General features: G+C 42.5%; 3 protein-coding genes across 5 annotated transcripts; 2 read left to right on the top strand and 1 right to left on the bottom strand.

The window, feature by feature from the left end:
- Positions 1–15,855: 15,855 nt before the first annotated feature.
- nptnb (neuroplastin b) lies at positions 15,856–43,987 on the top strand. Of its 3 annotated transcripts, none has more exons than XM_030097644.1 (9): positions 15,856–16,529; positions 28,052–28,399; positions 33,428–33,602; positions 34,729–34,823; positions 38,105–38,238; positions 38,377–38,650; positions 42,581–42,590; positions 42,706–42,779; positions 42,873–43,987. In XM_030097644.1, exons 1-8 carry the CDS (start codon positions 16,454–16,456, stop codon positions 42,764–42,766), a joined length of 1,173 nt encoding a protein of 390 aa, XP_029953504.1. In that variant the 5' UTR covers positions 15,856–16,453; the 3' UTR covers positions 42,767–42,779; positions 42,873–43,987. The 3 variants fall into 3 exon arrangements, with proteins under 3 accessions (XP_029953504.1, XP_029953497.1, XP_029953513.1); XM_030097637.1 differs by having other exon boundaries at positions 15,858–16,529; positions 42,569–42,590; XM_030097653.1 differs by lacking the exon at positions 28,052–28,399 and having other exon boundaries at positions 15,865–16,529; positions 42,569–42,590.
- Positions 43,988–44,203: 216 nt separating this feature from the next.
- Positions 44,204–52,502, bottom strand: rec114 (REC114 meiotic recombination protein). Its single transcript, XM_030094167.1, has 7 exons — positions 52,360–52,502; positions 51,830–52,022; positions 49,180–49,269; positions 46,178–46,261; positions 45,670–45,843; positions 44,559–44,633; positions 44,204–44,373 (listed from the first exon to the last, which is right to left on the bottom strand). Exons 1-7 carry the CDS (start codon positions 52,500–52,502, stop codon positions 44,209–44,211), a joined length of 924 nt encoding a protein of 307 aa, XP_029950027.1. The 3' UTR covers positions 44,204–44,208.
- Positions 52,503–59,283: 6,781 nt separating this feature from the next.
- hcn4 (hyperpolarization activated cyclic nucleotide-gated potassium channel 4) lies at positions 59,284–124,248 on the top strand. The gene is made up of 8 exons (XM_030097450.1): positions 59,284–59,975; positions 78,455–78,878; positions 90,692–90,853; positions 94,167–94,385; positions 106,037–106,183; positions 106,484–106,724; positions 118,957–119,121; positions 120,853–124,248. The coding sequence occupies exons 1-8, from the start codon at positions 59,284–59,286 to the stop codon at positions 123,126–123,128; spliced, it is 4,326 nt and encodes a 1,441-aa protein (XP_029953310.1). The 3' UTR covers positions 123,129–124,248.
- Positions 124,249–130,585: the final 6,337 nt, after the last annotated feature.

The raw sequence follows: 130,585 nt of genomic DNA, 5'->3' as shown, positions 1-130,585 counted from the left end.
GTGGCTACAATTCATGAATTTTTCATCCTTTGACCTTTTGAACATGCTTCCTTTCCTTTATTTCTTTCTATTATTTAGCTAGGCTGATTTGCACGAATCAACAAATTTACTAACACCAGTGTATTGAGATATTTATGTCTCCCAAATGTATGTGGTGAAAGTGGGAGTGTGTGTATTTGTATATGTGTGTATTTGTGTGTGTGCGTGTGTGTGCGTGTGTGTGCGTGTGTGTGTGTGTGTGTGTGTGTGTGTGTGTGTGTGTGTGTGTGTGTGTGTGTGTGATTTCGGCAAAGGTGTGGCTGTTTTCATTTCACTTCATACTGATTTTTGTTTAAAGACACACACTGTGTTGGTTTTCTGAAATGAAAAGCACATTATAAAGAAAGATTGATTTGAGTGATATATTTTAAACCACATATTGATGAGTGTGTGGAGGTCGCACAAGGAGGAGACGGACGAGGGAGTAGAGTTGGGTGGAGTTTATTGTACACACACGAATGACGGCTGTCATTCCGGGAAGCACCACATTGACAGATTGTTTCCGCCTTTTTAACCGCCATCGTCAGTGCACCATACCCCCTCACATGACTAAACCCCACCCCTTCTACCACGAGGAAAGCTCTCTCCCAGCAGACACCACAAGTACTATCTTTCCTCCATGTTGGCCACAATGAACATTCATATTCTCATCTCATCCAAGCAAAGTGAGCACTGGTGTGGATTTAAACATATTCAGTTTCACACATACAGATTGGACTGAAATCCCAGGGCTGCTGTTGACAGGTGGACAGTTATTTTCCTGCACACCCAGTTGGTTGCATGGAAGAATAGTGCATTGAAATGTATTGTGGGACGCCCCAACCCCCGGTTGACGAAGGCGCTCGTCTTGGGCTCATCTATGATGTACCAGAAGGGCCAGTTCCATTGTCTTGGGGTTGTGCGTGTCCTCCCCCTGCTTCATTTGTCACTGGTTGGCAGTTTTTTATGATTACATACACAACGAGACCCAACCAGGTGAAAAAGAGGAGGGCAATGCCGATGACCTGGGGTGCAGACGAGTAAAAAAAACACTTTAGGAAAACAGCATGGATAAAAAAACAACTTAATGTATTAAGAATTATGTAAAAACAACTCTATTTACAATTTCCAAAAGACAATGGCAATTCTGTATGGTACACACTCTCATAGGCAAGTGTTCAGTTCTCCTACATAAACTTCAGTCAACAAAAAAAAAAATAAAACTCACCTGAGACGTGACAACGTGCCATTGCGAGCGGAGCATGAGTTCTTCCTTGGTAACATTTACTTTACTAAATGGTTCACACCACTTCTGAGGAGCTGCTTTATCCAGCTGAACAAATCTGCCCTCCCAGTCTGTCATCGCACAGGCAAAGTATCGGCCATCCAGGAAGAGCAAAATGAGCCACACGATCGCAGGAACAAAGCTGGAGAGGATAAAAGTTTCACATCTGCATCCTTGAATGATCAGCATCAAGGTGAAGGCCATGCCGGCAGGAATGAAGAAGAATGCTGAGGAAAACACTCCGTTCCATGTAGGGTGGCAAGGACACTCAAACTCCAGCTCCACCAGCTTCTCCAGTGCAATGAGGATGAAGCCAAAAGCCACATTTGATGCTATAGAACTCTTTTTAAATGCATTATTCAGCGACTGAAACCACCTTTGTCTCTCTGCCATACTGTTTTAATGCAAAAAAACAGCAAATCGTCTTCTAAATTCACTAAATAGGAAGGATTAATTCAGTCTTGGTTTGCAGTCATTGGTCTTGCAATGCACTCTGCAAGGCTTAAAGCTTTCCCCTCCCTTTTATAACCGAGGTGTTTATCTACAAGGGTATTTGCGCAGGATCCTGCTGGAACAGGATTCGGTGTTGTGCCTGCCTGCCGACATCTGCTTGCCAGAAACTGAAACTATGAGACGCCAGACTGTCTTCTACGGCACAGTACTTCTTGATAATGAAAAGATGCTATATGAAAGCTTGGATTTCTTCGCATTACAGTCTGTTAGATGTGATGAAGGATTTGATTCAGGTTCAGGTTCGAAATTTAAAATGTTATGCCTAAATGTCAAAACATATGTCCGAAGCTCATTTATTTACATTAAACAGGGGATACTTTATTCCATACAGATTCATGTCAAAAATCCTGAACTCTCCCTTGAACAGGAGGGTGCAGACCATAGATTTACATAGAAAGGCCTTTCTATCAAATCCAATCAAACCCCGCCTCTGACAGAAAATTGTTGCATCTGAGACTATTCATGAAGAGAGTAAGCAAAGGGCTAATGAAGCATGTCTAAAAGACAGTTGAATTTACAGTCATTTTTTAAAAAGAAGGAAGGGGTACGCGATGATGACTCAAAACGAGTCCGAATAACACCAGCATGTGACGCCGAGACGGACAAGGGCAGTTGCAGTGGTCATGTTGACCGACTGCCGCAGGAGTTACTGCGCCTTGTTGTGAAATGGTAATACACACAATTGAAGTTGGTCCGTCTCCTGTCTCATTCTTATAAAGTTATATTACGCGGATATAACACGGACCATATCTCTGGTGAAGTGGGTATTCTTTCTCCGGCGTATGTTCTGTGCAGCAGATAGCCCTATGATAATAATGATAATAATAATAATAATAATAATAATGATAGTAAATAATTGTCAGAACATTTATACCATGGTTTCTATTTGAAATTTCTGCTTGTAATTCCCACAGTATGGTACGTGGGCATTTGCATGGTGTATTCAGCACTGTTTTCTGTATGTGTTCTGGGACCAGTATCTGGATTGACATTCCCACGCTGTCATGTGCACTATGTGTTCCTGTACCTTATGATTTACAAATTAAGCACTTTATACAACCCAGTCTCATTGCAGTCTGTGATATGAGTCACATAATCGTGTCCAGAAGGGCGTATTACACACTGTTTTAGTGCCTCAAACGACAAGTTAAATCACTGCGACTAAAAACATGCACAGGCAAAAAAAAAAAAAAACAACAGCAAAGTTATTTTATTCTGCTCAAAACACCTGAGGGAAAAATTATCTAAACAAATAGTGACCCTAGATGGTGTTGCTTTAACCCCCAGTAACACTGTGAGGAACCTGGGAGTGATCTTTGACCAAGGCTTATCCTTTAACTCCCACATTAAACAGGTCTGCAGGACCTCCTTCTTTCACCTGAGTAATATTTCTAAAACCAGGAACATGCTGACTCAAAGCGATGCTGAGAAATTAATCCATGCATTTGTTACCTCCAGAGTAGACTACTGTAATTCCTTGTTATCAGGGGGACCCGATAACTGCCTAAAAAGTTTCCAGCTCGTTCAAAATGCTGCAGCAAGAGTTCTCACAAGAACCAGTAGGAGAGATCATATCACCCCTATATTAGCTTCACTGGCTTCCTGTTAAATCTAGAATAGAATTCAAAATCCTCCTCTTAACCTATAAAGCCCTGAACAACCAGGCCCCATCATATCTTAAAGGAATACTCCACCCAAAAAACGATTTGACCTCATTTTCTACTCACCCTCATGCTGAGAAACACTCTGGAGAACTTTTTTGACGTTTCAAATGCAGTTGGAGATGTTTGGGGATTTTCGTTGTCAACAAACAGGGACCGACAGAGCCCGACAGAAAAAATGGTCCATAAAATCCACAAAACGTTCCCATTTTCCTTCATACTGCTCGTCCGCTGTAATCCAAGTGTCCTGAGCGCGTAACGTCCATAATTAATTCTTAACGAGGTCATTTAGTACATTTTAAGAGCCCAAACAGGGCACTCTCATACAGCTCCATTGCATGTCTGCGCGCGCACCCTGAACTACGGAAGCCGCGGCAGACCAAGCCAGACGCTTGCGCGCTTTCAGCGACTACTTTTCTAAATTGCAAGCGTAGAAGAAGAAGTTCCGCTGTTTATATTCTGCTGTGAGTGACCGAGCTGTGGACAATCACAAAAGTGATTGGCTACTGTTTTAAAGCTTTGAATTCAGTGTCCTGCTGAAAGGGCACAAGCGTGTTGCTTGGTCTGCCGCGGCTTCCGTAGTTCAGGGTGCGCATATTTTCTTTTCTTTTTTTGACTCATGAGATAATGCTGATAAAGTCCTTTTTTTCTTCGTGGTGGCACTTTTCTGTGGGCTTTGAGTGGATTCAGGTCGTTTGATGGCTGCTGAAGAATCCATTTGTATCCCAGCCAGGGTTGGGTGGGGTTGAAATTCAGCCCGGGAGCTGTGTTTGGAGACTCGTTTTATCCGATTGTATGAAGAGCCGGGGAGGGGGGATGCTTGTGCTTTGATTCACAGACCGGGAGCAAATATATAACATACCGGGAGAGCGGACAAATAGAACTACAAATGAACTTTCTTCTGTTGATTCTTGGTTTGTCAGCAAGTGAGCAGCGGCGTATTTGCGCACTCGCGATTCATTTGAAGTGTGGACGGAGTGGTGTGGGTCTCCTCTCTGCTCTGACTGCAGCAGGGAGCGCTGCGTGACACTGGCCGCCTGTGAGTGCTTTGGGACGGGGGAGGGGCTTACTGTTCTGTAAGGTGGTGTTGAGAAAATGAGTTGTGGATTGATTGTACAAATCTGTGAACCCATGTCCACCTCAATGAAAATAAAAAGATCTCTCCCCCTCTCTCTCTCTGGGATTGATGGTCGATTCCACTGTGGGAGACTGAAGTTAGAACACCAAAACCCTGGACGAAGAGGGCTGTCTCTTAGGTGGACTAGAGCTGTGATTGACGGATCACATACAGAACATCAATCGCGGCTGATCTTTAAAATAATGAGACAGCCTGGGCTCAATGGGTGATATCAGTTCTAATTGGGCATCAAACAATACAGCTGCTCCATTGATTGATTGAGGTAACCTGGACCCAGTGGGTGCAAGCAGTCTACTTAACCCCGGGCTCCTACTATGTGGAACCGGCTTCGGATCCTGCTCCTTTCTCTCGTTTCAGTGTAATTTCATTCTATTACTATGTGTCACTGATGATTGTTCTCTTGTAGCCTATGTACTCTAACACGCCAGATGGACAGTTTCATTTGTCCGCCACGGAAATATTTCACAAGTCCATCTGGGTAGCCGCTCTTCCAATTTGATTTCAGAGGCGGGACCTTCAAAACAATCAGTAGTTGGCCATTGGATGACCGTTCGAACCAAAGAAGAAGACGATTGGACGACCGTTCTGATTGACACGCGACACACTCACCACAGACCAATCCACATCAAGCCACAGTGTGACATAGCTTATGCGCGCTGCTGCTGAGAAGCAGCAGACATCGTTTCCTGACAAAAAGGCTTGAAGTGATGTTCTGTGCTCCTCTTTCAAAGAAGAAACTGAGTCGCTTTCTTATAAAACTGCAGATATTGCCGTGTCCACGGAGATCGCTCCGCATGCTCCCATTGTTTTCGAACTTTTTCGAGCTTCCCGCTGTCGTCACATCTTTCGTCATGTCCGCTTCTCCCGCAGCTCCCGCCTCTTTTCCCTGATTGGGCCGGTGAAATTTTAACTGAGTGAAACCATTGGGCTATGGAGCGCTACAAGATGGGATCTGCAGGATTTAGGAACTGAATCAGGCAGGCCCATCTGCTATGCAAGGTTATATGTACTCTGTGTTTATATATGAATTGTATGTACATACAAGAAACTGTCTGTCCCATATCCTTCTCTTTCTGTACCCTAACTCCAACCGCAACAGTAGAAAGCCGCCACCTCTGAGCCTGGTTCTGCAAAGGTTTCTTCCTGTTAAAGGAAGTTTTTCCTTTCCAGTCGCTTATGCTTGCTCATGTGGATCTGTTGGGTTTACGCTGTAAAAGTGTCTAGAAATGACTATGTTATAAGCTGAATTGAATTGAAATTAAACTGAACAAATCATCACCTGAATTCACTAAACAGGAAGGATTAATTCAGTCTTGGTTTGCCGTCAATGGTCATTCATTGATTTTCTGCAATATTTACAGCTCACTCCACCCTTTTCTCTTTATCTGTTACGGGTGGGGTCGGAGGCTCAGGCGCAGACGACACGGGAGAACAGATGGCGGGTACAAAAAGGATTTATTTGAACAAAGGTGAGCCCAAAAGCTGAGCCGGGCCAAGCTGAGTATGGGATGACTCTCGGCAATTTTCTTTCCAAGGTTGGTTCCGAGTCCGGAGGAACTAGGAGCAGGCAGGCGGCAGGAGCGGCAGGCGGAGCGGATCCCCAGATGTAGCAGAGGTTAAGATCCAGCGCCGATTCCAGCCAAGGACGCCACTTAAATAGGGACGAGAGCAGCTGACCCTCATCTGGCTGATGAGCTGGAACCACGCCTCCGAAAACCCGCTCCAGTGCCGCCCACCTGAAAAACAAACAAACGGCCTCCCTACGAGGAGGCCGGGGGGCTGGCCATGACAGTACCCCCCCTCCTACGTGTGCCTCCAGGCACACGCACCAATCGCCCAGGATGGCGGCGATGAAACTCCCGGACGAGACTGGGGTCCATAATGCAGCCCCGGGGGACCCAGGAACGCTCCTCAGGGCCGTAACCCTCCCAGTCCACCAGGTACTGAACCCCTCGACCCCGGCGGCGCACATCCAGAAGCCGCCGCACTGTATAAACCAGGCCGCCATCCAACATCCTGGGCGGAGGCGGGGCACGGACAGGGGGGACCAGGTCACTCTCGGCCACCGGCTTGATCTGAGAGACGTGGAAAGTGGGGTGGATGCGCATGGACGAGGGAAGCTTGAGACGCACCGCGCAGGGATTGATGATCCTCTCCACTTCGAACGGTCCCACAAAGCGAGGGGCCAGCTTCCGGGATTCAACCCGAAGGGGCAGGTCCTTGGCCCTCAACCAGACCCTCTGTCCAGGGGAATAGGTGGGAGCGGCAGTCCACTTGCGGTTGGCCTGCTGCTCCATTCTGTGGGAAGACCTGAGCTGGGCGGTCCGCGCCCTCTTCCAGACCCGTTCACATCTCCTCATCGCAGCTTGAACGGAAGGAACCGCCAACTCCTGTTCCTGGGATGGAAACAGAGGGGGCTGGTACCCCAGGGAGCACTGAAATGGGGACAAGCCCGAGGAGGAGCTAACCAGCGAGTTATGCGCGTATTCCACCCACGGCAGGTGAGTGCTCCAGGCCGCAGGATCCTCCGCAGTAACACACCGGAGCAGGGCCTCCATCTCTTGATTTAGGCGCTCTGTCTGACCATTAGACTGGGGATGGAAACCAGAAGACAGGCTCACCTTGGCTCCCAACGCCGAACAAAATGCCCTCCAAACCTCCGATGTGAACTGTGGTCCCCGGTCGGACACGATATCCACAGGGATGCCATGAATGCGGAACACTTCAGTGACGAGCAGGTCTGCTGTCTCCTTGGCCGATGGCAGCTTACAGAGGGCGACAAAGTGGGCAGCCTTGGAAAACCTGTCCACAATAGAGAGGATTGCGGTTTTACCGTTGGAGGGAGGCAGGCCAGTGACGAAGTCCAGTGCAATATGGGACCACGGCCGACTGGGCACTGGCAAGGGTTGAAGGAGGCCAGAACAGGGCCGAGTGGATGTCTTATTCCGGGCGCAGACAACGCAGGCCGCCACAAACTCCCGCGTGTCCTTGTCCATCGATGGCCACCAAAACCTCTGTCGTAGAACTCCCAACGTGCGGGTGACTCCAGGGTGGCAGAAAAGCTGGGAAGAGTGTCCCCACTGCAGGACCTGAGAGCGGACAGAGCTGGGCACAAACAGGCATTTAGCGGGGCCGTTACCTGGACCTGGCTCGTGCAGTTGAGCTTGTTGCACTAGGGATTCCACCTCCCATGTGAGAGATCCGACAGTGCAGGACTGGGGAAGGATGGAACCCGGTTCTGATGGGGAGTCCTCAGTGGCAAATTGGCGTGACAGAGCATCTGGCTTGATGTTACGCGACCCCGGGCGGTAGGTCAAGGTGAAGTTGAAACGCCCAAAAAACAGAGTCCAACGGGCCTGACGGGAGTTCAGACGTTTAGCAGAGCGCACATACTCAAGGTTCTTGTGATCAGTCCACACTATGAATGGCTGCTCAGCTCCCTCCAGCCAGTGCCTCCACTCCTCCAACGCCAGCTTGACCGCCAGAAGCTCTCGGTTGCCGATGTCATAATTGCGTTCTGCTGGTGAGAGGCGGCGAGAAAAAAAGGCACAGGGGTGCAGCTTGTTGTCCGAGGTGGGGCGTTGGGACAGAATGGCTCCCACACCGGTCTCCGAGGCGTCTACCTCCACCACAAACTGGAGACTGGGATCAGGCTGAATTAGTATGGGAGCTGTAGTGAATCGCACCTTGAGTTCCTGGAAGGCCTTCGCGGCCTCTGGGGACCAAACAAACGGACGAATGGTCGACGTGAGAGCAGTGAGGGGTGCGGCCACCTTACTGTAGTTCCTGATGAACTGGCGGTAGAAGTTGGCAAAACCCAGGAACCGTTGAAGCTGCTTCCGATTCTCCGGCTCAGGCCACTCCTGTACCGCCGCCAGCTTAGCTGGATCCATGCGAGTCTCTCCCTGTGAGATGATGAAACCCAAGAAGGACACAGTGGACTGATGGAACTCACACTTCTCGGCCTTCACATACAGGTGGTTCTTCAGGAGTCTCTCCAGGACCAGACGGACATGCTGGATGTGTTCCTCAGTACTGCGGGAGTAGATCAGGACATCGTCAAGGTACACAAAAACGAAGCGGTCAATGAAGTCTCGGAGCACATCATTCATGAGGTTCTGAAAAACTGCAGGAGCGTTAGTGAGTCCAAATGGCATAACCAAGTACTCAAAATGGCCCAGTGGAGTGTTGAACGCGGTCTTCCACTCATCGCCCTCACGAATGCGGACCAGGTGATAGGCGTTGCGGAGATCCAGTTTCGTGAACACCGTGGCGCCGTGCAGGGGAAGGAAGGCCGAGCTAAGCAAGGGCAGCGGGTAGCGGTTCTTTACGGTGATGTCATTTAGACCTCTGAAATCAATGCAGGGTCTCAGAGAGCCGTCCTTCTTGCCGACGAAGAAAAACCCCGCTGCCACCGGAGAAGAAGAGGGACGAATGGTTCCAGCCGCCAGGGACTCCTGAATGTAGGTCTCCATGGCGGCGCGCTCAGGCCGGGTCAAATTGTACAGCCGGCTGCGGGGCAATGTGGCTCCTGGAAGAAGATCAATGGGACAGTCGTAAGGTCGGTGTGGTGGCAGAGAGAGGGCCTTGCTCTTACTGAACACTTGGACCAGGTCGTGGTACGCCTCAGGGACTGCTGACAGATCTACCGGTTCTGGCGGGGAGGAATGCAGAGAGACATGTGGAGTGAGTGCAGAACGTAAACAGTTACTTAAACAAAATGGGCTCCAGGAATCAATCTCCTCCTTAATCCAGTCAATGCGGGGGTTGTGTTTACGCAGCCACGGGAAACCCAGCACCAGCGGGGGCTGCGAGTGGTCAATGAGATGGAAGGTCAGAGTCTCATGATGATTTCCAGAGAGCACCAAATCCACCGGACAGGTCTTGTGACTGACCTGAGCCAGATGGAGCCCATTTAGTGACCTCACAGCTAGCTCAGACTCCAGCGGAACACAGGGAATGTCCAGCTGGCGAGCTAGCTGGATGTCCATGAAACTCTCCTCTGCACCTGAATCCACCAGAGCAGCAACAGGAACAGACTGGGTGAGATAACAGAGAGTGCCGGTTACCTGAAATCGTTGAGGGGTCATGAGGGAAGTTCGGCTCACCCGCAGCCCCGCATCTACAGGGGAGCCTGATCTTTTAGCGGCCGCTTGGGGCACTCGGCGACATAATGTCCAGAGCCGCCGCAGTAGAGACAGGCGTTCGTGGCCCGGCGCTGCCTCCTCCTCTCCTGCGAGGAGAGCTGGATCCGGCCGATCTGCATGGGCTCTGGCTCCGAAGCCGAGACCGTCGCCCCCGTTCCCGCTGGCTGATTCGGCGCCGAAACTACGGAAGCCGGGACGCGGCTCGCTCGCACCCGACGGCGTTCTCTGATGCGGTTGTCCAAGCTGGTGCACAAAAAAATCAAGCTGTCCAAATCGGGAGGTCGCTCTCGGGTGGCCAGTTCGTCCTGCAAGTCATCCTGCAGGCCTCGTAAGAACGCGCACTGGAGAGCGCTGCTGTTCCATCCACTCCCCGCGGCTAGAGTCCGGAACTCGATGGCGTACTTGGCCACACTGCGGCTTCCTTGGCGGATAATCATGAGCCTGTCCCCCGCGTCTCTGCCCTTCACCGGGTGGTCAAAATTCCTCTTCATCTCCTCCGTGAAGGCTTGATAAGTCCGACAAGCCGGCGACTGATTCTCCCACAATGCCGTTCCCCACGCCCTTGCCGGGCCGGAGAGGAGCCCGATTAGGTAAGCGATGCGGGACCGGTCGGAGGGATAAGATAGCGGCTGCAGCTCAAACACGAGAGAAACCTGCGTGAGGAAGGCCTGGCAGGAACCAAGGTCTCCAGCGTACCGCTCCGGTGTGGGCGCATTCGGCTCCCGGAATGGAGCCATCATCTGCAGAGCCGGAGCCGGGACCGGGGCGGGGGGAGGAGCCACCGCGGAGACCGCTGATGAGGCAGCCAGGTGTTCGGCGATCCCAGCAACCTGCTCGGACAAACGGGAGACCTGGCCAAACATTGTTCCCAGTACTTTGTCGTGTTCGGCCAGCTTCTTCGCCACAGACTGCGGAGCCGAAGGTACCTGGTCTCTCCCGGGGTTGCCGTCTGCTGAGCTCATCTTGGCTGGATCTTACTGTTACGGGTGGGGTCGGAGGCTCAGGCGCAGACGACACGGGAGAACAGATGGCGGGTACAAAAAGGATTTATTTGAACAAAGGTGAGCCCAAAAGCTGAGCCGGGCCAAGCTGAGTACGGGATGACTCTCGGCAATTTTCTTTCCAAGGTTGGTTCCGAGTCCGGAGGAACTAGGAGCAGGCAGGCGGCAGGAGCGGCAGGCGGAGCGGATCCCCAGATGTAGCAGAGGTTAAGATCCAGCGCCGATTCCAGCCAAGGACGCCACTTAAATAGGGACGAGAGCAGCTGACCCTCATCTGGCTGATGAGCTGGAACCACGCCTCCGAAAACCCGCTCCAGTGCCGCCCACCTGAAAAACAAACAAACGGCCTCCCTACGAGGAGGCCGGGGGGCTGGCCATGACATTATCACTGAGAGATTTATATATCCCTGCATAAAGTTGCAGCGAACAAAGCCGAGGGCAAAGATTGAAACTGTATAGAGTGGCATGTGTTCTGCTCTCTGGGAAAGAACAAACACCGAAAAACAAATTACACTCACTGCCAAAACAAAGGTAATGGCATTTTTGAAACAATGGAAAACCCAAAAGCTTTGTTTCCAAGTTACTTTTTATCCAGCCTGTTTTTTAGTTTCAGTAAATTAAATCATTGGTAGAATGGCTGTTTGCTTAAAGGAGGATGTATAGACCAGTGTACAAAAACAGCTGAGATGATTAATCTTACAGTTGATGACTTGTGATTCAAGAGAAAAAAGTGAAATAACCTGTGGCCATCATTATGACATCTGTCTTACTGCCTTAAGTATTACTGGTTCCTACAGGGACAACATGCAGAGACTCTCCAGGCTGCACAGGGATCAGCCAACCAAGCCACTAGATAACGCCATCTTCTGGATAGAGTTTGTCATGAGACACAAAGGTGCAGCTCACCTGAGTACAAATATTGAGATATTTAAAACAACATACTGATGAGTACAATCTTTCCTCCATGTTGTGTAGAAGGAACATTCATTTTCCCATCTCACCCAAGCAAAGTGTGCACTGGCGTGGATTTAAACATTTTCAGTTTCACACATACAGATTAGACTGAAATACCATGGCTGCTGAGTCCTCATTTGTTTGAATATTTGTGTTTATGGTCTTCATATTCTTTATATGCCGTAATTACAATTAAAATCATCCTGTATTTCGAAGTAATAGATTAACTGGTTTTTTTTTTTGATAAATATAAAGGTCTCCCTGACCAGTCCTCACAAACTCCAATATTTTGCTATGCATATGCCTAAAATGACAAAGTAACATTAAAAAAAAGAAAATGCAATTTATTTGAACCAATCTGGCAATGAAAGACACAGAAGTGACACACTAACAACTCTATTTACACTGAATCAAGTTTGTCATTTCGTGGTGATGTGACGGCTGATTGTCAATAACTGTGTCGACATGCTGTAAAAAGATAGAGATAACTCTTCAAAGGTGACATGTGAAGTTCTGAACAAACCCACCCACAAAACAATACAAGGCCTTCCACAAATGTCAATGCTTAATGGGTTTAATTTACATATGGGGAAAGTTACAAATCACAGCAAAGTCGGAAAGAAACTGCTGCTGTTAAAAATACAACATTATGATGGTTAAGTCCACAACAACCTCAGTTTTGCCAAATGTAAATTAAAAATAATTTCACTTGTAATTCTAATTACCATGAATTTCAACAAGATATTAACATTTCAAAAAGTTGCTTGCTAAAAAAAAAAAAAAAACAAACAAAAAAAACTGCTTAACATATTTTACAATTCATCTAGCCATAATAAAAAGAACTCAGTTTCCAAGATGAAGGGGTTGTAAGAACTGTTCAAAACTAACATGCGTCTCAGATGTGACTATATGCAGAATCCCTGAGGGTTTTACTCAAATAAATAATTCCTTTAATTACAAGAAAATAATGCTGCAAGTTATTGCTGAAGAATCTGTGTCTACATCCTACCAACTGTAGCAGACTGTCTCCATGATACATATTATCAACAGAGTCTCAGATCACTCTGATTGTTTTATTAAGATTAGACATGATGATAAGGTCCATGTGTGAAAAGAAGAAGTGAAGATTCACCAGAGGAATATATTCATTTTTGACATGCACACTTCAAACAAAACAATACATGTCAACTAATACTAGTCAGATCAACATAAGCTCCTGGGTGGACTTCACTTATCATAACATAGCAAAAACAAAAAGGCACAAAACCCCTCCTGGGTTCAAAACAAAATATATAAAAATACTTTTAAGGCATGAACATATTACAAGAGTAATGCTGATCCTCAGGCCTGACAGACAGAATAAATGACTTGTGACTAAATAAAATAGCATTTCAAAGAAACATGCTGCCTTGTTTGAATTTCTCTCTTGTGAAAAGTTTGATAAGAACACAGGAATCTCATGTCTGTACAATAAGATAAAGATCAAATCAGCTCCTAGTTGTGTTGAATCGCAGAACAAAAACGCCATTTCCCTTTTGTGTTTTTCTGAAAAACGAACAGCTTCTACAGGTGAGAGAAGAGCTTTGTCAATTTGGTCTTATTATCAAACTTTTGACAAGAAGCTCCACAGACAGAAAATGTCAAACCATACATTTAAAAACTGTTTAAAAAAAACAAACAAGTAAAAATAACTGCACTGGAATATCTGATGATCTGGTTACATATACATATAATCATATTATGGGAACCTCATTAGACCAGTATCGGTATGTCTCCACTGGTCCTTCATGCTCAATATATTGGATTTCTGTCTGAGGAAATACTTTTTAAACACAGAAAAAGTTACAGGAACAGAGAGTCATGAATGTTTGTGGTTTTTACAAAAGGGTCCAGGGTGGTGGGCTGAGAGTCCTCTCACGATGTCCTGTTTCGTAAAGAGCTCATCCTGAGCACAGTGAGCTCGGCTACATCTGCATCCTGCATCTCCATCTCTTGCTGGCAGCTTTCTCTGATTACATACACAACGAGACCCACACAGATGAAAATGAGGAGGACAATTCCTATGACCTGGGGTGCAGAGGAGTAAAAACAACACTTTAGGAAAACAGCATGGATAAAAACAACAACAGTGTATTCAGAATGATGTAAAAACTGCTCTATTTACAGTTTCCAAAAGGCTATGGCAATTCTTCACGGTACACTCTCTCAGATGAAGTGTTCAGCTGTCCTACATAAACTTCAGCCAACTAGAAAAGTCTTGAACTCACCTGAGAAAAAACAAAGAGCTGCTGCGAGCGGAGCATGAGTTCTTGCGGGGTGACATCTCCCTCACTTATTGGTTCACACCACTTCTGCGGAGCTGCCTTGTCCACTAGTACGAATCTGCCCTCCCAGTCTGTCATCGCGCAGGCAAAGTACTGGCCATCCAGGAAGAGCAAAATGAGCCACACGATCGCAGGAACAAAGCTGGAGAGAGAAACGGTTTTCCTGCACCAAGTATCACATCTGCATCCTTGAATGATCAGCATCAAGGTGAAGGCCATGACGGCAGGAATGATGAAGAATGCTGAGGAAAACACTCCGTTCCATGTAGGGCTGCAAGGACACTCAAACTCCAGCTCCACCAGCTTCTCCAGTCCCATGAGGATGAAGCCAAAAGCCACATTTGATACCAGAGGACTGTTGCTAAGTTCATTTTTCAGCCTGGTAAGCCATTGTTGTCTACTTTCCATACTAGATAGTCCAAAGAATGAAGACAATCGCTGTAAAAAGCCCAAAAGAGTGTCCACCGTTGTGAACACATTGGCAACAGCTAAGTGATGCGTAATTAACGCATCCAGGGGTAAGTTTTCCCCTCGGGCAAAATGCCACACTTCCACTCTGATTGGTTTTGAACAAAGGAGGGTGTGCCGACCGCTCTGACATTTCTCCAACCGATTGGCCAGTTGGAGGTTTCAGGTGGGGTTACATTTGAAATGTGGTCATCCACGGACAAACTCGAGGGAGGGCCGTAAAGTGGAGGGAAGTTTGTTCTGCAGCTGAGCACAGAGCCTTTGCAATAGTGCTGCACAAAAACAAGTACGGACACGCAGACATCATGCTGAAAAGCAAAGTCTGTGCCCCGAAGAATCAAATTACGAGTGTGCAAACACCACCAAACAAAAGAGGAGAATGCTGAAAAGAAAATCTAACTCAGCATGAGAAGGTTAGAGATTCAACATCCTGCAGCAAAAATAAACAAAGGAAAACAGTTTCACGCGGACGAGTAGCTCAAGTCATTATTTTTGAAGTCCATTTTTGGACTTATAAGATGTAAAAAAAAAAAAAAAAAATATATATATATATATATATATATATATATATATATATATATATATATATATATATATATATATACACAATAACATAAGAACATAAAAAATACATAGCAACAATTGATCGTGTATCCCCAAATGACCACATGAGGTCGCCCCTGGTGCAGCATAGATTAAGGATAGAAGGGGATTACAGGAGGAGGCCATGTTGAACTTTCAAGGGGATGTGGTGCATAGAGCCTGAGAGCGCCCAGGCCACTGATGTGATGACATAATTTATAAATGACCTCAGTGAGCTCAAGAGCATCACCATAATCTCCTCACATTAAAACCTGACGACGGAGAGTGTTTAGGCACTGGGACAGGCCTGAAAAATATTTGATTTCTAGAAAAAATGAATGCATTACTTTAAATTGATCTGTACAAGGTGTTCAAGTTCTGTTTTAATATTGAAGGCGTGCTTTTTTTAATACTCGCGTGTTGCACGGTTTTGCGTGCTTTATGGAAAACGTAACGCTTTAAAGACTTGGGGAAATGCATGGGTGGACACATTATTGCGGCACCTGCTGCATATAATCAGGAAGTGGCAGAGATTACTCCTGCGCGTCAGAGCAGGTGATCCTGATCATGACCGACATCCACACCGTGCAGTGCAGTGCGCCGCGCGAGCGAATGCGCTCGTGCCCGGTCTGTGAGACATAAAGAAGTGGAGCACGCAAACGCACCAGAACTGCCCGAGTTCACAAACAACATCAATTATATACGTTTGCGTGTGTGTGTGTGTGAGCGCGCGCACAAGCGCGTCCATCCACGCTCATGCGCGCATTGGGGACGCGCAGCTTGTCGTGGCTGCCGTCGGTGTGTCCTACCAGCCTCCGCTCCTGTTTTGGCATTAAAAATAGACCGGTGCTGATCACAGACTTATGTTTCGGCTGCCTCACTGCCCGTCGGGAATTATTTGTGCGCTGCTTTCGTTTTAATCACCGAACCGTGACCGCGAGGGAGCAAATGCGCATCGGCGTGCGCATCTTTGAACCTCCAGAAGCACGCTGTGGACAATCTCCCTGACATCCGAAGACCTCTCCTCCGCAATCCGACGAGGGCTTCTACACCGCCTATGGCCGCACATCGGCATCCCTGAGCCGCTGGCCTCGTCGCGGACCTTTCACCCGCTGCTGTCCTGGAAAAGTCTCCGAATCAGGGAGACATCTCCACAAAACATTTTCTTTTTTTTTTTTATTTTTTTTTATTTTTCTTTCTTTTTTTTGTAATATTCAGAAATCGCTTGACATTTTTTAAAGAGCCCGGTGCTATGCTGGGCCCATCTCTCTAGATCTTGTGATCAATAGCCTGCACGATCTCTCCTCCCACATTCGTCCGAAGAGACCCCGGTCCCTCTCTGCCTCTCTCCGAGCCCCGACGATGCGTCCTCACGCAGTGATGCTGGCGGTGGTCCTTCTGGGGAACTTGATGCTGTCTTTCACCTCCGCGCAGAACGGTAAGGAGAGAACACATGCATGGTAGTAAGAATCTGAGGAGGGCAAAGTGACTTGACTTGTGCGAGGACGCCCGAGCGAAATGTTGTTTTTTTTTTCTTTCAACCTGACTGCGTGAAAACCACTACTGGTGTTTCATAGTTGACGATAAAGGCCGGAGTTGAACACTTTTTTTTAGGAGTTGTTTTCCATCATCGACAGCACAACACGACAGGGAGATAAAACTGACAGTGCTGCGGGGATTCCTACAGGGTGATTTACACCATGCACTGAGTAATGTAGGTGTGCCTTGAACTGGGAATTATCAGAGGCAACTCCACGAAACTGTCAGGCGTATTTAAATATATCTATAAATGTTTGTTTTTCACAGTTTACCTTCACTGATCACATGAGTTTGCAGAGTGTAGTTTGTTTAGACAGAGTGTGCCAAACAGGAATAACCTGCTCTGATCAAGGGACACATTATCCACACCAAACACAGACGAAAGCCTCACCCTGCATGTTCTGTAAATACTGCAAATACCAGACCCTGCTGTGTCACAGCTGCTGAATCTATGTGCTTCTGCTTGACTGACAAAACTCTTCCCCTATTCTAACACTGCCAGGCCAGGTTAATGGATGTCTCCTGTCCTCCTGGTTCATTCAGCAGCTCTTTGAATACCAGATGTGCCTTTTCTCCTCAGAGAAATGAGATAAAACACTGAGCTGTCAGAGACCTGAAAGATGTAAATGATGTTTACGTGTGAGTTGTAAAAGTTCACTGTCCGTGAATCATACTAAAACGTGCATGTTGAAGTAAATGTCAGCAACATGCTGTTGGGTGTTCCTGGCTGTCCTCCTCTGATACTGCATGTACTGACTTGAAATTCTGTTGAATCACATCACCCGGCGGGCCACACAAATCAGCAGCCATTCATGAAATCAAAGTGGAATCTTCATATTCTTTGACTTTTAAAGGAACCTAATTAGATTCCTTGAGCGATGCTGACATGGTTTTGAAGGCGGTGGTGTTCTGGATATGCATCAGGAATCAAAAGTATTTCAGATATTTCACAATATTTTATAAGAACATGCACTGTCCACATATCAAGGCTCACATATTGACAAACCAGTGTCAATGACACTGTCTAATCCCAGAAATGTAAGGAGAAATGTAAGGTGGAGATATACTCTGCCTACACAATTTCAATGTTTGATGTCCACCTCATCATAGCTGTAGGGGGGATTATGGGACACCCACCAGGCAAGGCTTAATCAGACTATAACTTTCATGATAGGCTAAGGAGATTGTAAAGAATCTGACTCCGACAGTGTTGCATCTTTTGCATTTTTCACACTGTTTATTTGAGCCTAAGTGTCAGGATTTGTACTATTTTTTTATGTGATACTGATAACCTAAAATTTACAGACGGATACATATTAAGTGAACTTATAAAGACTTAATGAGTAAACACAGCAGCAACCTGGATCCCCCATCTTGTGAAGAGACAAAAACAAACAAAAATACCACAGCAGCAGTTACATAACTCAACATATGAATTAAATTTATCCCATTCTTTTCTTAAATGGTAAATTCTTTAAAGTGTGTGTTTTGTGTGTGTGTGTGTGTGTAGTTATATAGCATCTTAACAGAAATACGGAAAATCAAACCCCCAACAAGCCTTCTATTGTTTTGCATTCTATAGACGCTGAAGTAAAGGCATTTGATGCACTTCCTGTGGTCCTTCTCCAGTGTTAGCACCCACTCATGGAGGCTGTGTTCACTAACACACACACACACAAATACAGCGATTGGTCAGTCTGATGCAGACCGGTGCTTTCCCTCATCATTAAATGTCACTTTCAACTGTCTGATCAAGAAATATGCTTCAGTCTGTGTATACAGCGCTTTAATATACTGCAGGTTTGGCACGAGCATTACTACTCGGTATTTGGCACCACAGGTAGCAATGAAATATTTGCTCACGTTGCATGCAGAAGCACATTTTATTCCTCCCCTCACAGTTCAGATTGAGGGTAATCGGCGCATGGCTTCTTATGCAATCCTAGATTTCCCTGTAATATTAGAGTTCAAGCTGCAACGTCGGGGACAATAATAATTATAAGTGCAGGAGATGTAATCACCGTATCTGGGAAGCTGAGGGAATACATGCCTGTTATTCACATTCAGGGAGAAGTAGGCCCACTATAGGTGGCGGATTTCTGCGACAGATATTTGGAGGACTGTAAATAGCATCGGTCCATTCTGCCTCGTTTCTATTTTTACCATCGAGACACAGCACTGAGAACTGTGGCTTTAAGGTCCTTTTGTGAAAGTGAATCCATTAACTCTTAATGGACGGCCTCCTTGTGCACAGCTGCATGGCCCCCTCAAGACTCACTAGGTGGCTGTGAACTATTTAAACTGAGAGATGATGTGGTCTTTATGCAGAGGAAATAAAGGCAGTGGAGAAGGTGGCTGGAGCTGACCTGGGGAAGTGCTTTTGTGTCTTACATAATTTCCTCCACAAAACTGTGTTTCCTGCTTCTTGCATGTGTGGGTTCAGAGACTGTGTGAATCAAAATGCGCAGGCCGGAAGCTGTTAACATTCCGTTAACCATTTCTCTGTATTTCTCATTCAAAGTACTGTGACCTCAGTCACAAGTTGCTTAAGTACAGGCAGTAAAATAGTGTGTTTTTTAACGTCTAACAGTGTGAAGGCATCAAGTTACGTCTACACATGCTGCATTATGCAATGCAGTTAAAACACATGTTTTTGGAAAGACGCGCTCTCCTTGTTCTTCTTTAGGTCTCGTATTGTGCATTAGCACCAAGAGGCGTAAACACTGCATTCAAGATCTGCATTTTACAGCTGCGCGCTAGTCAATCAATAGACCTACAGTATATGGTGCAGCTGCTTGTCCATTATCATGTTTCATGCAGGCTCTGGACAAAGGTTCGTTTGTTAGTCCGGAAAATATGCTGTAGGACACAAGCCAAACTCTTACACTGAGTCATGCTTGCCCACTGTGAAATGTGATATGGCTTTGATTGGGAGCAGCGCCACGCTGTATAGAATTCACTACAAGCACACTGTATACTGATGCACAACTCTGATGTGAGCAAACATCCCTTTTTACAAAGTGAGTTGTCTTTAAAACGGACTTGCTGAACCTGCGACGCAACTTTTTCTCCACAGCCACATCAGCCTGCTTCACATTCATTCGCTTACTCACATTCACAGCTGGTAGTTCCCCAATTTAGCCACAGTCCTGTACTACTGGCTCCTCCACCGCTCAGGTTAAGTGTGCTGCACAAGGACTAGACTCAGACACACTCACAGGAATTGCTTTTCATTCATTCCAGCCTGGGCATTTTACCTTGTGACACTGCAAAGACAAGTATGTCTTTTTCTGCCTACAGGCTCAGACCAGCGGATGTTTAGCTGGAGAACACAATTTCTTACCACAACAATGTATGCTCATGCAATAGTTCATAAAATATTTATGAGCATTACGTTATATGATGAGGATCCATAACATTTATCTATTAGCATTGTCAAGTTTTTTCCTCAAATGATGTAAATTCCCTTGTTTTAAACTCTGGAACGGAACGAGGAAGCATTCACTGGTTGTGATTAGTGGATGGGATTAGAGCATTTCTACCCTGCGCAGGGTTATTGGGATTTAAATCTCATTAAACTGTTGCCTCTCATCTGTGAACTGAATGACAGCCTCAAGTAATAACAGTAAAATAACCAAAGTGAGTGGGAGGCATCTTAAAAAGTGTTGGGTTTTTTTTTTGCAAACGACTGCACTTTGCAGTGTACTGTTTTTGTCTTTCAAGTATATTGGTGTTTGTATTGTAGAAACTTGATGAATATGTCAGCACTATTCATCAGTTTACATTGTTTTAAAATGTCCATATATTTGAAATGTGAATAGTATGTATAATATGACCCTGTCACTGAATATACGTAGTTATGGCACTGAAGTCATTTGAATTTCTTGAATTGAAATTACACAGTTCCAGCATTTGTAGGAGAAGAGCCTTTGCTAAAACCATGGACCATAAATTATAACACTTTGCTATTTTCCAGTAATGACTATTGGCTATTAGGATGTCATTCTGGAAAGCGTTTGCCAATAGCATGTCAAATTGAGGGTTACATTTCATATACTGGGTCAGATTGCAATGCTGTAACCAATATTGTAGGACTTGGGTTTACACTGCTATCTAATAAAGCAGGATTGAAATATGGGAGGATATATATTGCTGCAATAGAGGTTTAAACAAAGCAATAAATTAAATCTGATCAAAATGTTTACCTTTAAATTCCTATTTGTACCTTTGAATTTAAAATCTCCCATAGCCCGAGTTAAACCTTGACCTTTAGTTTGGTCGACCAGACTTCAAATTCTGGTTGATCTTGGTCATCAGATGTCAAAACAAGTCTATGGTGCAAATTGCAATAGCTTGTTTTGGTACCACTGACACTGTTTCAGAGCATAGTCTGATGGAGCCTCCTGAATAAAGAGGAAAATCATCCTTCAAGTCCGCTTGACTTGACTGAAATTTTTTGAAATTAGTTTTAATTTCACATTGCATTCCTGTGAGTTCCCTACTATTAACACCGCAGGGTATTTATATTTTTTGTACCAATCTGTGCTCTGGCCAATGCATTGTTTTTTGTTTTATTTTTTTACGAAAACATACTATATATCGAAACTTGGTGAAACATATGCTTGAGTGATACAAAAAACTATTAATTTGTTATAGAATTTTAATCAGATTTCTGTTATTTAATTATTTGAATTCTTTCTGTGTGAGTGGTGCGTGTTATTGCACTTCAAAAGTAATCATTTTAACATAAAAATGTGAATGAAAATGTGCAATTTGCATCCTGGCTTTAATTTTCTTGTCAACAATTGTAATGATATTTTTTTGTATTGAAACATCTAAACCTGTTTTGCATGAACCAGAAAAAAAAAGTGAAATAATTGATTTCAACAAACATGGCAGTTTTAGGACTGACCTACGCTGCTTATTTTAACAATGTCATGACAGTCTCCATTTTTCACTGAAATGAGCAGACACAGTTGGATGTTGGGGAGGTCGTACATGACTCTAATGTGTCTGTAAGTTACATAACACATTATATCCAGCTGTGGAGAACAGTCTCTCTGCTGCTCTGCGCGTCCCTGCGAAAGCTATCATTACCCAGACTGATGGGAGCAGGACTTATAAAAATGCAAAAAGCGCACAGGCCAAAGCTGTTTCTTTGACTCATTCAAGATTGTTGAAAACACTGCACAGCACTGCAGTGTGGATTGATGTGCTAGTCACAGGAACTAATGGAAAATGAAGATGATCTTTCATTTTGTCTCCAGTTTTGCTTTTCTTCATAACTCCTGCATGCTGTACGCGATACCGATTGGCTGCTGCAGCTTTAGTGTCTTCATTTAACTCAATAAAATGTGATGTTTTGTCGATGAATTGAACATAAAAGGATAAAATTGTTTCTTGTTCCAGCACCACTAGACATGAACAGTACATCCACATGGGAGGTGACACTTTAAAGGAATTTGATCTTTTTGAGTGCTGGGTGTATGTTTAACTGTCGACACCCTGACTCACGTCTTTGTTTACGGTAGAGCATGTTAGGCCTGTATGACGGTTGTAGGTGAGCGAGGACTGGTTACTTGACACACACTCTTATTTACATGAAGCTCAAAATCAGCATGAAACCACCTGAAAAAATATAAAAATATGCACGAGGTGTGACTTTAAGTGAACCCTAATAATAAAAAGTGTTTGTAGGAATAAATTAAAAGCAGTTCCTGGTTCATGTTTGGCTGTGTTTGGTCAGTATGCGTGCCTGGGTTCTGCGTCAGTCTTCCACAGTCAGAGACAGGCTTGGTGAGAAAACTCTGAATTACCTGTAGGTGTGGGTTATTGTGTGTGCCTGGTTAAACCTTTCACCTAGTGTTCGCCTCACTTTCAATAAAGCAGAAACAGAATGTGGAGTGAAAAGATCCCGAATGTGGGGAAAAACCCAGTAAATCTTTACTCGTCTCCGCAGACACCAGTTAAAAATTCAACCAGCTATCATGGCGGTTGATAACAGTGGCTGAAAGTTAACAGACCGGTGATGCCAAGAAGTCATTGCAAACGACCTGCAAGAAGACGTGTGGTAACCCACAGGTAGAGCAGAGCTGCGCCCACCTCCGCAAACTCAAGAACACACACGCATTGGCATGCACTCTACCGAGCACACAACCAGTTCATTGGCCCTCGGGGGTTTCCTACCCTCTGCTTTCTCTGTGTTGTGGGACTGCGGACGGGGATCCAGGTTGTAGGCAGGCAGCTGACTCACTCCCAGGCTGCACGGTGGCGGCGGCGGTGTGTGGTTTCTTGTCAGTTCCCAGGGGAGCTCTCTTCCCTATCTACATGAGGACAGAGTGTAGGCTGTAATGACTGTGACTTCCATACAGACCTTGTCACTGAACGCTACAGACTATTGTCTGACACTGCTGTGTCCGTCTGAGGTTGCGGTGCGCGAGTCAGACACACCACTGTGAGAGTTCTCATCATTTTTTGATGATCTGTTTTGTTCGGCCATTTACTAATATATGTTTGACCACACTATGAGCTTTGATGTGAGCTATATTATCAAAAGAAATACATAGCACACCTGACTGTGATGCTTTCAAATGTTTCAACAACCATGTTGCGTTATTCTTTTGAGGATGTTGCACTGACTGATGCAACACCCCCCAGTTTACATTTACCCTCACCAGCAAGAAGCTCCATTAACAGCATGTCTGTTCTGGTCATTATTTTAGTTGGGAGACATTTGTATCACATCAAGTACGTATTATGTCAGTGTTACAAATGTGCAAGAATGAGATAACTGATTGGGATGGGGAGTTGACTGAAACAGGCTGCACATTAGCTCTGCTACCATCAGCAATTAGCCACCTTGTGCAACTAAGCAGATCTGTTGCTGACCACATAATGTTGCAAAATAAAACAACTCTTACAGCAATTACGTGATACACAGGAGAGATTTTAAGAGTAAACAGTGGATAAAGGACTCAAAGGATAAATATGTGGTAGAGGCCTGATTGCCCTGAAAATCCCCACTGAACTTTGACCTTTGGAAAAAAAAGAAAAAACTCTATATTAAGCACAAGTGAAAAGCAGTTAAAAACAAAACTCTGCGAAATGAAGACAGCTCAGAGTGTTATCTGACAGCCAGTCTATTTCCATTTCAAGCCTTTGCACCCCTGGCTGACAGCAGCCGTTGTCACAGCAACAGAGGCCCAAGCTCATACCAAAAAACACCATGTGAGTCTGCACTGGGCCTTCCTCTTGTCCTTCAAACGTTTGGGGCTAATCACATGTGTCTTGTGACCAGAATCTAAGGCCTTGTGACTGTTCTGTTTTTATGCACGTTCAGGAATTTGATAAAAATACACATTGTAAGTTTGAATGAGACTGAACATGATCCAGTAAATTGTTGCTCTTTGGTTTTAACGATTTCTTCCATCCTTCGGTGATTTTCTTGGTCCGAATGAACACACATAAGCAGAGCCTTGATTCGGCGTGCCACTAGTGTACCGGGCTCAATCTCTTGTTTTATTTGCAAGAGATTGAGCTCATTTCGTCATATTTTCAGTAATTGCACTCTGACAACAGAAAAGAATTTTTTTGTCCTGTGGTTTTTTTTTAGGCCAGTTGTGCTGTCATGACTTGCAGAGAAGATACAAAAACTATTCTCTCGATCACTGTGCTTGATTTTGCCACAAGTTTCTTTTCTGATGCAACCTGAGCAGTTGGGGGTTAATCTCCTTGCTCAGGGACCCACAGCAGCTACATCTAAGCAATGCGGTGCAGATTAGCCAACTTGTGATTACGAGCTTGCTTCCCTACCTCTAGGCCCCCTCAGATTCAATTCTGCTGTTTAGTGTTTAAAGAGGTCGCCGCCACTAGTCAGTGCAACCTGCACTGTTGGTTTGTATTTCTTTCATGCAATCAGGTTTTAAACCCAGGTCCCTCATACTACCTAACCGTAAAGACTGGAACTTAAAGATCCCAGATTTCACCCCCTTGTGGTGTTTAATCAGCACTCTGGATATCCACAAGGGTTTATTTTATCGGTTTGGAGAACCACAAACAATCTCAATGTAGGCTGCTCTTAAGCTTCTTTCTGGAGCGCTGCCACAAACGGGCTGTTTTCTGTCTTATGTCTTTAAGGCGCATTGATATTACTGACCCACTCTTCTGATTGGCTTACACGTTTCTGAGTGATTCACAACCAGGCCAACCTCAGCTTTTCTCTGGTCATGCTGGCTGGCTCTACGGTGTGGCCTTTTTCTTCCAGTTGAAAGGTTAGGGACTTGAAGATGCTGAGATTGGATACTTCACAGTATTTAAATCGCCCCTGAGCAGCATTGTAAATCAAACAAAAACAAAAAAAGTCACTAAAACAACTATGGAACCTCTAATATAACACATTACAGTTTGAGTTGATTTTGTCTTCCAAATATTTCTCCTCTTTCTCCAAGTTGCCGGTGTGTCCACCATAGCAACTATTCCGTGTCACTTCTTATCTTCCTACACGCGATTGAAATGAATGAGTACCGGCTGGCTGCTTTGTGTTTTGTTTTCACTGCCAGTGTAAGCTGCTTGTTTAAACAACACAGAAATTGGTCTCCTCATTGGCCCGCGTTGTCTGTAGTTTGTTCTGAGCACGCTTCTCCACAGAGTCTCCCTGAGCCTGAATTTAAATTAAGTCATCTGTTCCTTCCTTCTGAATTAATTTGCTACCACCTTGAAGGACATTCGGGATCTTTTTAGGAAACCACTATCCTCTGATTGTGAGTCCTTGTGCGAGGATGACAGCAGTGTTAGTAGCGTACAGTATGTCACAAGCCACGCCAATTCACAGTTGTAATCATCAGTAAAGGGTGCTATCGTATGTGTTCTGTCATACTGAAATATTGCTTTAACTGTGTGGGCAGACAGGCTTGGATTCCCCCTCTGGGATTATGTGGTGAGCTTGATAGGCCCAGATGTTTCCAGAGAAAAGAAAGAAATGCTAATTACTCTGCATATGTGGAAGCGCCTCACAAAGAAACGCAAGTTGTAAGCACCTCATATATTCAGACACATCACATCTCCGAGCAGGAGGCCTGCATTTAATTCCAGCTACATCCTCTTCACAGCTCATTTTAATTTCATCTAATTTATTTCCACATGTCAGTGAGTCACATGTGTTGGTCAGCATCTTATCGTGGAGTGAACTAGCATCTATGCATTGTTAAACAGGATAATCATTTCACACCCTATTTCAGTCCATTGTCATGATTTTGTCTAAAGGAGGATTTAATTTGTTTGAATTGACGCATTTAGCAAACCGTTGAGGGCTTCACTGTGAAGATGAACTAAATATAAAAGTGTCACTCGTTCCCTGGGCTTCTGCACACTGATCTGTTCATGTGCTTATGATACATTACTCTGAGTAGGGAAGACAGACCGAGGAGGGCTCGTAAGCTGTTGTATTTAGAGACAAAACACAGTCAAACACTCAAGAGACCACAGGCTCTGTGTTCCCGTTTCCCCCACGAAAAATTTGGGGCACATAGTGTATTTTCCTGCTTTGTTTAAGCACATGTGCTTCACAGCAGAGGGGCTGCAGCGACGGCGGAGAACAGACTCTGCGGTCCAGGTAATTTGTCATTAGATGAGGTTTATTAAGGTTGGCAATGTATTGTTGGGCTAACTACTGATGTGGAACAAGGTCATGAATCAGGCACAGGCGCAGCGTAGTGCAGTCACAGTTGGGGTAATAATGCCCCTGGATCCCATGGATGGATTATCGATTTTTATTATGAAAGTCACAGTATTTTACAATCTAAGCGTTCTCCTCTTTAACGAGGGAGCTAAGCATTAAGGCGGTCTGCCGGAGTGAGACAAAAAAGGGATGAGGCACCGGTGGTGTGTTGTGTGAGGGAGATCTTGTTGTCACATTACTTTAGTGAGGCAAGTTTTGCTCTGAAGTACCAAATTCAGGGTGTTTACTCAGACTTTCTGGAGAAGTAGCTGCTGTGACCATATGGGAATTTTCAAAACCTGCTCTTTAAGTCCCGCTTATCCAAAATGTAAGCTGTCTGACCTAATTTCTGGTGTTACCAGCTGGAGCTGATATGGATAAAAGAAGATTATTGGTTATACATACAGTTCCATATTTGCTGTATTTTTTGATGAATCACTTAAAAAAAAAAAAGTGGGGGGGGGTTGAAAAATGTTGGGTATAAAACAGTATGAGATATTCTGGTTAAGTACGTGAAGGTTCCTCCCCACACAATCCGGTGGCGTGCATGTTTTATTAACTGGTCTAAACTGTCCCTATAGGTGTGAAAGTGGGTGTGAATGTGTTTGTCCATCTGTATGCGAACGCCCTGTGACAGACTGTCCAGGCTGTACCTCACCTCCAGCCCTACGTGGGCTTGGCTCCACTCCAGCCACCTATGCAACGACAGTATCGGTACAACCAAACACACAAGCACACATCAACACGCCATGCTTGACTAATACTGAATTTCTTTTGTCTGTCCCTGTTACTAACAAATTTACTAACCTAATTCTTGTTGAAGTCAATAATGCGGCACAACTGGTGATGTTTGCTATAATTAAGAAGCTATATTTTGTCTTTCAGAGTTTAATCATCAAGTGACATTTATTATTCATCCCTCTGATGTTAATAACATTTACCTTCAGGGGACGTATTTCTCAAAAAAAAAAAAAAAAAAAAAAAAAGACCGTGACGAGTCAAATGATTTTATGCAGCATTGTAATAGAGCAGTGACACAGACCTGGAACGAGATTTTTTTATTTCAGTGTTGCCAAGTAGGAGCCTCGCAGTGGAGGACTCTGTGATTGTGAAACATTTAAGTGTAGACAAGATTGGATGATTGCCCCCCCCCCCCCCCCCCCCCCCCCCCCCCCCCCCGACTGAACAAACTGTTGTAAACTGCTGCGCCTAGATAAACTCAGGGAGAGAGCATTCTCCCTTCACTAAATAATGTTTTCACTGCTGGTCATCTAATGTGCTCTCATTGATGTTTTCTCTCCTCCCTGGCACACAGACCAAAAGCTCCAGTGGAAAAATGTTGAGAGAAAGACAAAATGTAAAGGGAAAAAAAAACCCAGACAGGACATCAGCACTACTTGCTGGCATGGATTTGTGTCTTGTTGACTCTGACGTGGTCTGACAGTTGGCCCTAAGTGGGCCAGGGAAACCTGATGTTGAACAGACTGGATTTGGAGAATCATTAACCTTTCCCTTTTCACACCTCTCAATGATTTGAAGCTTGCTTTTATTTGATTTGCCTTTGATCATCCTCTCTTTTGTTTGTATGTACTCTGATCTTATTTAATTTCCTCCTACTTTCCCTTGGCCTTTCCATGCCTTCCTACTGCTCTAACCCTCTTGTACCCTTTCCTTCCCTGCCATCCCGGTACACTTTTCTTCTCCAGCTGGGTTTGTGAAGTCGCCACTCTCTGAGACTAAGCTCACGGGGGACACCTTTGAGCTGTACTGCGAGGTGGTGGGTAACCCCACTCCCGAGATCCAGTGGTGGTACGCTGAGGTCAACCGAGCGGACTCCTTCAAGCAGCTGTGGGACGGAGCCCGCAAGCGGCGGGTGTCCATCAACACGGCGTACGGCACCAATGGAGTCAGTGTGCTCGGCATCACGCGCCTCACACTGGAGGACTCTGGGACCTATGAGTGCCGGGCGAGCAACGACCCGAGGCGCAATGATCTCCGACAAAACCCCGCCATCACCTGGATCCGCGCCCAGGCCACCATTTCGGTGCTACAGAGTGAGTGGTCTATGTCCTGTAGAACCCTAACCGGTGAACGACCCCCAGATCCCCTCTCCAACCACTCCAACTAGCCCCCCTCTCCACACTGGCTACTGGCCAGGCTACAGTAAAACAATTACTAACCACTAACAGAAAAAAAATATATAAATTGTGTAGTCAATAATGCTATCTTTTGTTTCTATGGATGCAAATCAAGTATTCTAAATATTTCTGTTTTTTTTCCTGAAGTGCATAAATTCCCCGTCACTCCCAAAATCCCTCGAGCATGCAGATGTAAATGACCACAAACCCAGGAACTTTACCCAGTCTCTATCTGCATCTCTCTTCCTTCTTGCCACACAAAGCCTTCGTTCTTACTGCCTTTTGTGTCTTTTCGCAATATTCTAATCATTATCTTTTTTATCTGTATCCTAACTTCACCCCATTTCCCACCCCTAGATTTATTTGTGGCACTTCCCTTCTTTGACGTTATGTTGTGTGTTCTGCGTTGCGTGGATTGTTTTATTTACTTCAAAGCCCTACCTGCTCGATGCTGTGGAAACCTCGTGGTGCTTTGAAGTAATGCTTTTGATTTGGCTTTCTCACTCTGGGCACAGTGTAAATGGGACTGTAAGAAGACACAAGGAGGGATCCGTTCAGATGTAAAACAATGATTTCTGCTGTCAACTCCTTCCTGATAAAAGCAAACGTTTGCTGCTTTCAAATTTGCGTGTGGTAATCCAATAAAGGATGAGACCACGTGGGGGCCTTGACTGTCTCATTCCTGGTTCAGATGAGGCAGATTTTCTCTTCCACTAAGCGGTCTCCCCAGACCTGCCGGTATAATGTGTTACCTTGTGCCTTCTCAGCCATTGAGTGTGACTGTGAATCAGTAATGACATTATATCCTTTAATCTTCTGCTCTATGCACGCAAACATTCAAACAAACTGAATTTCAAGTGGACTCTTCTAATCTGTGCACGCCTCAGTGCTCTGCCCACTGAAACACTGCGATGCTGAATGTTGTTAGTCATAGTGAAGCTCTGAGGAGTTTGGAGGAGTCTGGTCTTTGCTGGCTCTTCTGATTGGAGTTTTGGTTTATGTTTGATATTTTTTTTTCCTTTTAAACCAGCTATATGGCTTTAACTGCTTCAACTCTCGAAAGAAATCTGAAAGACAGCAGCTGCTCACTTTGTCTCTTTTTTTATGTGTTATGAAGTCAAGTCCTTATAAAACTATCTGAATATATTCTGTCATTACTGAGATATACATGTTTTTGCATATACATGTAATGGCCAGGTTGTTACATGTATATTACAGGCTATACATAATAGCCCTTTGATATGAATGTATAGTTTGTAGCTTTAAAAAAAACAAATGATTGTGTTGTTTTGGCCTTACAGTTTTGCTTAATTTAGCTTCTGAATGTGAATCACTCTGCATCACTTTACCTGAAATTAGTTTGTTATTACGGTTTTATATTTTTATTCAAAAGTTGTCTTTTTATAACTCCTCTATCCTATTTGGCATTTGGATTAAATTTTATTAAATTAAATGCAATTTAGATGTTGGCTTTGGGAAGGAGATTCATGAACTGACCTATGTGCTTTCTACGTGTGCTCCAAGTGATACTACACTCCAAATGTTAAAACTGTTGAGAAATTGGAGGGCTGTACTTTTTGGGAAAACACCATTACCAGTGTCATCAATGTGAAGACCTGTGCTAGCAGCCAGCCAGCCTAACGTCACATGACGAGAAACCGAATTGAAAGCAGTCGGTGTTCATAGGTGAAAATCAGCGCTTTTGGACACCACTAATTGTCTTGTTTACTGAACTTTGGCAAAACAGACACAGTGACACTAGTATTAGTTTGTCTGTAGGGCTATTTTTCTTCCAGGAGCATTAATTAGCAAAAGCCGAGACAGGTATTTCTGTCTTCACAGACTTCTGCATACTTTGAGGCAGCTGGCTGCAGCCTCTCACAGAGGTGAAAGTAGTTTTAGTTCTTTCTTTTGATTCTCAATAAGGAAGCAAAGTGTTGTTCCCCAAAAGGCTGCTTTATCACTTTAACTGCGGCTATGATCAGCTTTAATTCTTGATTCCAGTGGTAATATGTTTTCATGCTGGGAAATTGTATTAAAATGTCGAATGAGATTTCTTAACCCACTTCTATTTCACTGCTGATTGCTAAATCACAATACTCAGTGCAGAAGTGGTTTAGCGGATGTTTATGAACCTTTCTTTTTTTTTTCTTTTTTTTTTTGCATGAAAAACATTTCACTTTTGAAATTTAATGCAACTCGCATGAATTCAGGCAGTATGCAGGATGTTACTCTGTAGTAAAAACATTGGAAAACAATAAACAATTTTCTTTTATTCAGCCATATTTTGAGGGTTGAGTCAATCAATTTTAACCCACATATGTTTAGAGTGGAGTATCACTTAAACAAATTGCACACAATGTACTTTGTAAATGCAAAGTATCAATTTCAACATAGTATTTGCTTTCCAAACACTTAAAATGGTATATAAATTGGTTTAGTTGTATTGGGGATATTTGTTAACATGAATTGGACAAGCATGTCCAGAAAATTGCTTATGTCTATCAAGAATGAGTGGTTCAAACCATTTAGCTTAACCACGTGCACAGAAGGCCCACTACCCCCTCTGTGCGAGGACAATTACTGGCATCTCTTACTGATGGTGCACTTATCGTGTTGTAACAGTGTTATGATTGGAGGCCAGCTTTGCCTTTTTACAATGGCATAATGTTCCTCTAAACAAAAAAGCTTGCCAGGTGGCTTAGTGTGACTCAGCTATTTAGTTTAATTGATTTCATAAATCTTGGCAAACTGGAAGAGAATGCAGATCTATTTGCTATTCCAACAAAACTGACAAGAATCTGTCAGCTTACTGGATATGCCATCATTCTCAATGAGATGCTGCATTTCAGCACCTGCAGGAAGAATGAGGATCAGCTTTCATTCACTGATTCCAAGCTATATTTTGGATTATGGCTATATTCTGATGCGACGATGCATCGTCCAGCAGTTACATTTGAAGTCGTAACAATGTGTCCTACAAACAACCTTCTGGTTGAATTGCCTGTGGACCACTGTGCCGTGTTTGCTAAATGTTAATTTATGTACCTCATGTTGTGTGTGCGTACGCATGTCTCAAAGATACTATTTATAGCACATGTGTCTCCGCTCGGTGGTGGGGAGAGAGAGAGAGAGACAAATATAAGGGGGAAGGGGAGAGTTTACCCTCTAACTACTGAGTTTACAGAAAGATAAGAATAGGATGCCATGAATGCTAATCAAATTCAACTGCCAGTCTCCGTAGCCCCTCTTCCCCCGTCTCTCCCCTTTTGCCTTGCTAGTGGCCTTGCAGCAGCAGCAGCAGCAGCAGCAGCAGCAGCCAGTAGTAGGATTATGATGCTGCTCCTCTCTGCTCCTCCCCTCGGGGGCTCCGTCGTTGCCATGGTTGGCCCGCCTTAGAGGAGGGGGAGGGGCAGCGTGGAGGAGGCTTCCTGCTCACTACTCCAGGCAGAGCAAAGGGCGCCTCACTCTCGGATGACACCTCCTGCTCCCCTCGTCGTCCTTGAGAAATGGAACCTGGTATTTGTTTTGGCGAACAGTGCGCCTCACGGTTTAAAAGGCCGAGCTATTCATTCAGCAGTGATTTGAAATTCCAGAGGTCTTCTTTATCTCTGTATCAGTCGTCAGCTCAGGGGCCTCATTTATAAAACTATGCATCTATCACAATAAAGCCTTCCGCCCACTTCACTCCCACAATTAACTATAAACAGTCAGTGCAGATCGCACGTGAAAAGATCATATACATGGTTTTCCTTGTGGATGGAGACAACAAATATAACTCAGCTGTGCAAACTGATAGTTACAGTCTGTCAGTACAGCAAAAAAAAAAATGTTTTCCAATGTAAAGTTGATCAGAGGTGGAGTGTTCTTTGTCACACCAGCTGGTGAGGCTCGAAGCAACTACCTGCTGAGTATTTGTTTCATGTTTGCATAACTTAAAATGCTGATAAAATCACACTCACTCCAAGGCTGCTTAAAGATACAGTATGTACAGCTATAAATTCAGCCTATATGTGTTTCTTTTATTTACACATTAGAGTGCAGATGGTATAGCGATGTAGGATGAGTTACCCCTGGCAGCACTCTCCTGTTAACAAGAAGGATTTTAGACCCAAGAGTCTGCAAACTAGTGCTAAATACCAAGACTGAAATATTTACTGTCCTGAAATATTTAGTCATAAATCTTCTGATTGTCTATTCACCATTCTGTCTGAGAAAATTACAAGAATATGAATGTTTTCTTTGACAGTCCGGTTGAATTGGAAGGAATCTGGTGACTTTGTATTGAAACTGTGGAGAGCTATAAATCCATAACAGGAAAATACCATAACAGAAAATGATCATACATCAACTGACCGGAGAGTTCATCACTGGATAATGTGTTTTCCATTTCATTTCACGGAAGGCTAACAGCACAAAGGTTATAAATGAGGCCCCTAATCTTGAAGTGTATGGCTTATTTGACCTTTATATTATGCGGATGATGTTTATATGCGAGATCAGTACACGTTAGTGAGTTTTCTTTAAACATCAAAATTACTGCTGATAAAACCAAAACCTGTCTTCTAACCTCAAATGCTGAGCCTATGACTGGAGGCTTTGTTACAGTCAAAAATCATACTATTTTGGTGCAAATATATGCGTCACTGTAGTTCATTAATCAATTTTGATTTTGCATTTGTATGTATTATCTTATTATCTAAAAATAGCACAATTACTCCAGTCTCAGGATGAACACTTGGTAGGTAGAAGGAATTCCAGTGGTTTCATGTACTTATTATGCTTTTTGTTTATTTGTTGGGTGAGCTTCACTTCATAGACGCCTCCTACACAGATCATATAAAAACAGCATACAGCCTGCAGCTATAGCAGCATAGGGAGGGAGCACTGAAGCAGTTTGGATCCCGAGATCTGGGATAAGGTTTGACTGTCTCTGTCTTCCAGAACCAAAGATCAATGCCTCTGATCAGATCATCCTGTCAGCGGAGACGTCGGGTAAACCAGTCATCCTGGAGTGTAATCTCACCACTGCGCACACACCGCATAAGGAAAGCTTCTGGATGAAGAATGGCCAGGAGATCCCCAACACACGGACAGAGAACAGAAACACGATCTACAGGTGACGGCTTCACCTCCGTGTTGTCAGGACACACGTTAGGGAAGACGTCATTGGGCTGTCTCATGCAGCAGAATAACTAAAGTTACTGAGATTTTATGGAAAATTTACGTGTTAATCCAGAGAAAAGCATGCTGCCTGCCTCAGTACAGCTCTGAAAAACATGAACAAAGGTATTACACACCGATAAGCTGTGAGCTGGAAATGGGAATGTTACACAGATTTTCAGAAATGGTCAGTCTGTCTTTCTGCTTGGCTGACTGACTGTAGGTGCTCAGTGGGACACAGACCACAGATGATTGTGTGACAGATAATCCAATTTATACATACAGTCAATGTGCCTATATTTTCCTCAGTTTTCATAGAAGGATGAACTTCCCAGAATGAGATTGGGTTTACAATCTTTAAGAGTTACTGAAACACATTAATACCCACAGCGCCAAAATGATGATTGATTTTCTCAAGTGTTGTGTTTATCATCACCATGTATGTGTGTTGTTGACACCAAGCTGTGCACAAATCAGACTACTCTGCATCACAATGGCTTGTATATCAACAATAATCCAGTCTCCATGACAGGTATCTTATATTTTGTCCCTTTAGGGATTCATTGGTGCACTGCATTGACCTGAAATAATCCAAAGTCAAATCACCCCTTTAGCTCACATCTTGAACTGTACCTAAAACTCTAACTTAAAATGAAACATAAAAGTCTATTATTGCCTAAAGTACCAACTAGTTGTTAGTTCCTGCTGTCACAGAGTATAATCATTGAAGCACAAAGCTACTGTCACCCCCATAGACATACCACAGACTTTTTTTCTAGCCACAAGATAAGACCAATTGGTCACTTCCTTGTCACATTACATCAGTGATACTCTGAAGATTACAGCTAAAATGCCCGTGGTGCCCTCCCCTGCAGAATCCAGAGCTGCTGTTCCGTAATATAACAACAAAATGCCAACATTTTGTCTCCCGTGGCCTCGTAGAACCTTCAGGCTTTCATCGCTGTAGTCCAAAATAATTACAAGCGTTAAACTGATATCAGCTGACTTTATGTACTTGACTACTGACAGTGCAAGTGACTGGTAAGTAAGAGCTATGAAATGACTGCTGTGTTTTGTTGCAGAATCAATAAACCGCGAGCAGACGATTCTGGGGAGTACATGTGTGTTTACACATTTGAGACAGCACCCAATGCAAATGCAACAATTGAAGTAAAAGGTAAGCTTTCTGTATCATATCACAATTGTTAACTAAATTAAAGAAACATATTTTAAACTGAAAAAAAAAAAAAGTTTGATAATGAATTTCTCCTTTAGGCAACTCCAAATTTAAAACAAAAAACAAAAAAAAAAAACAGCCCTATGCCCTTGATTTTAAAGAGCACGATGACATTTGGTTTTTACTCAGAAATGGAAGCAAAAAGGTGTCCTGGAAAAGTTGAGCACCTCAAGCAGCGTGAAAAGAGCCTTTGTTGACAAAGATGTTTGAATACATCCTGTGCGACGGTGGTGATGACAGGGAGCGCTCCTGAGGCTGTTGTCACTCTTGGCTTTCAGTGACACAACAGTTCAGCAAAATGGACAGGCACTGCACTCACCTTCCAAAACATGCAAAACACAAGGCCCACAAAGCAGGACTGCTTAAGAGCAGAAACATTCTGACTTGTTACGTTGATTTAACAGTGATGGATTTCATTTGAAGCCACACAGCCCCTGTGATAGCATGAAAGCTAACCAATCAACCACTGCGTTGGTTTCTTTCAAGCTGACAGGCTCTTCAACCTGAGTAAGGAATCTTCTCTGAGTAAGGGCAAGTGGAACACTCCAAGAGAAGCTTGCCTGTCTATAGTGCTTAAGCCAATTTGCTGTGGCATGGCTGTGGTGCATACTGAGCATGCCCTGCCTCTTACTCCGCGGCTGTCTTAAAGCACTGCCTGATTGCGTAACATGGGTGATGACCGTGTGTGCTCTGCTTTCACTGGATTGTGAGATGACGGGACTCGTCGCCATTCAAACTGAAGTGTCCTAGCTATAACCAGGCTGCAGGCCCATGACCGTTGAGGCTTGCTTACTGTCCCCTGGAGGGAAATTCATTGCTTTTACTGATGATGCATGATTTTTCCCTCTTTTTTTGAGCATCCTCCACCCAAAAACATAAAATCAAACTTCTTTTTTTTATGTTTAAAATAGGTGCTATTACTGGATGGATACCAAGCATGTCCTTCATTTCCTAAATACTTTTGTGATTTTCTCGAGGTGTTTGAGATCTTTTGTGACCCAGGTAGCAAACCCACTGTTAAGCAAGCCAGCTTTGCACTGTGCTTCTGGCAGCAATTCACTGAGATCCCTCGCCTACAGTGTCCTTGGCACACTCATCCTTGCAGGACTCAGCTCAGAGGCAACAGATGGAGGGTTCTGTGATGTTGTAGGATTAAGGCTCTGAATCCGGTCCCAGCCATCTCTGTGGCAGGAGTGGAGTTTATTGTCTGTGATACTAAGCTCACTGCAGATGAATATTTGGTGCCTCGTCTTTCTTAAATTTCAGTAAAAGATAAGGACATTTTTTTTCCGTGGAAATATCTGACACGCACTGGCACATTACTTGATAGAAATGTGATTGTCCAAGTTTGTAGGGCTCTGCAGGAATCAGAATCACATGTGCCGTCGCTGCATAAATGCAAGAAGGAACTAAAAAAGATTTGATTTAGCAACTCTTGAACACGTGATGTCATTCTGATCGACTTTTATTATTCCTTCTGACAGCTGTGACCTTGCTTTCTCCCGGCACGGCCCTCTCACATTCATATGTCACTTTACCACCGTCTAGCTCACAGAGATTAATAATCACAGTCAGGAGTGTGAAATGGAGGGATGTGCCGGTTTTAGCGCCACTCTGAGGGCTGTCTCTGCGCTGTCACTCACTGGCATAATACAGTCAGGGTAAGACACAAACCAGCTTGGCCACGCCCCTGCTCAGGGAGCACGTGCACGCCATAATTAGTGTGGGATGATGTCACCCAAGAGCTCAGACCCCTCCTGCTTTATTATCCGTGTGCAGCTGAAAAACGCTCACTTCAGGCCTTCTCCCTCATCCTGCTTAATTGCACGGAAGAAATTGTTGTAATTTTGAGGATTAGTGGAAAAGCAGGAACGGTTATCTCTTGACACCGTGGCACAGTTGAATGGAGAGTTTCTGCCTCACCTTTGAGAAAAAAAAAAACAAAAAAAACTTGGCATATGTTGCAGTGCTTTGTGACATATGGCTGAATTTATTAAATTCATAACCGTTTCATTTTCATTATCAGTTAATTCATTAATCAGAACCAATTTACATCGTTATTCTCTGGCTGAAAATCTCTTTTGTGGGCTTCACTGTAGAGTTATTGTGAATGGGAACATCTGGGGGCTCTCATATCACACCTCATTATGAATTGTATTGAAATGCTTTTTATCTCATGCACAGAGATATTCCCCACTGCATGAGAAGGGGGTGCAACGCACGTGCTCACAAAGTAATGATCCATTTTAAAGGGAACTTTTTCTTTAATGTTGAAGTCACACTTCTCAACATTTTTTTTTTCTAAATTCAGTGCGGTTTCACCTGTAGGGTTTATTCCACTGCATTATTTGGTTCACATATTCAGCTGAAATGGGTAGTAGTATGTCTGATTGTAAAACCAGAACAAAAAACAACTGGCAGAAACAGACAAGTATTCAGTTTGAAACTCATGTGCAAAAGTGCTGTGATGAAGGAGTGATGCATATGAAACATTCAATGACCTCTGGGGTGTTGAATGAACTATTGGCATGATTTAAGCAGTGTTCACACTTGTACTCATTCCAAATATGAATTTAAAAAAAGAGAAAGAAACAGTCAAAGTCTGGTTTGGTTTGCTTTGCAGTCACAGTAGCATTCTTTTAAACCAGACTAAAATGTAATCAAAATGTATGTTAAATGGCCACTTTGAGATCTATTCCGCAGCACAGCTTCTATTGTTGTATCATGAATGCAACACAGTCTCTGCTTGATTATCAGAGTGAGTTTTCACCAGCTCAGAACTCACCCCAAGTCTATAAAATGTATCAAGGAGTTATTGTCAGGAGGATTGGGCCTCATCAGGGTTTGAATGGCCGTGATAACTCAATCATGCCAGCCTCCATTTTAACCACACCAAACTCGACAAGTGTGAACAACTCAATGATGTAAAGCGAGGAAAGTGTCCTACTATGACTCCTCTCGCCTGCATCGGCTCAGCTCTTTTTCTTTTTTTTTTTAAGATTGAGCTGCTTAAGTGAATCAACCCTACTACAGAGACTGTTTATGACACTCCTCTTTCTCACCTAGACATCTGACTAACACAATTTGTTGCCACAGCCAAATCAGCCAATCAGACTTTTCTTCTTCATGCCATCTGTTAGGACTTGAAACACTCCACTGACTGTGTTACTTCTGCCAACTCAGCTAATGATCTGCCTTATTTATTTATTTTACCTTTCCAGCGAAACCTGATATCACTGGCCACAAGCGAAGCGAGAATAAAAATGAAGGGGAAAACGCGATGCTCTACTGCAAATCTGTTGGCTACCCGCATCCCACCTGGACGTGGCGGAAAACGGACGGAACCGTTTCCACGGTACTGTATATATAAATATACCAACAGAGACACGGACAGGTTCAATTTATAGAAGCAAGAAGTACATTTCAGTGTGAATTCATCATTTTAACTTGCTTTCAGCATAATTAACAGTGGGAAATGGTCCGTGTGTTCCAGGACATTGACAACTCCACCGGGCGCTTCTTCATCACTAACAGAGACAACTACACAGAGCTCAACATCATTAACCTGGATATAAACACAGACCCTGGAATATACGAGTGCAATGCCACTAATGCAATTGGGAACACCGCTGAGACCACTATTTTACGAGTGCGCAGCCATCTTGCACCACTTTGGCCTTTCCTGGGTGTGCTTGCAGAAATTATAATCCTAGTCGTCATCATCGTTGTGTATGAGAAGCGCAAGAGGCCAGACGACATTATTGATGGTAAGAAAACTTACTTTTTTCTCTGTTACTGGCAATAGCCTCTCGTTAATAATAAATAAACCTGGTAGATATTGCATTATTTATGGAAAAATACTAACACAAAAACTCAAAACCATTGAGAAGTTAAACAATTTTTTTTTTGTCTGGTGTTTCTTTTCCTTAAAAGCGTTGCACTAATATAAAAGCTCAGTGTAGGATTTCCTGCCTTGAGATAAGAAAAATACAGAATTGATCCAAAAACTCCTTTTGCAAAAATGGCATTGGCAGTGCCAATGCAGCAAGGGAGGTGAGAGTCAAAGATGTAGGTGTAATTTAAACCAGATAGGTTACAGCTGCTCTCAGTCGACACTCGGAGCTGTTAAGAAAATCGAGGGAAATTCGTCTTTGTCCTGCTGTGACAAATAGAGAATCGAAGGACATCGTGCTCTTTTACCTGCATTTTAGACAAGCTGCAAATGTGGCCTGTCCAGACTCCTTTAGGTGAAGAAGTAGAGGCTGCATCTTACCAGTCACACTTATTTCAATGTGTTTTAGAATTAATAGTGGTAACAATGCATTTGTTTGTTACAGCAAACCAGGATTAAGAGCCTATGGAATTTATAGTCTATATAACTTAATTGGTTACTATTCTTTCCCCCTTCTTTCCAAATGGCAACATAATCTAAATGGGTGGTAAGTGAGAGATCCTGCATGGTCTTGGAGAATTTCTTCTGTATTTTCTTTTCGTCAATTTCTATGTTTTTACAAGCCCACGGTCCATCCAACAACATGCTCTTCGATGAGACACTGCTGACATATTAACACTGTATATTAGGTTTGCTTTTGGCCATTTACGGTGAAATGAGAACGTGTCTCTGCTCATTACCATTTTCACTACGAAGAACAAAAAAAAAAAAATTATGATAGATGCTGAAAATAGTTTTAATTATCTGTGTTATTATTAACAACATATATAATGCTAAAGTTGTCAGAGGTAGGTACTATGCATCTTTAGTTCTAACTCAATTTGCATATGCATCCAATAAACATGTTCACGTTCTATAATCCTGCCAAAGGAAACTACACTTCGGCAGCATGTAGACCATCGAACCTAAAGTTAATTCTGTAAAATGCTTTCCAAACGTTCCTCCACTCACAGGTTCATTTTGGAGTCATTAGTACCTACTCCATTCACCGACAGCATTTACTTTAATGAATACTTGAGTGTCTGATCCTCCTGTACAGGATGATCATCATCATCTTCAAATGTAATCTCTTCTGTATTCAGGCCCATTTAGTTGTAATATTATGGAGCCAGCTTCAATATTGGGAAAAAAAAAGAAGTGTTTTAAGGACTTCAGCTCTGTTGGCCAGTCAAGGAGCATGAGCAGTCAGTCCCAAACACAATAGCAAAATAGAAACAAAAACAAAGACTATATATATATATATATATATATATATATATATATATATATATATATCCTCAAAAGATATATATTTTTTAACTATATTAATAATTTTTTCTGTTCACATCCAACAAGATTTATTTTCCTGTTGAGCAAAAAAGTGGGTCGTGCTTCAGGAGACAGACAGAATCAGAATGTGACAAGATGACAAAGACTATGAAGCCCGAAGGCATCGCCAGTCACTACAGGTTCAGCCTGACCTCCACTCATACGCCTTGGTCTTCTTTTCGTTTTCCAAATATCGCTCTAACACAGACACTTCGAATCACTCCAGCTGGCCAACAGTTGCATGATGCCGCACGCTTCAATACAGACTAAACCAAAAACAGCTTATGGATACAATCTGCCTTTTTACTTATGAAAACTTCACGCAGACTCTGCTGACTTTCTGCATTTTATTATTAGACATTAAAAAAGAAAAAAAAAAAAACAAGCCTCAAATCAGAGATTCTTAATCCACTTATTTATCATAAATCATGATTTTAAAGTTGTGATAAATTATTTCATACCATAGCTATTTGTTTTTATTAGCTACTTTTTAGGATTTCAAATGTTATTTATTTGAGAAAATTAATTTTGTGAATTGCTTGATCATTGGAGATCAAAAATACAAATAAAAATAATAAATACATAACATTGCTGTAGTAAAACTTGAAACACCACACCCAGGCAGACACACAAACGCCCGGACAAGCGAAAGCTCTGTGCATGGCTTCCAGTTTGGTTTCATCCACCAGAAAAAAAAAAAAAAAAAAAAAAAAAATCAAGCGATTAAGGTAGATTATATTTGCCGTGTTTATGCCATTCGAATCAGGAATGAGAACTCCCGGGCTCACGCTGCACAGTCTCTCTAAAATCTCCTTTTAGCATCCCGTATTCCCGGAGGTTTTGGCCCCTGTCTGCGTGCATTATGAATTCCGGTCTCTTGATGGCTTAGCTGTGTTTGAACACTTTTATACTCCACAGCCAAAGGCTCCAATGCAGTGGCTGACATTTCTATTCCTCGCTTTGAAAATCCGTTGCTAAAATAACCACTTTTGCTGTGTGATGATTTGCTGAATAACTACTGAAATTTCACCCAAATAATCTTTGAAGTTAAATGCTTACACAACAAAAGATCCAATCAAATCGGACTCTGAGAATTATTAATGTTTCTCTGTTAATCTCACACAGTAAAAAACACGTTATTGTGCTTGCAAAGCCATAATGGTAAACACAGCTTTTGTGGTGTGTATATAAGTGGAAACAGTGGGACATGCTGACAGATATTCCTCCTCCAAATGATCACAAAACCATGTTTTTGTCTAACATTATACCTGTCATAATCTGCTCCATTTTAATGCCATGGAATGCTGCTAATGCTGCTTTTCTCAGACTTACAACTGCATGGAAAATACCTCACTGTGACTTTTTCTACTTACCTGTTGACACATCTCATCTGTATGCGAAACACCAATCACCCTGTCCAACCCGAAGCCACGGGGTTTATCCTAACTCACTCTTATCTCACGATTATGCACCGGTTTCTCCTCCTGCAGTATTTCTTACTGTTGCATTGTGGAAGATCTGCCCTACAGTGAAAAATGAGATCTGTTTTTTTTTTTCATTGTTTTCATGCAATTGTTTGTTTGCACTTAATTCATATACAATTATTGAAGGAAAGGACAAAATATCTAGACACTGATCGGCAGCTTCGAGGGGATGGATGTTTTTCTATGCCAAGTCAGTGACACTATCACATCCAAATGCCAGGCCCTTACAAATTCACTATGAAATCCCAGAGTGTAATTAAAAGATGACTTTATGTGAGTCATCTGTAGCCCTCCTACACATATGCTCACACTAAAATGAACAGGAACCCATGAGATTCAAGATGGCATGTGAGGTCCTCTGTAAGACACCCTGCCACACTGTTTTCTGCACATTTCAACCCTTCTACTCTAAATGTGTCACAGCTGACCATTTTCCAAAAGAAAATAGATTTTTTTTCCCTTAATTATTCAGATATAAGTGCCAAAAAATGGTTTCAGTATAAAAAGTTCCTCACATCACAGCCGTGTGTTTGCTTGTAGCCACGCATACATGCATCTACAATATAAGCTGTTGAGCTGAGGACTCCCAGGTCTGTAATGACATTATCCAGTTAGTGCAGGACTCTGCAACATTTTAAAGTCTTCAAAGCAATCTGTGCTCGAAGCATAATTTTGCACAGTATCAATTTCCAATCTGCAGAGACATTTCCTAACTTTGTGCCGTCTTCAGCAAATACCAGGCTTCTGAGAGTTGAGTTTCACCCTCTTGTGACATTAATCAAGAGGTAATATCTGCCTCGGGAAGAAGAGGAGATGTGAGGCACAGAACAGATCATTTGCATTTAAAGTGTTGACATATGCATCAGAAGTGTGATCCCTTTGTCTGTGCTTCAAATTTGATTTGTGTGTGCTATTTTTGTCTCCTCTCCTCATGTCTACAGACGACGAACCAGTGGGACCCATGTAAGCAAACACACACTTTACAGCTCCACATATGTATGATTCTGACGGAAAGGAGTCCAGCGTTTAAATGTGGTATTACATTTAGGTCACTAAATCAGAACTGCTTCTTTCCTAGGAAAACAAATTCAACAAACAACCACAAGGACAAAAACATTCGCCAGAGGAATACGAAATAAGCAATTTACCCAAGTAAGACACTGTTGAAGGGGATCGGGGCTAAATATAGAACTCACTGTGAGGATTATCCATAGTCACGCCTTCTCTTGATTTCTCTCCCCACAGATGAGATGGCTAAACTGCATTTCCTGACTCCAAGGTACCAGAGGTGGATTGAGCTCCGGGCAGTTTTTTGGAAAAAAAAAAGCATATCTTGTCTCATTTTATGAGAAACAATATCAGCATAACACTGGCATCAAAAAGAACATAATGGCTGTCTTAAGCATGCCTTATTCAGTCTTACATGGAGATTTCAGGATGGCAAATAATGACTAAAAGCACCACAAAGGTGTACACATTTTTAATGTGCTGTTGATGTCTCCTTTATTAATTTCATCATGTCCTCGAATGAGGTGATCCCTTTTGTATTACATATCATGTACAATGCATGCAAGACAATTACGCAATAGGATACTCAGAATAGATTTTTTCAGATCTTCTGTTGTTATCCCTCGTGTGGCTTTTTTTTCTTTGCATCCAAAATGACATATGTTTTTAAGACGTCATCTCATATATATATATATATATATATATATATATATAGTTTGTTTTATTCTTGAGCAATTTGTACAGCATATCATGGTCATTTACTTCTTTGATTTGTGGGGAGTCTTCTTTTTTCAGAACTTTTCTCGTGAAGCAAGGGCTTCAATGACTGGCAGTATTTAAATTTAATTGAGAGTGCTTACAGAAAATGACTACTGTGTGTTTAACTATCTTAATAAAAATGATATGTGTATTATTTTTATTTTGTTTCCAGAGTAACTTAGGTGTCTTGTATATGTTGAAGTATGAGTGTTCAAATGATAGGAAATCTGTAAAAGAAAAAATATTTTTTTTATAATTCCCAAATTCATTAATTGATTTTTATTTTTCTTTTCTCTCTTTAACTGTATAGCATGGCTATAATCCTATGCAATATGTATTCTTAAATAGATATATGGAGGGCAGTTTGTTTTACTCAGTGAAGCTTTAATATTGTGGGATCACTTGGAAGCTGGCATAGCAAAATTCACTGCTGTAGCTGCATGACTCCTCTTTCAATACAATGTATCAATGTGTGTTGCGGTGGAAATGGACCTGCATTAAGTTGGGAACAGAGGGACCAGAGTATATAGCCACGATCTAAAATATGAGTGAGACCAATATTTTTTTTCTGAATAAAAACTTGACAAAAGAAACCCAGTTTTAGAGTTTTTTTTTTCTTTTCGAAAGCTTCTTCTGTATACCAGGAGAACTAATGTGTGACAACATTACAGAGAACAGTGGGGAGCACAGCAAGAACTGCTCTACCACCAACAGGCGCTGCCTACACAAACTGCAAGACGGAAAAAAAAAAAAAAGAAAAAAAAACACATTGTACTGACTTGACCTTTCTGCCTTCAGCAGTTGTTAAGACTCTTTACTCTTCAAGCAGCTTCCTCAGCTCAACTTCCACCTTTTCCACAAATGCATTAAAGCTGGGATCCAGCAGACAAACACGCAGAAAGGGCTCCAAATCACCTGCTGTCAAAGGACTGGGATGATATTCTTGGGGCAGAGTCACGGCAGATTCTCCCAAGTAGTGCTGCAGGCAGGTCCAAAGATGGTTTCAGTAAGACCAACAAGCAGAACGGACTCAGTCAATCATTGATCATTTAGGTACATCCCCATAGCGAAGCAGATTTTGCACAATGCATGTAAAAATTCTACTAGACGTTTGCCCCACGCTACCTTCTGTTAACTGCATGTTGATTTTTAAACAATCAATACCTGAGTGAGACGCTTGATTGACAAAGATCCTCGGACAACCTCAGGCTCAAGTCCCACGGCTTCCTCCTGACAAGTCTGCTGACAAAGGACGACACGAAAAGGAAGGAACAAAGATTTGACAAACACTGCATGACACCACAGGGTTAAGCGACCAATCAATGGCTTCATTACTAATTGAAAGATATCCAGCCCTCAAAGCCTTTTCATCTTCACTGTGAACTCCTTCACTGTGTCTGTTCACTAAAGGTCAAACTGAGCCACATGGCCAGTCCAGTTCTTTCTCCGTCCTTCATGTTTAATGCTGTGCAGTCCAGAGCAGATGGATGTAAGATCTACTCAGAATCCAGTTTCTAAGTGACTACAGGCTTTTTGTGTTTTCATTATAGTGAAAAAATGAAGGAAACTTTTTGAACGATAGACTGATAATCAGAAAAGTTACACATCTGGTTTCACCTGACAGCATCTTAAACAGCTATTGTACATTTTTGGGTTGTGGATCCACTTTCTTCTTATTTTCAAGATTCACAATGTCAAACGCAATGTTAAATTAATTTTCTCATTTCAAGGGCTATGCTGCCTCAACAAAATAAATATTTTTGTGTAATTGTACTGCATAGCATTCCTATCTGTGACTGTGTGTTTGGAGAGGAGCAGTCTGTACTGTACACATTATGCTGTGCTCTGATTGGCTGATGATTCATGTATATTATATAGTCATTCCCACTCCACCTACTGAAACTGTGGTGTCAGCTGGAATAATAACACTGTTGTAAATGGCACCATCTAGTGGGGACGGCATGGCGGCCCCTCCATGGGGCTCCTCGTCCTCATGCAGGGGCAAATGGTGCCCAAGTGCAAACTGATGCTGAAATACTATTTCATTTTACAAAATACGACACAGTCAATGTTCACATGTGATAGATGTCGCAAGTTTTAAATAAATACAACAGAAGGGGAAAAGATTGCTTTCTGATTTAATGTTAGTGAAACTCAACTAAGCGTCAAAGTACCACTAAGGTACAGCCCTATTTTAGAGATTTCTTTCTTCAGATGCACAAACATGTGCTGATTTCCATGCAGAACCTGTACTGACTGATGTAAAGTGGCCGACCTGTCTCGTGGGTGCAGGGGGCTCGGCAGGGGGCTGATTGGGGTGCGCTGGGGCGTCGTCCCGAGAGGTGACGGGCAGAAACTCCTTCAGTTTTTTCACAGCGCTGGAGCACTCATTTATAGCTTCTGCCCTGCTACTTCCATCAAACTGCATCCTCATCGTGCGAGACTCTCCCTGCAGAAAATCCGCAAATACACTCAGCCTGTAACTGTCAATCCATGTAGTGCCAATGAAAACACAATCTGTGGTCTGTATGCTTCGCTTGTGAAATCAACATCTCATTAGGAAAAAGAAAACCTTGGGTACTCAGAGACCTAAATCTAGTGGCAAGAGAACTGAAGAGTGAGGAGCTTCTCTGTCAGATAGGAATTCTTATAATTCAAATCAATTGCATCAGTAGCATTCATGTTTGATTTGCAACAGAATATTAAAAAGAGTTAGGGTAATGGGATTGACCTTTAAAAAAATACAAAGGATTTTGTGGAATAAAATGCAGGTAATGACTCACCTTCACAATCAATCGAAAAAAGAGGTTATCAGATTGTTGTTGTACTTTCAGATAACCCGTGCACCCGAGCAAAGGAATTGTCTCCTAAAGGAAAACACAAGAGAAACTTAAGAAAAAAAGAAACAAAAACAGCACTACATTTGTCCACATACTAATAGATGAGCATTTTATCAATGTAGAACAACAATGGCAACAAGGATTACATGCAGATTATGCCTTTGTTGTTCTTCTTGTAGCTTAAAATTAACTCATAAATGAAATATACAAACAAAGAACTATTCACAATGTGAAAGCATCTTGTTTCTTACTGTTCAAATATAATATAAAAGCTTTGTCTCATTAAAAACACCAAAAAACTCATCATTGGATCAGAAGCATCATGGACTGCCTGTAGGGGGCTCTAGTCCCTCAGCCGAGGCCCTTATAAAGATTTTTAACCCCCAGTTTCAACAATAGTCCAATAACATAGTGGTGTGTGAAATGTACTTTATAAATATATTTGTTTGACTTAGGAAAAAATCAACACTGGTATGATTTTTTTTAAAAATGCAAATTAACTTTAACAAAGAGGAGATGCCCTGTGGTGTTGTGCCACCATCGCTCCAGATGAAGTGAATTTTAATGACCTAAGAGATCTTTCAAGCTTATTTAGTTTTTTTTAAAAAAAAGTGATTATATACACTTAAATATGCATTTTATTAAAATCATAAGTGACTGGCGGTGCTTATTTCCAACAATGAAAGGTAAAACTGTAAAATGCGTGTGTCGATGAGATCGAGGAAATGCAGATTTCTCTCCACAGGGCACGAGGGGTCAATCAATGGTCTGATGAGTCTGAAAATTATGTGAATCGTTTTCTGAGGCTTTCAGAGTAACCAGCTCGAAATTAGAGCGGGATATGCATTAGAGTTGAGACATTTCTCTCAATAAGTTTGATTATACCTTTAATAGTCTTTCAAAAACTTCTGAGTTTCCATGACGAGATTAGTTGGAGCTTGTTTGCTCGGTCATGATGGGCCAAAAGTTTAATATAGGCTACCATGAATTGAATAGCTTCACTGGCATCATAAATGGGGGCACGGTGAAAGTGGAAGGCAATAAAATCTAATAAAAAATTATAAAATCGAATAAATATGGGCAGCAGCATTAGAAGTGACACTGTGCATTACTGTTTTGACTTCATGAGTCTGATGCTGAGTGTTTATTTAACACGCTGCCATCTGTTGAATTTAGTCATCAGATGCAAGTTATACTAAAAGATGATTTTACCTGTTGATGCCTGATCTCTCAGGAGAGCTTTTTTTTTTGTACAAGCACTGATTTTATTCTTAGCAATGCCACAAGTCATGTTTGAAAAGTTTCTGTCAGACCTCATAGCCACGAGCCTCTGTCCTGAAACCTCAGGAGTATTCATAGCAGCAAGTCTATAATAGACCAGTCCATCACCCTTGCTGAAATCTCTCTGCAGTCTGACCTGAATATCTGTCCGCTTCGCCAACCTGGCGTGGCGCGATAGCCACGATTCCATTATTGAGACGCTGAGCAGCCCCACGATCTTCTGTTGTCTTCAACAGCAAATAAATCTCTTATGTCCAAAAACCTCAACTTTAGTATCAGGTTAAATATTTCCATCAGAAGGCAGACAAAATGTGTTTTCAGCTATCGGTGAGTCTGAACTGGAAATGTAATAACTGAAGTCAGGCGTGTCAAACACACAGCCTGTGGGATAAAACTCTTCTGCCTAAAGGTCCAATGCACTGTGTAAAACAAAAACAGAAACAAACTCAATTCCCTATTCACTGCCCAAATATTTCTAGTGACGGTTCCAGTGTTTTACTGCCATTAGCAAACTGTAGCAAGATGTCACAATGAAGGCGAGCTTCTTTATGAGCATTAAGTTAAAAAATGTGCACAGTGAAACAGGCTGCAGGTTTTTTGCTATTATTTACCAAGCTTCAGAATTAAAATGAGTTGCACGACTCTGATGTAAATGATTATGAATCTGTAGAATAGTTCCTGTTAGAAAAGATTCTGTCGGATTTGGTCAGAAATGTTCTGCCCTCCATGAAGACCTTTTAATGATGAAAAGATTAGCTGAAAAATAGGGCACTATGCCTTTGAAGAACATATTTAGAAAAACAATCTACATTCATCGTATTAGCAGACATTAAGATTTTTATTGCTCTCTTTTCAAAGTTTTGTTTTTACCAAAGCTGAAAACGGTGATAAGTGATGCAAGATGATGTTGTTTTCAAATGGAAGTAGTAGATTTTTGCTAAAGTTGTAAAATGTTTCTTTGTGACTGAACAACGAACAGTGATTACTGTGGCATATTAACAATTGTCAGTGTGACAATCACAGGTACATCAGAAGTGATTTTGAGAATTACTTTCATAGCCACAATCAAATTATCTACAGTGCACAACTTGAATTGATGCGCCACTGACATCGGTTCATACATGTCAAAAGTTAACTGAAGTTGATTACTGAAACAACCCGCGGTCAAACAAAGCACCCAAAACAGGCACATGTGATAACGGTTTATAAGAACGCTACAAAAAACATTTATGTTAGTATCTGAATATTGTTTATATATAAACTCGACACATTAAAGTCAACATTTCAATAGCCTGGCATGTTTATACTGTATTACAAATCTCTTCAAGCTCCCTCTATTTGGATGTGTTTATACTGGCTACCTTATACTGGCCTTATTGTTTGTCTACCATCATCCATTATTATCCACGATTCATCCATCATTATGCAAAGAAAGTTGTCCAAGCTGTCGTGCTATAAAGCAGATTATTCAATCATGTAAAGAGGAAGTTTGTCCAGCGTAAAAATACTTTGACAATATATTACTGTCTACTTTTAAGAGGGGAAAACTTACCGTACAGGTACCTCGAAATCAAAGCTCAAACGTCAGCTGGTATGTTCATATCATAGTCCATGCAAACGAAATAAAATAAAAAAGTTTCAATCTAGCAATGGAGGGTTCTTACCAGGCTTTCCTGCCCTTGCACGACAAATAAATAGCCCGATTCCATAATTGTGATGTTGATTGCAGGTTTCTTGTCCTTTGCCTCAAATATCTATTGAAGAGAAAGTATATGAATAAGTTAGTAAGAGATTATAGTCCCTTGACTTGAACACTTCAGAGTGTTTTTGGACACTTGGCAATAATAAAATCAGAAGTCATGCAATTCATTGGATTCATGTGACGTTTTATAACTTATAAGGCACTCATTAAAATCCCTGAAAGGTTATACCTCATGGCGTCTTCTTAAGACTTATATGCACAAAACCAATGTTCAAATTGAATTCAACACTATAATGCGCTCGGTAAGTCATGTGGGTGAAACGTGAGAAGCTAGATCCAGTTTATTTATTATTCTTTGCTTTACTGGGTAGTCAAAAGAATATTCTGCTTCAACAGCCATCCATCCTATCATCACAGTGCATTCACAGCTCGAGCTTGCCATCTAGAGTCTGATCCAGGTAAAACAAAGCCACATTGATTTGTTTTTCAGATTGGTTAAAGCACTCCAGAGATGTGCTCCCAGCTTGACTTCTCATTTAATACTCCAAAAACATTCAAAGGCTTACTACAGCTGAGAGACAATGTGAAGAAAAAGTTATTTTGATCTAAAATTGGAACACCTGATTATGTCTGGCAGTTCTCAGGCGATACAGAATTCCACAAGCCTTTCACACAGTTCCCATCAAATTATTTTCCATTATGGTAATGTGACAAAAAATTACCATATCATCACATCCAGCATAAAGGGTATGCACAGACCTACTCCTTCTATGTTTCAGTACTTCCCGGAACGTAATCATTTTGCAACTTTAGGAAAACTAACATCTTAACATGAGAATTATTTATATATAAGAATTGTTAGCTTTATAAACAACGTCTCCAGTCTGATTTTAATTTATTGTTTCATGCTGAAAGCTAAAGGATGACATGAAGGCTTCTATAAAAAGGTCATGCATTAATTTTCATGCTAAAATATTACATTACCCACAGCAATTTCTGAGCTTCTCCCTGCAACTCATTCGTGTACGGACAGAGATTTTATTTTTCAAATGAGGATACTTGATGTTCACTCCACATAATACACCCCATTCATTTCTGCAAATCATAGAGTGATATGAGCAAAGTCAGCCTTCACTGCTTTTCATTTCATGGCTACACACACAAAGCAACATGGCATTTACCTATCTGCATACATTTTGAGAAATTTACAATCAAATCTTCAATCTTCTCTAGGATTTATGTGATAAAGGAGGGTGGGGGTCACTGCAGAGCTGGGGAAACCTTTTAAAAAAGGCATTATCATGCAACATGAAAGGGCTTGAAATTCATTTGTAGACTGGAAAAAAGGCAATAAAAAAGTAATCACATTGGGTTCTTAATTTGTACGATGCCTTATCATTTAAAATATTAAGACACTACCTTACTAAGCCCTTACTTTCAGGTCTAATCTTATATATTTCGAATAACAATCATTTAACATAATGAGAGGCATCTTTTGAGTTTGAAACTGTGAATGTGGATATTTTAAATGTAAAGTTGTCAAGATAAAATATGCTGAGATATACAGCGGACTTAAAGATTTGCACTAACCTGTATGACAAGGCATTAGGACAAAGATTCCAAACAAGGACGGTGTGTCCCCTACAGCAGGCGCCATTTATTAATGTGGGGTCGTGATGGCCTCACGCTTTTAAGAGATATCACATTTTTGCAATGTCTAAATAATAGGTCAGTCACCATTTAATTCATTTATGTAAGGAATTTATTAAGTCATGGCATTATAAGTGTTTAACCTATTTGAAAATGTCAAGAAATAAACTATGACGCCACAAGAACTGTGTTCAAATATCAACTGTGGCCTTTCTGTGTGGAATTTGCATGTTCTCTCTGTATGTGCAGTATTCCAGTGTCCTACCAAGTTAAAAAAAAAAAAAAACACAAATCACAAATCACAAAAAACAAACATGCATGTGAGGTTAACTGATGATCCTAAATTCCTGCCAAGTAAATGTGAGTGTGTTGTCTCTTTGCTGTGACGGACTGGCAACCTGTCCAGGACATACCCTGCCTTGACCCAGAGGCTTTCAACGCTGAACAGGAATAAGAAGCATACAGGATGGATGGATGGAATTTCTATCAGAATCTTCTGATTCTGTGCATTAATATGTATACCAAGGACAAAAAGCATGGCTAATAAAGCAACAACACTGTCAAAGGCTGTCAAAAAAGAAACAAAGCCACACGTATTTAGATCAACCTTCCAGATGAATACCTAAAGACACAAATTTGACAAGGTTAATAATGGTAGTAATAAAAACAACCTCACTGACTGTCAGATAGTGTTGAAACCAAGAGTAAACTTGCTACTGTTTAAAAGCTACTTTAGCATCAGGAGCAATAGGGAAAGATTAAACCAAATTGGGGTGACTATTAGGTAGACTTCAAGTAAAAATAATGCCATATTATTATCTTTCTTTACAGTAATGATATAATAAGTGAGAACGATACAACAGGTCGATAAAGCTGTCAGTACGGAGGCTTTTAGCTGGAAGCTAACGGTGTTAGCATGAAGCTGAGCTCAGTTAGTACTGAAGTAAACGGCTGCCAGTCACCGTCCAGGCCGCTTTCCGCTTCTCCTCACAGCCGGAGACGAACCGTCCATAGCGCTTTAACCTCCACGACACACCCGTGGTCATTTCCAGCAGATAGTAGATGATGTTTAGTTGGGAGAAGCTCCAGGAGACGCTGTCTTCAGATCGGAGGTGCGGGTGAGCTTTTCCAGTCACGCACCTGTGACTCACGTGACTGATTAGTGGACATCATGATATTTAATCACAAATATAAAATAATTTATTTGAAATAATAATGACAAATGTGTAGTAAAATAGTAATTGATAATGTTGTCATGTATGGTTGGACCTAAAATTCGTTTTGTTTTTCACATTATTTGGCCTGACAATTAACAGCAGTGGGGCAGTGGAAGAAGTCTACAGAGAAGCAGACTCAGGACACTCCTCATTGTCTCTGCTTCTTATCGCTCCTCCAGGCTGCACCTCCATGTCACTCCTTCTGGGCACTCCTCTTGGTTGGTCCAGCTGGTCACTCCCGTTAACTCCTCCTGGTGGGTCCTTGTGGTTTCTACTCCTGGATGCTCCTCTTTGTGGCTCCTCCTGTTTGCTGCACCTTGTGGTTCTCCTGGTCATTCCTGCTTGTGGATCCTCCAGGTTCCTCCACCTGGTCACTTCTGTTGTATTTCTTTGGTGACTCCTCCTGGTTCCTCCTCATGATCCCTCTCCTAGGTCTCTGCTCTTGAGGCTCCTTCTGTGTGCTCCTCCTTGCCACTGTTCCTGGTTCCTTCTCACTTGTCCTGATCACTCCTCCTGGTGGCTCGACCTGGTTGCTCCTCCTGGTTCCTCCTCCTGAGGAACCCAATGGTTGCTGCTCCCAAGCGATCCTCCTGTTCACTGCTCCTGGTGGCTCCTCTTGGTTCCTTCTTGTTCTCACTCCTCCTGGTCACTTCTAATGGTGGCTCCTCCTGAGCACTCCTCCTGATTCCTCCTCCTCTTCCCTCCTCCTGGTTGCTCCTTCAGGTCACTCCTTGTGGCTGCTCTTGGTTCCTCCTCCTGGTCACTCCTCTTTACTCCTTGTACTCGCTCCTCTTTCTTGAGGTCCCCACATCCTTGTCCTGGTCGATCCTTCTGATAACTCCTTCTGTTCTCTGCTCCTAGTCGCTGTCCTTTGCTGCTGCTCCTCGTCACTCCTTCTGTTGGCTAATCATGGATGCTCCTCCTGGTTAATTCTCCTGGTCCCCCCCAAAGGTCGCCGCTCCCAGTTGCTCCTCCTGGGCCCTGCAATTGGTGGCTCCTCCTGGTGCCTTATCCTGCTCGCGGCTCGAGTCCTGGCTACTCTTTTTGGTTGCTCCTCCTTTTTGCTCTTACTGGTGACTCCTCCTGGACACCCTTGATTCCTCCTTCTGATCCCTCCTACTAGAGGCTCCTCCTGGTCACTCCTCCCAGCTGCTCCTCCTGTTCAACTTATCCTGATAGCTCCACCTGATTGCTGCTCCTAGTGCCTCCTCCTGGTTTCTCCCCCTGTTCACTGCTCCTGGTCACTCCTCCTAGTAACCCCTTCTGGGTGTGGACTCATCAAGGCTCCCATACAGCTGATTATCAATATTAGTATAGCTTTAAAGTTACATTGTGAGGTGGAACCCAAGAACATGTGCTGAAGGCAGCAGAAATAGAAGCAGCTGGATTTTCAGCCAATAAATTCAATTCAATTCCACTTTATTTTATAATGCTAAGTGCAACACTATCATTTCTAGACATTTTTAACAAGAAAAACCCCAAAGTCCACATAAGCAAGCATCAGGGTCTGTTGAAATAAAAAACACCCTTTTAAAAGGTAGAAACCTTTGCAGAACCAGGTTCAGACGTTGGTGGGTTGGTGTGTCCATGAGAACCAATCGTATGCACAATTCATATTGTTCTTTTTCACAAAATAACAGTTATTTGTAGGGAATGTGCATAAGTATCTTTTCATTTTTCATAATGAATTAGATAAGACAAAACCAGTGCAGGTCTACCATGTCCTCAGCTTTGGCCAGGTCTGAGATGCTCCTAGATATTTTGTTTGGACATGTTTTATGCAAGGTTTCCAGCAATTTTTTTTTCAATAATTAATATCCCTAAAAAAATTTTGATCCACCCTTTCTATATCCACACCCTCTATCTATAGATTTACCTGACTAGTAATTTTACATTTTCTAAAAATCATAATTTTTATTTTACAGAGATTTAACAAGTTGTGTCTATCAAACCAGAATTTCATTTTCTTCAACTGTGAGGTGATTAATAGTTAAATCCTCACCAGTTCCAAAAAAACACACTTGTATCATTGGCAAACAACAACAACAACAAAATCACAAATTTCAGATACTTTTAGAGATGTTGCTGACGTGCAGTATAAACAGTTTAGGTCCCAACACTGACCCCTGGGGGACACCGCACACAATATCCAAATATTTTGAATAACAGCCTCCCACCTTCACAAACTTGTGCCTGTTCTCCAATAACTTGTCACCCAATTCAAGTACAACTCTCCCCCTTCTATACTGTTCTGCTTTATTTATTTATATGTCATCATTTATGGTATCAAACATTTTTTAAGTTAATGAAAACTCCAGCTGAGAATGTTTTTATTGTCTGTGGATTTTGTGATTTCCTCAGTGATTTCTTTTAATTCTAGTGATGTTGACCAGTCAGTTCTGCATCCATATTGACTGTCTGAGAGTAAGTAGAATTTTTCAATTTATTTGTCTAATCTAAGTCTATATCTAAGTGTGAAAAATTGAAGCGTTTTCAAGGATTTTGGAGAATTGTGGGAAAAAGAAACAAGTCTGTAACAAATTACAAATGACAAATTGTTTTCGTCATGATTTTAAATCTTTTTTTTAATTTATTTATTCAAGGATTCTTCTGTTGAGACTCATGTGTACTGAGGTTCTGTGTGTAGTCGTTATGAGCGGTAAAAACTGTTAAAGTGGTCACTGATATTTACTAATAGCCTCACTGGGACGTAACATTTGTAACTATATTATCAATAAATGTTGCATTGATGAGTAGTGATCCTGCTGGGTCTCACCTTGAGCTCACCATGATCAAAGTGAACAAAGAAAAGTTGAAATATTTTAAAAAGCTGTAAGGATATTTAAAAGCTAACATAGCAAAAAGCCCCATGTTCCCAAAGTTGGGAATGTTGATTTGAATTTTTTAATTGATGACAAGGTGGGTGTTGAGTTATTCATTTATTGTTTTTTGTTTTTGTTTCTTTTTTATGTATTGGGTTTTCTTTAGTTTTGGATAATGGTATTGTTTGAGAGTAATGTCTGCTACTGGTGTGGAGAATGCACACGAGGGCACCAGCTGGCTGGACATGGTCGGGTGTGTCACTGGGTGTGCAGGTAGAGTCAAGAGCCTGGCCTCGGCAGGTGAGTGGCATCCTGCTACTAAACTGCGTTTGCTTCAGTGCCTGGATGGCTGCCAACACACCACTGGTAGGACTTTTTTTTTGATCTGGTGCATTTGGGTGTTTTATGGTGCACACTTTCAAAACTGGCATGGTTTTCTGGTTTTTAGTTATTTCTTCTCATTTTGAAATTAGAAACACTCTCGGTTAAACTGAGAATCATTACTTGATTTTTCTTTGAAATTGAAAGAATCTTGTTTGTAGTGGAGACAAAAGTTTAATTGTAGGGTTTTAAGCCCTAAAAAAAAGTTGGAAAATTCTTGATTAAATTTCAAATCAAATATGCTGAAATTGGTTTGCTTACGACTACTTCTCAAAGTGTTCAATGCAAGATAGGTGTTTAACTGATGTGTTTTGCATCTTTTTGTTTTCAACTAACGAAACAGTCAATATTTGTTTATCTGATAACATAAAATGGAAAAACAACTGGAGGTATCCAGTATCCTCTGCTGTCATTCTTCCTAAACACAAATAGAACTTGATGGTAGCAAACTCTTTCTACAGTTGCAAAGGACGAACTGGTAACTTCTTTTCCACAAGACTTTGAAAAGTCAAGTCTGAGCTCACATTACTCTATTTGATCCATTATTTCGATTAACAGTATACAGGAGAGAACAAAATCAAAAGGATGGCTCACACCGAATTTTTAGAAAAGGTCAAGAACACCACTATTATTTGTCGACGCGTTACAAGAGTGTTTGTCACACTTTAGTTTGCAAATTTGATCTAAAAATGTAGTGCTTCATCAAATCACACACTGATCTGCTTAGGAGGTTAAGAATATCCACTTCTATCAGAATTCTCTTGTTTGTTTTGCACTGATTAGTGAAGTTTGACCTAAAATCAGTGTTGATGGAACTGTTTCTGAATAAAACAGAAGCTGCGGAGAATAAACAAAGGCTGTTTGTTTCTCTGACAGTAATTCAAGAAGTGTCAAGTGGGGTAGGTCTAATTTTACTCAATCACTCAAATATACTTTCTTCAGTCCATTCCTCCATCTTTTGCATGGCTTCATCCTTCTCAGGATCACACCGGACTGCTGGATCCAGCTTACAGTCGGCGAGGGGCATGATAGAGTGTGGACAGGTCGCCAATCCATAGTCTGACTTGATTTGTGTAACATGTCCATTCACCGTGCTCTAGCACTAACAAACATTAATTTATTTCTCATTTGTTCTGTTTTCAGGATCACCACAGTGGATCACATGATCAATATGTTGGATTTTATACAGCGGGACCTTCTTAATGCAGCAGTTGGGTGTTCTGTGCCTTCTTCTGGGAGATACAGTGTTGGTGGTTGTTGGATTTAAATCATTTCACTCTCCTCACCTCCTTTTACTGTGACCCATTTATGCACTAAGGAGAGTGAAAAAAAACTAACTAGTCAGAGCTCCCTGATGGCCACTTCTTTTGATTGCATTGTTTTTAAATGGCCACAGAGGCATCTTAGGCATTTTTGGGTACCTGATCAAATTGCTTCAAAGGGACTCACCGTGATTCCTAATAACTTTTGACTGTATTTTAAGACCACAGCATTTTTCATTTTCTGGTTTAATTTCTTTCAACTGCAGATAAGAGAGTGGGTACTGAGATAATAAAATAAAATGTATATAGTGTATATACAAGCCACGCACAGTTACCTGAATGGTACATATGCTCAAAGATAAATCAAATAACCCTTTGTTTGATTATTTCCTAAATGATTAATTACGAAAAAAAATACACTAACAATTAAATTATCATTTCTAAAAGAAACATTATTCTCACCATGTAAAAGAAAGAAGCACATATTTGGCATTTTTTTAAGAATCAAAAAAGCCAAAAACGGAGTGACTCATGAATGTGTAATTGTTTTAGACCTCCTGTCATATGCATGTGAAATACCCAGCACAGTAAGGTTAGGACTGTTGATGTGCTTTTCTCTTTCTACAGTAACAAACTAAGGAAAAACATCTGACTCACCCTGTGTTTGACGTTAACCTTTGCAAAGTGGCTACACACAGTGTTCTTCACCTCTGACAGTGCTACACTCGAGGTGTTCTGCTTCAGGAGGCCTGTGATGAGAAGGGACTTGTAATGGTTTAATGTGGGGAGGAAAAAAAAACATTGTTTTCTGTCTGTGAGTGACACCAAGGCTTTCAGTGGATGGGAAACATATTTATGTGCACCTCAAGCTTCTTTCAAGCTGATGCCCCCACCTCATGATTTGGGGCTTGGTGGTTATGTATTCAGTTTTGAACTATGACACAGGCCAGTGACGGACTGGCGACCGGTCCAGTGAATTCTCTGCTTCTCCACTGCTGGCGTCGATAGACTGTCACACTTTGTGACACTACCAGGGGTGAAAGTAGTTATATAGAAAAATAAATTTGATTAGCAAAGTAAAAGTTGCTCCCTCGCTGGAATTTAATGGCACATATTTTCCATAAATAATACACGATAGATTAGATTTCTCTTCAACTTCAACTTAGATCAACACACACACAGCTCTCTGTGTGTGTTATCTTCAGTTATCTTCAAATCAGACCAGATTTGAGCTGGGAATGTCCTTGTTGTGAGGTGAACATCTCGCTCGGAAACTGTTCTGCCACACAATGATGTATTTCAGTATATTCAAAAAAGTTCCTGTTTTCGAATACATTTTGTGCCTCACAGTTCAGTGTTTTTCTTCTATTGTGATGTTGATTTTCTACAATTGCCATATTTTATGAGCAATGATACCGTGAATGAAAAATTCACAATGCAAATCATGCAATGCACTGTTAAATAACACTCTTCTGTTGTTGTATTTTTTGACTTCGATCAGGTTAATAAAAATTATTTTTCTGTTTCACAAAAAAAGGTATCTCACAGTGTTTGCCTTATAAATGACAGAAAAGCTCCAGATTTAGGTAGCTTTCTCTATTTCTGTTGACACCACAAGGAGTGAGATGTATAGTGTAAAAAATAGCTAAGTTGATTAATATTTTTCAAATATCTGGCGCACTTTCAGCAAGAGAACATTGAGTCACACTAATCAAACTAAGCCAGAAGAAAACAGTTCACATTCAGGGAAAAAAAATGCTTTGTCTCAATGTGGACCGTCATCACCTCTTTAAATAATACAAAACCTGAATCGAACAGATAACCACATTAAAGATGACCGCATTTATTCATTGTATTTTGATATGCCTCTGGACACTAACAATATTAAGCAGAAGATCGCGTTTCCAAATCAGCCCGCACGCAGCATCCACTGCATCCGTGTGCGCAAATTACGCAGGAGGTCAGACCGACACGAGGAAGACTAACGAGCCGTTTGGGCTTCGTCCCGATGCAGCCAGCTGCTGGCTTTAACAATGGGCTGGCGTAGCTACCTGTAGCCTTAACTTAGGAGAAGGAGGCAGCGTTTTAAGAATGGGAAGAGCATTCCCCTTTAAACAAGGTGGGCTGAGCTTATTTGCAGTTCTCGCTCCTATGGCAACCCAATAGATCAGCATCATGAATATTCACAATTCACCAAAACGCAGCCCGACTATGGATCAGTGATGTCAGCCGTCCGCGGAACGCTCTACTGTATTTTTGCGTTATTGTGTCGCGCTGTTTGACGGCATCTGGGAAGACATCTGGCGGAAAAGGGCATCCTCCGTCGTGCATGACCTTTCCCCGCTCTCCGTATCACCGTCCGTCGACACGTCTCTCACATGTCACGCTAAGGTGACTTTCAAGCAGTTTTTTCCCACTTTTGCGCACAATGTGGGAACGGCACAAGGATGCACAACGGGGACGCAGTGGCCAAGCGGACCGCCCAGGCTGTGCGTGAGGACATATGCAGGCTGCCAGGTAGTCCAATTATGAGGGAGAGTGTCTCTCATCTGTTTCAGCAGAGCCACGGCGATCCATGTCATGTGCAGCAGGCTTTCTGGGATTCAGATTAGCTCCAGACTGATCGCTCTCACAGACAGACAGGGAGCGCGGGGCTGGTGGCAATAACCGTTACTATCCTGCCAAACAATCTGGATTTATTTTGAATTTTCCTCCGCTGTGTCTCAATGTCATAATGGACAGGTTGCACTCCTCCATGCGTAAAAGGCTCTACAGTTTGCCACAGCACATTGGGCAGAAATCCTCTATCATGGGCGAAGGAGAAGACGCAGACAAGGACACCCGGAGGAAGAGTATTCGCATGAAGCCTCTACCGTCACCGTCGCCGACCTCTGGGGGAAGCTGCAAAGGCATCGGCGAGACCAAAAGTGGGGAGTGTGTGATCATGGAGACGGACATCGGGAGACCGATGAAGACCAGCTCGAACGGAGACTGCCGGAGGTTCCGAGGCAGCCTCTCGTCCATCACGAGTCGGCATGTGCACGACTCGGACTCGGCGGAGGAGAGGCGCCTCATCACCGAGGGGGATGTCACCCCGAGCGAAGAGAGCCCCCCCGGAGCCATCGGTGACGGCCAGCCGGACCAGGGTGCGCAGGGGGCCAGCGGCGGCGGCGGCGGGGGCGCCCAGAACGAGTCTCCAGACCAGCAGTCGGGGTTTATAAAGTTGGATGGCATTGATCAAATTCTGCCGGACGACGAGAGATTATATCAGGCTGGGTTCATACACAGGCAGCTGGGGGCAATGCTTCAACCGGGGGTCAACAAGTTCTCCCTGAGGATGTTTGGAAGTGAAAAGGCGGTGGAACGGGAGCAAGAGCGGGTTAAGTCCGCCGGATTTTGGATAATTCACCCCTACAGTGATTTCAGGTAAGTTTCAACACCTGGCACTTTTCCCTCTCCAAACAGCAAAAGGCTGAGATTGAAGCATCGCATGAACACAGGCCCAGATGTGTCTAGTGTCACTCATTTACTGAAGATGTACATCTGTTAACAAGAAACCTATTCGTTTGCTTTATTCATTTTTTTTTTTCACCCTCATAGCTTATTTTATTTTATTTTTAATTTAGAGGATACAAATCACAAAGTTCAGTGAACTGTCTTATGTTTTTCCACATTCATATAATAATACGTAATGAGGGATTTTTATTTCGTGTAACACAATTAAAGAATTAAATTCATTAGTTTCAGTGAATGCACATATTACTCATGAGGCCTGTAGACATAGTGTGTTATTGAACAAACCACAGATGACACAACCTTTGTTAATTAGGACTATCTTGGGCAGATGCGGTCCAAATGGATATTTAATTGAATCTTATAGACATTTCTCCTCCTGTTTTTAACAAAATCTGCTCCAGGGACATCATTCAGGGCCGATAAGGCTCAGTTATGAGGCCCTCTCTTCACATAAAGCTTCACAACCTTACGTCTTGATTTTCCTGTTGTTTTTTCTTCTCCCACACAAAATACTATATTAGACCAAACATAAGTATTGACTTTGATGCAAGCAAAAAGTTAAAGAGAAATCTGAAATAATTTGCAGAATTTATGTCTGATCTTCAAAATATTGTCTGGAGCAGCAAATCTGAGCATAACAAGTCAAAGACAGCATCTTTCTGCTGACCTGAAGGTTCCTCTTTATTGTTGGTGCCCTTGAGTTTGTTATTGGCTTTATGCTGTGATTCATGGCCACATGGTTGCTCCTGACTGACAAGAAATGCTGGATTCAAGATGATTCTACCAGTTTTTCTGATGACTAAAGTGATAGTCACAAAAACCACATACTAGGAGTGTGTTCGCGTTATTATTAAATGGGACTCTTAAAATGATATGCTTTTGATTGAAGAGTGCTTGGATAATCTGCCTGCCTCAGCCTATCCAGTTAAGTAAATCTTATGAGAAAAAAAAAATTAAATGACATCTCCTAAGCTGGTTTTGTAAGTAGGCGATAACCCTTGGGTTTTGTTTTTTTTTTTAACTTGAGCATATTATCCTGTGGTTCAATATTCCAGGCTAAACTATTGCATTATGAGCTGTGACAACCTTGGCATTTACTCAAACAATAAGTCTTTTACACAACGTTTCAAATCATGTCGACTGTCATTCTTATGTGGTACCGTTTCTCTTTTCCGTGGCAGTGAACGTGTTCTCCGGCGTACTTTGTCTTTCACTGCCTCATGTGAGGGCGTAGTGGCACGCGTTACAGAGGCTTACCTTTAAAAGTAGCTTTGTCTACCTGAAGAATAGGATGTCTGACTTGGAGAGATGTGTGAGTTGCAGTGCGAGTTGCCTCCGAGGCCCGAGATGTCAGTGGAAATGGCTAAATAAGACTCTCCCTAGAATAGCAGACAGACACATTTTTCTGGCAGCACTGACTTCTACCAGCAGATTTTCAATTCAAGATAGACCATTGAATGAACTGCCCAAGTTTTTTTTTTCTTTTTTTGTTAAAGAAAGCAGATCAGGGAGGTGAGACAGTAGAATGAGACGTTTCTGCTCACTGTTACATTTGATTCAGATGCGTCCAGAACCACTCTGCATCCTACTGTCCTCATGCAGCAGTTTGCCGAGGTCCCCTGAGATGAAATCTCTAAAGAAGTTAAGGATGCCTGTCAGTGGAACCACTCGCAGGTTGGCTCAAAACCACTACAGCGTTCAGTGACTGATGTAGAAATCCTCACACGGCGAGGAGGACAGGCCATCAACAGAACGTGAGATCTGCATTAGACAGTTTGCCATTTTTGTTATGCTCCTCCCAGATGGTTGTGTTTCCTCTGACCCCCTCTGCTCTCTTACTCAGTGTGTTAAATGTCATGAGGAAGGGTGATTTGGGGCTTGGGGAGACTGTCCTGATACTGAAAGGTCAGAGATTTGGCACCAGCCATTGGATTTGAAGTGTCTTTGAGCAAGATGCCGAAGCGGGGGACTGTGCTCCACGCTGCACTCATTGAAATAGATGCTCCTGTGACTCTCTCTCAGCAAACTCTACCAAAAACAAACACATAAATATACATACGTGGAAAGAGGATTGATTTTTTTTTTCTTTTGAAGATGAGGGTGACCATCTACTTGTTTGCAGTCTGAGGGTGGATACTGTATATTACCATAATTAAGCATTTTGTTGATCTGAGAGCAATTTGTTGGCGGTGTAAGCATTCAACGCTATGATTTTGTAATCACTCAACGCTGCAATTAAAACCACAGATGTGCTTCTAAGGCAAGGAGGTTAAAAATGTTTGTGAATTTCTCTATGGCCAATATGAATGTGTTGAAGCAGAAAATATACATATTTTTGTAATGTGAAGCACAAAAAGTCCAGTATTTTATGTTTATTGAAATGAGTGACTTAACATTTTTAAACCCATTTGTCAGTGAGGTAACTAAATAGTCTTTGAGTTCACACAGCCGCTATTTTATATTAGAAAATAAAGGCAAAGCATGAGGAAATGAGTTGCCTACATTCTCCAAAATCAGGATCAGGAACAGCTTGAGATGGCTGTAATTACAGGACACGAGGAGATGAGTGGAACCTTTTAATGGGTCCAGAGAGGAGAATGGCCTCTGTGACTAAGAGTTTCATTCCCATGTCTGCATCAAAGCCTGGGCACTATAAGCTCAAATTAGAGTGTCACAAGGAATCACAAAGTCATCACAGAGCTGGAATTCAGCAAAATCTCCTCTTGTCAAGTTTTGTATGATGCTAAGAAGCAAGGGAGGAGCAATATCTTGGAAGGGGGAAAAAGGCAGATTAAAAATGGCATCATAATCCAATCTACGGCCTCGTTTCCAGATCCAAAGCTAAACAGCCTCCTTCCATTCCCAACAAGCGTCTTCCAGCGAGCAGATGTGGTCAGTTAACCGGAGTGCGACTTCTGCAATCAATCTGAAGAAGGGACAAGCCCAAAATAACTGACTGAAATGTGTGGATTCTGTTAAATAAGTTCAGCTCTTACGGATGTGAAGCGCCACATGACCATGAAGGATCTCTGAGGGTTTAATAGGATTGCTGAATTGTACATATGATGGGTGATAATCTCACTGCCCCTTCCGCCCTCTTTCACACTGTTAGGAAGTGTTGGAAGACACATCATTGCTGCATGTCCTTGGTTGTTGAAAATGATCGAGGTTGTGGAATATTTTGGTGCTTGATTGGCAGAATGACGGGATTCACAGAATGGACTTTGTCTCTTCGTCTGACCAGAAAAAAACTCAAAAAACTGGTGATTATTTTCTTACCTGCTCGCATTGAGCTCTTTGAGTGCGTCCTGTCAATGCAGCAGCATTGTGCTGAGTTCTGGATAAATGATGAGGCGCGATATTGGGATGCAGCCCTCTGATCGTGAAAAGCCTTTTAATTATCTTGTGATAAAGGGCCCGGAGGACACATCTGTTTGAAAGTATTCCACATTTCCCAAGAGAGATAGAAAAGAAGATGCCGCACATTAAAAGTTTTTCTTTCATTTTTTTTTTCCCTTTTTCTTTCTTAAACCGCGAAGGCTCTATTAAGCTTTCGAGCCAGTGTTGCCAGCGCTATCAGAGAGGGGGTCGGCTGTCCTGCCGTTTCTGTCAATCAGCTAAATCCCATTGCAACAGTGAGGCGAATCCTCTCTGCAAAGTCCATTTTTGCAGCAACCTTTTATTTCTCACGTGCATCCAGCTTGGTTCATCAAAAAATATCAACCGAGACAGTGATAAGCATAAAGCGTCTGCAGAACACATCTCACAAATTTGTTTTCATTATTTCGTGCATGCACAGGCAGACACAGATAGTTTATTGTTTACTTTGTCAAAAAAAAAAACATTTAACTATTGATTTTACAGTTAAGATATTTTCTTCTCTAAACTGAGTGGTAGCATTTTGATATTCTTCATCAGCTGAAACAGAAAGCATCTTCAGACCCTTCGCACAGCACAAATATAGTCACAGTTTTTGAAACACTAATGTGGAAGGGAGAAACGGCACTTGTACTCAGATTGTCATTACCTTTCCTGAAACATCTGAAAATAATTCCCATTCTTACTTTTTCCTCAATGAATTTCAAGCATCGGTAGTAAATTAGAGCCACAGGCTTGATATACTGTATTCCCACTGTACCGCAGTGTGTGTGTGTCGTCTATGCGAGAGTATTGGATCCGATTGAATAACACCATTCTCTCTTTTAGTCCGGTTGATTATGGTTGATTTGAGAGTGCATTTTGCTATTGATTTGTTTGGGTCTCTTGGGTTCTCGGGCTTTCTGTCAGAGAGTTTATTGAAAAATGAGATGGAGTATCATACATGCTTGGAACAAGGGTGATTGTGCTTCGTGCCGTGCGGTGGCAGGAGTCACAGTGTAGGTCAGCCATACACAAAGGTCAAAATGAGGCAACGGAGAAATGTCAATCTCACAGCCGGCTCCCCGTTTAAAATGCTTTTGACAGATTTTATGCAGTTTTACCAAAACAGTACTGACAGCACAGTCCTTAAGAAATCAGCATGTTTTTGTTTAAATATTTAAACTGGGATCTAAAATACTATGTTCTGCCACAGACTATTTCTGATATCATTAATTGGCGTGGGAAGGTGAGGGCAAAAAGAACTGCTTAAGAACACAGCGGATGAATGACACTCCTTTCCTTGCAGTCTCCATTAAGTAATTCCTCCTTTAATGTAGTGAGGGTAAAACATGGGGATTACAGACGGTTCTGGCTGGGCCTGAAAGTGGGGTAATCAAAATAGGCTGCTGTGCTCATCCACGAATATTAGGAGCCAAGAGATTATTACAGCACAATTTATTTAATGGAGGGAGCCCAGGGAGGATGTGCGTGGCCGGTGGGTGGAAGGTTGCCTGTCATAGTGGCAGAATGATTGAACGCTGCTGCATGACCTCGCCAGGCACACTTGTGTGGGAGTGTGAAATCAGGACACATGATCACAGCTGTAAAATAGTGGTTATTTTCAGGGTTTTTCTTACTGCGTTTTAGTGAATCCCCCCACCACCCGCTTGATGTGTCATTTAATTCAGCCCTGCATTAGGCAAAGAGCCGAGTGTAACCTTGAGAAAGTGATGGTAATCTCGAGGTAAGATTATATTGATTGATTGAACATCATATACATCCTGAAAATGGGAAAAACCCTGCAGGAAGCGTTTCCTGTTAAGTGCCGCATGTCACCCGGCTGGTATGCTTGATGTATTTTGGTCACCTGACAAATGTGATGTTGTGTGTCCTTCCCCCACGCCATCCCCTGCATTGCTACATCAATTTACAGTCCCTCCAGGTGAACACACAGGACACACACCCCGCTTTTTTATTTCACACATTTCTGTCCCACATTCAGTATGTTGGTCAGATGACCACCGTCCCACTGACTACATATGACTGGCTTTCTTATAAATTATTGACATTTCAAGGGGGAGCAATTAAGGAAATCTGTCTTCTTCGTTTTAATTTTAAATTTTTTACATTCTGTTCAGTGTTTTAACTTATCCTATAGCCACGGCCTCTGCATTATTTTAATGGCCCTTTTTTTGAAACAGCAAAGATGAAAGCAGAAATAAATATGTGGTGGTTTGCATTCACCTACATCAGTTCTCAAACATGACACATAACCTCTGAATCACTCTATCGTCATCTGCTGTTATCCTTTTATTAGATGATTAAATTGGCAACTCACGCAGCTGCAAACATACCATAACAATGAAAGAGCAGTTAGTCACGAAAAACCAAGTCACTGGGTTTTTAACATTGAAAGTGGCAAAAAAAAAAAAAAAAAAAAGTTAATAGAATATTTTTTTTAATTCTATAAACATTTTTTTTTTCAATCTGATATTCGTCATGTAATCAGTGTAAATTGAGGGCGACGTCAACATCATTCCCCACCACAAAGGTGTAATCTTCCTGTGATACCCAAGAGGGCATTATTTACTTTGATTATGAGTGCAAAAGTGTTCCAGGCTTCTGCACCATCCCTGAGGTGAAATGAGTTTGAGGGATTTTCTTTTAGTTCCATTTGTTTGAATCATTCGTCTAAGAAGAGTGAGGAATTAGCAGGACAGGAAAAAGGAAAACTGAAACTAAAATGTCCCTCAGATTAGAGCAGTGTCTTTCATGGGCGTTTTCAGCCTGGCTGGAGTGATTAATTAAGAGTGTGTGGGTTAAAATACCTCCTGGAAGCTGCAGTTTTTATTTAGTTGTATCCTAGCCAGGATTCAGGCATGCTATTTATACAAATGTTGTTGAAGTACTGCATACTGCTTCTTTGTTGGTCTTGATTCTGCATTTTGGGGTTTGAAATTTAAATTTGTAAAGGTTAAAAAAAACGGCTCATTTTCCACCTAGATTTGTCATTTAGGTTGGGGAAAGTGGAACATTTGATGAGATCTGACTTTAATTTAGGCAAAAACAAATGTAGGTATTTAACTTGTTGAATATATGAACCAAATTGAGACTTCTCCTATGCTGACCCCTGCATGCTGCAGCACCAACCCATTCAATTCACCTTACAGACATCCTGCTATATCTAGTACATACAGCTTGACCTTTTCAGCCCTGCCTGGGTCCCAGGTGGATTCTCACACCACTTGTCTTCCTGAAATTGGATTGTCCCCCCCCCCACCTCACCCCACCCCAACCTAGACAGGAAATGACCACGTTGTGAAAGTGGCACCAGCGTGCCGCTCCAGGGGTTGAACACACCGTGAGAAACATCATTATGAAGAAAACATTTAAATTTTATGTGAGAATGTCATTACAAAGTCAGCTACACGGGTAAATTCCATTAGGCCCTGAGCCAATTAGTAGAATGTGCCAGAAACAATAGGTGTAGATTAAGAAGGTGGACAAAGTCGCATAGCTTTTTACGACTGACCAAGACTGTTGCTGCTTTTTATAGTTCTAAATTTTCAATTCTTTCATATTTTTCTTCTAGCTTTATTATCTAACACTGTAAAAACTAGTAGTAACATAACAATAACGGAATGCAAAATGTGTTTAAGTTGTATTTATGTGGTTTTATAATGCAAAAGTCATGTAAAATCTTCATGAGATTCACATGTAAGACAGATTAGATTAGTTAATGCACCTGTGATTGTTCTCCCATCGCTATCGTCACTTTCTCCAGCCATCTGCGCAGACACATGGTGAGGGGTTTCCTTTGGGGGGGGGGGGGCTCTTATTGCAGTTTCTCCTCGCAAATGTATAGAAAATCCAAAGTGCTTTGGAAACAGTGGGGCATCCACTCAGTGCGGACCGGACTCCAGCGCGCTGAATAAAGTGCTCTGTGTGTCGCTGGCGTGATTCACAGGAAATACTTCCCAGGATCAATGTGTTTGGCCTGGCCCCGCCACACGCTGGGTGTCTTGAAGACTCAGACAAATGGGTGGATTATGAGACATGCAGTGGTGAGAGACAGACTGTTCGCCCTCCTCTGCCATGGAGCTCGGCGCTCCTGATTTATTGGCGCCATCACCATAGTCCGTGGCATGTTCGTTTTGTTTCCGTGCCACATTTTCTAACGAGTCACTCTGTTTCTGATTGAATAGTGAGGCTGTAGCAGAGATGGTTAATATAAATCCAAACTGGGAAAAAAAATAAAAATGGACCGTATCAAAATGTACAGTCAAGTAATTATCAGGCTAACAAATAAATCCTTTCCTGTTTAAGAGTCTCCTGCTTCTGCTTACTCATGCAAACCAATAACAATCAGATAAACTGCATCTCTTCTCCAATTTTGATCTCATTTCATGCTCAGTGTGTTTGCTGACTGGTTAAAATCATCTCTTAAGCCACGGTGCGTTTGTTCTTACTTTACTTTTATTTTTTTTAAACACAGCCTGGAAAATCATGTTTGAATTAAAGATTACCACACTGTCAGTGTCACCTCAAACTGTTTCTCCTTCTCACTTCGCTCTGTCTCTGAGTCCTCACTGTGTAAACACAGTCCTAGTTTTTTTTTTTCTTTGTGTGTGTGTGTGCTGCTTTCACATTTTGTTTCCACTTATTCATTTATTTATTTTAGTTTTCATATCCCTACTCTTCCTGTCACCCTCTGACCCCGGATCTCCGGTCTGGAGATGGATCGGAAAAGCTTTCGCTGTGACTGCTGGATATAATGGCTCGCCGCCGCCGCCACCGCCGCCACCGCCGCAGCCACAACCAAGGGCACGAGGACACGGCGTAGCGCTGCGACCGGTCCCGGGTATTACACAGTGCATTATCTTAGCACTTCATCTGTGGTGAGAGAAAGCCCAGTGCTCCATTTTCCTTTGTCTCGCTCTTCTCCGGCGAGGAGAGGGATTTAGTGGTTTCACTGGGAGAAGTGGCACCGGCCAGTGTTTTCTTCCACCGCGCTCTGCGTCTGGCTGTCAGGACACCCCTCTGACATGACCCCAAGGACCTTGCGGAAGATAACAAGGCATCATGATGAAACACAGATGCAATTAGTGGTGGTATGACAGCCCACGAAGCAGATACTGGCACATGGTGGTGGGATAAGCGCTCGTTCGTGGCACTGGCCGGAGCGCTCCCTGTCCTCTCTGTGTCTTCTACGACTCCGTCAATCCCCGCATTTTTATTTTAAACCCCTCTCAGGGTTTTCTAATGTTGCTACTGTAGACTACCACTGCAAACACTTCTATTCCAGTGAGCAGATAGGAAGCTGCAAAGGTCTCCTGCCAACTCTAAAGCCTCTCCAGAAAGCGCTTGAAGAAGATCTCAGTGGTTTGAAAGGAGGACAGGAAACACGCGTCTCGGCCACTTCAGAGCATTCTTCTCAGTGGGCCCCCGACTCCCTGATTATATCTAGTCAGTTTGCTAAGTGGCACTAGTGATTTCATGATTTAGTCAGAGCTTTCAAGTGCACACTTCTGAGCTGTTCAAACATCAGAGCAAATTTAGGCTGGACGTCTTTCAGCGAGTGGATGTGGGTCATGTTCCTGAACGCTGACACTATGGCTTTTAGACGGTTCCCCCGAGACGGTCGTTTGGCTCTGGAGCTTCTTTCATGCCGTGTCTCTGAATCTGAATGAAGAGAAACAAGAGAGAAAACATCAAATGACATTAAAATGTTGAGATGATTGTTCCGATTCTTATGAAGCTATTAGTAGAAAATTGACATTTTAAAATCATGGTTTTTGTCTCAGAAGACTTTTTGGTGACTATTCAGATCATTTCACTTCAGCTGCTGATTGAACAAAACACATTTTATCACTGTCATGAAAATGATTTAATTTTTGCAGTCCTTTGTAGAATGCCTTTAGAAGCTATTGGTTTAAGAAAAATAAAAACGAAAAATCTTTCTTCTCTTGGAATTTACGAAAATTCATGGAAAATAGTTTGATGGTATCATTCATTATAAATCATAGCTGTAGCCTTCATATGAAGTCCAATTACATCCTGTTTCATGCTATAGTTTCTCTTTTTTAGTATCTCAAACCCTTTTAAATAAACAAATAAAAATACTGTATATTACTGTACAAACTAACATTCTGTAGTGATGTACACATGAGAATTAAAAAAAAATTATCTGATAAATAAAATCCACGCTTTGTAAAATGCCAATGTAAAATGACAATTACTATTGTCAGCAGAGGAAAATACAGTTTTTTTTCAGAACCCCATGATATGAACAAAAAACAGCCAAAACAGTGAGAACTTCCTTTTTCTTCGTCTTTTTTTTTTTTTTTTTTTTTTTTACATTCGTTCAACATCATCATTCTCACTTTTCAGAGAGAATCAAAATATCTACTTTCTTTGGTCGCAGGGTACTCTCAACCTTTTATTCTAGTCATGACGTCAATAAGCGCATCCATAGACATCCGACTACAAAACAAAAACACAATTTCCATATTTCCACGTGTCGCACCGGATGTGATAAACAGTTTTAGGCTCGGTTGATGTTTTCACTGCATCAGTCATGACGTTGTGTGTAGCGTCTCCCTTCTCTTGGCTGCGTTGAATAACAGTTCCAGACAGAGCTTTAGAGGTGAATGAAAAACCGTACCCTGCACTCTTATCTTGATGTACCTCCAGTAGAACTACTTGTAATCTTATTTATGGATCTCTTTTAGCGGTGTTAGGTAAGGTTGACTCCTTTCAGTTGATTTTGCTTTTCCTCTCCCCTCTGTAGGTATTTAGAAAATCCCTCTGTTTTCTCTTAGCCTAAGGTTGGGGAGATTTGCCTCTACCTCTGATGAAATCTTCTTAACCTGGGTTTGATAAAACAGCGTGCTTCACCTAAATATAGCCACCTGCGACTGCACAGCCCCAGAGTCAGTGATGTGCTAGCAGTGTGCCTGCTGGCTGTGCTTAGGAAAGACAGTGCCGTTATGACAGTTCATTGGAGCGGGTGACAACAAAAATAGGATTAACCCTTTGAACCCGACTCTTTTTCGTCCTAGACACCTAAATTTAGCTGTGTTCGCCAGCTGGATTGTTTTAACCAAATGGTTTTTCATTTAGAGAAAATACAGGCTTTGTTTTTTTCTTTTTGGTTACAGATATTCTCCTGTTCGGTAGAGAATACCATCCTTCATGTACCTGTGGCGAACTGATGTAAAACTGAAGAAGGGTTGATAAAAGACTTGATAAAACTGTGGTCGTGTCACTTATGTGTTGAGTTGAATGGTGATTCAGAGCTGCTCACGTTGAATTGGACTTTGATGGCTTGAAATGTCACCAAACAACTTCACGTTACCCTGATCTGCAACACATTAGCATTAAAAACAATATCACTGCTCATCGTAATGTTCTTCATTTCTATATCAAAAGAAAAGCTTATCTACTGTATGTAAAAGTTGTTTTTGTAATATCATATCTTTATCAAAATAATAAAACACCTAATTACAAAATGATATGATGTGTCTGAAGGATATATTTGGAAAGAGAATCCGGTGAAAATGTATTTGGAAAAATTCTACAGTAGTGATTTGCCACAATCACAATTAAAAAGCTGGATCGCAATAGTTGAGCCAGTAAATTGTGTTCCGGTCGAAAAGTTTGTCTGTCACCTTATTGATATCCAGCGCAGCCGCACCAAGATCTCTCCTCCATCAACGAATAACCCAGGATGCAGACGCGGTCAAAATCATTGGAATATATTGGTCACTTTATTGATCAATATGTTGTGTCGCTGTCATTGTGTAACTCGCTGTGCGGTGGACGCAGCTGATGTGTAAACAGCATGATGGAGCCAGTGTTTCTGATCTACGGGATCCTGTGCTCACTGTCTTGCTAACTGTTGACTGCAGCAGCGATAGTAACGGGAGTAGTACTTGCCACCCTGTTCGCAGCTCACGAATGATCAGGAAGTAAATATAGCCGATGGTGTGTCCTGGACGAGTGAACTTGTCATATAAGAAAAGATAGGATGAAAGTCTGTTGTAAATAAGAACCAAAAAGCTGAACACTCTGTAAATTGATTTACTTTCATCATTTTTCAGCAGGTTATTAAAGCTGTTTGGTGTTTGTAATTTTATTCATGTTGAAAAGAGCTCTCTCATATGCATGTGCCATTTTTTGCATGCATTCTAATTAATTACATAGATTTTTTTTTAATTTTTGTTGTGAAAAAATTATTTATTCAATCAAGCCCATTTCCTAATATTTAACGTACACGACGTTGGTTAATGCCCTTGTGGATGTTTGGTGTGAAGAGACCTCCTGTTTGTGTCCTGCTCCCATTCAGTCAGCACGGCGCAGAATGGAGTTCGGCACTGTTTAAATTCCGTCTCCTACTTGTACCTGACATGACGGATGATCTGCTGCCATGCTCTTCCATCAGCCTCCCAGCGTGGTCGCCAGGAGATAGACATCTCTACACGGGAAATGTAAACAAACGCAAGCACACATGCATGCTCACACACGAGCATATGCTCCCTGTAGATCCTCAGCAGACCTATATATAAATAGATAAATATATTTATACGTATACCCATTCTGGCTTCCTCCCAGTCAATTTAAACAGAGGCTGCCCTGAAAGGTAAACGTGTGTGCTCATCCCGAGCCGTTTGCCGTGGCTTTCGCAGCCTCTTTTCAGGTAGCCAGGCTGGCCGGCCGGGTGAGGAGAATGAGAAAGGCTTATCGTGTAGTCAGATGCACTCTGAGGATGACAACGTGTTCTCCTTTGTCCCTGGTCACCCCACCAGGGAGCAGAGAGGCCCGTGGCTCCGTCCCTGCAGACGGCGAAATGTCAGGGCTCCCTTCATCAGTACAGTGAACCCTCAGCATCTCAAGTTAGGTGTGAGCTATCCCGCTGCTTCACTTTCGATTATTCTCTAAAGCGCTGCTGATGCAAAGCGCGTTAACTGATATTCCTCTTTGTAGTAAGATTACAGAGTTTTGGGATGTTCCTCTCGCTATCAGATGCTTTCACCTGATATCTCACGTTATCTGAAAAAGGCTTTCTTAGATGTGTTTATTCTTTAGGTCTCACAACCAAGGCTTTATGCAAATTGGATTTTTGCAACTATCAAACACAAAAGTTGTGTTTAATTCTCATCATATGCTCATTACACAGGAACGGGACTTTTTATTCCATTTTATCTTTCGGTTTTTCATGTTGCCAGTTTGTGTTTGTTGTGTTTCATTTGGATCACACAATACTGGAGCCAAAAGGAAAAAGAAGAGTTGAAATAAATGGACAGAATATCCAACATTTCTCTCTTGGAAATAGCTCCTCTATTTCACCAGGTTGTGATATTATTTTAATTTTAGTTCATGGAAAGTGGAATCCCACCAAACAGCTTCATTTAGGACACAGACACACAGATGTGGGAGAGTTTAATGCCTTTGAACTGTCCGCCCAACATCCCACAGTCGTCCAACTGTATTTATAGACGGACGTTCTTCTGTGTCAGGGTCCTAGTGCATAATAAAACACAGTAAATGGATCCCTGCTATGTTTAGGTGGCCTGACCTCCATTAGGAGGCAACCGCAAGAGTGAAAAGGAGGAATCATGAGCATTTACTCTGCACATGCATGCATGCAAACACACTCACACACATGCACGCAAACATGCACGTTGAACCACAATCAATGGCTTTTGTACGAAAAAGACAACGCTGAAAAGGCTTCAAGATTTCCACACTTGTATGTTTTTTAGAAGCTGACATCATTTCTCACGCAAAATTAAAACTAGTTAAACATTACAATTAAATGTATTCAATATTAATCATATGGATGAGTGAGACAGGAACTGGATGCAATCACAATTAAACAAAAATTTGTTCTGCTAATTTTTAAAACAGACTGAACCAAAATATTAACACAAATAGTGGCTTTGTACTCCTGATTTCCTGCAACTATAATTCACCCATTGTTGAGTAAATTTGAAAAATGGACATATAGTGATGTTTTTATTTTGCAGAGAAATCAAAAAATGCAAGTTATTAAGTCAGATCTGTATCATGCAAATTGGAAGACACGCCAGTTAAAATATGCCTCCCATCTCTGGGCTGATTCTCTCATTTGAATGTTCTGAAGCAAAATGGAAAACCATTTTATGTCCAGATGAGGTCAGATCTGAAGTTGTCTGTTTGGGGAACCACCAACGTCCAAAGTCCTCCGGACTGATGAGAAAAGCTTTGATCAGGATTGAACCCAGTTCAAAAGCAGGATCCTCGTCTACAGTCGATGAAGGCCAAAATCAGTGAATCTTCACATTGCATGTACCGTCTCAACCTTTTTCGAGGTGGAATTGTATGTAACAATGCCACAGTGTGATTTATGTTTCCCATTTCAGTTTCAACACACAGTTCCTCTCATATCGAGAAAGGCGCTTCGCCACATTAAGCACACAGCAGCTGCTGTTAATCCCACCAATCCCGACGCTTCTACACGCGAGTGCGGCTCTATCAAACAGGTGGCAGCAGGATGCGCTGAGCCAGAGTGCCGTCCTGAGGTCTTAAACAGCATTCTGTCTTGTTATTATTGGTCCAGTGATGTTCGGGAGCTCGCTGTCTTCTGCTGCTATCCTCATGCTGTTTCCAAACTCCTGTCATTCATGGAGAATTATTTCCCTCCTGGCAGGCGGTTTCTTCACTTTCACAGAAGCCAGACATGACTGTCAAGTCCACAGACATATTTCATGTTTTCAGTGTTTTTTTTCATATATATTTTAAATATAATTAAGCAAATATAAAAAAGGATTAATTACATTACTTATCTGTGTGTTAGCTTTAGTTTGTCAGCACACTCTTAGCATTTTAGCGCACAAGCTGACTGACAACAAAGCTTTTCCTGATGATTTGTTGTGACATGACTGTGATTTGCTGCTCACATCCCCTTCCAAAGAAAAGCAGCTAAAAAATGTCGAGATGAAGCTCCACCGCTCGGCACCAGACCGAGGAAACAGCTCCACCACATTCATATCTCCTGCCAATACCAGTTCAGTGCTCTTGAATGACTGTTACAGTCCTTCTTCACTTCATTTCTACGTTTCCTAAAGACCTTCAGAATAAGTTATTTATCACCTCTGATTCAGTGGAGGGTGCCATTGTGCATGAACAACGGTTGAACAGAGGGTTTTGGAGAGCATGTGACAAACAGATCTCTCTGGTCTTTATTGATAAGTTGAACTCTGCTTTGATGCTCACTGTGGAAATTTAGGCTGAAATTTTCAACTACAGGGAGGGATTTATTTTTGATATTATTAATCAGCCATGTCTGTTGTCATATGCACAGGTTTTCTTATATGTTTTTCTGTCCCTGACACTGATGTTTTTTAAAACAGTGACATATATGTTTTTAGACCAAATATGAAAACCTAATTATTTCCCCTTTGTATTACTTTTTTAATTGAATAAACAATTCAAACAAATCTACAAAAAGTCATATACGTAAGTTTAATTATTAACAAACAAATGAAAACTGTTGTATTTGGATCACATTTGCCAACAAAATAACAATCCAACAGAAGACAGAAAACCGATGGTTAGAAATTAAACCTTTAGTCGGTTCAGAATAATTTCAGCCTGGAAAAAGGAAAACCCTCTACTGTGGCACACACGTGAAAATTGTTGATAATTTTGACAGTACTTTGTAATGTGTGTTTTGTAATTTCCTGTAATGTACAGACATTGGCTTTGTAACAGAGATTTCACAGAAGATTTACAGCTGTGACACTACCTGTAAAAAAAGAAAAGAAACAACAACAGATGTTGTCACTCAGTCCTGCCCCTGTCAAGTACTTGGTGCAGCTTTTACAAGCTGCAGCTTATAGTATTAGGAGACATGACAATGGCAAGAACAAATGTCATTACCCATGTTTCTCCTTTTGAAGTTTTCCTTGTTCTCCTGGGCTTTCAGTCTTAATGTGAGTGAGCACAGCGGCGGCACGTTCCGTCTAAATATAACTCCACATGACAACAAGCTGGAACAGTGGATACCCTTTTACTTTGAAGAATTCCAATTACTGTCACTGCTTCCTCAGCGTGTGTGTGTATGTGTGTGTACAATATACTGTACATGAAACTGAGTTGTGTGTTTATGTGTAATGTATATTTACGTATGCATGTGTGAGCGCCGGGTCCCTGTGTAAACTCTGATACAAGCACTTTACAACAGCAGTGGGTTTTTTTTTTTTTTTTTCTGAGCAAACAGCGACCTATGTGTTTTTTTCAGACAGAGTAATGTTTTTTTTTTTCTGCATTGAGAGAAGGTCTGTGCAAACATTTATGTGTTTTTACTCTGTTCTGCTTCATTTAGGTGATGTGCATGGCTAGGAGAGTCACAAACCGCTTCCTATTATGTCAGGATATAAGTGAAATTGTCTGGTGTTGTTAATTTAGCCTTATTTTCAGTTGCATCGAGCATTTTCTAATATGAATGCAGGACTCAACTTAACTTTTAGCTCGCAAGCTGCTATTTCCAACAGTCATTAGCCAGTCAACCTTTTCACTCGCCTCAGATGTTTTGATGAGGAATTAAATTATTTGACAGGATTCGAGCTTCACAATTCTTTAAATGTAAACAATGGTCATGATTTAGTAGCGTTCCTGCAAATGTTCTTCTTCTCCAGTCTTTTTGCTTGTTTGTTTTTTCCACCCTGCATTAGAAGCTTGTCCAATAGTTATTATGTTTGACCATTAACTCACAGCACTTTTCATAATCAACAGAGTTATGTATAAACAGTCAATTAAGGAATTGGTAACATGATTTTTGACATTCCAGATCAAACTCAGCGTTTTTATAACGTCCACACTTTTGTTTTTTTTTGTTTGGGCAGAAAATCCCACATCCTGAACTTCTATCCCAAAATCCATCCCACTCATCCTCATCCATCCACGCTGTCAGTGCTGCTGACATTAACAGATGCGTCTATAATTAACCAGAAGTCCTGCACGCTGTGTCTCATTCGGCGGGTTGGAGGGTGTTAATGCTGAACACTGCTTCCGCGTCTCAAAGTGAGTTTCAAGAGAAGAGGCTGAAATAACGCTGCTCTCCACTTTCCTTGGTCTGTGGAGATCAGAGCTGTTTGCAGAGTTGCAGAGCAGTAAATAAAGACCTGCTTTCATCCCAGACTTTTGTCTTCAGTGCGTCTGTGAGCAGCAGGACCTGTTGGCTTGTAGTTTCACCAGCACACAGATGCTTTTGATCATTGCGATTTGTACAAACAGATCTGCCTGTGCACATAAACTTTGAATTTCTTTGGAATGAATTGTATGTGATATTTGTGTTCGCACTCAGAAAATGTCATCGTAATAACAGCTTTACTAGCTGTGCGGTTTTCTGAAACACAGCGTTGTTAATCAAACTCTGCAATCTGGTTCTTCCAAGGAACTGATGTTACTCTCAGATTGGAATTCAGAAGTAACCAAAAATCAGCATAACCTTTGTTGAGATTTAAACTCCACTCATTCATGAACGTAACCCTTTAACCAGCAACCTTCCCAGGTGGGAAAGGTAAAAATCAGATTTTTCTAAAGGAGCGTATTTGGTTTTCTGAGATGTTACAAGATTTAATAATGATGCACTGATGTGTTGTGTGTGTGTGTGTGTGTGTGTGTGTGTGTGTGTGTGTGTGTGTGTGTGTGTGTGTGTGTGTGTGTGTGTGTGTGTGTGTGTGTGTGTGTTTTCAGGGGGGGGGGTTCATTATATGACTAAGAAAAATAAGAATTACATTAATAAAAGGAGAAAAAAAACTGATTCAAGAATTTGAGGTAAACATTGTTTATCAAACTAAACAATAAAAAAAAAGTTACTTAAAAAAATAAATGTATAAATAAAACCAAAAATGTGGATCCTGCTGTGTGATTTTGTGGAGCAGCAATTCAAAGTGAAGCCCTGAGTTATTTACTGCAACACACAGAGGATGAACCATGAAATCAATAGACATAAGCCGCTACATGGAAACAGCAGTAATTACTTTCTGTAGTCTCGCTTTCTTGCGGTGAAAATATACCTCCTACCCCGGTTGTGCACAGAGCAGCGGTTCTTTCCCATTTCTTGTGGCCCTGCCCCTGATTAATAGTTTTGCACGGAGACAGATCTTTATGGCCCAGTTAGAGGTGGGTGGGTAAATCATCAACGATCTTAACAAGTTCGCGCCATGCAGAACTCCTCACTGTGCAATCTGCGGGGCATCCAGGATGTATCACAAAAGAGCCAATTTAGATTCAATTACCTGAGAAGCAGAGAGTGCAATTTATAACCAAACTCTGAGGCTTGGAAGACATATGAGGTCAGTGGAACGTTCGTAATTAACAGTGGACCCTCACTGACCTTTGAGCTCTGATTTACAGTCCCAAACACAAAAGCTTTTATGTCAAGGCCTTCTCTGGCATCGGCGGAAAGTTATATATGAGGTACGTGCGTTAGGTTATAGAAGTGTATAAATTTCTATGCGGTCATTGCGTGGGGCAGAAGATTGGTTCCTCTAAATATGAACAGAACATTAATATTCAAAATGAACCAGCAAGGAGAGTCAAGCCGTTTTTCTTCTTCACTTCAACTCCATTACATCCCATTTGATTATTCGATGAAATATAAATATTAACACATAAAAAGTTATCGTGTGTCCTTTGAAGTGGTTATTGTGTTAAAGATGATCTTTCTCCATTCATTGTGATTTATTGGTTTGTGTTGAACACGAGCTTCAAGAGCCTCTCAAACGGTTATTTGTTTTCAGGGAACTTACTAAAACTCATGGTGCTTTCGTTGTTTTCTTGGATGTTTTTTTCTTTTTAACTTTACTTCTTTTTTTAAGTCTCTTCAGTTATTTTCGTTTACAAAAGCACAACTGATGAATTTTCAAATAAGAACAAGCATAAGTTAGAAACTACTTTTAGGTTTTTCCCAAGTTTTGAAAGATTATATGCCTAATTGATTGACCATGTGCCCGTCTTTGTCCGTGTCTCCCTCCAACAAGGTTTTACTGGGATTTGACCATGCTGCTGCTGATGGTTGGCAACCTCATCATCATCCCCGTGGGCATCACGTTCTTCAAGGACGAGCACACGCCTCCCTGGATCGTCTTCAACGTCGTGTCCGACACCTTCTTCCTCATGGACCTGGTCCTCAACTTCAGGACGGGAATCGTCAAGGAGGACAACACGGAGATCATCCTGGACCCGCAGCAGATCAAAGTCAAGTACTTGCGGAGCTGGTTCGTGGTGGACTTCATATCCTCTATTCCCGTGGACTACATCTTCCTCATCGTGGAGACGCGCATTGACTCTGATTTCTACAAGACGGCGCGCGCCTTGCGGATTGTTCGCTTCACTAAGATCCTCAGCTTGCTGCGGCTCCTGCGGCTCTCCAGACTCATTCGCTACATCCACCAGTGGGAAGAGGTAAGAAAAAACCATGTCAGTGGACTAAACCACGTTGCGGAGCGCTTTGAGCTGTGTGAGTTGTGCTTGGGGAAACTGTAATCTCTGGATGCTCAAAATTAGACTCACGGAGAGCGAAATCAAGAGAGAAAATCCCACGAAAAGTGGGCTGACAATCACAGCGTAGTATTTGATGAAGCTAGTCAAACACAAGGGGGTTTCTCCTAGTAAATCCAATTACGATCCAAATGGTATTCCCAACCTGGGGAGATGTACAGCACACACGTGTTTGCAGAGCTCTCCATGAATCAACCTCTCCCCCCAGGAAGGAAATATGAATAGACGCTGCCTCTGATTGCGTTCACCCTTGAAAGTAGTAAAGGAACTTCTCCGCTGAGATCCTGTCACTAGTCGGCTGATGAAGCCAGGATGCTGAGTGTTTTTCTCTCTCTCTCTCTCTCTCTCTCTCTCTCTCTCTCTCTCTCTCTCTCTCTCTCTCTCTCTCACTCCCTCCACCCAGCTAGCAGTGGAACCACAGAGCCCAGAGGTGCAGTGCAGCAGTTATGCGCATGATTATAATTGCAGCAATAATTAGAAAACTTCCCGTTGCTCGCACTGGATGGGTCTTGTTGTTCAGTCTCTGAGGTAAAAGGTGCAAAGTGAGGTGTCAGAACCTCACGAGTCAACAGGAAGACGCACCACTGGAGGATAGCGCAGGACTGTCGAGGCAGCATGGGACGACCGCGGCGTTATTCACGCCGGTGCGTTGACACAGAAAGGCCGGATTACGAGTCGTGGAACTACTTCTCCAACCGCTGTTTGTCATTCCACACAACTACCCTTAAAACAACAAAAGCCCCCCTCTACAAGCTCGTATTTCTTAAAAGTATTGACCGAGCAGGGGAGTGACTTTAGATCAGGGTTTAGTGTCTCGATCAAGAGTCGCTGAACAGAATCGGTGTGCAGGGTGATCATTCAGGCGGTATCAGCAGATCTGTGTCACTGAATTTCAAGGTGCACAAAAGCAGTGTTTTTAGGTGACAGTCAGGCTTAATTCATGGAGCTGGTACTTACCATATGCGTTGCATCCTGTGAAATAGAAAGTCCGAGATAGTTTCCCCCGTATCAGGCTTTGTGTCTGTGTTTCAACTTCAATCAAATCTTAGAAATATTTTTTTGTGACTGTGTGGATATATAGGATTAGACAGTGGAGGCTTTCTATATTGTCTTTTGGATTTTTTGAAGAGATACAATTTATGAAATCAGTTGCTTTTACTGTAATTAACTAAAACCGATGTTCAGCATTACAGATTGTTGTCTCTTGAAAAGCTTTTGTAAAGCTGAAAAACCACAAGTGGTCATTAGACTTGTAGACTTTATTGAAAAATGTATTTAGCTTTGCTGCAATTCCATCACAAAACATTATGAGGCTCCCCGATTGCTAAAAATCATCATTTCAGCTTGAGTTGGTGGTTGTGCGTCTGATTTTTTTTTAATGGAACACATAAAACTAAAGTTAGAATCTGACTGTGAGTTGTAGCCGGAAGCAAAAAAATTATATTGCGTTGAGTTTGTTACAGAATAAAGTAGGTTTCTGTGATTTTTGCCTAATTCTCTATTGAATTGACATCTCTATTACAAGAGCACACACTAACAGCACAGTTTCTCCATCTGTTAAGTACGCTGTGGGCACAATGTGATCCTGACACGGTGCTGCTGTAGGATGGAAGGGGTGTTGGTGGGTGTGTTTACCTGAGTGCACGACTTCACACCAACATTTAGAAAGGATGAATAGATGAGTGATTGCCAATCAAACCACAGCACATTCACACAAGCTCATCGGCTTTCCGCGAAATTCCCGGGTTTCAAATATTCAGCTGGTTATCCAAGTAGAACAGTGTGTGTAAGTGTGGCGACATTAATCATGCAGAGCCTCTGTAATGCCGTTTCAAAGAGAGGAAAAGTTCAAATAAATCACTGGGGGAGAATCCTTCTGCAGCCCTGCGTCTCTAAAGCATAGTCGCCGCTGTATTTCTTTGAGCAAAATGAAGGCGGAGATACACGCAGTTCAGGCCAGCCTTCGTTTGAATAGAGCGGCAGCGGCCTGTCACGCATTCAGCCTGAGCAGGAAGGTCGGCAGCAGGAAGCAGAGGAGCGTCCGCAGAGCTGGATTCTACGAACTGACAAAGACTTTACCTGAAAAGTACAGAAAAACAGACGGATGTTCGGAAACCAAAGAACCGTGATTCATACCTTTGTCATTATTAAAAAAAAACAACAACTTGCAAGGACAGTGCGGGACAGCGGCGACTGCAGCATTTGAAAAAACAATGCCGTAGAGAGAGCGGACATTACATTCACGGAGCCAGCTGCCATTTACATGTTCTGTCCCTGTGTGGGTGGCGTGTGTGTGTGTGTGTGTGTGTGTGTGTGTGTGTGTGTGTGTGTGTGTGTGTGTGTGTGTGTGTGTGTGTGTGTGTGTGTGTGTGTGTGTGTGAGGGTTTGCTGATGAATGCTAGTTAGGCAGACAGAGTGAAAGGCCAGCTTTGCATCAGCGCCAGAGTCCTCCAGATGCAACCTCACAGAAATGTCATCTGTCAGTGCAGAATAACTTGTCGCCAAGATCTCACCACCTGACTGACTTTTTGACTTTTCCTATCGACGGCTCCACTTCAGAACAACGTATATATGTATTTCATCGCAATTTCTCGATTATGCTGGATTTCAAACTGACCTCATTTCAGCCTCTTCACCTACATATTGAGCTTTGGGGTGAAAGTAAAACGGAGAAACCGCCGTCTTCCTCGAGTTTTATTGTCTTCTGGTTCCCCCCATGGATATTTACAACTGGGAAAAAGCATTATTTCTCTCTGGCTCCTCAGAGCTGAGGTGGGATCCTTGTGATCCATGACGCTGTGCAGTTTTTAGCCTCTGTAACATCACCGAATGCCAGTCAGCATGGCTTGGCGCTCTAAATATGGCTCAGCGACGTGATGTATACGTATGACATCGCAGAAGCTGCAAACCGGCGATGTCCTGATGTCCTCCGACTGGCAAAGCTGAATTATTTCGCTCATATTTCACCAGTGTCTGCCAGCTATAAATAGTGCTGCACAAATTCATTTGGTTTGTTATTGTTTGAGATTCATTTCCTCTGCCGTAGGAAGTCACACGGAGGACACTTCTTCTGGGAAGTGTTGAGCGCAGCTCACTGAACTCTGCTGCATGGTTTGATGCCTTGTAGTGAGATTCTGTTGGGAACAAATACTTTAAAATTAGAATCCTTCCCCTGACACTGAAGTGCAGCAAATCAGGCTTTTGAGGAATCAGGACCAGTCAGAGGTAGAAAGTAAAGTATAGTGCACTGAATTATCAGTACAACACGGAGCTTAAATATATAAGAGGTGCAGTGGCTTGAGCTGAAATGAAAATCTCATCTTAGAGGACAGGTTTGTCAGAGACGATGAAGGAATTGTTTCCACTCCTGCAGAAATTGTTGAAGTTGAGCTGCTTTGGTAAAGCTGAATGATCCCTGAATGAAAACACTTAATTTTGAGACTAAAATTACAGTTCACAAAATTATGAAATGAGCATTAGTGATTTCACAAAACAATTTAAAAACACTTGCAGACTCAAAAATACAAGATGAACTCACATCTCTTTTGATGCATAACAAAAAGTCAAAGACCTACATATACAAGGTGAATCAAATGACCTTTGCTTTGCATCAGATGTATTTTTTTGGCAGATCAGAAGTCGCTCCGACATGTACATAAATCATTGCCTCGTGCAGTTCAGTCAATTGACAATCCATCGCAGTGTTGTCAAAAGTATGGATGATTTCATAGAAACCTGATGCCGCTGTGTAAAAAGCAATGTGATCCATGTTCATTATACATTCAAACATTGTATCGGTTGTGCCGAAGCCTTAAAGAAATAAACAAATCAACATCGGATTTCCATCCCAAGGCTGCGCGGATGGAATCAGAAAGGAGAAAATCAAATGCAGACAGCCTGTCGGGAGCTTGAGGGCACTTCCTGGTGGCTTGAAGGTTGTTTTGGCCTTTCAACCTGATCACTTATAACATGAAACAGGATTTTAAGCAGCACATCTGGAGGAGCCGCAGCAGCTTCAAATAATCTACATATTAAAAGAAAAAACACCTGGATGACTTTCCTTTCTGACTGGGGCTGTAGGCAAGTTTATCACTCATTTGTTACCTGGTCTGCACCACAACTATATTTTTGCAATTTTGTGTTTGCTTTGTTGTTATTGACCATAATTCATTGGAGAACATATTGCGGCCAGTGCCCTGAAGCTCGGACATGTTGGCACAGACTGCCGAAGTGTCCTTGAGCGCGATCCTTGACCCCTAAACTGCTCCTGCAGGGTCTTTCCAGAAAAGACCACAGAGGGGATTACAGGTCAAAGCAGCACGGCAGACTTTTACGAGTTTTCATCATGTTTACTGCCGCTCCACGAATGATGCCGATGATGAAAATAGAGTATGAGTAGTCTTCCCCAATTTTACACTTCCAGGGTGAAACAACGAGGAATCAAGTCAGGACAATCTGCCTGAAGGGGGTCTGCAATCTGCAAAGCATATGACATGCTCTGTCCTTAGACCCCATGAGGATGGACGTCCCCAGAAAACCTTTGGAGCAAACTTCTGAGGGAACAACAGAGGAGGGAGCTCTCCCCCAGGACAGAGGAGACATACATTAGTTGGATGAAGCCAGCAGCGGAACATTAAAATGATTTGAACCTAATGAAATCCGTTTAAGCGTATTATGATCTCTCCAAGACAATTTGAGACAGTTTCACAGGCTGATGAAGCGAAGGGATAAATTTATGCCCTTACAACCATATTAGAGACAAATGACAAGCTAATACATTATTAAAGTAAACTGCTATCACATGGAGTACTTATTACACATGGCTTTTTCTTAAACTCCAATTACAATTGTGATTGAAATGATTTGCCAATCTGTTGACTGATATATTAAAATAAAGCGCATTCACCTTAAGCTTTTATTGGAAAAGTGCACAATAGTTTCTTATGCCTTGCGAAATTTGGGCTGTAACTTGCACATTCTCCTCCGAAACCTGCTCGTCTTTACAGATTAACACGCTCAGGATTAGAGTCAGAGAAAAGAAACCTTAGATTACAAAGCACAAGATGCTCTCAGGGCATTTGCAACCGCAATCATCATCAATCAATCATCATCTTCACCCCCTCAAAGACTCTAATCCAAACTTTGCTAACACCATTAATACCCTTTTACATAACTGAAGCGCTGCCCTGATCCCCCGCCAGCTCATGAAATCTCCTTCTTAAAAGTCGCCTCTATCTCTGTTGTGGTAAATTAGCAGTGATTGCTTCCTCTTCCACTCCTCATGCGAGGCTCTTTTCACAGCCGCCATGTTGACAGTATGTTGTTTACAAACAGGGTTTTGGTGGCGGTGGCTAGGTGCCAGTATGACACTGCCGTGCGCGGTGATGTTCAGTGCGGTGTGCAGATACACACACATACACACACGGAGACGACTGTCGTTATGCGACCCCCCCCCCCCCACCGTCTCCCCCTCGTCAGCTTTGTCTTGTCACTTTTCATCGGGATAAAAATAAGACTGTGACCGGATATCCTCCTCATTGGAGTTGTCTCCTGTTGACAAACCAGTGATTTGGATGAGATTAGTCATCCTGTTAAATCTGATTCAAGGCAGTGCACTAATGACTAAGCTCTGAGGGCTTCCTCCCATCATGTCTGCTGCCTCCGACTTGTCGTCTCGGCGGGCCGGCCCCGAAAGCGTCGCTCGTGGCGTGGATGGAGATGAGTCCGTGAGACGAGAGCCGAGCCCACATGCAGTGGGACAGAGCTAAAGGTTTGAGCCGAGCTGAAAAGTTCAAGTGTTGAACCTTTCTGTGCAAAACGTAATCCCAAACAGTACATCGGCACTGTTCTCACATCAGGGAGTGATTCTACAGTGAACTCCGTGTCATGTTCATCAGTTTAATTTTCAATTTCTGAAATGATCAAAAGAAAACCGGAAAGATTGGAACTTTTTTCTTACTTATATCCCTTTGTGAAAACTGGCAGCAAAATGATTGTTTTGAGTCATGAACAGCTGCAGAAAAAGTCTGCCTTAACTTGTGTTTGACTCGCTTGCAAAGGGATGGCTGTCAATATGTCTTTAGAAAATCACTTGTTGTGTTTTTGCATGATCACAGCGAACACAGTGAGACCAGACATGTTCACTGGATATTCTGTGTTAAGGAAAGAAAAAGATTCCCAGCCAGCAAACCAGACGTTAGCAGGATTCTTCTCTGGCAGCCGAGGCCACAACATTTTGAAAATTGAATAGATTTTTAAATTTTTCATTTCACAAGTTAAAAATTTACTGACATGCATTACATGGATCTGGAATATTCCATAAATCCTCAAAATCCACTTTATCCATGCCGGGGTGAAAGGGCAACAAAATTATGTTTCAAAGAACCTTTGTATGTATGTGCACAAAGGAAATGAAGATTTTAGGAGCTTTATTTAGTGCACAGTGCTTTTGAAAGTAGAGTTTATTGTCGTAAAATAAGTTGAGGTGGTTTTGGGACTTGCGCTGCACCACCAGTGTGTACTGTATTTATTAAAAAGTGGCTGAACGCCACTTTCTATTTGATATTGGCAGCTGGGATTGTTGAGATTTGTGGCTGGAACGGCATCGGCGGCTTTGTGTCGCAGTAATGGAGGAACAAAACGAAACGTCAGGTGCTGTGATAGAAGTCAGCCGTGTGGCCGCCCCCCCCGGGGTCCGAGAAGAGAATGAACTGCCTTTCATTTCCACCCAGTAAATCTGGACAAAAAATTTAAATAAGGTAAATCAGCTAATCAGCTCCCCGCTCACTGACCCATTACCTTAGCCAAGGACTGGTCTTTCACAGATAAGAAAAGCAGGAAGAATAGATTTAATGGGCTTTTATTGAGCGCACAATGAGGCTTGCCAGCAACGGTGACAGGTCCTCAACACTCTGAATGAGCTGTGTGTGATATGAATACCCACAGTGGATTTGCTTAAAAAACTGTTCGACCGAAATGTGTAATCCCGGCGCAAAACCGACGGCGCATCTTGGGCAAGGGAGCAGAATCGCGGTGGTTTTTTTTTGCGAGCCGAGCCCTCCAGGCCTGTTTAGACAGATGATGGAAGGGTGCTCCCTGCGGTCCACTCCCAGGCCTGCTTCTCATTCTCCGCGTGTGCACCGTCCAACATGACGGCGTGCACGAGTGTGACATTGCGGTCAAGGCATTTACAGTGAGAAAAGTAACCTCCTGCCCACCACCATGCCGGATGATTAAAAATAACACAGAGACATGCATGGGCTGATTTGGCTGATAAACTTCATGACTCATCAGAGGGAAATCATGTCTCGCTCAGACACATCAGGGTGGAGCGTGTTGCAAATAACACAACAAATGTTGTGAACTGAAAGCATCCAGTACAGATAAACAATCACATATATTCACATTCACAGCTAGAGTCACCGGTGAACCTTAAAATGTATTTTTTTCTCATATCAACCCCAAATATTCCAATATTGACAGTCATTTTCGTCCAAATTCTTTATTGTGTGTTCAGTAAACCAATGTCTGCTTGTAAATAGACATCTAAAAACTCCATCGATGTAGTGCAAACAACCAAAAATGTCTTTGTTTGTTTTTTTTACATATATTGAGTCAGTCTTCACAGCCAACAATTCCTGAAACCAAACAATTCATCTCTACATCCAAAAAGATGATAATTTGGCTTCTTTCATTCGGTGTTACAATGCAAAATCACCTGTGAGATTAAAGGATAACTGTGCTGACGGTTATTCATCCACTGTTCGAGTAGCTACACTTCAGCAGCTGAACCTGAATGCGGCCGAGCTTTGCGTTCTGTTGTGTGTTCAGAAAAGATGCGTGTTGGCGATTCGGTGCGCTCAGTGGCATCAGCAAGCCGACACGTCTGAAGAATTTTGCTTTTCTCTTACGTGTCGAGACGCCATCATGCCAAACATTCATCATCATTAGCGGCGCGAGCAGCAAACACCAGATGCCGGAGTATAGTGCTACATTGATTGTGTCTGGGCAGCTACCGTCAGCACCGTGGGACATATGCATCCGTTCTCTCACCTGGATCCCGCTCTCCTCGCTCCATCTGTTTGAGATGACGCAGCAGCTGCCTCCCTGCCTGCCTGTCCCTGCCCGATCACTGTTTCACAAGGATACTGTTTAGTTTTCCAGTTCGGCCATTCTGATTTTTGTCTTGTGCAATGATCTTTATTTATTGATTCCGATTTATTTATTGATATTTATCAAGACTTGGTTGTTGTCCGCTTGGAAATGATTTCTCTGACTGTCACTCAGTGTATTCATAGTTAACCTTAAATACACAGACGAGGAGAAGTGGGCTGCCTTGGCAGACAGCACACAGGAGTAACCTGTCGACAGTGGGATTTGAACCTGTGAACCTCCGAGCACAAACTGGCTCTGTACACGTGTGTCTAAGAAGCAGGCTTAGTTTGGTTATTATGAAGTTCTAAAATCTATAGTACGGTATGTGTGTGTGTTTGATTTATCTATTCATCTACTAACTCAAAAGAAAAATGCAACAGATTTGAAGAAGAAGTATGAAATATAAAATGTTAAAATTATTTTGTGTTGTATTCTACTTGAATGAGAAAATTCATATATTTAATCTAACACATGATTCTTTTAACACTGGAGTCTTAGTGCACAAGCCAGAAGACAGAAAACTTATGATAGTTTCACTAAAATTAATCTTGGTATGATTTTCTTTTTTATTACCATCATATCTCCAGTAGTCATAAAGGAAAATTAATAGTATCTAATAGTAACACAATAACCTATTTGTAGCATTTAGAGTAAACAGAACTTTGTACTCCGCGTTGCTATAAATCTTACAATTGTTGTATTTGTGTAAAACATTTTCAGCCCGACAACTGTACAGTTAAAACTATGATGGTTTTATGGAACAGCTCTTTATGCCTCAAGATTAAACCAGGTTTTTGATTAACGACCGAGAAATAAAAAAAAAAAAAAAAAAAAAAAGAAAGAAAGAAATGAAAGGAGCAAAAACATTTTGGTATCACCTGTCATATGGCAACGTTTAATGAGGGTTGAGAGTAAAAACAAGCCCCCTGTATGAAAGTTGCGCCGCGTCTCTGTGCCCTCATCAATCAAAGCTCTGTTGTTTACGCTGATGCTAATACTGCCAGGCTCACTCTGTGTTCCTATCAATTAAAAGAAAGTGGTCAGCAATCCATCATCCCCATTGTAACATGCCATGTTGTGCAGTGCTGTGTTTGCAAACGGCATGCATTCGCACATTTGTATGCTTCTGTTAAATACATGTTTACAGCGATTTTCTTTATCAATGTTATATTTATGGTGCACACAAGTGTCCCTTTCTCTGTTGCATTTCCTGAGTAGAAAGGCAGTGAAGACACACTTTGTTTTTTCACCTCACTATAATGGCTTTTCAACAAACCTTCAACATAACCCGTCTTCTTTAATTTTCCATCACTGGAACGACTCTTCCTGCTTGGCATCGGGTTTATTTGAATTGATCGTGGCTGCAGAGGCAGATAGGGGGAATCGCCGCCCTGCAGTCACAGTACAGTTGGGGTACCAATCGAAGATTTGCGTGGCATTAGCAGCCATAGTTCTCATGCTCCACACAGTAGTTGAGTGCTGCGGGCCCTTCGAAGGCGCAGCTACAGGAGGAACGTAGCGAGACTTATTGTTGAGCAGTAATGAGAGGTTCAGGCTGTGCCATGAGATACTGAAAGGACTTCAGCTACGTCAGAATCGTGCTGACACTGTAGAGTTTTGATAGTATTCACTGTATTGACAGGTTCAAGGAAAACCCACATAAAGCAGAACTGTGTCCTGAAATGAACCATTTCAGAGGTTCCTGGTAATTCAGCAGCTATTCAGCAGACTCAAGGTAATTGTGCTGCTTTTACATGTAGTTCCTAACTGCTTCAGTATTGTACTGCTGTAAGGTTGATGGATTCGCAAAAGAACGGTCAAAACAGCCGCGGCTGAAGCTCCATTTGTCTTTAATTCTACATCTACCAGAAGTCTGCATCCCTCTTTTGAATAACTGCCTCTCCTTTTGTCTAAAAACCCTTATAATGAAGGAGGTCTTCTTTTTTAAAAAACGAAAAACTCCTTTTATAAATATAGTTTCTTTGCAGTTGACTTGAGAGAAAATGTTGTGTTCATAGATATTGTGAAATACAAAGAAAACTGTACATTTCGTATCTGTCACAATAACGTCGGAGGAACGGTTATATTTCAATTTGCAGAGTTTTTATAGATTTTAAAGCAGCACCACTGCAATTTAAAGCTTTATGTCTCCTCTCTTTCCGGTCTGGAAATACCATCTTCAAAAATGAAAAATGTATCCCATTCAATGCAGAAGATGGAAAGGGGAACCTCATCATTTATTCATTTGGCAGGGAGTGAATTTAACACTTTAATGCTACGGATCTTCTTTACAGGTTCAACGGGAAATTCTTCAACGACTTTGCAACACAACTTATCACTTACTGTGCTTCAAGAAAAACTTTCTCCTTGAAAGGAAAAAAAAAAAAAAAAAAAAATTGAGGAGCGTGGAAACAAACAATAGTTTGCATTTTACGTGCAGCTGTGAGCACAAAGTGCAGAAGATGAGGGGATTCGGTGGGTTGAGCGAGAGAAAGGTGCAGCTGGGCGAATGATTCAGCGGAGGTGATGTGTAAGCGCCCAGGGCTAAACATTTTGAACAAGAGCCCAAAGAGAGAAGGCGACAGAGTTGGAAAGGGGACACAGGGAAGTCTCAATGTGTATCTGTGGCGTGGACAGATAAGAAAGCAAGAATGTCTCCATCCACTGCGAGAGGCACGTTTTCCCAGGCATACCTCTGGCTTCATGCTCGCGTTTTTTGACAGAATTAAATTGATGTGATTTGATGGTGCAGCAGCTGCAGCCAGCCCCTTCCCTAACCTCAGCACAAAGAAAAAGATACCATTTTTGAATGCATTCAGATGGAAGAGGGAGAAATAAACGGTGGGCGAGGACCATGATTAAACGTCGGGAGACGTCGGGTGCCTTCATCTTCCTTCCTCTTCATCACTAACAACAAAGTAAAGATGGAATATCCCCTCTCAATCACAAGCCCTTTAAAGGCGCTGAGTGGATTTTAATAAGGAGCAGTGAGGTTAGCAGTGCACACTGTGGTCTTCAATGGGATTAAGAGGCTTTGAATGGCTGAGGCCATTAAAATCTACACCAGCCCAGAAGTCCTGGTGCGCCTTATGAGTATATTTATCATTAGGATTAACAAACCGAGCCTGCAAACGCTCTCACCTCAAGAGCGCAGCCACCCCGACCCTTGTACCATTATTGTGTTTGGTTGAGTGGCTGATGATAAGAGCAACACAGTAGGTAAAGCTCTGGTCCCCGTCTCCTGGCTGTCCCCAGCGGACCGCTGTCACAACAGCAGCATCTGCATCCACCGGCTCATCTGCCTGGAACATAAAACGCCAGGATTTGTAAGCCTTAGTACGCTGCCGTCTAATTTCAACGCCGCAGAACTGCGTGCGCTACATGTGAAAAGAAAAGCCCCACAAGTCTCCGGACTGCATGTGGAGGAGGACAGTCTCCCTGGAGGATGTGTGCCTGTGCGATTGTGCTTTGCAGTCTCGGGAGATTTCAGGGATTTGACCATTAGCGTGTTGAGTCATCGTCCCCTAACTCCTTCCCTGCTTCCTCTCTCTGACGCTCCCCAGATCTTCCATATGACCTATGACCTGGCCAGCGCCATGGTGCGGATAGTCAACCTGATCGGCATGATGCTGCTGCTGTGTCACTGGGATGGCTGCCTGCAGTTCTTGGTGCCCATGCTGCAGGACTTCCCCGCCGACTGCTGGGTGTCCAAAAATAAGATGGTGGTAAGTGCCTCTGTTTCTCCTGCCTGTGTGAATCAGATTATGCTCTGTCTTATCTCATCCGTCAGTAATTACTATACTAAAACCCCTCAGCTTCCTGGGAAAGATTTCCTTGTTTATCTTTCCTTTTAAACCCTTTAAAAATACATTTATGTGATATTCATCCGTCTTTTTTCCTTTCGTTGGTTACTTTTCTTTAGCTGAATCTTTTAGCATCCGTTGTTTTTGTGAAAGGAGAAAACTGAGCTCCTGAGGCGTACAAGCAACCCTTATCCGATATTGGCTGGATGCTGGCAGTTTCCAGCGAGCGCTCATGCCGCTCTTTAATTTAGTGGCATTGTTGCAGCGCTTGCTGGAGTGGAGCCTCTGTTGAGGCCTGACTCATTACAGCGTCGGCCTTTATGAGCTCATGGAAGTGGACTGTGTCACACCTGACGTGCGAGCCGCCCGTGGCCGACGGCCTCATGTCAGCTCAGCGTGTGATGAAAGAGGGCCGACCCAAAGGAATCAAAGGAGTTATTGTCAGGTTTTATGGCGACAATTGATTTGACATCGGCTAATGCTCGGCTTTTCACTATGACTCACTGATAAATCAACTTATATTTAATCCTTGAACAATGTAGCTGATTAGAGTAACATCCTGCCTTATGGTTTATCTATACATATGTCAATATGACAGTCAACAGGGCATTGTTTTTGCCTTTGGTTAATTAAATAACAGCTCACCAGATTGAATAGTTCAGTTGGTGACGCTCTGTCCAGATGTGTTTCCAATATTGCTTTGCTGCTGGAGGCTGTTTGCTCTTGTCTCCGTGTGATTGGCATTACTTTTTTTTATTTTAGAGTCAATTTGTAATTCAAATGAGTGAAGTGGAGGAAACACTGAAGGTATTAGCATAAAGATGACAGATTAGGAAGAGGAATAAAATACATGATGAAATGCCGATGACAAAACAATGCACCTATAGAGAGGCCCGCTCCGAGACGTACACGTGAAGCAGCTTCTTGTCAGCTGATCGTTCGGCTCTTTGTGCCGGAACAGATGTCACATGTGTAGTAGTTACATCGCTCAAGGTATGATGTATCCGGTTCACCACGCCTCGCTGCCTCCCTGACATGCTCACTTGTTTCAGTGAATCTGCCTCTCATACATTTAAGCGCAGGAAATGACAGATGTTGCAAACACTGTCCCTTGAGATGTTTCACACTTTAGCTAATTTTGCCTTCTTTTTTTTTTTTTTTTTTTTTTGTACCCGTTTCTGTACACACTGTGGTGTACAAGGTCCTGGTCGGGGATGGTGTCTGTAGTTGGAAACAAACTGCGTACCAGACAACTTCTTCCAAGTTAAAATCTTTTTATTCCCTTGAATATAACATGTATTCATGCATATGTTTTTTTTAAAACAGTCTCCCTCTATTTTTCTCTTTCTGTTCTCTTTGCCACCATGAAATATTTATTTAGCCTCAGTATATTATGCATTAAACCAACTTGCATGGGAATTATTCTTAGGTTACATAAGGCTGTGCTGTCAGACAACATAATGTAAACTGTGGCTCATGATTAAGGTAAAGCGAAGTGTTTGCAGACTTCACAGCAGTACAGACCAGAATGACAAGTCTTTACTGATCTTTTCATTTTGCCTCCTGCAGTGTTTTATGCAGAACAATATTAGCATAATGAGGCATCACCGTTGGTTTATAACTGTTTGTTAGGAAACACTCATTCAATATGCTCCCTGGACTTTGTATGAGTGGCCATTAAATTGTATTTTAAATGTGTGAATGGAGAGAACGATGCATATTCAGTGACCACATAAGACAAAATGTCACAACGAAGCGATGCAGATTTAAAAACATCCAGAGGATATGAGACATTCACCATTCTGTATGTTGTTATTTAGGATGCCTTGATAAGGAACACATACTGTGTCGGTATTACTGCGGTGTTGCTGTGAAACATCAGCTGAGCCGTCGTCTCTGAGCGGGTCTCTTGACTCACTCACTCATTAAGTTCAGCTGAAGCTCCATGAGTCAGAAGTCAAATGGTGGAGCCTACACAATATTCTGGTCTGTTTGGCTTCATCTGTCATTATTAAATTCTGGTTCTATGAAATCCAAGCGCTCCACTGTGCTTAGTTCACACAAGAGAGGTGCACGTTTTGGCAGCCGTACAGAACTCTGCATAACACCTGTTCATGACAGACACAAAGAGAGAGACAGCAGCTCCACGTCCGTTTTTATTAGCAATTTGAATGCTGTTATTTCTTTAAAGTTCCTGATCATTTACTAAGCATCAGTGCGAAAAATAGCATTACGTTTCCAATAGCAGTGCTATAGAATAGTTATACTGTTACGTGAAATGGCGCCCCCCCAAAACCAGTCCTTTGGCTCGAGTGACACAGGAAGGCCCTGAAATGTGAGGAGAGACGTTCATAATATACTTCAAACTCCCGTGTGAGACATGTAGCCTCTCATCAACATCAAAACGGAGTTTACTTTGTCTCACACAGTAAACACTGTCTAATTAATAGAATTACGTAGAAGAATGGTTCTCACTGCGACAGAATAACAGATATATCTTTCTGAATTAATTCCAGCCTCGGGGGCAGGCGCCTCTCTGACGGAAAGCCCCTCGTGCTCCTGCTCACATTACCTGGTAAACAAAGAGCTTTCTCTTGTTGATACAGCTGGTCACAGTCGGTTTGACACTGATGAGAGTCATTAAAATACATTTCGGTCTTCTTTTACAGTAGCTGTCCCATTATCTTGCTGGGTCATCGCTCCTTACCTTTTCAGGAGGGCGCTAATAAAATTGCTATCTGTCTTGGCTTTTCTGCTGTGGAAATGAGTTTGAAAGCAATTTGGACATGTCACCCCCAGGAGAGAGTTGATATTGATTTGCCATGAACCACCACCGGGATCTAAAGGAAAGGGGGCAATTTATCTACAAATGAGAAAACTCACAGAGAAATCACATTTTTTTTTTCTAAATAGCTGACCTACTTTCTGTCATGCAAGCCTCCAGTGTCTCACGCTCGATCCGTCCGTTCTCAGGGCTTTGTTTCAGGCTCCTGCCCAAATGTCTGCTTGCTCTACGTGTTTGCATATTGCAAAGTGTGTTTTAACCCCGCCAGCTGCTCTCTTCCGAACTGTTTGAAATGGACATCTGCCAATAGTTTTGTCTTAAGTAATTGGTGTGCACATACGCGTGCGCGCTGACGGGGTCCCCGTTGACCTTTAATATGACATCAGCAGGAGCTATGAAGTGTGCCGGCGCCCTCACCCGAACTCACCCCGTCTTCTCCGTTTCTTCCAGAACGACACGTGGGGACAGCAGTACTCCTACGCACTTTTCAAAGCTATGAGCCACATGTTGTGTATTGGGTACGGCATGTATCCCCCCGTGGGCATGACGGACGTGTGGCTGACCATCCTGAGCATGATCGTGGGCGCTACTTGCTACGCCATGTTCGTGGGCCACGCCACGGCGCTGATCCAGTCTCTGGACTCATCTCGACGGCAATACCAGGAAAAGGTGAGTCGACGTGACGCGATTCCGTGTTACTTCATTCTCTATGGCGGCTAAGTAAGAACAAATATCCATCACACCATTATATGCCACTTTAACAATCATGGAATGTATTCTCACTGCTCCTTAGAGCCCAATGATCCAAATATAAAGAAGTGAATTAGTAAACGCACATTTGAAATTGAGTTTCAAATGAATAAACTTCATTCCCTATAATATAATGTTTGACAATGAATCATTAGGTTCCTCTGGGCATTTTGCTGACAAATATAAACACATGTATGACTGAGTTGCTTTAATATTGCAGAAAGTCTAAAAAAAATGATGATATTCACAATATTCAGGGAGTTACAAGCGACACATTTCCCCCCCAATAATTTCTCTCCACAATAGGCTTGATGGAACTAATTATATCCCTACAGAGTGTAAAGAGTCATCCTGAATTTAAAATCACATCTTTTCAAATTTGACTGATTCACGACCTAGAAAAGGAGGAAGAAGGGTTTTATTTATAGTGCGATCTGCTTCATAGAAGACAGTATCTTCACCTCATTTGACAGGATCACACCCCCCTCATCTCTTTGGCTCCCTCCCTCTTATGGAGACATACCTTGGAGACTGAATATGTTCGGCATTGAGCCACTCCTGAACTCCTGAAGCGTTTTCCAAATATCTGTTTAACGTATGTTTGCGTTGTCAGTTCAAATATTTGAGCATTATCCAAAATTTGTTTTCGGTGTAAGGAAACCTGAAATTCTCGATTCGCCATGAGATGTAATCCTTCAGCATGTGATCTTAGATCTACTATAACATAACTGTCACTAACTACCCAGCAGGAGGTGGGATGTATGAACCATAAGTGGGTAGATGGAAATAGTTTGTCTGAAATGTAAGTCGAACATAAAACAAGCGCAGCTTTGGCATAAAATCAGTGTGTTTTATTTTATTTTTTATTTTTTTTGCCTTGAAAGTGTGTGGAATGAGACAGACGCACAAACATCCCCAGCGCAGGGAGAGGAAAGCCCCGATGGCAGGCTGTGAGGGCCGAGACGTGTTCCACTCTGCCATGCCCTCTGTGGGCCCAGCGTGGGCGATAATGAGCCGAGCTGCTTGGCTGCCACTCTGCCCACCGTCTGTAGCGGAGAGGAGACAGGAGAGGGTGACCTCCGGGGAATGGAGGCAGAGGCTCCAGGGTTTGCACCTAAATGAAAGAGGGATAGTGAGAGAGAGAGAGAGAGGGCAGAGTAACAGACCCACGGCAGACATGCGGGGAAACAGATTAGCTGACGTAATGGGTGTGTGGCGCTGCATCTTCCAAAGGAATGAAAGTGCACCTCGCTAAATCGAGGGCTGAGTCTTCACCAGAAAGGTGAACAATCCCAGAAAGTAAAGCGAGTAAGTGGGTTTCCAACTAATGTTTCTGATCGAAAGAACACTCTCCACATGTCCTGCCGCATTTAGAGGTTCCTCGATCCCGAGCAGACTTGACTATCCAGCTCGTCTCCGCACAAGTCCGCATGCGCTGCCGGAGCTATCGGCTGCCGTTTCTGGGATCGCCCCCCTCGAGGCACCTTAAGAATCCCCCAGCCAGATGAAAAGGCTTCCCATGTGTTTCCACTGCTTCCCACAGTGCCCGTCTGCAGAAAGGTTATTACTGCAGACTGCAATTAATTTTTCAGAGTGCGGATTCTCTCATTTATCTTTCCAAAAGGCTCAGTGATAAGACACACTCAGGGTACACCGTCACTGCGCGCTCATCTGGCTCCGGCAGCCAGATAATAGTCATTTCTACTCCACTGTACTATATCCACTCCTCCTTTGTGCTTATCGGGGTTAGTTCCTTCAAAGACACGAAGCTTTTTTTTTTTTTCTTCCCCCACCATTGGCCTTTTGAATCAATTGTGTGAGGGTAGGATCTGCTTCCTGGAGATTTCCCTTTGCACGTCCATGTTAGGCTAATACCGTCATCCACACGCTGAAGAAGTGGACAGTCCATCGGTCAGTCCCCGGTGTTTTAAGGAGACATGTGGCTGTTTTCAGATGGCCGTCGGGCAGCCGTGGCAGGCGCAGCTGCTCCTGTCCTTCGGGACCGGGTCTGTGAGGAAATTTGCGAACTGAAGTGCCGCAGTCACAACCGACAGCCAAAAGCAAACCTGCCATCATATATCGACTCATCACACACACACCTGTTTGTTACAGCATAACAACAACATAACAGAAAGAAACATACAATTGTAGGAGTTTCTTTCCATAAAGTTTGAAAGTAAAAATGAACATTTTTGAAAAATGGTGCAGATTCTTCTGGCCCAGAGAATCATGTTGAGTTCTGGTTACTATTTTCTTTCACATTGAATGATGAACAGTTTTTTTTTCTTCCTTTTTTTAACCTTTATTGCATGAAGGAGTTTTATGGACATGAGTTTGTCAACTGCAAGCTCAGCAGTTTTCAAGTAGATGCAACATGGAAACCAAAGAATTAGGGGTTTAGCTTGGAAGCAGAGATTCCACGATGCTGATAAGCAAAATATGCATTTTTACTACAATTAGGATTACGCTGCTCATCTGTGCCATTTTATGCATGAAAACCAAGATATCATCAACGAAGCGTCATAAACCTCCCGATACTGTGAGGTTAAATTGAGGAATACCAACAGCTGCTTTTCTCAAACTTCCTGAATACTGAGAGATCAATCACATCAAATCAATCACATAATCAGATATATAATCTAAATCATATCTTCTACTTTGAAAACACTTTTTTATGAATTCAGCAAGTCACGTTTTCAAATCATTTTGTTTGGTGTTGAACGGTAAAATCACTTTTTTTATTTTTACAACAGAAGCATTGTGAGAACAAATTGGCTCAAATTGAAATTGCTTTTGTCCTGTGAGAGCCACACTGTGAAACCCAATTGAATGGTTTCTCTACAAGTCATTTCTGAGAAAACTGAAATTATGTTTTATTAAGGGCCAGTTTGAGAGATCTTGTCAAAAAAAGGGCCAAAATGGTCCAGAGTGCAGCCATCTTTAAAATCCTGGAGTCCCACCAACCTCTGGGCTTCAGCCCATAAAGCCAGTGAAGAGTGGAAACTGCTTCACGAGAAAAAAAAAAAACTCCCTAAGAGGAGAGACCCACTGAAGCCTTGTTGATATATACACAGTGCACACAAGATGAATTTAGTCCTCTGTCAAAGTTTTGTCACACTTTCTCTGTAGAACAGAGGAAAAGCGTGTTTGACAGTGTAGTTCTGAAATGCCAAGAGGTGGAGGTGTCTTCAAAGGCCAGTCTCAGAAAAAGTCCCAAAGTGGAGGAACAGTGAGCAAGACAAGGTCGATGAGACATTCAAGGTCATGTGCAGAGAGGACTTTCCCCCACAGTAGCATTTTTGGGCACACGACTTGCTAGGCTGCTTTGGTTTCTTGTATGTGACACCACCTGGCATATCAGTTGTTTTTCCTGATTTGCTTTTAATGATAAGCTAGTTGAAATGGGCTATCCGGGTGACGAGCATGCTTGAACAAAAAAAAAAAAAAAAAACAGTCTACAATTGTGTGTTTTCATAATTGTTACGAACACCTTAGTTGAGTAACAATCATCTGATCTAGTCAGGCTGGCCATCATCAAGTTGCTGTGCCTTTAGGAATTATATGATATTCTAATTTTTCAAATCATATTTGTCAGATTTGTCAGATACATACTTGGTTGTAACCATGAATAACTGAATTGCCAAATCTTCTTTGTTGAATGCTCGGCAGCTTATCCTGCTACTGACTCTTGTTTTGAGCAGCTGGTACTTGGACGCTGCCAATCAGGTGACCGGTTGAACACTTGTGGAATCAGTTTGGGGGTGTTTTTCATGGCAGGGTGACCGCCGCAGCCATGTTGGCTGACTTTAGTGTGTGTGAGAAAAATGCTGGTTGGAAAATGTAATCGGCCCCACAGCAGTGTGCCATCAGGCTGGTATCCACCAATGGGAGGAGCCGCCAGGCTGTTGGGGCTGTGTGTGATTCTTCTGCTTGTTATTGAGGCTTCTGTTCGTTCAATAAGTGCATTGATGCATCATCTGTTGTATTTCTTCAGAATTATGAAAACTGCCAGATAAAGAATGAAAAGCAGAACCATTTCAGTGACGCAGCCTCTCTGTTGTGTATCCCTCAAATGCTAATTCCTGACAAATATGGCAAGAAAATGTGGCTTAATCCAAACAGGAAATCCACAGTGTGTGCACAACACTGCCAATACAGATAAGTTAACTTCGTTGGAAGGTTTATAATAAAAATCTAACAATGTTTTGATGTTTTCTTCACATTATGATCACACACTGTGAATTTTGACATAAAAATCTCCAATCAAAGTGGTTTTGATGTTAGATTTTAGCAGGTTTCACATTACAGCTGCGTTTTCCCAGCACTTGGCTGTTAATACAGTTTCTCACGGTAGTCCCACAGCCTTTGTTGGTTTCTAACAACATCCCACTGTTTTAATACTCAATTTGGCACGCTAACTCAACACGTGCACAGCAGCACTACAGATTAGAGACCGCAGAATATGAAGAATTAGACATTTCGACTCATTCGCAAACGTTTGAAATGCTACCAGCTTTTTTTTTGAGTTCGCTCTTTGAAAGCTGACAGTTTGCAGTTTCAAGCTTGTTTTTTTTTTTTTTTTTTTTTAATGTTTGAAAACCAAATATGCCTTCTTGATACTCCAAAGATGCCGTCAGCAAGGCTACTATTGCAGTATTTGCCTACAACAACAGTCTGTGAAGTAAAATGAATAGTGATTTCAGTAATGTGCTGCACAGACACTCTGAAGCACCACAAACTGGAAAACACCATTTGAACCATCATCCTCATTACGCGGCTGTGCCAGTGCGGAGCTGGATGGGCGCTTCAGTAAACAGATGAATTGTTCCGTTTGGATTATAGTCGTACTGTGGTTGACTTCAGACCCGAGCCATATGGTAAACATTCAGTGGGCGACAACATGAGCTAACTCCTGCAACTAGACATGAATCACTGTTTGGTCGGAGCAAGAGGAGCAGGAAGCGATCGGTGTTGAGCCAAGCGGCTCCAGTGACACTGTCGCTGCTTTCAAGCTGCTTTTGATGCAACAGAGGCCCCATGCTCATTGACTTTTTGAACTGCTAAAAATAGCACTTGCTTTTCCCATACAGCCAATATAAGAGGCCATCTGTCCAGTTGGAAAGCAGAGGTGATATCGAGGTAACTTTTATATTTTGATGGGAAAGAAATCAGTGAAAAACCCCCTCTGAGGGGTTGTGATGAAGAAGCCAGCCTATGAAGGATTCTCTGAAGTGTACAGATGGAAAAGAGAGAAGGCAGAGGAGAGACGAGAAAAAAAAAAAGAAGGCTCGGCTCTCATAGATGGTGAAAATTATCATCAGAAAGCCCGGGTATAATCTTTTCTGAATAGAATTCTATTACAATGTGGCACCATGTGATAAATGCCTGGGCTGTCAGCAGCTAGTGAGCTGACTTAAATGAGCTCTTTGGAATCGGGTGGCATGTTAACTGTTACACAAAGTAAAGAGCCCCGCAATCACGCCAAATATTAGAGGGGTGTGAGTTTTAAGGGTGGCCCCCACTGAGATGAAGAATAGCTGTATTAGATTCTTCTTCAGAATCTTTCCGCACTTGTGGTTGTTTGTTTTGCCTGAACTGGATGGAAGGTTGTCGAGCATGTGTATTTTCTACCTGTTTTGAACTCCAGCGGTGCAGATGTATGTGACTGTAGACATTAGAGGGGCGTTCACGTTGATGGATTTCCTGCTTGAGTTTGATTCGAGATGAAATTGTGCCGTTGGGGTTGTTTACTGCTTGAACGCTGCCATCCAAACGCAAACTGAAAATGTTTAAAAAGCTGTGATTCCGAATAAATACTGCTTGTCTGGATCAGTGTAGGTGTCAGCATTGCATGGGCCAAATACGGTGCAACAATGTTTGAATTCAGCAATCTTTCTTACTTTTGTACACAGGAATAAGCTACTCGTGTTCGTTGAAAGTAGACGTTTCCTCGTCTTGTTTACATTGCACCATAAAACACAGGGATGTGGAACGGGCTCAGCATCCATCAGATTCCCACAAGATTTTTTTTTTTCTCCCTCCCTCCTGTCTCAGGCATGTTGAGAACCATTATCGCACAAAGAGAATTACATCCCTCCAGATTGGGGGCAAGATGGCTGCACATGTGACTGTGCATACGGGGTATGCCTGCCACTCCAGCTCTCTGTAAGCCGCCGCTTATCTGTCACTTCGGCTCTCTTCTCTGGTAATTTATACAGCACACAAAGATGGGGATGTGGAGACCAAACAAAAGAGATGATTTCATTCATTTGTAGGTGACTTGTGATCCTCGTTGTCTACCCTGCCATACAGAAGCTTTCTGATTTTCTGATCCGTATTTCCTCCTTCCTTAATGTGATTCAGAGTGGGCTCATTTGAGAGATGCTCTGTTTGTCGTTGGTAACCGGTGAGGAAATCGTACATACCCGAGAGATAGCATGTTGTGGCATGCCAGTCCCAAACGGCTTTAGAAGCAAATGGCAGTGGGGTGCTTCAGCCCCTCCCCTTTAAAATCTCTAATTAACACTTGGCAATTAAACATGGCTCTTTGGGGAATAGTTAATAAGAGGCCCAAAGCTGATTATTTGTGGTTGAAGAGACTCTAGAGATCTGTTGTGCTTTTACTTCAATCCCCCAATTAAGACTTCCAGAAATACAGTAAACAGTCAACAGTTGGAGACGGTGTTGATAGAGTCCTTCGCTTTACAATGAGGAGAAACGTGACTGATGTTGGGAAACTTGTAATTTTATTGTCTCTCTTGTTGATACACACATGCGTAGCCAGTCATCCAAGGCTTGATTAATGTTGAAGGCCTTGGAAATCTCTTGTGTAAAGAAGATGTAGATTTCATCCAACAACAGCAGCAGCATGATGATGCCTTGTGGAGGCTCAGTCACGATTCCGCCGTACAATCAACCCAAGGATGCAGCTGTCAACAAGTTGAGCAGCTTAAGTCTGATTCTGCCTTACAGTAAGAGCGCTTCTCATTAGCCTGGACCTGACTGATGGCATTAATCTAATGTTAGGCTCCAGTTTCCGCTCTTCCTTTTCCTGCTGAGTTGAAGATTGCCAACATGCCTTAGAGGTGCTCCATAAGACGCTCTTTGAGAATAAATGAAAATGAAATAATATATAAATATAAATCAAAATGAAGGAGTTTCAGCCTGCTGGTTATTTAATCTCATAATATGTATGGCAATCGCCATGTTTGCATGTGTATTTGTCGGCGCTACAATTCATCTAACTGTTCAGATTCTCAGTAGCTATGAAGTCCTGGTGTTGTTTTTGAGCAGGGACCATTTGAGTTGACCGGTGAGTGGACTCAGTTCGAGCAGACCAAACCGTGCTGACAAGGTTATTTATGTAGGCATAACAGCTGCTACTTTGTCCCAAAAAAACACTAAGAACTGAAAAAGCACAAAGTAAAAGAGAGTCTAGATCTTGATTGGCCAGGGAAGGAAGCACATCGTTTATCAAACATAAATCCTGCTTTAAGCGCCTTATGCGCCCCCTAAAAAACTTTGATGAAATCTGAAAACTTGACTGCCATGACTCCGGACTCACTCATATGAGATAAAAAAACAAACGTAAAAACTTTTTCATCTGAACCATGAGTTTCCATCAGTCCTTGAACTCTTGTTAAATCAGAACACAAGATAATCAGGTCAAAAGTTCATGACTTTTCTTCTATAGAGGCACTGAAATGAGAAAACATTCATTTCGAGTTTGACAATAATTGGTTATGCTCCATACCACAATTTCTGTGCAAAAACTGATTACATATATGTTTGACTTTTTTGTTTGTGCAGATTGTTCATGATTTTTATTTTGAATTTAAAATATTCAGTTGACAAAAAAATACCAAAAGCACAAGATTCTCGGTACATCCAAAATAAATCCAAATGAAAATGTATAATTTAAGACATAAACCGCTGTCTGCACTATATTTACTTCTTTTTTATTATACTTTATTCAACCTCCAAATGTCTATATTGTTTAGTGAGCATTGGTTTTTTTTTTTTTTTTTTTTTTTTTTGCTTTATTTTTGTGTGTAAGTTCAAAAATGTGTTCTTCATTACATGGCCCTTACCTTTAGACCATGCAACACAAAATTTTAAAATGGAGAAGGAGAACAGTGGAAAAAAAAATGTTTATAAAGTATAATTAAGTGTCTGACAACTCTTTTGGGAAATGAATTATTCATGTTTTATTTGGTGAAAAATTTGCATCTGCTTGGAGAGTTGGGGGAGGGGGGATAAGAGGCATAATAAAAGAGTAGAAAGGGAAAATAGAGTGCAAATAGAAAGGAGAGCAAAGAATGTCCATGCAGAGAAAGATCAGAAGTTTGAACTAAAAAGCTGATGTGGGAAATGAAGGAGAATGAAGAGGCAGTTTCTTAGGTTCAGCGTTCAAAGCCTGCTGGGGCTGCAGTATTGCCAGGACCGAAGGCTAATCGGCTCATCGGCACGCAGAAATAATATAACCTCGAATCCGTCTTGTACTTAGAAGACGGTACTTAAAAGAGGCAGGGCTCAACCTTGACAGGTCACCGGTTAGTACATTTAAATCCCAAGAAATAGCTCCAAAAAAAAGTGCTGTAATCACATTCAGCTCCTTCACCATGTGCTTGCTGGTACTAAAACTTTATCACCTGTGAAACTCTTTTTTTCTGTTACTGTTTTTACTTTTTTTTTTTTTTTTTTTGTTAAAATACAGGTGTGGGTTGTCACATTATTTGCCAGTTCATCTTATATTCAGACCAGCTCATATGGTAATGAAGATGATGTCTGTTTTTCAATATAGAAAGGGTTTATTATCTAAAAACCCTTGTAAAGATGCTTTTATTTTGTGGCTACACTTTAATCACATAGTTCCATATGCTGTTCACAATGATGGGAGCTATTCAGCTGTAACAACAGACACGCTGGTATAGAGGTCAGTGTTTGATTACACAAAAAGTGTTTATACTTTCATTGTTTTAATATACTGTCTTTAAAACTTCATGAATTATTCTACTTTACGATTTTAGGAAAATATTATTCAAACGTCAGGATTACATTTCGTTCCAACTTTTCGGCTTGTTTTTCTGTTAACATATGGCAGTAGAAATCCACTGACTACATTTTTTTAAATAAGAAAATCTGATTGGATATAGGAATATTTGGCTTCACAGAGATGGGCTTTTAAACCGTCTGCAGCGTAAAGCCCCCTTTGTTTTGGTAGAGCGGGGGGAAAATCTGATGGCGAAACGATTGCCTCCTTAATGCCGACTATGATTTGATTTGGTCAAGTAGAGCAAGAAAGCGGGGGATCTTCCTGGTGGCAGTGTGAAGGCGGCCGTGCAGCAATGAGATAATTTCCTGTCACAGGGTGTTTTTATCAGCCCATCACACCATCGGGAGAGCGCACTGTCTCCAAATGGTCGGCATCTTTGCATCCCCGGCAGCCTCTCTCCTCAGACCCAGCGGGGTTTAGGAAATCTCAGATACCTTTCTGAAAGTGAAACCGTGCGGAGCATAGTCGGACTCATCAAAACAGCAAGAGCAATAGGAATTTTCTCTCATTTGCTCACTTAGCTAACGCCCTTTCATCCTGAGATAATCAAAGTGTGATATAAGCTGAAGATGAATTCTCTCCTTTTTTTTTAATGTAGGGGGACAAAAAAGGAGGTTTCAGCTTTTTCTGAGGTAGATGATAATCCACGCGTTTGAAACAGAGCGCCTTGCTGTGGTATGTCTAATGCAGGAGGCATAAAGACATCACACATTCTAAATGTGGGCTACACCTGTCATATTCGCCCCGGCGTCATGTGCAGACGAGCCATCTCGGCGGCGCTCGGTCGCCAGTGGGACTGCGCCCGGAGACGACTGCTCGAGCGTCCCCCCCGTCGCGGAGGCGAGGAGGCAAAAGTTCCTCTCTGTGGAAAGATTCTGTTTCATCATCAGATCAGTAAACGCTCAATTTTATGCCAAGGGGATTGTGGGGATAAAGACTCAAACCCTTACCCCATGACAGAACTCATCCCTTTCCCCTCAGAGGGTGGATATCTGAAAGCTTCTTTCCACATCTTCCTCTTGCTTGTGCAAGTATTTAATTTTCCAGGTCACTTTACACAGTGGGAGCTCAGAAATTTTCAAATGCCTCATTTGACATGCTTAAGAAAATGATCCAATATTTAAGCATATATAAAGTAAGCAGTTATATACCTGACCTCTATATATTATACCAGCCTGTCTTGCTTATCCGGTGGATTTCTTCTTCTACACTCCTAATAAATGAATGAGCATGCCACAATATTTAGCGGCCTGGTCAGAGTGGAGGGAGCGGTGGCATTAGTATGCACAGAGCGACTCCAGATTGTTTCTTTGGTCTGTAAGGGACTGAGCGGGGCAATGATCAAACAAAAACTAAAAGTCATCCAAATTTAGTAACAAAAAAGAAAAAAAAAAAGGAGCGAAGAGAACCTGAGGGGGATGAAAGATGGACTTGCATTTATCAGGAGTCCTTCCAGCATGTTGACGCTGCAGGAGAAGATACCTGCAGATCCCTGAAGGAGCCACATTGGGGTTGTAATTTCACTCACTTATAGGTTTTATTTTACAGGTTGCTGATTCTTTACGCTGTATGTTTTTCTTCCTCAAAAACAATCTGACTTGCATGAGACAGCTGTCCCTATTGACTGCGCTACATTTCCACAAGACTCTCCCTTTTGATGATTTCCTCCCAAGATTAGCGGTGACTAGGGTAGTAGTGCTGGATCACAAAGCGAGAGACATCTGAGGTCAGCCGTGTCATTCAGTGGTGAAGCTGCTGGCAGCGAAGCTCTGGTGATCAAAGAGCACCTCCGGCGGCGCCCCATGAATGGTTAATTTCTCTCTTTTTTTCCTCCCTTGTTTTGCTTTACTGTGGGTCAAGGATTTCTGTTATTATTCCCAAGGTGCTCTGAGCGCGCTTTGATCTGCATCCCTACATCCGATACTATGGAATCAACGGTCTGACATATATTTTATTCATCGCATCTCGCAAACGGAGGAGCGACCGGAAAGTACAGACCCAGAAAAGCTCAACTGTAAAACAAGCACTTTGACAAGATTGTTGTGATCAGAAACAGCTCTGTGCTCTGATGTAATTAGTTTTTATTTTGGATCTCATCTTTAACAGCACTTTTGTGATACCATCTACATAAAGATATACAGGCAAGCCCTTTGGATGAAAAAAAGAGAAATTCTGTGTCCCTATTTCAAGATAAAGTCCCTTTTTTAAAATTTGTCTTGACTTTGCTTTCACACACTGAACATTTGTCTCACTCTGCTCTTTCCGCCAACGGAAAGGGAATACATTTAGTCAGCGTATGTTCACCGCATTTAAACTTTTCAGAGTGAAACGAACCCGATCAAAGACCAGAAAAGTAATATTTAGCTGCTCACAAGGGCCTGGATGCTCTGGATGTGTCTTCATTTCCTTGTGCGTCTGACCTCGGTGCCAGCTGCTCCCTGTGGCTGTGTATTCGTGCGGCGGCGTTCCGGCCTTTTGAGTAACCTGATTGTTGTGCGTCTCTGTGTCCCCGCAGTACAAACAGGTGGAGCAGTACATGTCCTTCCACAAGCTGCCGGCAGACATGAGGCAGAGGATCCACGACTACTACGAGCACCGCTACCAGGGGAAGATGTTCGACGAGGAGAGCATCCTCGGGGAGCTGAACGAGCCGCTCCGAGAGGTGAGGCGCCAGTTTTTCGGGCTCGGTTTGAAACGGCCGTGCCTGCGAAGCTTGTGTTCACAGTTCACTGAAGTTCTGCCCCGACACGAACACAGGCAGGGAGAAACTTTTGGATCACGCTAAGACCCAAACCACTCAAAAAAGCCCCAAACAATGGGAACAAAACAGAAGGCCTGCACATATTTCGCATCGAAATGTCACCATAATAGTGACTAAAATGGTCACTTTTAATTCTATATTATTGCTGTTTTTGTTGTTTTTACTGTTTTCTATATGTCTCTTTTTTTTTCCTCCAAACAGGAAATCATAAACTTCAACTGTCGAAAGCTGGTGGCGTCGATGCCTCTGTTTGCCAACGCCGATCCGAACTTCGTCACCTCCATGCTCACCAAGCTGAAGTTCGAGGTGTTTCAGCCCGGGGATTATATCATCAGGGAAGGAACCATTGGCAAGAAAATGTACTTCATACAGCACGGAGTCGTCAGCGTACTAACCAAGGGCAATAAAGAGACCAAGCTTTCAGATGGCTCCTACTTTGGGGGTAAGATGAGACGCTGCTGGTTGCAGAAGCACATGCTGAAAGGTCACGCACACACACAAAGACACACACACACTCACACAAATCTGTGCTGTTTTAATATTAATATGGCCGTCCTTTAGCACCTAAGCCATGCGGCTCGGGATGGAATTTGATTTGTGTGGCGGCAGCATTTGGGGAGAGCTATTCTGGCTCTGATATTAGCTCATGGTGAGCTTGGAGTGGTACGTTGTGCACTGCTTGTCACCTCACTTAAAATTCTGCTTCATGGTTTATGCAGGACTCTTCCCTTAATTCACATCAAGAGCTGTCTCTTAAATGTAGGGCGAACCCAAATTATGAAAACAGCACTCGCTGCAGCGCAAATTAGGAAATATATGCATCCAAATGTCACCGAGGTCAGAAAGCTGTGAAATTACATACTATAGGAATGCTGGAGAATTATGTGGTAACCCAGAGTTGTTATGTGCTTAACTTGTGCTTCGCACTTAATCAGGGTCAGATAATGCACAGCGTGCTCGTGGTCCCACAGAGCCTGTGACACATGTAGGAGAAAACGCTGCCATACTGCCCTCACCAAATACCAATTAATTTGCTCGGTGACAGCGTATCATTTAGACTGCACTGTTAAGTAATTAGAAGTGGTGGCAAAGCATTTAACAGCACATGACCTGCCTGTGGAAGTTTAATTACGCCTTGCCTGCTCAAGTCCATCTCCCTGCCCTCTCTCTGGAGGGGGGGGGGGGGGGGGGTTCCACAGAAATAATAAAAAGATGGCAGGCAATCTATCTCTACACATGCCAAAACTAATCAACATTTTAGACAACATGGCCCCGGCTCTCTCCAGGGCCATTCTCTCTCAAATGTTGTCCAAAATGTTCCTTTACTTCAGTCCCTTATCAACAAGGCAGACTTTGAGATTCAAAGAAAAGGTTCAGCGTGCTCAGGGGCTTATTCCTCACACATGCGTCCCGGTAACGACACGGTTTGTGCGACAGCTTGGATGCCGCGGTTCTCTTAAAACGCTGAGCCGAACGTGCTTCAGATGACAGCGTCCTCAATATGCATCAGAGCGGATGCGTCTACATTATACTGTTATTCTCTCCTTGGGCAAATACAAGTAGAGTGAGCCACAAAAGTGCAAAGTGAACTGATTCCGAAACAGGAACCGGCTCACTTGCTTTAATCTTAAACGCTTGGATCTGTAATTATTTTCCCTCTTGTTGAAATATAGGCGTGAGGATTTTTTGACTCCATTATCCTGTGACTATTACTGGCAGCGCCACTGGTTTGGGGGTGCAGAGGTGGGGGCTGGCGAGGTAAGCCTGGAGCCAGAGGGAGTTTGTTACCAAACACGAGTTAGTCATTCATGAAATTAATTGGTGCAGGATCAGCACGGGGAGTGTGTGGCACATGTGGATTTGAGTGTGTATGTGTGTCAGTGTCAGCAAGCGGGAACTTAAAAGCAATGAATATTTTTTCTGAAGGTGCAGACGGAGGTTGGCATCACACGGATTGGAATGTTTTGAGATTGTGTGTGAATGAGAAGTTGAAGCAGTGCCGCAGTGGAGGGCTCTTCCTTGTTAATGCCCCCCCTCGGAGTCAGCAGGGTCTCATCCACCATAGTGGCGTATGTGTGTGTGTGTGTGTGTGTGTGTGTGTGTGTGTGTGTGTGTGTGTGTGTAATGCTCATCAACATCTCAAGGGAAAAAAAAAAAACAACAACAACAACAAAACAAACTCACACACCCTAACTCAGTCATTCATGGACAACCTGAATTATTTATACAATTATACACACAGCAGTCTGCTCCAGTTTGTTAGCTGTTGGATTAGCTCAAGCCAGAGAGCCTAAAGTCTAAAGTGGACACGACATGTCCTGGACGGGAGCGTCGGCTGGGCACACAGCGATCCAGTGGAGAGGGGAAATGTAATGTGACTGCAGTACTAACGCCAAAGGACACATGGATCTCTGCCAAGGCTGCTCTCTGGACGCCGCTTTGGGCTCAGAAAGAAAACATGCGCCCTCCTCTTTCCCCTCCTCCCCCCCACCCCCGCTCCCCCACCCCACCCTTCCCTTGCCTCTTTCTCTCCTTATAGTTCAGTATTGAAACACTTATCTGAACAGCATCTCCGCTCCCCCGTCGGTGCCCGGACCGAGGAGGTTATTGTGTTGTTACAGTTCATCCTTTGTTCCCGGCGGTAATTGAGGTGTTGCCAGTGCAGACTGTGGCTCTCTCATGGTTGGAGTAGAGCTTGGTGACCTTGTGGTGGACCTGCATGCCAGTCAGGAGTGCTTATCAAAAAAGCTGCTTTTGATTGCACCTCTAAAGATGGCTCACTTTGTCTCTGAGTGAGCGGTTAGTCGTAGCTCTGCGAGTGGCGTTAAAAAAAAAAAGAAAAGAAAAACGAGAAAGAGATGTAAGACACAGAGAGAGGAGGGAGGCGGGGGGTGGGGGGGGGGGGCTGAGCTGACTGCACACTTCACAATCTCCTGTGTCATCTTCTTGGCTTTCTCACTCCCTGATTGGTGGCGCTCTGTGAATGGCGTTCTCTAAATCCATAGTCGTGTGAAATCCTAGGCTGGGAACTAATACTCCTTCCATCTCTACTCCCTTTTTAGTGTTTTTTTTTTTTTTTTTTTTTTTTGCACTATTTCCCCTCTTTTTCTGCGCTCAGACTCTCTGCACTGCAGAGCTGCCAAATGGCCACCTTGACTGAGTGAGTCAGTGAGAGCAGCTGGCAGCGGCAGAGGCCCAGGTAATCCTCGCAGTCCTTAACCCAGTTAACACCTCTGGATCTCTTATTGTGGAGAAGCTTCAGCTGACTGAGTGACAGAACGGGGGGGGGGGCATGAAGATATATGGAGGAGTCTTATATAATGTGACAGGCTGGACATGATATAATAGTGTGTCTGTCTGGTGAGACAATATGCTGGGATGGATCATCAAAATGCTTTGAATATGATGTGACGCCACAAAACATTATACATATAAATGCAGACAGTAAATCATGTTCTAGGATGCTACAGTAGAAAGTAATACAATAAAATAGCATCAACTGCTCCATGTTCAAAGACTAGGAAATCCAAAGACTTTTTTTCTATGTTGTTTGAGCATGAAACATTTGATAATTAAAAATCCAATTCCAAAGTTATTCCATCTTTAAACCTGTGAAATTACAATCGAGCATCGTCCTGGAGACAAACTATGTCAGCTGAGCGTGAGATATTTAAATGATCAACCTTTAAAGGGGCTGTATCATGCAAAATTCACTTTTTGTATGTTTTAACCTTGTTATATAGTTATTTACTCATCAAAAACACCCCAAAGTGTTTTTTTTTTCCTTCGTGCCTGTGTGTTTGAGCTTTCCTTGTTTTTCTTCTGCTCAGAGAGGCAGCCCCTCCCGTACCCGTGAAAACGATCTGTCCGTTGTAGTGACGTCACTAGGAGCAGCACGCTCCTCATTGTGAAATGGCCGAGCCAGTCAGCGTTGCCGCTTTTTGTTTTCAATTCTTTTGGGCAAATTTCGGTGGCTAAACCGAAAGTGATGCCATCACTGCGCATAGCGGAGATTACAGAGATAAACTTTAACCATCGTCTGAAAGCTGCAATAAGTAAAGTTATAGCCAAAATACCACGTATTACAACAAGAGCAAGAGTCTGCGCTTGGTGAGTTTCTAACAGGAAAAGACGTTTTCGCGTGTCTTTGCGTGTAGAGAAGCTAAAGCTAAAGAGCTAAAGCTAACCCTTAGAGAAGCTAACGCATTTTGATGACGTATTTGTGTTGAAGCTCCGATTGGTTGAAGTACGCTGTCAGTCAAAGTCCACAGGGGGAGAGGCGGGAATTTCAGTGAAGCAGAGCGTTTTCTCTTCCTGGTTTCAGAATTAGCCCCAGAAAATTTTTTATTTCACACAAAATGACTTTTCCTTAGCGCCAAAAATACACTATTGCCATGTTAATGCCTATATTAGGGTTTGGACTAGCTAAAAAAGCATGATACAGCCCCTTTAAGTTCTGCTTTTGTTTCAGCTGATAAACTGTATGTCGTCTTTATGCTCAGACTTGAGGTGTCTGACGTCAGTGAAAACAACTGCAGATGTCCTTTGACCCTGAGGTGGAACTGACAGGGAGAAAAAGATTTTCAGTGCATGTGCATTGTAAAAAGATATGTTGTTTATATAAATTACAAGCTGCTGGTTCGTCCAGGACTGAATATAACATAGCACACACTTAACATGAACAGATTATTGGTAGAAAAACATCACTTTAAAGAGTCATAAAGTTTTCATCAAACGATTTGAACCCCGGACTCTACAAGCTCTTTCTCAGTTATCCACGATCAGAGATGTTGCATTAAAGGTTTTGGACCTTGGTTTGACTATGCCACAATTATTATTCAGTACTATTTAGTGTTTGATAACCAAGTATTTGTAAGATTGTTCCCACTTACGGACAATCTTAATTTGAATTTTCAAGGTGTCTGATGCTGCAGGAGATAAAAAGCCTGTGTGCCTGAGGGGGTTTTGCCAACAAGCGACCAACTCTGTCCTTCAGTCTGGCGACAATCTGATTTACAATATTTCGTCATTTAAACTCTAAAATTGGAATTCTCCATTACTCGTCTTCACATCTGTAGGCAAACATTTTCTGCAACTTCAACATTGTTTTGTTGAGTCTTTGCCCCACACTGGAGTAAACATAGCTCATCCTCCAGTTCGGGGGGTTGAAAGAGAGGCGATGGAATGTGACTTGACCTCGGCCTCAGCCGCGATCCCGAAAAACAGAAAACCACCAGCCGAAGCGGCCGGCATCCCCTACCTGTCCCGCGCTTGCATTCCAAACGGGAGGTGTTTGTGCACCTATGCTAATGCTGTGAGGGAGTGAACGCGGTACGTCGCCGGGAATCAGACGGCCCGCTGCGGATGTTTTCAGAGGTTGGAGAGTGTCCGCTCGGCGGGCTGCGGGCGGTGTCGCGGAGGGAGATGGGAGCTGACAGCAGGACTCAGAGTCCAGGTGAGCTGAGCCAGACCAGGCTGCGGGACACAAATACTTCATCACAGACCAAGCTGCCCTGCTCATATCCATTAGTTCACATCCAAGCACACTTGGAAGAATGGAGTGGAGCAGGTACATCTGCACACACCTGAAATCACATGCAGATAAACACAGAAAAAAAAAAAAAAGATGCTTAAAAGTACATTCAAAGGCCAGAATTTGCATCCCTTGCCGTAGTTTTTAGGCACCTCATGTGAACTTATGCACATACAACTGACAAACAAAGAGATGAAAAGAAGCGAATAGATGACTAATTTTAGTGAGAGGGAAAAATAAAATGAAACCTTGAGCAGAAATGCCTAAATGCAAGTCTACGTGCCTGAACAATATTGTTGCTTTCTTCTTTAAAACCGTGCTTACGTGTTCTTGTGTAGGTGTTTTGTGTTTCCTCGTGTTCGTCACTAAATCAGTTCCTCCGCTGCTTCATCATTTGTCGGGAATCACAAGCTGCACATCTCTTGAGGATTCATCTTTCCGAGAAATTAAAGTTTCATCAATGTTTGTATCTCTGTGGTGTAGCCTTTCTTACTCTAGCTTTTCCTTGTAGCTTTTTTATTGACGGCCTTTAGCTCGGCTTCCTGCTCCCTGAGTGGATGTTGCCAAGGGAAAGTCAATAAAACCTCACATCGAGCGCAGTTTGTAAGCCTCTGTTTATTTGTACATCTTATTGAATGAAGTGAGAGTTTTCAAGAGAGGTTAAGCTAATTATTTTTCTTAAATTTAACTTTTACCAGAGTAAGTATGAGCTTCTACACCTAGTGTTTCTCTTCAGGTCGTGATCATTTGCAGCAGCTCTGCAGCCTTCAGCGTGGACGTGTTCTCAGTTTAGCTTGTTAATAATGTTGCATCACACATCTTTCTCCATACTTGGATAATAATGTTTTTGTACCTAATAGAACTTTAAATAAATCAGAAACAGGAGATGCGTTTATAGGGAAGTTAAATTGATACCCCCGCTTTTAAACCTTAGCCTTAGTTTTTGAACATTTTACTGTGATTCTCCATCTAGATTTGGAGCTAGAACACATGGTAGAGCACACAAGACCTGAGCACAGTTTTGATAGTAAAAGCACTGATACATGGCTTTGAATTTTTAATGTGTTCACTGGACTGTGTGCTTTATGTAGAGACTGCTGATGGAGGTGTGTCTCCTCCAGCAAACGGAGGTTATTGTTTGTGACACATGGTCCTTCAAGCTGGGACCCGAACACCTCAACTTTGAAGATGAGTGTATGCATGGAAACATGGGGCCTGACGTATAAACTAAACATATGTAATTCTGAGGTGAATCTTTGCAAATACTCTGCAGAAGCAAGTATTTAATTGTGATCACTGAGGGCCTTTTTTATATTAAAGGGTGACCACAATAATGGTTTAGGAAATTAACCATTAATGACTTTGTTGAACAATTGTGTCCAAAGCAGAAGAATCAAATAAAAAGGATCAAATGATCAAGTTTTTATTGATAGAAGTTTACTAAATCAGGAATGTTCCTCCTCAACATTTCAGTTTTTTCAGATTGTTCACATTTGTCTACGTCCAAAGCTTCCTGTATTGTAACATGCAGTCACCGCCTGAAAATGCAGATATTTACATCATCCTGTATCGCACTGCACGCGACTTGGCTCCCGTTTGCCCTTTCCACCCTCTCCTTGGCCTTTCTTTCACACACGCTCGTGTTCCTACATCGTCCACTTTGCGAGCTGGTGCAGGGTCTTGGGGGGTGCGTCCCTCTTCAGTAAGAGCCCGGGACACGTGCAGAGCACCGCTCCTACGTGTTGTTCTCGCCAAGGTCAGTGCACACGACGTCTCCTTTCTCCTCCCGTCCCAGAGCAACATCCAATTTTAATTGTGGCATCATTCAATTTTGATGAATGCATCGTCACTTAAGTGTTAAAAAGAAATGCTGAGAACGTGCGTTTGGCAACAACTCGCAAACTTGTGAAAATAAAAGAGCGAAACTGAACAGCAGAGCTTGTTCATTTGAGGGTTTTTTTCACAGAGCTGTACACTTGTGATTTGTTGTTTTCGCTCTTAAATGCTCGTTTTACTCCATCAAAACTGCTGCCGTGCTTTTATTCCCTGCCACTCATTTATTTAGCATCATCATGATATCATAGCTTCCCCTCAAACTGAGCAAGCAGAGCCTTGAATTATTTTGGGCTCCTCATAGATAAAAGAGGACCACACAGAAATGGGTGAACGTAGCGGCAGCAGCCGTCAGTTGGAGGGGAACACACACCCCCACTTACAGAATACACACCGAGTCTACCCCAGCTAAGCCTGTTCTATGATTTCATGCAGGATTTGGGGTGTATTGCGAGGGGTGTATTGCTTACTCACTTCTCAAAGGAGACGTGAGTAAGCAGTGGGAGTCGAGCATTCATAAATAAATTGAATGTAGCTCAGGAACCAGCCGCAGTCTGGAGCGGAGGATGTGCCGTGCAGGAGTTCACCAGTCACTCAGCTATTTGACATGCTTTATATACGATGCTGCGGTGTGTGTGGAGCCCCAAAACATTTAGCCTGACGTGAAGGAGCAAAGATCTGCGCTATTCTCACTCATCTCTGTAATTTACCCGTCTGATCGAGTTAATACAAACAAGAAGAGAAGGAGATGAATGGCAATTCTTTAAAAAAATAATCATAGTAGCAACAACAATACATTGTAGCATGGTTAGTTTTACTGCTAAAACAAACTGTAAATGTTTTTAATTTAATCTTTGATAAGTGTGTTTTAATTTAATAATTGTTAGTTTGCTTATTTGTTCTATCATAATCAAGCTGAGAATCTCCTTGACCCTCAATTTTTCCTGCAGTGTGAAAATACCATTGCATAAACACATTAATGCCAGTTGGACATGATATTCTCGCGGCTGATGGCCTTTCCTGTTGGAGAGTCACTCTGCGTGGAATTGGCTGAACCGGAGTGTTATAGGCGTTATCAAGAGAAACCAAACCTCATTGAAAAAAGAATCTTAGATGAGTGAAAATCAAATGCAAAATGTACGTGACTAAACAATAAGAACATTTCCTAGTTGAATCAGTTATTTCAATCTTTTAAATTGGACTGGTTTGTTAGATATTTCACTTTTCATTAATGTCAGGTTACATTTGCAATTTTTGAGAGATGACACAAAATATTTGTTGTATACTTTCTAAAAATCTCAACTAATGATTATTCTATTTTGAATAAAACTTACAAATTGACTTCACTCGTTTTACACATTTTCACTGCTTCGTCAGTCTCTCGTGCTTCACTCTGTTTCAGCCACACACACTCACAGCAAACACAAGTACAGAAATTGATCGACTCCCAATAGGCACAACTGGAGATTCACTGTCTTGCCCAAAGAAGGCAGGGTCGGAATGGGGTGGAACCTTCAACCGTGGGGTTGGAAGATGAAGATCAGAGCTACAGCTGGCCTTCATATCCCTTCTTATCAGAATAAATCCAGATGTCTGACGCTTCGGGGTGTGAACTTAAATCATGTGTGAGTTCAGAAAGCCTTTTCGATTGCAGCATAATAAGGATTATTCCGTCACGAACTTTGTAATATTTCTACTCGTGTATTTTAACATTGGAACTCTAAATGAAGTGTTAGAATCTAGGTAAAGTCGTTCTGAGGACAGTGTGGATCTTGGACGCTCAGAGATGCGTCTAATCTCTATTGCTGTTGTTAGCAGGTCACACCAGACACAAACACTGTCACTGGATTCTCCTTTTTTACTTGTTATGCAATGTTTGGGACTCTTTCTGGACTTGTACTGGAGTTCAGACGGCTTTGCTAAGTGTTTTCGCTGCTCTTGCCACAAAGACAGTTTGATGACGCTAGTGGGCTCGCTGCAGCTCACTCGCTCATCCTGGCAGCGTTGGCTTCGTCCAGAAAGCCACGGGACAAGAGGATTTAATGCCGAGCTGCGGCGCTCCTCTCCAGAGGGGATTACTGGAGCTGTGCTGCTGGAAATGGACCCCCAGCAGTAGCTATAGCCAGTGCTGCCCCCGCCAGCATGCACTTACAGTACACACTCAACCACGCATGTGAACACACACACACACACACACACACACACACACACGCACACACACACACACACACACACACACACACACACACACACACGCACACACATCTTAGTTTTTACTCTGTCTTCCTCAGCTCTCTCGCTAACGTGGCTTTTGTGCATTCACCCGTGCACTCTCTCTCTGTCTCTCTCTCTCTCCCTCTCACCCACAAACACGAACACACCGCGCAGAAGTTCGCTCTTATGCTTCATATACGGTACATATTTCTCACTCGCTGTCCTGTCAAATCATGCATTCTCCCTTTATCAGTTCCCCTGTCTCAATTTTCAAACCATTGCACACAATCACAGCCACTTTACACTCAATGACCAGAAGAATACAAAGTCCTCGAATGCAATCCAGTCCGGCCGCACTGAATGCAACGCCTTTAAATTGTGTGCGTAGTTTTTTTTTAATGGTTTTCATATTGACTATTTATCATAGTGAGATCTTCTTTCACATTCTGACAATGACTCTAACAAAAGGTCACAAAATGGTTGAGTGTACCATGTCCGCAGATGCAGTCTGAGATTTCAGTCATCCAGATGAGCAGCTGGGAAAGTGTGATCTCCAGTCCAGCAGATTGATCACAGCATTTTATTTTTCTCAGTCTAATGTGCAATATCTGCTTGGAATACATGCGTGTTTTGATTGCTCTCTATATTTACTTAAACGTGCAATTTAAAGCATTTTATGTCATCTAGTTGTCCAGAATAGACACAGCTGCATTTCATACACCATTAGACTTCAAAGGAATATTCTCATTCAGATTTTCGTTATTAGGTTGATGAACTCTCCTTTCATTTGTCACATTCCGAATAGTCAACCTTTTCCACCTCCACTTCCCCCGAAATAAATAGTGTACATTGTCATATTGCAGTCACCGGTGTAATTAAACTTTGCAGAGAGATCACCAGACGGCCCACAACCTTCAACGCTCTTGCCGAAATCCGGCCTTCCAGTTATATCTTGGTATTTCGTCGAGCGTCCTAGTTCATGCAGTCAAAATCAACGAAACCGCTCCCTCCTTGGGGTGAAATGGAGGTCATCCCATGGCTGATGAGCAGCATGATGTGGTAGAACGCGATACGCAGGTTTGGCTAATATGAGTGCTGCTTTAAAGGGATGAGAGAGCTGATGTGATTAGCTGTGATTGTTCCTAGCCCCTAACAAACTCGGCATCATTGACAGCATCGTTTTATCACGCACCCACACACAGCTCACTGTCATTATACCCACATGCAAATTTATAGAAGAGAAAGCTGCACATGCACGGGCATAAAGTCTGAGGGCGTTGCCGTGTTATTAATGTTAGGGGTGACACCCCCCCACCCGAATTATGGAAAACCATTGTTGTGAACGGTTGTCTTTCATTAAATGGTGAAAATTAAGGATACGACTGTTTTAGAGGCCAGTCCACCAGCAGAATTTTTTTGTAACCTTGTGAGTCTGCCATGTGGCCCGTGGGCCAAAATCACAAGTACAAATACAAGTATAAAGCTTCTAATGCAAATATATTATGTGATTTCTGTCTGATTTCTCTTCAAAAATTCAAATTAGGCTGTTGACCCTCGAATGTTGACCTGAAGTTGGCACCAGTGTGCTGCACATGTGTCACTCTGGCATCGGCCCACATTGTAGCAGGAGGCTCTCCATGTGTGTAAACATGAAAACAAACATCTGATAATGCAAAATGAAAGCAATGGACAGCAGTAGAACTGACTGAGATTTCTTGAAGTAATTATGTTGAAATATTATTCAAAATGTAGCTCTGATGGATGCAAGAGGACGGAGGAATGTGCATCTGGAAGAAAATTTTGCATGCGTGCATGTGTGTGCATGCACCAACGTGCATGCGTGTGTGTTTCTGAGATAGAGGAAATCAAACACCATTCAGGAGATTAAATGAAAGCTTAAGAGAAATGAAATGAGGGAAGGTGAGGAAACACACTCACAAATACTATATGTGTGAATCACTTCTTTACATTGCCTGCCTGTATATTCAAGTACTGCTTATATACAGGCAATATTGCATTATGTGCACGCTTGGATATGCTTTGTATATAAAGTGAAAAATAAATAAATCAGTGGCATGTTTGGCACATATGTAGTCCTTTCACCACCCTTTGTGTATTCCCACAGATTTACTGTCCCACTTGCAAGCACATGCAGCGTCTGCATGCAGTACAGACACAGTTGCACCTGCACTCCCGGCGTGCGTGCCTGAACTTGGCAGCAGCGCAGCTTGTTAAAGAGAGCATTGTTTTTCTGGCATAGCAGGGCTGGCAGACCCATAAGCTTTGAATATGACATTCGGGGCTGCACAATTTCCTGTGCTTTATCACATTGTAAGTTATATTGGCCACAGGAAATCAATTATTTATGTTAGACAAAATTAGATATTAGCAGGGAATAAAACAACATGCAGGTATTTGTTGAATGAATGAAAAGTTGTTTCTATTCAACATATAAAACATGATTTTCTGCAGCAGTTTCTTCTGAAATGGTTGTAAAATTGGCTTTTTTACTTTAGGTGTGTTTCAGTTTATGCAATAACTTCTGTTTAAAAAGTGATTGACAAATACATTGCTTTGGAAATATCAAACATTTCGTGTGGCAGTTTAAATCATTTATCGAATGTTGAGAGGTAGTGACGTAAAGAACAGTTTTATTTTTAATAATATTTTCAAGCTAAATCACCATTGCTGAAAAGAAGGTTTTCATGATTAACTTTGAATAAAAAATCATGAAAAAAAAAACTTCAGTCTCAACATTACAAAGTCTTAAAAATATATTTCTATTTACCATAGTCTTTTTCGTGTGTTTTACATGATTCATTCAGTTTAGGGTTTTGGAGTGCTGGAGCTGATACCAGCTAAAAATGGTTGAACAATCTGGACACAGTCAGGGTGTCACTCACTTTCACATTTGAGGCAAATGCATGTTTAAGACTGAAAAGAATCCAGAACATCTGGAGAAAACCCACAAGTATTTTATTACCTATTGTACATTTTACAACATTAAGCAGATGCCTAATAGTCACACAATAAATATAAACATCGGAGAATTCGGGACTTTCATCACTTCATAAATGTGCCTGTTTTGTTGCAGAGATTTGTTTGCTGACACGGGGCAGAAGGACGGCCAGCGTCCGAGCTGATACGTACTGCCGCCTGTACTCTCTGTCTGTGGACAACTTCAACGAAGTACTGGAGGAGTATCCCATGATGAGAAGAGCCTTCGAGACTGTTGCCCTGGACAGGCTGGATCGCATTGGTGAGAAATGCCCCTTAGTTATTATTTCCACTCAAGCCACTGTGCAAAAGGAAACAAAAACATTTGAAGGCAGTGAAATTCATTGAAAAAGCTGCTTGACGACAAAAGGAGCAAACACATTTCAAGACTTAACTGGAGCCTTTGGACAGAACTTAAAGGCTGTAAAAATGTTCTCACTGATACTCTGTGAGTGAAATTACTTTCAAAGTCATCTGCATATAAACATGCAGATTGAGCTCTGGTTTTGAAATCCCGGCGTGACTCCTCTTACGCATACAATTGATATTCTCTCCATATCCATCACTGTTCCCAGGCTCAGCCTGGGCAGATGAAAAATTCACAATGAAAGGCTTGCCTGTATCATCACTCAGCCATCGCTGCATGCTCTGTTTTATCCTCAGCTATGTTTAGAATAGAAGATAGAGAAATTGCTTTAGGGGGTCTCTTTGTAGAAAATGGCTGCTTTGAAAAGATGTGGTGGGCTGATAGTAATAATTCTGTGAGATGGTCTCGGGCATATGTCCTTTCTCCCCGGTTTGATGCTCACGCACACCCTTCTCCCCTAATAAAGTGACACACAGCAGTGAATCACAAATTAATTACTGTCTTGATGGACTTTGTGCAATCTGATTGGATGTGTGTGAGTGGTAAAGGGTCAGGTGGTGCCAGGTCAGACTGGATATGGATACAATACCTCACAGAAACACCTCAACTAATCTGCCACCAGTCATGATAGAAAATGGAGAGATTGATCTCAGCCTAATTGCATTTACAATATCTTTGGATTTCACAGCCTTTTGTTAACACTAAATTGAAAATGGCACTGGTGTGAATTAACCCCGTCATTGCTAGTGTGACCATTCAGCAATGATTAATAGCCTTTCAGGTCAGGGTCGTATGCATTTCTTATGGAGGGTGGGCGAATAGTTGGTGTGCCTGTCATTGTGACGTAGCTTTAACTTGTCTCATTGACCTTGTTCCTTTCTTTCTTGAGTTGAAAGCGATAGAGTGTTTGTCAACTAAAAATAGTCAGTGAGTCCATTTCTTCCATCTGACATTCCCGCATTACGTTGTCTTCATCATGAATTTGTTTGACTTATTCATGTTTTTACAGTTGAGTAGAAAAAAATGGCTGCTGGATGATCACATGCTCTGAAGATGTTTCTTTTTGTATAGACAACCAATAACAGTTTGAAAATATGTCCCTAGAGAGACTGTAGTGATAGGGAGCTTTTTGCAGCCCGGACTGAACCAACAACAGAGAGTACATTATTTGGTTTGCTTTTTGTTCCTGTTACTGTGGGAGTTATAAAACAACTTAGTCAAACACACACTGGCTACACTTAAGGCTGTGATGAATCCTGAGTTTCTTTCTCTGGGTTATCTTAAACTCCTTTTTTTCTTTTTTTCCCATTTTTCCACTTGTAATTCCTGGCTACACCATGTTGTTCTTTCATAATTACCTTTATGGTTCTTCTCGTTCTAACATATCCTATTGGAAAGTCCTGCTGGAAAATTGGATGAATGTTGGTACACTCAAATGACAACCTGCTTATATCTTCCTGTTACCTATTATTTAAATGTGGTTTTAAGTGCCTTTCTCTTTGTGAAGCACCTTTAATTGCCTTGTGTATGGTGCATGTAAAATCTGTGATGTTTCTAATTTTTTCTGGTTTTTCTCTTCCTTTTTTTTCTCTGTTTTTGTGTTTGTCTTCATGTGTGCATTTAAAGGCAAGAAAAACTCCATCCTGCAGCACAAGGTGCAGCACGACCTCAGCTCTGGTGTACTCAACTACCAGGAGAACGAGATCATCCAGCAGATTGTGCAGCATGACAGGGACATGGCCACCTGCGCCCACCTCCTGCAAAACGCCCCACCACAGACGCCTCCTTCGCCTACCCCTGTCATCTGGGCCCCCCTCATCCAGGCTCCTTTACAGGCAGCAGCTGCCACAACTTCAGTAGCCATTGCTCTGACACACCATCCTCACCTTCCACCAACACTCTTCAGACCTCCGGTTTCTGTTTTGGGTTCCCTGAAGGACCCTCCAAGTCGATTCAAGAAGTTCCACACATTTGCTCCTTCATCCACAGTCCCTGGCTCTGCTGGGAACTCTCCATCTAGCACACCTTCTAAACTGCGCACTGGGGTTGACATGCCATTGCTGGCCTCTTTTCGGGCCCAGCATATGGCATCGGGTTCAGCATCGGCTGGCTCAAGCCAGCAAGCCTCAGGTGGTGGAGTGGAGCGTGGACCTGGTGGAGCTGGGTCTGGCTCAAGTGGAGCAGTTCCCTCTGTCTTCCCCTTCAGTCCGTACTCATCCTCTGGTTCACCCTCCTCGAGTATGGCCCAGCTACACCCACAGCCACAGCATCAGCAACCCTTTCGCTCCAGCACCCCACCTCTGTCAAACCTCTTTCATCAAGACGCTATAAGTGGAAGCACAGGCTCAGGACTGAGTGGAGGGGCAGTTGGCGCCTGCGGAGGTGCTGCAGGGTGGTCTTCAGGTGGAGCGGTGGGAGGCTCTTTTGAAGGAGCCACAGGTGGGGATGCTGCTTGGGCTGGAGAGGACTTTACAACTGGAGTGACAGAAGTCAGTCCTCGGGGGAGCTTTGGGTTGGGAGGGACTGCCGGTGGATCAGTTGCGGGGATCTCAGGGGAAACCATAGGAACTTCAAATGAAGGATTAATCGGTGCTGCTTGTAGCAAAGTAGCAAGTGGTGCATCAGGTGGAGCAGGTGTTGGTGTAAGCTGTGGGTCAGTGTCAGATATAGCAAGGAGATCTAAGGAAGGAGCGTCTAGAGGATCAATTAGACGAACATCTGGAGGACAAAGTGCTGGAGAATCATTCAGAGGGATAACCACTGGAGGATCTTTGGGTATGACTTCTGATGGATGCAGTGGAGCCTCATGTGGCACGTTTGAAGGACTATCGGGTGATTTAACAGGAAGAAACCCTGGGGGGTCATTGGGAAGGGCTTCCAGTGGATCAACAACCAGCCATATAGCAGGAGGTTCAAGTGGGCCAGGGGGAGGGGCGATTGGAGGACAAATCAGCCGACCAATAGGAGGCACAGGAGGGAGCCATATAGCAGGGTCGACAGCCAGCCAGTCTGTCGGGGCTTCTGGTGGATTTACTGCTGGACTGATTAGTTCTTCCCGTTGTCAGAGTCCTATATCCACTGGTTCATCTAGTCCTCTGCCTGGTCAACATCTCCCAAACCAGCCACCCCCCAAGCCCCCACAAGTGGCTCCTCTGCAGCAATTTGCTGGTGGAGGCAGGACTACTCCTGGTTTAAATCTCTTCCAGTCCCCCCCACATGGCTCTCCATCTTCAAGCAGAGGGCAGCACACTCAGCCGCCTGCTGAGGGCTCTCCATCTTCCCTCAGCCAATTTAGCCTGGCAGGCCTCCAGTCTGGCTGCTTGCCTCACCAGATGTCATTGGAGAGGTCTGCCTTAGCTTCGTTGGCTCAGTATGGTTCAGCAAACGCCTCTCCCTGCCTTACTCCTGTGGCGCCCAGTCCCACGATTCAAAGTCCAGTGACAGGGAGAACTTTCCACTACGGCGACCCTTCCAGTGCCACAGGATCCCACAGTTCCTTGCTCATGCCTCAGTCTTCTCTCCCCTCACAGCTTCCCAGCCAGCCACACACAGCAGGTAGAGAGTCTCCTCTGGGACGTTTTTCTGAAGATCTCAAGCTTTTATCCAGCTCACATCCATCTCTGCCCCAGGAGGTCGCGCAGGCCTTAGGTCACCAAACTCCTCACTCATCTGTGGAAACTGGATTTTGCCCCTCGCCGTTTTCTTCACCTACTCTTGTGCCGAAACCCTGTAGCTCAGTGCCAGGACACATGACTCCTCCAATTCAGATGTCTCCGGGGCACTCTCATCAGACTCGGTCCCCCGGGGCCTCCCCAGCCTTGCCTCTACGTCGGGGCTCTGCTGCCTACTCATCAGATCTAGAACCTCAAACTGTCCGCTCTAAACTCCCTTCCAATTTGTGAGGATTAATCACACCCTCCTTTGCTCCTCAGAAATGAAACACATGAACTATCTCCATTTGTGGCATTCTTTTCTGTCTTCACTGTGTTCCACCTCTCATTTTACAAAGATTTTAAATTTACTGTGATTCAAAAGACACTTTATGGATAACTCAGAGCTCTAGAATACTCTATATTTATTTTTTTCTTTGTCCTTTTTTATTCATACATACTGTGTATAGTTAGAGATATATATTAAATGATAAGTGAATTATGGGACTGGGAGGGTGTGAAATTGTTCTCCATTGAAAGGACAGTTGTTTTCTTTATTTCTATAACTATGCCAAATTCATCTGGTGATTTTTGAGAGGCTAATTCAATGGACTACACAATAATACTCTTTTATTGCAGGAACCTATGCACTAATACCTGCATGTATAAAGGATTTTTGTGTTTCAAAAAATATCTGAATTTTTAGCTCAAAGAACATGCTTCGGGACAGGCTGACTCTTATACCATATCTTTTGGGATCACATATTGTTGGTCCTTAAATGTATCTATTAGATTGTACTTATTTATTCTCTGTATAAACTTTTCAAGACCTTGGGAGACTGAGAGAGATTTTCGGAAACCAAAAAGATTTTTCCTGTGGGATAGTAATTCACCTCCTCTCGGCCCATCTTTCCTTATTTTATACCACTCTATCATATTAATAATGTTTTATTAAGCAGAGGCAGAGGGATTTAGCCAGCTACCCTCCATCTCATTATTGAGACATAACAGTGTGCGAGCGACAAGATTTCTGCAGAGTTCTGAACCATGCCGTAACAAGCTCACTTTGTCTTCCAAGCTCATGCCGCTAAAATGTGTAGAAAGCATGTGTTGTTGTTTTTTTTTTTCTTTCTCCCTGACTGTGTACAACTGTTACGGTGTGAGTGCCAGTGAGAATCAGTGTGAATCAGAGGAACAGTCAAATGCAAAGCAAGACTTTTCCATAGGCTGATTAAAAGGATGTTTGCTTTTCGGCGTTAAAACTCAAACTTCCACAAACCGCAGCTTGCGTGATGAATTGAGTTGCACCAGTACTTCTCAACAGAAGAAAAAAAAATTATGAAAGAGCCCCAAAACTGCACTCAGTCATTTTGAAAAACAGTACATGAAGTCTACAAGCTGGTCTATCCAAAAATGGGCTGCAACTGATTTTGAATTTGTGCTATGGTTCTTCTACTCTGACTGTGTTTCCTCGTTGAAAGACAGTGGTGACTTTCAGATGCTGAATGTATATACACGAATTGTTGCTCCAAGTAAGTACTGTAGTGACTCTATGCTAGATGCACTGAAGACTCACTTCCCCAGGGGGGTTAAGAGACTGTTCCATATCAGAAAAGGTCACTGATTCAATACCTTTGACAGACATTTTCATCAGCAGCCATTTCTGCTTCCAAAGTATCCTTTAGCAAGACAGTAAACTGCTTGCAAGCAATCCCGAAAACCTAACTCATAAAAGACCTAAATTGCCTGATATAGTCAGTCAGTTTATTTATACTTGCTAAAGAAGATGCTGCTCTGCATTTGCACTGATATTGTGACATTGAGGGAAATTGTGCAATGTACAAGATCACACTCTAGTATGATACATTCACCTGAGCTAATAATGTGAACAGCAGCATATCAGATGTTGGGCACACAAACCTTCGACAAGTTTGAAGACTATCCCAAATGAAATTTCTGCATTCAGTTCTCCTCAGTTACTATAATTATAGCCATGACATTTGCTGATATTGGCCTCTTTTGGCAGGGAAAATTAATTATTTTGAGTAATCTGATTCCAACAACATATTGTTCAAACACCTCACCTGCTTATCACGAATCCTTTTAACAGCAAGTCTAGACTCAACATGATGAATGAGCTGAATCCTCCCAAAAATGAAGTGAAAATATCAAACTTGCACCCTGTCGGCTGGTCATCAATCCAGTCCCCTTCTTGATTCTTGGACGTTCAGATGTGTTATTGAATCATCCTCATCACCCTGATTGTTGATCAGATGTTGCATTGTTTTGTTTTTATTTATACTGACTAAAGTGGTATACTGTTATTGACAAATAGCCTACGGTACGTGGCATGGTGGTGTTTGTTTACATCAGGAATGTGTATGGGTTACATTTTCAAACAGTGCTCCGTTGTGTGGTGTCTTCAGCGAAAACCTTGTTAATCATATCGCAGGCACAAGCTGGCAGTGCTGCTAACCTAGTTATTTTTTGGCTTCATTTTAAACAGTAGAAGCAGAGCTGTGTATTCCATCTTTATGTCTGTGGTTACTAAATGGAGGATTTTTCCAACAACTTAGTTCCAAATACAACGTTTTAATTCAACGACATCATTCCATAAATCTGTAATTTCCTTGGTGGATATACTCGTGTATCTTGAGGCAGTTGAGTGATCCACTTCCAAATCAAAGGTTTTTTTTTGTTTTTTTTTTGTCAAATATATGTTTTAAAATATTGACCCACTCCCTATATGAATTTGCACTGTTTAAAAGAGGATTTATTGTGTGCATGACCAAATGTGTTAAAAAAAAAACAACTTGTTTTTGAGAAAATGTGCTTTTTTGTCAGTCACTCAGTATTAGAGCTGACTGCACGTTCAGGAAGGCAATTTCCAATCAAAGCTCAACGATGGGAAAGCACCCTTCAAATAGGGGTATGGTTTCATGTTATGTTGTGACACTGAGCATTGCTGCAGCGAAGACTACGGCACACAGGAAGGTATCACTAATCTCCCCAGAGAGAAGCGCTGTGATGTGCTTCTTCACGTTCGTCTGAAGCTCATCACCACGACAGACCCACAGGTTCCACTCACACAGCTGAGTCCCAAACTCAGTCACAGCACTCAGTCGCAGAAGCCTAATTTAACAAGACATGTCTGTAATCCCTTGACCCTCACGAGCTACCGCACACAGAGGTGCACAGTGACCACACTCTGTCCTCATTACAGTTCTTGGAAGTCTCAAAGTTATCGCACACAAAACCTGACACTCGGCCGCACAGATCCAGATTTACCGACAAGATCTCGTCGTGAGGGATTCGCACAATAAACTGTATACCGCTCTTTTTATTTCAAAGTTTATATTGTAAGTTGAAGTGGTAGCTGGTTGAGCTATGCTTAGCTCTCATTGGGAACATACAAAACATAACTAACAAAACCAAGAAACACTGGAGTCCACTAGTAATGTGCAGGTACAGCGATGTCTCTGTGGAGTGGACACATCCAAGACTTGGTCAAAATATGGTAACAAAAAAAAAAAAAAAAACTGGCTGTGCCACACACCTGAGGAAGTGCAAAAACATGTCTCTGATATCTTTGAAAGTCTTTTTCAAATTCTATTGAGGTATTGTTGCAGCCCAGTCAGATAGGAGCTGTACCGTGTCCTTGAGCTTTCTTGTCAGACTCTGTGGACTACAGTTTCAATTCCCCAATCCTTGGCGACCCTCAGCTGGACACTGCTGAGAACACTGATAATGAGCCATTCAATTGGATTAGCCGTGTAAACCATGCAGAGCAGGGGCTCCCACAGCGCCGTGTCTGGATGGGAATCATCGGCACCATTGACAGGGAGAAAAGGTGAGACAGATGGAGCTCTGTGGCTCTCTGTGACAGGTATGACAGAAAGTGAAAGCCTGGAAGGGTTCCATATCAGGAATATTGATTGTCTGAACACAGCGTAGGCATTTAAACCTCAGTGGCCTGTATCGGCTACCCCACACAAAAGCAGACAGACTACTGCGCCTCGTACATCACGAACAAATCCCCCCTCTTATCGCGCAGTCTGACCTTATAAACCTGAGGGGTGGGAGAACAGGTCTGTGAAACAAAGGTGGGGACATGAGAAGACGTTGATGTAGATGGACACTGGGAAGGACAGGTGGACGGGCAGGCACCCCGTGGTGCTCATGCTGATCAGGGTGATTGCACCATGTTGCACTCTCCATCATGATTATCGGTGAGGGCAAGTGGATGTTTTTCAGCATTTATTGATAGCTAGCAGTTGGTGCTTTTGAGCGTGTGTGTGTGTGTGTGTGTGTGTGTGTGTGTGTGTGTGTGTGTGTGTGTGTGTGTGTGTGTAGTTCCTGCACTTCCTGGCAGGGTCGATAGCTGAGGCTGGGCGCTGTGGCACGAGGGGTGGGACAGAGAAGCAAAGGTTAGAGCTTAGGGAGAAAGAGATATTGGACAGCGATTGATTAGTTGGCCAGAACTTAGTCTGCTCCATTATCAGAGATAAGTGGTTTAGGTGAGGGGTGGTGGGCACACAGTATCAACTAGATCCGTCACTGTCACAGAGCAAAAACAATCTCCGCGCTGTCCCGTCTGCTTCGTTTGGACCAGCCCTGATGCAAAATTTCCTGCTTCAGTCTATTTATGTAACGGAACTGCCATCATTAATAAAATCCAAAAAAGCCATCTTTGATTGATGACCATGCAGCTCTGGAATTATGTAATAGGAATGAGAGAGGAGGTTAGTAATCCTTATGGTCATGAAATACTTACAACTCGGAAAAGGCTATGTAATTCTTCATTCTCAGTAAAGACATGAAAATAGTTGAAATTGAGGTAACATATTTTCACCTGACAGCAATGTTTATTCTTCAAGGGGATTTACTATTTTCATCCTTCCAGACAATTTGCTGCAGCCGCATCTGTAGCATAATGTAGAGTTGTGTTTTTTGGAGGAATCAGCTGGGAATTAGATAAGGAGGCTTTGAAACTTTGTGTCTTCTGAGGATGCGAATAAAGAAAAACAACAGTGACTCACTCGCTCATGCAGAGAGCTACTTTCATTATGACTCCCTGTGTCACCCATCTAAACATTGCGGGAAAACTACTGTTTGACAGCAGTAGAGGAAGCTGAAGTAAAGGGTGACGGTGGGGGGGTCCGGGCTGCCGGATGTTTTGTCCACTCACAACTCAGCTTATAGAAAAAGTGCAGAAAAGACGGAGTTGAAAAGCATTTGATATGTCTTGTAGCATTTGAACTTCAGGCACCACATTAAAATGTTTGGCTCTATTTTCATTCAAACTGCTCTCGGTCGATACACTGGCCTGGAGGAGTAGCTTACGCCAGCTGTAAGTGATACTAAACTGAGTGCTCATGTCTCTCCCTCCTAATTACAAAAGTACTTGTGCCCGTCAACACTCCCATGGGTATGTTGGTCTGAAAATCCCGTGTTCCTGGGAATTTGATATCTTCCTATAGAAAATGGAGTTTGCAATGCTGAACAACAAATACTAGATGAACAGCAGAGTTTTCTTATTTGATTAACACCGGGAATCGTGGATGCCACGTGAAAGTTTCCCATTACTTCACAAAGCAGCAGAAGTTGTGCTTGTTGCAAACTGCAGTTATGATCTGACTGTCGATGATTCTCTGTACACTCCATCTCCTCACACAGACAACCCAGCACCGTTTATTTCATTTGGAGTGGATATTGCCAATACAAGGCCACAACAGTCTTTTTTTTTTTTTTTTTTTCACTGCATGCATGAGTGAGTTTACCTCCTCACCAGAAAAGCAATCACTTCTACAACTTGGTGAAATTGTCTTCATAATAGCAACGTGAGAAGGTGTTGGAGTACCTGGATGTCACAAAGGATGAGAAATGGGTTGATTTGTGTTACACCCAAAATACACTTTGAAATAAATAGAACGTTAACTGTAACCCATTTGAACCATGCACTGTACATTATCTGCAGACTAACCACTGCTAAGATAAGTTCGACATCCGTAGTTTTTGGCCTCCGGCTTTAGCAGAGGAATACTCCAGGTGTGTCGGAACAAACGACGGTACATTGACCTTGAAGAGTAGATCAGATGCGGAGACTAAAACTGTTCCCGGCTCTGCTCTCTCTCCTGGCTGGCTTTCTGTGTTGTGCAGCGGCAATCAGGTTTGCAGGTTTGTGTGAGTGGAACCCTCGCTCCCTCTATCAGAGCTCATCTTGGCTCTTCTGGAGTGTTTCCAAACCACGGTTGTCTCTGTGAGCAGCGTTCTCCCGTTCTGTTTGGGGCCCTTCCAGTTCTGTTGCCTAATCTTCCCCGTGTCTTTGTGCTGCCTGCTTGTCCATGGACACGGGCTGGAGAATCACTGATGCACACTAATGAAATCATTTGCTGTGATTGAGGATTAGATGTAGCAGTAGTGGAATCGAACCTCCAATTTCCCCAGGGGAGAAGACGGCACATATTTTCTCTCTCTCTCTCTCTCTCTCTCTCTCTCTCTCTTTTTTTTTTTTTCAAAGACCATTGTAATTCGCTCATGCCAGAAATTTCTCTAAATGCTCAACTTCTCTCATACGCAATCATCAGAATCAGGTGTATGGCATGATGGCGTACTTCAGGAGTGACTGGATACGATACAGAAACAGCTATATGCGGTGCAAAGTTGTTTACCGTAGCGTCTAACACAACTGACCTTGTTTGCTTTCTGCTCCAGTGAGATGGTGTAACACCAGGCGGTGATGTGAGTCTAACCAAAAAGTGGGCTGCTGGGCTGTGTAACCCGAATATGACCCAGTATAGGATTACCATGCAACACTCGGGTGCTTACTTTTCACTATTAGCGATCGGCTGGAGCCCTTTCAGGGGCAGGGGTCTGTATTTGTAGCCATGTCGTTATTTCAGGCTACCTTACAGCTACCTTGTCGTTCTGTAATCAAACAAATTATCATTATAGATTTGGTTTTTGAAAACTACCAGCACATATGTTTCTCTGTTGGTTGCCGCTGATCAGAAAAGCCTGAAGCCAAAGGTTAGGCGGCTCCTCGCTGGATTACTGTGTGGTGGGGAAAGAATTTATGTTCTATTTGGAGAGATGAGGGTTTACAGAAAAAAAGAGAAAGAAAAATCCCGCCTCTCGACGCCGTCTTTCATTTGCTGGAGTACGTACTATAATTCCACTTAATCTGATGTTGGAAACATAATGTCGATGACAAGGTACTTGTCTATACAGATTTATATATTTCCATAGGACCTATTTATATTCCTGTATTTATTTTAGGCTCTGTGATATCAGCACTGTACCAGGTAGGTTCAAAAATATGTGTGTGTATATACAGAGTCATGTCCATGTTTTTTTTTTTTTGTTTTTTTTTAAAGGAAATGTCATTTGCATTGTATAATCTGTCTACTTGGGTCGTTGCGCTGGAGTGGAACATTTTTGTTACATGATGCTACTGACAAAGACTTTCTACCCGAAGGCTCAACTTCTTTTTGTCTCACGAAGGCAGTGAGTGGTTCTACACTTCTTACGAGGACTCACAACCTTTTGAGGAGGACAGTATTTTGACCGCTTTGCTATCGATCAATGGATATCTATTTTTTCTGCATTTAACATGGGAACTATGAGGGGGGTCAAGAAAAAAAAAAAAAAGCAATAAGGGAACTGTACAGGTATGGTGTGACTTGATGGGTAGCTTCGGGACATTGACC

The sequence above is a fragment of the Salarias fasciatus genome, chromosome 1, assembly GCF_902148845.1.
Source record: "Salarias fasciatus chromosome 1, fSalaFa1.1, whole genome shotgun sequence".
NCBI classification, from domain to species: Eukaryota; Metazoa; Chordata; class Actinopteri; order Blenniiformes; family Blenniidae; genus Salarias; species Salarias fasciatus.
The sequence above is the reverse complement of the archived record's forward strand: the minus strand, read 5'-3'. Positions and strand labels throughout refer to the sequence as shown.

What these genes read in the sequence shown, in the direction of transcription:
- nptnb (XM_030097637.1), top strand. Translation starts at nt 16,454, where the DNA reads ATGCGTCCTCACGCAGTGATGCTGGCGGTGGTCCTTCTGGGGAACTTG. An exon ending in AACAGAAACACGATCTACAG is followed by an intron (nt 33,603 to 34,728) that starts GTGACGGCTTCA and finishes GTTTTGTTGCAG; the next exon opens with AATCAATAAACCGCGAGCAG. An exon ending in GCCAGACGACATTATTGATG is followed by an intron (nt 38,651 to 42,568) that starts GTAAGAAAACTT and finishes TCATGTCTACAG; the next exon opens with ACGACGAACCAGTGGGACCC.
- rec114 (XM_030094167.1), bottom strand. Translation starts at nt 52,502, where the DNA reads ATGAGGAGGAACCAGGAGGAGTCACCAAAGAAATACAACAGAAGTGAC. An exon ending in TTTTTCGATTGATTGTGAAG is followed by an intron (nt 45,844 to 46,177) that starts GTGAGTCATTAC and finishes GATTTTCTGCAG; the next exon opens with GGAGAGTCTCGCACGATGAG. An exon ending in CCCCTGCACCCACGAGACAG is followed by an intron (nt 44,634 to 45,669) that starts GTCGGCCACTTT and finishes CTTTGTCAGCAG; the next exon opens with ACTTGTCAGGAGGAAGCCGT.
- hcn4 (XM_030097450.1), top strand. Translation starts at nt 59,284, where the DNA reads ATGGACAGGTTGCACTCCTCCATGCGTAAAAGGCTCTACAGTTTGCCA. An exon ending in TGTCCAAAAATAAGATGGTG is followed by an intron (nt 90,854 to 94,166) that starts GTAAGTGCCTCT and finishes CGTTTCTTCCAG; the next exon opens with AACGACACGTGGGGACAGCA. An exon ending in GACGGCAATACCAGGAAAAG is followed by an intron (nt 94,386 to 106,036) that starts GTGAGTCGACGT and finishes GTGTCCCCGCAG; the next exon opens with TACAAACAGGTGGAGCAGTA.